The following is a 121,896-nucleotide window of genomic DNA, read 5'->3' as shown; positions in this document are numbered from 1 at the left end:
ATTCGTGAACACAGAGAACATCTTTGAGAGTTTCCGGGCGAATAACATATTCATTGAGGATACGGCATTGACGCTAGATATTTAGCACTTGGTGGAGCGATTTTACTGCAGCATAAATTTCAGGCGTTATCAAATCAGCTGGAGACTAATGCTTGGTTTCAAGTTCAATTCATTACTTCCTTGAAGACGTGTCGTTATTTCAAACAATGGGTCAGATCTCAAACAGAGCTCTACTCCGCATGGAAAGTACAGAAATGTAATTATTTCCTCGCGTTACTGATGTACTACTGTCCGTTTCAAAGTTAATTATTTTGTCGTAAGGTTGAAAACTGAATAACTGTTCGCTGATATAATACACAGGATAGGGTAATATTAGTATAAGCTGCATAAAACGTCATTCAATGGCCTGAAATTGGTAAGTAACAGAATTAAATATTCATTACTGTTTTTCTGCTAGGTGCAAAAGTACGTTTGTACAATACCATTCACTTAAAAATGATAAGACATTTCGTTTTTTGAAATTCACTGACGTTTGGGTGCTTCACAGCTGAAGTTCAAACTACAAAAATTTACAAAATTATGGAATTCTAAATGGAAAATATATTAACTAGTGAGTTATAATCGCTGATTTCTGGTGCAAATTAGAACTGTAGTGTCCCTAATGAAGAGGTAACTTTTCTTGTTGTCTATGCATTTCACAAACAGTTGACGTATGTTTACATATAATGCTTTTTATTAATTTCAAAATATTTTGTCACACTAATTTACAACAGGAGAAATTAAGTAAAGTAAAATATTAATTTTCATTTGTCATATTTCATCGAGAAAACAACTCGTACATTTGCAAATAAGAAATATTATCACCTTCAATGTCTTCTCGTTACACCTAAAAGTTTGTCCACTTAATCTTTCTCTCTAAAACAGCGCTTTATATTACATATTTCAACCATTAATTATTTTATTGATCCCTCTCAGGCAGCCTAAAATTATACACATGTGCAGTTCACCAACACTCAGTGATGGATACTGTAAATTGTAAAGGCACATGAATGCATTTTCTGCCCTATTAGCAGTTGATACAGCCTTCCAAGACCGTTTAAGTTATTTACTGTACAATTACATCTCAAGACATCTACTTCTATTAATTTTAGGCCCGACAATCCAGAATTACGAAAAAAGACTTTGGCACATGTAAATTTGGAATTCTATGGCTGAGTTCCATTGTTACTTAAATGCAAACAATAAGGAAGAGCGAACTTACTTCATGAATTACATACTTAATTGAGAAATGACTTATAATTAATGTTACACATGTACATCGAACACAAAACATTATTTGTGGCACTGCGCGTTAGAAAATTCGTTGTCTAGAAGATGAAGAATTCGATATTTCAGTTCCTCGAAGCACTAAAACTCAGCGGTTGGTGCTGTATAACTAAAACTAAGCTAATACTCTTTCAATTTTTATTTCGTCCATTCATAAAAAGGAGCAAACGTTACACATTCTTCATGGAGAATAGTTTCTGTAGTGACACAAGAGATTCAAACATAACTTCACATCAGCGCTGGACGTTAACACAGTAGCAAAGTCTTGCCTGCGTTTTTGTGTTCAATGAGAACATCACTGAGCAAAGCTGTTAAACTGGACTGTTTGCCATATATTTCGGGAAGGCTTTTCTTTTTTAAGGATTTTTGTAGCGTTAGTAGACTTTCCTAGAATTTTTGCTGTAAAAAGGATATAAAAATAGGTTATTTACTTTTGTTTTCATATAAATGTGTTAACAAGGCATCATTAATGGTACTGGAGTCGTCATTAGTTTTTAAATTGGTACAAACAGGTATCAAGAAATTATAGTTTCTGTCTGTTCGCATTATGCTAACGAGGCATGCGTTTACAGCGATTGGGAACTGATAAGCCATATGGCCCCTGCAGGTGACTTATGCAAAGTAACACAGTGACAATCTGCAGTGTTAACATTGTCGTTTACATTTGAAATGTGATCTTTTCGACTCGACTGGTAGTAAGAAAAGTTAAAATCCTGCAAACAGGTTGGAGTCTCTCGAAGCGTTGGATAGGTCCTATAGCCTGTATTTAGAAAATCCCGAATACAGCTGACTATTGTGAAGGCTGGAAGTAATTCTCCATTTGAAGAACAGGTATGGAGCCTGCAGCTAAACTGAAAATCTCAAGGTTAGGTTAGGTTAGTGTTTAACGTCTCGTCGACAACGAGGTCATCAGAGACGGAGCGCAAGCTCGGGTTAGGGAAGGATTGGGAAGGAAATCGGCCGTGCCCTTTCAAAGGAACCATCCCGGCATTTGCCTGATACGATTTTAGGGAAATCACGGAAAACCTAAATCAGGATGGCTGCAGACGGGATTGAACCATCGTCCACCCGAATGCGAGTCCAGTGTGCTACCACTGCGCCACATCGCTGGGTGAAAATCTCAAGGGTGAGTAGGGGAATGGCCTCGTTGCAATAGCAACTTCACTTATTTGCTGCACCTTCAGACCTGTCCGCTTTTGTCTTTTCCAGCGTTATTATTTACTCGCCAGAATGAGTGGAGAAGAAGGTGCATATTACTGATGAACATAATACGGAAATATTGTTTAATTGGAATCAAGGTGACGTGCCATCTTTCCCACGAAGGCCGTTCGTAATAAATTTCCTGCTATCACAGAGATTCACCACAGTATCAGCAGTTAATGTTGTTAAAAGCACTGGAGAACCTAAAGAAATAATTTCATGTGGCTCAACGGCCTGATGCAAATTTTTCAATTGGACGCCATTTCAGCGACTTGTGTGTTCACAGTAACCCTTCCGGGGAAAGAGGACCTACGGTGTAACGTCGAATACGAGCCATGTGTCTTTTCTGGCGAATCCTCACATCATTGAGATGTAAAAGCTGGGCATACGCTGCACGACTAGATCACCAGGCCCGACGGGGAAAAGTATAGAGATGGTGTAAGGAATCAGAATTATTACTAAAATCTTAACTGGATAGAAATCTTCGTGAAAAGCGGTGAAGAGAATGGAGCGATCGCAACACAGACTCCAGAAGGTCAAGTGTGCTTACAGCTGCGATAAAGCCACACTGCTTGGCTACAGTAACCGTTATCAAACCATCATAGAACAATTTACACTAGGCGTAGAAAATTACTAATGCCTGGCAAAATATTAAGATCCTCAAGGCTGTATTTAAAATGCTTGGATGTTCGTCTTATCGTTGTGTTGTAGAAGTATGTATGGTAACGTAATTAGTCCTGCTTGCAATAGAATGTTCGTTTCCACTCAGACAACACGATATCAGGGCTCATCAAGTACTGTTTGTGATAGCGGCGTAAACTGATTGATTAAGTCGGCACCATAGGAAAAGAAGACGTAAATTATAAGAAGGAATGGAACCTGGATTTCATCGATCTGTCCAGCCTTCTGTTCGTCGGCCTTTGCAGACTGATCTGCTTACTGTAACACACCGTGAGCAAAAATTTTAACGCTTGTGAAGGGCTCGCCTTTTGTGTAACCAGCGATACTGCACTTACTTTATGAGTGATCAAGCAATAAAGTGTGATCATTTGCAGTTGCGGTATTGTCGGTTCGCTTGTTCCTAGTACCATTAATGTGCTTAAATTAGCCTTTGGCACTCGATACGACTACATAGCTCTCAAAGCAGAATGTACTGTACGCAACGTCGGGCAGGCTCGCAGTTAGCTGTCGTGTGTTTGCCGGCGCTTCCCAGGCCGGTCGCTACCGTTCCCTACACGAAGACGATGTCCTCTATGGAGTGGCCAGCACTGATGTTGGCCCGGAGTCATCCGAGGAAAGGCGGCAGCGTGACGTAGGTCTGCTCCGTCTTGACTGAGACGCCGTCCTTGCGGCCGGCGGGCCCCCCGTTGCCGCCGCCGTTGCCGTTGGCGGGGGCGGCGGTGAGGATGTAGCCCGCGTCGGCGGCGCGCTTCTCGTGGGCCAGCAGCTCTTCCTGGTACTTCTGCGGGCTCATGTCCTCCACGTCGATGTAGTCGATGCCCTTGGCGCCGTCGATGGTCATGTGGTGGTGCGGCGCGGCCACCATGGTCTGGTACTCGCGCATCGGGCTGCCGCCGTCAGCGTACTCGTGGTGCTGCGGCTGCTGGTGGCGCAGCCCGCCGGGCGAGCCGCCGCCGTACTCGTGGTGCGCGCGCAGCGGCGACGCGCCGCCCCCGCCGCCCACGTAGTCGCCGTGCTGCCGCAGCCCGCCGCCCGGGGAGCCCGCGCCTGCCAACACCAAGAGGTCAACTGCGGTCGACATAAAACTGAATAAGAATGCTCGTTCAACTTGTGTAAGTCCTTCGTTCTCGTAGATGTAGGACACTGGACGATGATATAAAGTAAAGAAAACGAAACACCAGAGTCGTATCATCAAAGAAATTAATTTCAAACGACTAGTTTCGGCGCAACACTTACGCCACTTTCAGGTCCACCATAAACGGAAAGAGTACTTTCATTCTTTGACCCATGTATCGTACAACCCATATAACGCTAGTTGTCGTGGACTGCTGTCGTACATCTGGAGTAAATCCAGAATGAGATTTTCACTCTGCGGCGGAGTGTGCGCTGATATGAAACTTCCTGGCAGATTAAAACTGTGTGCCCGACCGAGACTCGAACTCGGGACCTTTGCCTTTCGCGGGCAAGTGCTCTGGCAGAAGAGATACTGGTAGAAGTAAAGCTGTGAGGACCGGGCGTGAGTCGTGCTTCGGTAGCTCAGATGGTAGAGCACTTGCCCGCGAAAGGCAAAGGTCCCGAGTTCGAGTCTCGGTCGGGCACACAGTTTTAATCTGCCAGGAAGTTTCATCTGGAGTAAATGCTCAACAACGTTTTGTCAACCTGTGACCACATGGACATAATGTGCTTAATGGGTCAAATGGCTCTGAGCACTATGGGACTTTACTTCTAAGGTCATCAGTCCCCTACAACTTAGAACTACTAAACCTAACTAACCTAAGGATATCACACACATCCATGCCCGAGGCAAGATTCGAACCTGCGACCGTAGCGGTCGCGCGGTTCCAAACTGTAGCGCCTAGAACCGCTCGGCCACCTCGGCCGGCCTATAATGAGCTTATTAGAATTATATATTAATACCTTCAGCTGCTGACGGGCGTTGATATATATCAACGGGGACAGGTGAAAATGTGTGCTCCGACCGGGACTCGAACCCAGGATCTCCTGCTTACAATGCCAGACGCTCTATCCATCGGAGCCATCAAGGGCACAGAGGACAGTGCGACTGCAGGGACTATCCCGCGCACGCCTCCCTCGAGGCCCACATTCTCACCGTATACGTCCACACACTACATTTGTAGTGTCCCTACCCAACATACTCATTACTCGTGGAAGACATTCTTACCAATTCCTTTAATAATTCGGGTAATATGTGTGCATCCGCACAGAAGAGGAAGGTCATGGTATTGCCAGAACTATATACTTATATGGAATGGCGTCTGTTCTTTCCGAAAGACGGGAATTGGTAAGAATGTCATCCATGAGTAATGAGTATGTTGGGTGGGGACACTACGAATGTAGTGTGTGGACATATATGGTGAGAATGTGGGTCTCGCGGGAGGCGTGCGCGGGATAGTCCCTGTAGTCGAAAGAACAGACACCATATCCATACACGTATATAATGTGCTTATGGGCCAAGGAAGGAAAGTACTCTTTCGGTTTGTGGTGGTTCTGAAGATGGCGTACCGAGCTAGTACCGTGCTTGGACTCGGACAGTCTACGTCACAACTTGGGGAAATCTCGGACTCCGCTTGACCTTTAGATGTCTTGTGGTCTGACGACTTCCGTTGGTACTGTCCCCGTGACATGTCTTAGCATCGTCAGTGTAGTAACTGAAACACGGATTGCAATATCTTCTAGAGCAACTCATAAGGAAATAAACGATCGTTATTACGACTCAGTCAAATTCTCGAGCTCTCGATCATTTTACAATCTAATGATGCCTTTGGGACTATCTTCGTAACTTGCTGCTGTACTGTGTGAAGTAGCAATTGTTGTCTGCCATGTTACGGTGCTGTAGCTCTCTTTTTCGTACTATTTAATTTCCTTGCGGTAATTGTTACAGTTAAGATGTTTATAAAACTTGTCGATACACAAGATGATTTCAGTTTAGATTATCAACAAAATTTAAGCAGTCTTTATCTCCATGCGTGACTTCTGCTTTCTCTGAAGTATAAAGCTGAGTATGAGGTGCCTGCACTTCAGGAGACAGGCATGGCTTGTTCACGAACCCCACCCCCCTCCGCACGGCTCTCCCCAGCACACGGCTCGTCACTCGTGGCGGCCTGTGTGGGGGCAGGGTTCGCTTCCTCCGCTCCGCGTAATCCCCTCTAGCTAAAGGCCAACTTACAGTGAACACGTTGTAATTTAGTCTTGTGATGGCAATTACAGTCAGTTTAATATGATTTACACATTCATCAGTAATTTAATTTGTAAATAATTTCCTTCCTTGTTTCATCTGAACATTTTACATCTTGTTTTCAGTCTGGTAAGCTTTTTACTCATTATTCTCAGGGATCGATTCCAATCTACAACCATCCACTTCCTATATAGTCACAGTATCTAATAGCCAAATAAATTATTATTCTGGGTTCACAATCAAGCAATATTTTTTGAAGGACAACATTTTTCAAAAACACTGTTCAAAAACTCACCATAAATGTTTGTACTTCCATACGTACTGTATAAGAAGTATTGCAAATGTTTTCAGATAAAACACGAATTTTTACAGTGGTAATTTTTAATGCTATGTTCTAAGACAAAAGAAAGCACTCAACAAGAAGACATTATCCTAATGGGACAGAAATCCGTATATGTGATGTACATGCACAGACGATCAAATTATTACAATTTCAAAAAAATTGGATGATTTATTCTAGAGAAAGGGCTTCGTGTATTGAGCAAGTCAGTAACACGTTGGTCCACCTCTGGCCATTATGCAAGCAGTTATTTGGCTTGGCACTGATTGGTAGAGTTGTTGGATGTCAGCCTGAGGAATATCTTCCCAAATTGTGTCCAATTGGCGCGTCAGATCGTCAAAATCCCAAGATGCTTGGAGGGTCCTGCTCGTAGTGCTCTAAGCGTTCTCAACTGGGGAGAGGTCTGGCGTCCTTGCTGGCCAAGGTAAGGTTTGACAAGCACGAAGAGACACAGTAGAAACTCTCGACTTTGACAGCGGTGGGATATAAACTTGATTGTCGCCCATGATATGGCCCAAGAAACAAGAGTGATGGTCTAGGGTGCATTTCATTTCATAGCAAGACTCCCTTGGTTGTCTTGTCAGCCGCTGCACCATTACAGCACAGCGGTACGTCGACATTCTACTCCCCGGTTTGTTTCCCTTCAAGTCAAGCGATCCTGGGCTTACATTTCAACAAGATAATGTCCACACGCACATGGCGAGAGTTTCTGCTACTTCTCTTCGTGCTTGCCAAACGCTACCTTGGACCTTGGCCAGCAAGGTCGCCAGGTCTCTCCCCAATTGAGAACATTCGGAGCATTATGGACAGTGCCCTCCAACCATCTCGGGATTTTGACGATCTAACGTGCCAATTGGATAGACTTCGGGACGATATTCCTCAGGATGACATCCAACAACTCTGTCAATCAATGCCAAACTGAGAAACTGCTTGCATAAGGGCCAGAGTTACACCAACACATTATTGACTTGCTCAATTTGTGAAGCTCTTTCTCTTGAATAAATCATCCAATTTTCCTTGAATTGTAGTAATTCGTTTGTCTTCACATGCACCCCACATCTATCGATTTCCGTCCCATTCTGATCATTCTTTTCTATATATATGGTGTCTCTCCTAAGAGTCGTCAGGCGCATTTTATCTGGTGTTTCGGCAGATATTTGCAATGTGTAGTTGGAGTCAGCCAAAATAAAAACTGCTTGTCACGTCTTTGATGCGACGCACAGCGCCGACAGAGTGTATCGGTTTGTTTTCCATTACAAACAAAATTGTTTTTAAAGCCCATTCGATAGACTGGAAGCCAAACTAGCCTAGTACGGTATTTGTTTCATCGATATATATTAACAGTGACAACAAAACACGAAGAATAATCAGTGCTGCACCAGCGATAGCACCGCTCTGGCACGCTTCCGCGATGCAGCAGCGCTGCTCAGTCGCTGCTGGTGACCTGTTTATTCTTCGTGCACTGTCCCTGTTAATACATATAAATAAAACAAACTTGCCAATAGACTAACTTAGGATCACCCTATCGACTTGGCACTTAAGATTCTGCTTTAAAAATCACTTTTTTGTGACGGGGAATAAACGAACGCTTTCCGCCGGCACTAGGTGTCGAATGAAAGACGCCACATGCAGTATTTGTTTGTGCTGACTCCAGCTACTCATTGAAAAAACGAAATTTCAGATATCTGCCGAAACGTAAGAGAAAATGCGTCTGACGACTCTTAGGGTGAACACCCGGTATGTACGCACACAGAGTGTCCCAGGAGGAATCGTCAGTGTTCAGGGATCTGAAAGGAACGATTATTCGACGCAAAAACGTCTAGTAAACATGGGCCTTAAAATGCTTACCTTAAGAACTATGAGCATTTCTTCATCTTAGATACTGCGAAACAAATCTCTTCTACTGTATGCTCTTTGTTTTCCATTATTTTAGGAGGAAATAGTATGGACCAAAACAAGAAAAAATTATGTAGTAAGCGTGGATTCTGAAGTGCGTACCTTAAGAACTATGAGTACTTGTCCATATTTGCTACTGTGAAACATATCTCTTCTAGTGAACAATTGCACATAGCTCTTAAGCTATACACTTCACAGTCCAAGTTTACTAGGTAGTATTTCTTGTTTTGGTCCATACTAATGGAACACGGTTAAAAAGTGCCGAGAAATAGGCTGTTCTTAATGTTTTTTATCAATTTACGAAGATAATCGGCTTTGAAGTTTTCCCATTGTTGTATATACTGCAGTTGATAAACGATCTCAAACCGGAAGTAGTCGGTAGCGTAATGGAATGGGAACCAAATGCGGTTGATTGCTGTGGTTCAAAACTCCACCACGTAATTTTTTTTCTCGTTCAGTTTGAAATACCTACATCTCGTAATTATAAAACTTCATCATCATATGGTTCAAAACACCACCGTGTAATTTTTTTTTCTCGTTCAGTTTGAAACACCTACATCTCGTAATTATAAAACTCATCATCATTTTTTTATGAATAATGCACGACTTCTTGTTTCTAATTAAATATTCGACGCGAAATTCCTGTCTCCATTTCCAATAAAAATTCTTAATTATCGATGTTTTATGAAAGACTGTTCATAAAAGTTGTTGAAATTAAGAAAACATAACAGTTTAATTTTTAAAGCAAAAACGAAAAACCAAATCCCCTTTATGTGGACTATACCCACCGTATATACCACAGAGGTAGATAGGTATCGTAGAAACATGAGAAACAATCATTTTCACAGCATCGAACACATCGTACAAACGCTGCATTTTTACATCTGCTACTGTACCATTACAATATGAACCCAACAGAACTGATCTGGAGCCAGGCTGCGGGATTAGGACCGAGAAGTAACAAGACTGTTAAGCTGCCAGATGTACTGGAACTAACGCTCGCAGATTTTTCACACATCACTGCCGAACGCCGGAGGGTTACAGAAAGGCTCGTCGTAGAAGAAGAGAAAATGCTGCGTCTGGTTGGCTTCGTAGACTCTGTTGTTATAGGCTCGTTAACAACGTATCATGTGACACTTCCAGAACTGAAACGTATTTCTCTGTTTCGGGTAAGGAAGGAGCTAAGAGATTACCAGACGACTGACTAAAAGCGGCTGACTATAAGTGGCTTCAATATTTAACTACACAGTGAAATCCTTCAATACTCTCTTACGTTACACACAGCTTAAGCAGAAAAATTACCCTGTGGTTAAGTCAGGTATTTTAATCATTCTTGTTTTTTATTATAATAGTACGTTAGCTAAAAACGATAACGTGTCGCGGTTTTCGTCTAGTCGTCTAAGGAGCGAATTGTGGTAGATTTGCAGTGTATTATTCCATTCTGCTTAAGAATTAAATAACATTCGAAACTGTATTGCTCCTCCGCTCGTCTCTTTTTACATGTGAACTGCACCTGGCCACGTCAGTTCAGCTGTACCAGCTGTAAGGCCAGTGTTGTCCAAGTTAACTGCGCCGGTAAAGCTGTTCCGTATTATCGCTAAGTCGATGTGCGAGTAAAACAGAGCACAAAACGTACCCTTATTATCGTACTTGACAGTACTCGAGACAGTTTGGCTGCAGTTCCACGTGAAACGGAAATCCAATGAGGTTCCAGCAAACGCGAAAGAATACATAATGCAATGTTTACATCAGGTTTATTCTTATGTTGAACGGATTATAGTAAATGTTTTCCGGAAAACTACGGATAAACTATTAGTCTGGGTTCCGCTGTCCAAGAAGAAAATCATCATGCGCGAATACAAAACATCATCCATGGTTGTACAGGAAATAGACGTCAGTGAGAGAGGTTAGTAGTTCGCATCTGCCCTGCCACGTTTCAGATTTTCGTTAACAATCAGCGCCTTTTTGGGACGGCCCGTTGTTCCTGCGACGTACGATAGACTGTTGGTAGAAGAGAGAGACAAGCTATTCTGCTCTTTCGTTATAGAATCAGCCGGTTTCCCGTCGGGTGCGGCCGGTGGTTTTTGCTCGGATGAATGTGTTCAGCTGTTTTTCAGAGCGATAGAACTGTGACTCCATTCCAACTACACCCAGTCTTCTCGCAGGTTTCCTAGGTAGTTGTTACCCAATCAGAAACGTATACAGACGCATCCTCTCACAAAAAACAAGAAATTGTTTGAAATGAATTCAAGCTTTAGTTTTAAGCGCTTTTCCGCTGTGGAAAAAATTTGAGTTCATCATTATAATTGTGGTCTGTCTTTTAAATGGATATATCTCCTCGCTATGAAACATGGACCTTGCCCGCTGGGGCGGCTTGCTTGTCTCAACGATACCGATAGCTTTACTGTAGGTGCAGGTCATATCGGAAGGATATCGCCGGTTTAAGTAGTTCCAAGTCTAGGGGACTGATGACCACAGATGTTAAGTCCCATAGTGCTCAGAGCCATTTGAACCATTTTTTTTTTCGGAAGGATACCTGTAAAGAGGTCAGTTCAATATTTCGTTCCTGAAGAGGGACAGGAGCATTTTCAACAATTCTAGAGGCAACAGTCTGGAAAATAATTGACTAGTCTGGCCTTGCAACATCAGACAACATGGCCTTGCTATATTACTACTGCGAACGGCTGAAAGCAAGAGGAAACTACAACCATTACGTTTACCGAGCACATGGAGCTCTATTGTAAGGTATTAATGATGATGGCGTCCTATTAGATAAACTTTTCAGGAGTCACCAATTCGGATCTCCGGAAAAGGACTACACGGGAGGGTATTGTCATATGAAACTAACGTGGCATTCTACTCGTTTGCGTGTAAAATGTTAAATCCCCTAATCGCTTAGGCAGGATAGATAACTTCTCAAGTAAAATTGACGATTGAAAGTTAGATATAACGGAAATTAGCGAAGTGAGGTGGCAAGAACAACGTGAACAGCAGGCTAGTTCAAGTTTATCAACACAAAATAAAGAAGAGGTAATGCATGAATAAGAAAATAAGAATGCGGGAACGGTATTACGAATAGCATGATGAATGCATTACCTTATCCAAGACAGACATGAAGCCAGCACCCACCACAGTAGTACAATTTTATATGTGATCCCCCTCCGAAGACAATGAAAAGATTGAACGAACGTATGATGAGACAAAGAAATTACTCAGATTGCTAAGGGGGACGAAAATTTGATACTGAAAGGGACTGGAGCTCGACTGTAGGAAAAGGATGAGACGAAAACTAGGTGAATATAAACTGGTACAATAGAATGGAACGGGAAGCTCCCGGTAGTGCGTATTTTAATACTTGGTTTAGGAGTCATGAAAGAAGGCTGTATACGTGAAAGAGACCTGGAGATTTCAGAGGGTTAGACTAGGGTTACTCAAGGATTTAAAAAACAAATTTTGAACTATAAAGTATTCCCCGTGGTACATGTGGACTCTGCCTATAATTTATTGGTTATGAACTGCAGATTAAAACTGAAGAAATTACAGAAAGAATGGAAATTAAGGTGGGGGCTTGAATATACACAAAAAAAAACAGCTGGTGCAGTAGATGGAAATAGTTAGCTAGAAAACTATGCTTAAACAGTGAATGGATAACTTTGATAATGAAATAGTGAAGGCAGCAGAGGATCAAACTGGCCAAAAGACAAGGCCCAGTACAAATCCTTGGATAAGACACGCGATAGTGAATAAAATCGACAGGAGGAGAAAATCTAAAAATCCAGTAAATGGAGCATCCAAATATGAACATAGAGGTCTAAAAAAATGAGTGACAGAAGTGCAGAATGGCAAAGCAAGAATGGCTAGAGGAAAAATGCAAAGCTGTTGAAGCGTGGGAAAGATATACGTCACCTACCGGAAAATAAAAGAAACGTTTAAAGAAAGAGAAGCAGATGCTTGAATATCAAGAGTTCAGGTGGCAAATCCGTACTAATTAAAGAAGGTGAAGCTGGAATGTGTAAGAAATTTTCAGAATAGCTATGCAAACGAAAGAAACTTAATCAATATTATGGAAAGCGGACAGGAGGTATATGAAGATGAGATGAGAGATGTGATACAATGAGACGAATTTGACAGAGCAGTGGAAGACCTTAGTCGAAAGAAGGATCAGCAGTAGACGGCGTTCTCTTAAAATTATTGAGATCCATGGAAGCACCAACCATGACAAAACTATTCCACCTGGTAAGCAAGAAATATGAGACATGAAATACTCTCAGACTTCAAGAAAAATGTAATAATTTCAATTCCAAAGAAGACAGGCGTTGGCGGGTGTGACTATTACTGAACCATCAACTTAATAAGTCATGTTTGCAAAATATTGATACGAATTACTTAAGGAAGAATGGAAAACTGTAGGGAATGCAGAAACACGCGAGGTAATGCTGGCCTTATGACGTGTCTTAGAGCACACAATGAAGAAAGGTGAACCTCCATTCATAGCATTTGTATACTTAGAGAAATTTTTTGACAATGTTCAATGGACCACTCTCTTTGAAACTCGGTAGGTAGCTGGTATGAAATACAGGAAGCAACAGAAACAGAAACCAGACTGCCGTTGTAAGAGTCGATATACATGAAAGAGTCACTTTATTTGAGAAGAGGGTATGACAGGATTTTAGCCTATCCCTTATTTATTCAATCTGTACATAAACCAAGCATTAAAGAAAACCAAAGATTACTTTGGGCTGAGAAAGTTCTGGGAGAAGAAATAAAACTTCAAGGTTTGCCGACAACACTTTAATTTTGGCAGAGACAGAAAAAGACTTTGAAGAGCAGCTGAACGAAATGGGCAGTATCTTGGAAAGAGATTAAAAGATGAACATTAATAAAAGAGAAACAAAAGTGATGGAAAGCATATGAATTAAATCAGCTGATGCTGAAAGAATTAGATTAATAAATGAGACGCTGAAAGTAATAGGGGTATTCTGACATTTGGAGAGCAAATTATCTGTCGATGTCAGGAGGTCAGTAGGGAAGGTACATGCGTTGAGGGGTGGTAGTATTAGTGATTCTGTATAAAAAAAAGTCATATGAACATATGTCTTGTAATTAACAGTCTCCGAGGAAGCTAATGAAAATAAATAGGAACGGAATAAATGCAGGTGATAGTTAATGAAACATTGTAATTTAATGTTTAGTTTAATTGTGTACATTTCCTCACAGAAAATGTTCAAACTATCTACCATCAACTGCAATGCATTTTTGCAACTCTTGTAGGCGGCTGCTTTGTTGCTGATCTGAGCTCATTCATGCGGTCCTTTACTTGAGCACAAGCATATAAACCACGAACGAGAAGTTGCTCCTCTGTGTCCATACAGCCCTTCTAGACTTCGCTCTTACGCCAACTCCACAACAGTAATCTAATGGAGTAAGATCGGGTGTAACATAAGCATTCTTGGAGAATTTCGTCAGTGACCTCTCATATGCGAAAACACTGATTGTGAGACGAAACTGGCGACTCAGTTACATTACTCTATAGGCGTATATTCTTAGCAATCACATAGGTCGTTGTACACAGCTGCTACTTTCTTAGCCTACTAAAACTGTGATTTCTTCGTAGTCGTATTACTTCTGATGTATGAGACAAGTGAGACACACAACTAACTGATTTCGAAAGTCCACTGAAGACTACCTCTCGATGTTTTACTGGTAACGTCTTCGCAGGAAAACTATCGTTTGTTACTTCATCTGGTAGGAGGCTGATAACAAAGTAGCCTATTACATACGCAAGGATCTGAGCTGAAACTGACATACTTCCAGTTCTAGGCTTTCTTCTGGACGGTAGCGACGACGTACGTTAAGCGCTTAAAAACTTACTCTCTCGAGTCAGAGCGCGTCTCTAGTTTTTGCACATTACCCTTGAGAAGGCAGCAACCATAAATGGCTCGCCGCTGTGCAAGTAACTATCTTCTAGGAGCTGAATTCACATCTTCACGTAATCTCTCAATGCTATTGCCGAGTAAATCGTTTCAGTATATCCACATTTTGCGTTGTCCTCAGCAATTTAGCCTAGCACAGGTATTGCCAGTGAAAATCAGGGCAGCATGTAATCTATTCATCTTGATATGCTCAATCAAATGGACTTCATAGTACGCAACTATCCCCACTTCAGTGCTAAGTAAAGTGATCATGGACACGTAGGAAAGATGTATTGCTTTACCTATAAGTTTAATGTGGTTCTGCAAATCAGGGAATAGTATGGCATTTTTCACTGCCGTAACTGATACATTACTTTGTACTCGTACATTGACTGCTCGGTCTAGGAGCAGAAACCTTCCATACTGTGTAGTACATAAGGTGCACATCCTTGGTTGTGAAGTTGTCAGGGAGTGCTATAGTGGTTATCCTTGATGTGAGAATCGAGGAGCGAAGTTCATCGAAACCGACAAACGGGGAGTACCTAAAAACTTATTTGTTTGCTCTATTCATGACAATCTCAAGTCGGTGTAAATTCCTCATTTTGTCAGAGAAACAGTTACTGTAATTATTATGTAAACACATTATTTGATCCTCGTTATATTTCATTTATTCTCATTATATTTTCAGGGATATTAAATAATTTTATGTGTAGGATGACTGACAAAATTACATCGTATTTTTGGCGCTTTGCTATTTCTCTATGGGTGTTCTGTAAGTAAGCATTTTGAAACGCAGTAAGTCGATTATAGTAAATTGGGACCAATTTTTCCTTGTAGTAACGTATTAGCTTTACTACAAATAGAGCAAAAATGGTTCAAATGGCTCTGAGCACTATGGGACTCAACTGCTGAGGTCATTAGTCCCCTAGAACTTAGAACTAGTTAAACCTAACTAACCTAAGGACATCACAAACATCCATGCCCGAGGCAGGATTCGAACCTGCGACCGCAGCGGTCTTGCGGTTCCAGACTGCAGCGCCTTTAACCGCACGGCCACTTCGGCCGGCTACAAATAGAGCTGTAGTAGTCCTTGTAGTAATGTGAATGTCACATAAAATCACTTCTCTCCTTTCATAGACACTTATTTTCAAGGTGAGCTTTGAGGTGAGAAATTGGCAGAAACGCGACATAACCAGATCCGGCGAAAGCAGGGGCACAACGCATTCTTGCACAGGGGTCACGGCCACAGCTGGTAAGATGTGCGGGAGCCTTGCTGCTAGGCTACAGCATGTCTCTCTTTAGCACTCACCCCTTTTTTCTTCAACAAATTCCCTTAGGCTACGGTTACCTGTAACAACATCAACTGCCTTCAGGAATTCAATCGATTTACATTCCAAAGGACTGACCTAAAAGCTTCCTGGAAATGAATGAAATGTTTTTTTTTTTATTTTTTTTTTTATAGCATGGTAAGTAGGCATTTTCTGTGGTCTTCAGTCCTAATGCTGATTTGATGTAGCTTTTCACGCTGGTACATACTGCATAAGTATCTTCATATCTGTAAAGCTATAATAACCTAATCCACTTGAACGGTCTTAGTGTAGTGAAGCCATGTTCTAACTCTAGCAATTTCATCTGCCACTCACCTTCCCCTACTCTCCGGCCATCCCCTCCGACACTTCTCTCCGCAACCAATTTAACACTTCCTTGACGTCTCAGGATGTGTTTTATCAACGTATCTCTTCTTTTAGTCCAGTTGTACCATAAGTTTCTTTTCTGTGCAGTACTTCATTATATGACTGATCAATCCATCTCATTTTTAGCATTCTTCTAAAATTCAAACTAACACTTTCGAAAAATTTTACATTCTCTTCTTTTCTGTACTGTTTAACGTGTACGTTTCACTTTCGCACAAGGTTCTACTCCATTCAAATACTTTCATAGAAGACTTCCTATAACTTAAATTTATATGCGATGTTAAAATATCTCTCATTTTCATAAACAGTTGTAGCTAACTGCTCTAAATTCTCTGAGTCAACGTTGCTGATTTCCTACAAATACTTCGGGCCTATTAATATTCTAAAATGCGTATTACTTGAAATACCTGTGTCAGCGGATGACACCTGCTATCAAAAATGAAAAGTCTGTGCGAAATTGTAAAAACCGCGACTCATACAAATTAATGCCAAACCGAACTTGAATACTCATTCTGCATCTGTAAGAACTACTGACGTCGGAAAGACCCGAGAATACCTAAAGCAACAGCTGTTTTAGTTGTAGCTATCTCATCCAGTAAACAACAACACTGGTAGGTGACATATGAACAGTTACGAAGGATAACAAAAATAGCCACATGTGACTTCAACAACTCAGAGAACGAGCAATCCCTTACTGTATTTCAGATAAGCACTAGTTCATTCAATAAAAATGGTTCAAATGGCTCTAAGGACTATGGGACTTACCTGAGGTCATCAGTCCCCTAGACTTAGAACTACTTAAACCTGACTAACCTAAGGATATCACACACATCCATGCCCGAGGCAGGATTCGAATCTGCGACTGTAGCAGGAGCGCGGTCCCGGACTGAAGCGCCTAGAACCGCTCGGCCATAGTGGCCGGCAGTTCATTCAATACATCGTGCTTACCAGCAATTGAGGTTACGTATTAAAATCGTCAGTGATATAAAGCAAAATAAAGGCAGAAACGTCAAACGCTGATTCTTCATAAGAATACTCGATGAAATTGACCATGTGAATAAAGTAGCACGACGAGAAGCCGTAAATTCAGTAGAAACAGAGATCTATCAAATTTATAATTAAACTAGTTTCATAAAACACTATTGTCACAGGTTGATATACGGTGGAGGAGGAGAATGTGAAGAAGATAGGGTAAAACAATGAGAGTTATGTCTTCGAATGATATAAAACGATTATCCAGCTTATAGCCTAGTGCATGACATTCTATCTGACGCAACTTAGGTTGTTTATGTGACTATCTTACTAGTTGTTTACACAAACTGTTTCTCATTTGGCTGCACGAAGCTCAATGGACGCAGTTTCAGGCCTTACACAACATCTCTATTCACTGTAGAATAGTTTACAGGGCATCCGAAAAAGAACATGATGTAATAATTCAGAGAAGGTAATACCAGAAGAGTTTCTTCAGCAGTGTCGCACGTTTAAGAACGTAATATGTTTGAAGACATTTAAGTCATGCAATAAAGACCAGAGGAGGAACTGTCATATCCGAAATGTCAGCCTAATATCCGTGACCCACAATGATAAAGAAGTGAGTTACTGACAACTATTTACCGATGTTTACGTACATATAATGCAGAAGGTACGATTAAGCTATGACAGTATTTGAAAATATCAAATGGCAAATATTTCAGTTTCTTAAGTGGGAAATCTAGGGAAGTGGAATATAGACAGTGAACATCCAAAAGTTCAAACATTGGGTTGCCGCACTAGCAATGGAAAGATGCATGTTTGGTATAACAATAAGGGAGAGAAAAACAAGCAAATGGTTGAGCGGAAAGACTGGATTTGAGGACGTGATAGTGGCTGTCACAAAACTGAAATGGAGATGGGATTTGCATATGGCAAGACAAAATAATTGGGATGGGTAGAAGAGATCCTGATTTGGATCTCCAAAATAAGAAGGAAACCAGGAGGACTACCAAAAGGAAGGTACATTCCCCAGTGGCACGAACAGGCTGATCGAGGCGGTCCCACAGATTCTCGACTGTGTTTAAATCCGGGTAGTCTGGTAGCCAGGGCAGTATGGTAAACTCATCTCAATGCTCCTCGAACCACGCACGTACATGCGAGCTGTGTGATATGTTGCATTGTCCTGCTGGTAGATGCCATTGTGCGGCGTAAAACAAACTCCACGTAGGGACTGACATGGTCTCCAAGGATAGATGCACAATGCATCAACACAGATGCATTGTGCCTTCCAGAATGGCGAGATCATCCAGGGAATGCCCTCTGGCCTGGGTGCCTATTCTGTATCTTTCCGCCATTGTGCCGTTCGTTTCGGTACTCAAGAGCACCGAACGGTCTAGTACTCGAATTAGAGCCCCAATATTTTTCAGTATGCATTTCGGAAGCGACACCGTTCGGGTCTAGAGAACTGAAGCGCTGTTGTCGGTTTGTGTCGTGCAAGCCAATCAAAAGCAAGCGGCCGCAGATCCGCATATGCGCAGCGCGTACAGCGCCACGAACACAAAGCGGCTAGCAGATGACACAGGCGCGCTATTCTTCCAAGTACCGAAAATTGCGTTTACGTTGCCATAACGCATGACGCCGCATTCCATCGAGCTGACGTGCCCGCTATCATCGCTCTTGCCTCCTCCTTAACAGTATCAGGCGCAGTATATCCATTTCCATGATTCTCAGCTGAAATGCATAAAAATTTTTACAGTTTCTCTGACTGCATGTTTCCATGCATGGATAATAACGATAGCGTATTTGACCGTATTCAGCAGATTGTCGTAAATGCTGCATCATGTCATCTTATTCTCATTCACACTGACATCGTGTTTTGGATTTTACGTTTCGGAAAATGAGTTAGGAATAATGTGTAGTACCACATTGTACTAATACATCTATGAAAACACCCGAAAAATTGATTCTGAGAGTTTCAAAGAATAAGAAGCAGAATGTGGTTATTACTCGCTCCTAGAGATCCAAATGATTAAGTAGCCCACTTTGCTATATAATACGTCAACGATTTGGATCTTAAAAACAAAATTGAAAGAAAAAACGCATTTTCGAGAGCTCCTGCAGTTCGTCGAAGTTTGTAACATGCATCTCATGAATGAAAATGTTTCGTATATGGTGCTACATTCTACATATGGTGGCTGAGGATTCGATCGCAGATAAATACTTGTGACGAGCAGACAACCCAGGCAAACAGCCCTCTATTATTGCCCCAGACATGAATAAGCCGGCAATTTCGCAATGAAAATGGCAAAATGATCTGCAGTTCCTGTCACCGCTTATGTGACAATCACTCGGGGTGTTTATCGAAATAACAAAATACTGTCATTAGCTAGTAAATTTAGTAGGATAATTCTGCACTACCCCAGAAAATAAATGGCAACCTAGCTGCCAAACGTATTCTACAATGTTTCGAATTCTCCATTAGACTCGCCACAGCCAGATAACGTTCATTAGCCGAAGTGTTTCTTAAGCTAGCTAGCAATGGGGTTAGGTTAGGTTAGTGTTGTTTAACGTCCCGTCGACAACGAGGTCATTAGAGACGGAGCGCAAGCTCGGATTAGGGAAGGAAATCGGCCGTGCTCTTGCAAAGGAACCATCCCGGCATTTGCCTGAAACGATTTAGGGAAATCACGGAAAACCTAAATCAGGATGGCTGTAGACGGGATTGAACCGTCGTCCTTCCGAATGCGAGTCCAGTGTGCTAACCACTGCGCCACCTCGCTCGGTAAGCTAGCAATGGGAATACTCGCACTTATAAGACGCGGTGGCATTAATACTGGGATCTGAATTACCACATGTATAGACAATTTTATTTGCATTCCTGTAAACGTGATTTGGATAGAAAGCGTAGCTACCATTAATATGCTGATGTATCGACTGCAACTAGAACATTTCGAGTAATGAGTAGGGGGAATCTTCAGTAACTGTCGCAGCTATTTTTGTTGTTAGGATTTCGTCATTCAAATCGGTAAAAATGGAACCCTACTAGTCTCACTTTCTTGACCGCCTATCTGTCTACCCAACCCTTGAAACCCGTTTACCTCGAGTACGGGTAGACATAATACGCGAAAATGTATCGCACTTCCTACAGTATGCGATCCCTTGGTGATGTAAAAAAGTGAGCTTCTATGTCAACGCAATCTAAACATACGACCGTTTATGTAAATAAAATTTACGCGGAAGGTCAAAAATGGCTCTAAGAACTATGCGACCAAACTCCTTAGGTCATCAGTCCCCTAGACCTAGAACTACTTAAACCTACCAAACCTAAGGACAACCCACACATCCATGCCCGAGGTAGGATTCCAACTATGCGACTGAAGGAGCCGCATGTTGGTGACTGAAGCGCCTAGAACCCCTCGGTTACCGCACCCGGCGAAACCCTTTTCCCCTCACGTATAATGATAATACATACTGTCTAGTGAGGATAAACTGTATTCGCAAGCAACTCAGATCGTTTGATCACGGAACTTTTACTAAGATACATTCAAATTTTGTTCGAAGTCGTCTGCAATATCTACTTATAAACACTCTAGGAGCGTCGTATGCGATATCCACTTCTGAAGACGCTGGCAGATACTGCAGTACCATAACAAGTAGTTAAGAATTTATTGTTATTGGTCCATGCATGATTCTATATTTCAGTATCAATTTAACGCACCTAGGTGTTTGTCTATGGCTGAAAATAATGTACAAAACATAAATAAATAGCAAACAACTTCGATGTTCAAGTCAAATGTAACTCAGATGTCGCAATTACAACATAATTTCGTTGTTACATCAACATGACTAGATCTACAGGATTTCTTTGCAATTCAGACTTACGTGCCTGGCAGTTTGTCAATTTCATGTCTGTGCATAGTATGTTGGTAGCTCTTCGCCGCCTTGCCTGTTATGCTGTGTAGCAGACTTTAAAGCTGTGCAGATCAGCATAACGAAAAGGCGAGGGGTCTCGCTCGTTTTGTCCACGACTGTGCTTGGTAACGATATCGCCCCTATCTTCAGCCTGAAAATTCACTGATTTAAAGTGGAAAAATGTGGTTGCAAATTTGTTTGTTTTTTTGAAACAACTTTACGTGTGGAGCGAAATATTACTTCCTTTCACATGTCTTTCGTTGCAACAAAACGCTGCACAATATTCCAACACTAATAAAAAAATCTTTACTGAAAATACTACAGTTAAGATAAACTGAACGATATTTCAAGAGCCACCTTGAAGTGAATGCCGCCACCAGTCAGCTGATCGAGGTGTTGGTTTCAGTGTAATAAAGACATGCGTGGTCTGTGTCATCTACGGTCTAAGGTATGAGGATGTCTGCCGGAGGTCTACGCCCAGCAATGGCAGCTGAGAACGGGATTTCGACTGTCGAGTCAAGTCGTGCAGGTACTCACTAGTGGCTGTGACGTAGTCGTGATGCTGGCGCACGGAGGCAGGAGAGCCGGCCCCTGGGGGCGGCGGAGGCGGCGCGCCGTAGTCGTGGTGCTGGCGCAGCACGCTGCCGTTGCCGTTGCCAGCGCCGGGCGAGCCGCAGCCGTCGTAGTCGCCGTGCCGCGGGCTGCCGCCCCCCCCGCCGCCGCCCACGTAGTCCTGGTGGCGCAGCGCCACCCCCGGGCTGTCGTCGTAGTCCTGGTGCTGGCCCAGCACCGCACCCGACTCGTCCAGCTGCGGGCACACCACCCTCCCTTACAGTCCGTACGTCCGCTAAAACGACATTTTTACTACGGACAATGGCCTCTGATGATGACAGCAACACGAATGAATCACGTTTCGCTGCAATCCATACATGATAACTTCTCCATTATCATCGCGAGATAGCATGAAAGGAGCTACTATCAAGGACTTAAGTACACCTATAGTTCAGGAAATGCAGTAAGTGAAGCAGGCAAAAAGGAATACAAACGTCTCAAAAATGAGATCGACAGGAAGTGCAAAATGGCTAAGCAGGGATGGCTAGAGGACAAATGTAAGGATGCAGAGGCTTATCTCACGAGGGGTAAGATATATACTGCCTACAGGAAAATTAAAGAGACTTTTGGAGAAAAGAGAACCACTTGTATGAATATCAAGAGCTCAGATGGAAATCCAGATCTAAGCAAAGAAGGGAAAGCAGAAATCTGGGAAGAATATATAGAGGGTCTATACAAGGGCGATGTACTTGAGGACAATATTATGGAAACGGAAGAGGATGTAGATAAAGATGAAATGGGAGATATGGTACTGCGTGAAGAGTTTGACAGAGCACTGAAAGAACTAAGTCGAAACAAGGCCCCAGGAGTCAACAACATTCCGTTAGAACTACTGACAGCCTTGGGAGAGCCAGTCCTGACAAAATTCTACCATCTGGTGAGCAGGCGAAATACCCTCAGACTTCAAGAAGAATATAATAATTCCAATCCCAAAGAAAGCAAGTGTTGACAGATGTGAAAATTACCAAACTATCAGTTTAATAAGTCACAGCTGCAAAATACTAACGCGAATTCTGTACAGACGAATGGAAAAACTGGTAGAAGCCGACCTGGGGGAAGATCAGTTTGGATTCCGTAGAAATGTTGGAACATGTGAGGCAATACTGACCCTACGACATATCTTAGAAGAAAGATTAAGAAAAGGCAGACCTACGTTTCTAGCATTTGTAGACTTAGAGAAAGTTTTCGACAATGTTGACTGGAATACTCTCTTTCAAATTCTGAAGGTGGCAGGGGTAAAATACAGGGAGCGAAAGGCTATTTACAATTTGTACAGAAAGCAGATGGCAGTTATAAGAGTCGAGGGACATGAAAGGGAAGCAGTGATTGAGGAGGGAGTGAGACAGGGTTGTAGCCTTTCCCCGATGCTATTCAATGTGTATATTGAGCAAGCAGTAAAGGAAACAAAAGAAAGGGTCGGAGTAGGTATTAAAATCCATGGAGAAGAAATAAAAGCTTTGAGGTTCGCCGATGACATTGTAATTCTGTCAGAGACAGCAAAGGACTTGGGAGAGCAGTTGAACGGAATGGACAGTGTGTTGAAAGGAGGGTATAAGATGAACATCAACCAAAGCAATACGAGGATAATGGAATGTAGTCGAAATAAGTCGGGTGATGCTGAGGGAATTAGAATAGGAAATGAGACACTTAAAGTAATAAAGGAGTTTTGCTATTTGGGGAGCAAAATAACTGATGATGGTCGAAGTAGAGAGGATATCAAATGTAGGCTGGCAATAGCAAGGAAAGCGTTTCTGAAGAAGAGAAATTTGTTAACATCGAGTATAGATTTAAGTGTCAGGAAGTCGTTTCTGAAAGTATTTGTATGGAGTGTAGCCATGTATGGAAGTGAAGCATGGACGATAAATAGTTTAGACAAGAAGAGAATAGAAGCTTTCGAAATGTGATGCTACAGAAGAATGCTGAATATTAGATGGGTAGATCACATAACTAATGAGGAGATATTGAATAGAATTGGGGAGAAGAGGAGTTTGTGGCACAACTTGACCAGAAGAAGGGATCGGTTGGTAGGACATGTTTTGAGGCATCAAGGAATCACAAATTTAGCATTGGAGGGCAGCGTGGAGGGTAAAAATCGTAGAGGGAGACCAAGAGATGAATACACTAAGCAGATTCAGAAGGATGTAGGCTGCAGTAGATACTGGGAGATGAAGAAGCTTGCACAGGATAGAGGAGCATGGAGAGCTGCATCAAACCAGTCTCAGGACTGAAGACCACAACAACAACAACAATAGTTCAGGAAAGTAAGTTAATTCTGCAAAACTAACTAATTCTTTTTCACTTTCGTATTTTGTTACGAGTCAAGTTTATTATCTTTATATATACTAAGCTGTCGAAAAGCAACACTTAGTTGAAAATGAAACGTTTTAAAATTGTTTTGGTACGGGTCATGGTAAAGTTAGAGTTCAGGCAAAATTATGTCACCCTTGTCTTCGTTTTAAGCTTACTGGACAAAAAATTAGTCTTCCCAGTGCGCACGAACAGATGAATTGTTAAACCTTTATAGATGGCGCAGCGATCGAGTCGCTCGCCCAACCGCACCACAGTATAATCTCCACAGAATATTCTCTATTCAGTGACCGCACACGCACTGCCTGTACGTGAGCATAATGAAATAGCGATCAGTGAGATATTTGTGTTTCAAGTCGACACTGCATGGGTAAATGTAAGGACGTGACAGAATGGACAAAAGGGGCAATCGTGTTTGGCCGTGCCCGTGGCCATGCGCTGTGTGAATTTGCTGGATTGGTTGATGTTCCGCGGCGTACTGTTCATCGTGTCTACGATCAGTGGTATAACACCACGTGGTCAAAAAACACGACGACTTGTGAACCAGAACCGCTTACACACCAGACAGGAATTGCTGCTGGCAGTAAATGAAGGTCCGTCCTAACCTGTCAACGAGAGAACGTTGTGACGAGGACTGCATGCAATGAACACACAGACACATTAAGCTGCGCGTCTTCAATGGCCTGTAAATCATCGAAAGTGAACAACAGGTGACCTGGCGGAACATAATGGGGTCTTACGAATAATATTTTCGAAACGGCCGCGCGCAGAATCGCGGTTGGAGAGGGGGAGGGGGGGGGATGGATCACGGTGTTCGGTTCTTACTTGAGCAGGGAACACGGGGTAAAAACTTTTTAGTTTAGCCCGGACCAGCGGGTATTTGTATAGCCATGTAACAGTATATTAAGAAAGGTTTGAACGACGCACCGGAGCTGGCGCACAGGAAAGTTGTGCGAATGCATTAATTCCTTTTTGCAAAATATTTTAATTGGGCTGAAAGTAATGCTTAGCTAATGGTACCCAGTGCATGTACACCGTTCGGATTCTACGTGTAAAACAGTCGCCCTCGATCGCATTTTAAGTGCGTAAACAGTCACCCTTAAATAACTCCGGAGTGGAGCGAGACTGATGGTTCAAATTTGATACACTGGGCTATTGGATCTTGTTCGAAGATTGAGTTATGACCGTTTGAAAATATCTTGCTTCGTTTGGATTTTTCGTGTTAAAAGCACGTTTTCCTGGGACATATTAGCAACGTGCCACTTTTGTGCTTTAAACTTGTGCGAATCGTTTGAAACTTTGCACGAGGGTAGATAAAGGGCTAAAGTGAAATTAAGTTCTCCAAAAATCTGTATCCGTTGTTGAGATACGATGGTTTAAAGTAGAGCTAAATGTAGCATGAAAAAATCGTACTTACGTAAACCGAATGTGCACAAACGCTATGAAGTGAATCAAATAAATAAAACACGTATTCTTAAGATAAAATTGAAAAGTTTATTTCACAAATCTAGCATCATTCGGATTTTACATGTAAAAAACATGTCTTTTTTTTGTCACTCTTTACGTACGGCACTTCTATGTTTCAGACCTGTGCGAGTCGGCTCAAATTAATGGTCGTCCTGTTGTTTTGTGAAAGTTTTATCCGTTGCCACGATATAGTGGTCTAAATTTGCACAAAAAACACACGTAAAACCCTGTTTTACGCGAATTGCAAGTGCGGTGTAAGATGGTACAGATGATAATAAAAACATCTATATTCTTACAATAGTTTTAAGAAGTGTTTACAAAAATATTTCATCATTCGGGTTTCACGTGCGAAAAATCACGCGTTTTGCACACGAAACTGGGTCTCGTAGAAATGCGTTGCATTTAAGGCGCTGCACTTGGATATAACGTAAAAAACTGGTTATTACAGATGATTGCCATTTCGTTGTTTATACGTTAAAGATATAATTCACCACTGGCTTAAAATCATCAAAACATCTTTCGATGTGCAAAACAACGCATGTACGAAATCAGAATTATGTCCACCCCTGCACGAAATGATCGAGTATTTAAAGCTTTATCGATGACCTCGCAGAAAATTAAACTAACCTGAAGTTGCCATAAAAATAATTGTCAGAATAAGATTATCTTATTTCGAACCAACGGAAAATGTTTTACTACGTCGTCTTCAAAAACTATGGTGGTGTAATGTAGAAAATTTATCTTCGGAAAAAACAAGCTTAAGTTCATCAGTTTAAGTTCAGGTTTGAAAAGTTGATAGCATTTCTTTTGTGCACACATTGTTTCGCAGTTCTTCTACTTATTTCAGCCAATCATAGTTAATTCGGATTGGTTGATGCATCATTTCGCGCCAAAATTTTTCACTTACGTTTTCCTAGCCGGCGGTTACATAATTTTCAATTTTTGTTATTACATTTTTTAAAAATAATGACAAGAATTTTAAGATAAGAGATAATAACAAGAAATCTTCAATAGTTCATTATTTGTTGCGCCTGTCTTTTAATAATATGATCGTATTGTAAGTCTGCCTACGTAATATAAGCTATTTATTTACATTAATGTCATAAGCTTTGCACGACTTGTAATATTGCGTTCGGAATCGTATTTATGTTTGCTTTCATTTGGTGCACTGTTTTCAGTATTTGTGGTTTTTTTCATATGTTTGCGTGAGTATATGATAAATATGAAAAAATGTCTGAAAAAAGTTCAAAAAACAATAAAAAATTAAACAAAATTTTAAAAATATGAAACAAAATAATAAAAATAAGAATTACGAAAAGATGAAAAATAAAACAAAAATCCTCACACGGGAATGTGACTTCAACATGGAGGGCACAGTAGGCTGTGCTAGACAGCTTCTGCCATATCAGTCACGTAACTGTAGTGGAGCCAGACTAACGACACTCAACTCAAGAAAAATGGTTCGAAACACCATAAAAAAACCTTTGCCGGATCAGTCGTCGTCCGAGTCAATAATCGGCTGCCAAGTTATCGCGGTTCAATGTCGAAGTTATGGTAGAGTAATAAAACTTGAGAACCAGAACGAAAAATGTTCCTATCATGTCACATAAGGCAAATACGTCCTAGGGATCTGAAAGAAGGGAACTAGCTTTTCGACTTATCCGGCAGCTTCAAAGACATTTGAACCTAGACATGTGGACACATTCGCCCTTTTTTTACAAGTTAACCCTACTTCCTCAGCATAGTTAACTCTCTTAGCCGCAAGGTGCATCTTGCAATTTATAGGCTAGTCCCTGATCGTGTGCACAGAATCCCGAAGATTCGCCAGCCATAGTAAACAATAAACACTGATCAGCCAAATTACTATGAGCACTGGCCACCGCGGCGTTGGCTGCAGCCTGGTGGCGTTGCGGGTTCGTGACGTGCTAACAAAAGTGTGTAAGCGGAGCAGACACGGACGCGGGATCACCCTCGCGAAGGTAAGGCCTGAAAATGGAGAAATCCATTGAGATAAGCAACTTTGACAAAGGGTACGCAGAGCCCGTGCACCTGGAAAACGGCGAAACCGGTCGAATGTTCACGTGATCCTGCCGTGAGCATCTACGGAGAGAGGTAGAAGGACAGTGAAACTACGAGGGTCACTCCGAAAGAAATGCACACTATTTTTGTAAAAATACAGTTTTCATCCTGCACATGTGAAAGTTTCACAGTGAGTAGATACATCCTTCCCACTTGTTTTCAAACTTTGTTCAACCTGTTCCCGTGAGTGGCGCCGTCACAGCATGTCTTCAAGATGGCTACTACACTTGACGTTCGTCAGAAGCAACGTGCTGTCACAGAATTCCTGTGCTGTGAAAAAGAGACAGTGGCAAACATCCACAAGAGTTTGGAAAAGGTGTGTGGAGATGCTGCTGTCGATTGCAGTACAGTTAGTCGGTGGGCAAGCAGGTTACGTGATGAAAGCGGGCTCGGCAATATTGAGGATTGTCCTCGCAGCGGCAGGCCTCGTACTGCACACACTCCAGACAATGTGCAAAGAGTTAACGAATTGGTGACTGCTGACAGACGCATCACAGTGAACGAATTGTCTCGCTACGTTGGGATAGGGGGAGGAAGTGTTTGCATAATACTGAAAGTGTTGGCGTTAAAAATGGTTTGTGCCAGGTGGGTTCCCAGGAGTTGACAGTGGCTCACAAAGAAACAAGAAAAACGGTATGCAACGAACTTTTGGAACAGTACGTGAATGGTGGAGATGAATGTCTTGGAAGAATTGTGACAGGTGATGAAACATGGCTCCATCATTCTTCACCAGAGACGAAGACGCAATCAATGGAGTGGCATCATGCAAATTCACCCAAGGAAAAAAAAAATTCAAAACCACTCCTTCTGCTGAAAAAGTTATGGCTACGGTGTTTTTCGATTCCGAAAGGACTCTTGCTTATGGACAGCATGCCAAGTGGAACCACCATAAATTCTGATGCATATGTGACGACACTGAAGAAACTTCAAGCTCGACTGAGCCGTGTTCGACCACATCAGCAAAAGCAGGATGTTTTGTTGTTGCACGACAATGCACGGCCACATGTCAGTCAAAAAAACCATGGAAGCGATCACAAAACTCGGATGGACAACACTGAAACATCCCCATTACAGTCCTGACCTGGCTCCATGTGAGTATCATCCCTTTGGGAAACTGAAAGACTCTCTTCGTGGAACAAGGTTTGAAGATGATGACTCCCTTGTGCACGCTGCCAAACAGTGGCTCCAACAGGTTGGTTCAGAATTTTACCGTGCGGGTATACAGGCGCTGGTTCCAAGATGGAGTAAGGCAGTTGAGAGGGATGGAAATTATAAGGAGAAATGAAAATATTGGTCCTAAAGGAGGTACCTACACGCTGTAAAACTTTCAAACATGTAGAATAAAAGATGGATTTTTTAAAAAAATAGTGTGCATTTATTTTGGAGTGACCCTGGTACAACTAGACGCTAATTATTGGACGTTCACGACTCTTTTCAGAACGTGGGGTTTGGAGGCTTGTCTACTCTGTAATGTAGGATAGATGGGGATCTGTGGCATCTGTGCCGAAAGAGTACAACGCTGGTGCTCACACAAGTGTTTCAGGGCACACCGTTAATCGTACATTGTTGAACATGGAGCTCAGCAGAAGTCCATCCCTACGTGTTCACGTGTTGACCGAACGACATCGCAATTACGATAGCAGTGGGTGCTTGATCATCGGAATTCGACCGTCAATCAAAGAAAATGTGTCGGCTATTGGGGTGAATCACATTTTTGCTACTCTAGATCGATGGTCGGATCCAGAAACACCGTCATCGAGGTGAACGCCGGCTCGAAACGTGCAGCACGCCACGGACGCAAGCTGGAGGGAGCAGTGTTATGCTATGGGAAACATTCTCCTGCGCTTGCATGGGACCTGTGGTAGTAATCGAAGACACGCTGACAGCTGTGAACCACCTGCATCCCTTCACGCTTGATGTCTTCCACAAAAGCGGTATCATTTTTCAGCAGTATAATTGTCCGTGTCTCGGAGCCAGAACCGCGCTAAAATGGTTGATGTCTCGGCGACCAAATTCGCTTGATGTAAATCCTATGGAGCCCATCACCGCGTACGCAAATCGGCGGCTCGTTATTTACGCAAATTACATGACCTGTGCGTAGACACCTAATGCCACATACCTCTACAAGCCTACCAACAAACTGTCGGTTCCTTGATACGGAGAATCGGTGATGTATTTTGTTCCAAAGACGGACAAATAAGCTATTACGCAGTTGGTCATAATGTTTTGGATCATCAATGTATAATATAATATGGATGATGAATAGCTAAAAATGTTTTTCTGAGGGATTAAAATTTCTGTTGGTGGGTTTGTCCCGGAGGTATGCTAACACAATTTATTAATTTCTGGGTGGAGAGGAGGGTATAATTCCTGCTCAAAACCCACTCCCTGTTACAAATATAGTGAGGATTGTAAGAAAAGATAGACACAAATTTATGTGTTTCTGCAGAGTGGATTGCATCTACAATAGGAAGTATCCGAGAGTGGGGGTGCGTCTGTAATAGATAGTACCCCTGAGTGGGGATGCATGCTTCCTAAATTTTTATGACATGTTATGTCGTACTGGGTAACACAACAAGTGCTACGTTGGGCGACATGATGGCGTGTGTCATTTTATACGACATGACATTATGTATCATGTTACTTTATTTGATGCGATGCATTATATTACATGACATGGGTACTAATACTAAAAAGTAAAACAGAGCGAATATGTCAAAATGTTTTGATTTAAATGTGTTTGAAGCTGCCACGTAAGTCGAAAAGCTAGTTGCCTTCTTTCACATCTGTAGCCCTGCCCAGGACGTATTTGCCTTTTTAGTGCTATTGTATGACTATTTTTCATTCTGGTTCAAATTATGCACATTGTCGAATGCACTGAAGGCCAATTGCAGCATTTCATCCAGAGTGTGTGCAAGGTCAGGTCCAAGCCGGAGGTGGGTCTGTCATGGTTTTTGATAACACGAAGCACTATGTTTATTTAAACATTCTGAATGATCGAGTGTTGCCTTTCAATCAACATATGCATGAGTATGCTTTGATACCACTGTTTTCCAAGAAGACAACAGCGAAGTTCATCGGGCTGGAAGAAGACGTGACTGGTTTTCTGAACACTTCCCCACCCTATTACATCTCGATCAGCCTGCAAAATCACCTGACTTGAATCCCCCAGAAAATCTGTTGGACATGTTGGAGTGGCGGGTAAAACTCCGAAATCAATATCCCCGGAATTTGGTGGAATTGCGCAATCAAATCTTTAGCGAGTGGTGTAACGCGGATGCGAAGTACCTCCACAACATTGCGGACTCACTTCTTAATTGAATCCAGGTGGTCGTCAGATCCAGGGGCCGGATTACACGGTATTAAATGACGCAGTAATGATTTTTTTTCAATGAGCTTAAACTAAGTATTTCACGTCATAACATCGCACATTCAGCTCCATTCTGATCTCACACTTTGTTCAAGTTCGATTGTTGTAGCTCTTTCCGGTCGTATTATGTTACACCTTTTCATGAACAGTAGAAAATAGGTTCTTTTCCTTGGGGACAATCTACTGTTATCATTGCAGCTATTCAGCATGCTTGTAGAGTGCAGTCTGACACATATGAGACGTAACTACTACTATGAGACTATTTCACGTAAGTGTTAGCTGATGAATACGTACCGCTTCAGTGCCCTATCTGTGTGCAATTCATTTCTCTACTGGCAAGCCGTAGTCACTGTCCAGTTTTCCAGATCCGTCCCAACTTTCCATTACATGTAAGTTTAACATAGTAGTATTGATTCATTCAGATTTCTGCAATAAGCACGATTGCAATAGACATGTGTGCAGTAAGCAACAGTACAGATTAGTTGACGTGCCATGACTGACTATTAAGAAAAACTTAGTATCGAGACTGAAAAGCCCAACAGCAAACAACTTTTGTGAAAATAAAATGATTCAACTGCATTGCGTAGGTGGCAATCAAGCTTCCTTTTGTAACGATATTCCAAATGAGATGGTGTCTTTATGTACGCATTTTTTGCCCTAAGCTAATTTATCTATCGTTGTTTGTCTACTAAACTGAGTCTCATCAATAAGATCCATTACATTTTATTCTCAGCGTATTTCTAGATTTTAACCCCTGCCGCTTCATTCGTTCCCAGTATTAGCATATCTGCCCTACTTGGTACATGTTCTCACCTTTGCTCCTACGTCTGCGTAACAGTACCTAAGCAGATAGAAAGTAATTGGATGAAGACGAACCGTCGTATGTATATCGTCAAGCACACGAGAAAGATAAATGATGAATTAGCAACTTCCTCTGAAATACGTTACAGTGCGTTGCTACTCGAAATAATATGCCTAGTGATTTTGAACGTAGCGTCCGTCCGATTGCCATCATTGTCCATATCCCCATATCAGTCCGCAGGAAATCTGTGGCACGAAGCACATGCATGAGTGTACTTCGTTCTTCTCTTGACATGCCTCTCTTCAGATCGGCTTGTTTGTGTGCGCTTCTCGTGATCCCACCAACTGAAATCATAGGTGCCGAGGACGGGTAATTAAGATGGCTAACCAACCAAGAATTAGATCGTCACCAAATATGGTACGGAGAAGAGATCTACATTTGAATCGAACCTTGCGTGAAACTTGTCGCGTTGAACAAATCTCTCTCTTTCTCTCTGTCTGGTCGGACAGAGAGCAAATATTAACAAATAAGCTACAATAAGGTCAGAATCTCATATTACTCATATTTGGAGCTTGAGAACCAATCTCTAATAGAAATATAGACGAATATTGAAAATAGAAAAGAGGCTACACATCACAATGAACGGCCACTAAACAGGAAAATTTAACGCACGTTGGTTAGAGACGAAGATTCCCAAATCCATAGTTTGTGTTTTCAGCGCATTCATGAAAGATAATTTTCTGCTTTGTATTGTGTGAACTACGTTCTGGCGTGAATTTAGTATAAATCCTATTTCAAAACATTCTAAAGTGTCTACCACACAGGGGACCAAGAATTGGTCAGCTGCCGTGAAGCATTTCGCGCACTGATTAGCAGTTGGCAAGTGGAGAGCGTTGTCCATTCATCAACAGCAGTTTCTTTTGCCACGTATGGCGTAATCGGTTGCCAGGCTCTCCGTGAGGCTGAAACCAGCACAATAGAAGTCGTGGAGAGATGATATATTGACAATCCTTTCATCTGCCGCAGTATTGCCGTTATTGTGATGGGACTGCTTCACAAATAACGTCAAGATTTTCTTGTTCAGTCCGATGTTGAATTTCCCTGCGCTGCTCTATTATTGATCTATAAGTGTATCTATACTTGTGTGCAATAACAATCCCAGGTGATCTGTCGGGAAAAACCATAAAAATCTTGTGTCGCATAAGATGGATCTTTTTCCTACCACGTTTGATACCCATGCTGTAATTAACTCCCCGTCTACTTCAGATTAAATACGGGAAAATTTAGTGTTTTCTCGTTGTGACAAGAATCGGGTTGATTACAGCTTGTTAGGGCATCTTTTGACCCAAATCGCTTACAGACTCAAAGCTAGATCCTTATTAATGAAGTTTTAGGTGGAGTTAGATGGCGAGTTTCTTCTACTTTGGTTTTCAAACGAGACCAATTGGAACTTCTTTGTATCTGACCACCAGTGTGGTCGAACTGCTCTCCATTCATAGGTATGAGGGACGATCTCCTGCACGCTGTTCAAATTTTAGTATAGCGTCTCAAGTGTGTCATGAACGCGCATTTAGAAGTTATTTGTAGGTGGTGAATCCTTAGGTGAGAAAACAGGAATACTCCGTAGTACTACACTGCTTCACAGTCAGAAGGGAAGAATAAAGTTGTAAATCGTTACCTGTGCTGTATTAATGCATCTCTACGAAGTTATTGGTGGAGGTCAGTGACAAGCAGCCTGTCTGTGCAGTACGCGACTTGACGCAGTCGTAGCTCACGTAGCAGATAACATATTTTCCATTCCGTGTGTAAGTTACATCCTAGGGTTACCGTCGAAGGCAGAATCAATTGGGTGCAACCTATATTTACGCCTACTACGAAGTTAAATTTTTCTGTGGTTCAGTGGTCCGTGCTAATAGCGTCGGTCCAAAAAATATGTGTGAAATCTTATGGGACTTAACTGCTAAAGTCATGAGTCCCTAAGCTTACACACTACTTAAGCGAAATTACCCTAAGGACAAACACACACACCCATGCCCGAGGGAGGACTCGAACCTCCACAGGGACCAGCCGCACAGTCCATGACTACAGCGCCCCTGACCGCTCGGCTAATCCCGCGCGGCGTCTGTCCATACGGATAGGTACTGGGGTACTGACTAGTGAACACGTGGAGCGAATGGAGTCGCATGTATACCGTCTACCAAAAGCATCCGGGCACTATTAACGGTCATTAATATGGGGTGTGCCCACCCTTCGCCATTATGGCGGCTTGAACTCTGCTTGTAACATCTTGAGTGAGGTGTCTGAATGTCTTTGGAGGAGTGGTAGCCCACTCTTCCTCAGGATCCGAAACAACAGAAGGCACTGATGTTGAACGCTGGGGTGTGCAGCGAATCAGACGTTGTAACTCATCCAAGAGGCGTTCCGTTAGGTTGAGGTCAGAACTCTGGGGAGGCAAGTCCATTTCAGGAATGTTACTGTCCACAAACCTCTGCCTCACAGATGCTGCTTTGTGATAGGGTTCTTTGTCATGCTGATACAATCAACGTCTCTGAATTGTTTCTCTACTGTACACAGTACAAAGTGCTGTAAGATGTGCTCATATCCTTCCGCGTTTAGCATTTACTTAAGCGTAACGAGGGAACCACACCATAACTACGAAAAACACCCCCATATCATAACACTACTTCCTTCGTATTTCACTGTTGTCACTACATGTCATTCAGATAACGTTCGCCTGGCAATCGCCAAATCCAAACCCTTCTGTCGGATCGCCGCATGGTATAGCGTGATTTGTCACCCCAAACCCCTCTTTACCAGAAATCCACTGCCCTGCGCCGAGCAGTCTAAGGCGCTGCAGCCATGGACTGTGCGGCTGGTCCCGGCGGAGGTTCGACTCCTCCCACGGGCATGGGTGTGTGTGTTTGTCCTTAGGATAATTTGGGTTAAGTAGTGTGTAAGCTTAGGGACTGATGACCTTAGCAGTTAAGTCCCATAAGATTTCACACACATTTGAACATTTGACCACTGCCCTGCGGCGACGCTCTTTACACCACCTCAAGTGTCACTGAGCAATGACTACAGAAATGTTTGGATTATGAGGAGCTGGTCGACCACTGTATGTACCCCATTCTCTTTAACTCCGTAGGAAGACTCATTGTGCTAGCTGCACTGCTGGAAGCACTTTGGTAACTGACGACTGATTCCTTGCGATTTTTTACAGCCGTCAGCCCTAATACTCGAAGATTCCTGTCTGTCAGTACGTGAGGTCTGTCTACCTGGTTTTGGTTTAGCTGCGGTTGTTCGTTCGCCTTTCCACTTCACAGTCATATCACAAGTAGTTGATTTGGGCAACTGTAGAAGGGCTGAAATGTGCTTGATGGCTTTGTTACTCAAGTGGCATCGAATGATTGGCCCACGTCCGAAGACAGTGAGCTGCCCTGACCGATCCATTTCGTTGTTACTACTTCTCTACCGACAACACAGTACTCCCCGCTTCATCTTATACTGTAAGTTCAATTCTTTTATCTTGGCGGCTCGCGCATGCCCGCCCAGATGCGGGAGAGTGCTGCGTTGCCAGTTGCACGCGCCAAGAGAAGCAGCGCCATAGTATAGTATAGTTCGCACACTTAGGTTTAGAGGGAAGCGCGCAGTTTATGAAATAAAGCCATCACGGCCGCATTAACCCTTTCGCTGCTTCAGAGACGTGCTCACCGCATTCCGCGCTGTGCTGCTTTGACACACTTATCATTGGATTTCAGAAAAACTATTTGGCCCAAAAATTTGATTTTTACACATCTTCTTGACTGATACCGTCCCCCCATAAATGACTTAATTTTGTTTCGATGTTCAACGCAGTTATTGTGCAGCATTAAATGTAGTAAACCATTGCACGAAATATTGAAGAGTTTGCAGTCCACTGCGTATACTTTCCGTATAGTCGATTTTAGTTGCCACTAGAAATTTCAAAAAATTACATTCAAACGAATAAAATTCATGAAGTAAGACACATCGAAATTGTTTTTAAATAAAGAAAATGTTATGCACTGAACAAGATTTGAACTCAGAACCTCTTGAGTAGCAGCCAAACACCTTAACCATTACACTAATGTAGCGCATCGTTTAAGGCGTTTCCCAGAGTACTTTAAACCATCACGCAAAATACCTACAAACACTGTTGGTATGACTATGAATTACTCACGTTTCGTCGAAGTACAATAGGAGATAAACAATTACCGCTGTTCTTTATTGCGAAAAAGCGGTTAGTGAGAATGAATTTCCTTTCTATCGCCTGAATTAAGAGGCTTATTGCTTGTTTGGTTTAATTAATTAATAGAATATTAAGCAGTTGATAAAAAGAATGCTTTTTCCAAACTTTCTTTTATAGAAAGTCTGCTATCAAGACATTGCTTTTGTTCAATTACTGTATTTGTAACTGAACGTTTCTAAAACTGAAGACACTCGTCCGTGCTCTGCACTGCAGTCGAGCTCTGGCAATGTCGTTCTCTGTTCATTAGCTGACTGTTTTTTGTGATGTCAGATGCGCAGAACGAACCTAAACTCGGCCGCCGTCTTAAATGACGCGCACTTTAGCAGGTTCATTGCTCGTGGCATCCACTGGTCCATCCCGTATTCCATAGAGGTGTTCGGATACCTTTGATAAGATAGTGTACGTCTGAAACAACTGAATTCTGTAGTGCAAGCATGGGATGCTGTCGGAATCATGTGGTGCGGAGAGTATCAATATTGCAGACTTCTACCCACCTGGTGCTGCGACCGGAAGAGCGAGGCGTCGTGCTGCGGCTGCAGCATGGAGGCGTACGAGTAGGGCCCTGCGGAGGGCGCGCCGAAGGGCGAGCTGGAGTAGGGCGCGTTGAGCAGGTTGAGGTGCGGCGACAGCTCGTACGCCGCCGGCGAGTAGGCGGCCCACGAGTCGCCCGGCGCCGACACGCCCACGCCGACGCCCACGCCGCCTCCACCCACCGGCACGCCGCCTCCGCCCACTGACACGCCGCCCCCGCCGCCTCCGGCGCCGCCCCCGGAGAACGGGCCAAGCGAGCTGTTCAGCGAGCCGAACGACGACAGTGACGCGCTCGCCGAGCCTACGAACAATCATCGGCGGCGTCTCAACAGTGTTCCCTGCACGGCTGTAATAATAACAACTGCGAGTAATACCGCACGAGACAACTGACGATCCACGTTAATGTGTAAGAAAACAGAATCGTCACAGAAACGACTGATTGTGTTCGACGCTCACTCTGATAATCCGAGAAGGTGCACTAACTAGTAAGCCTGCCAGCGATAGTGAGTCGTCAGTCTGTCCCTCTCCTCAGGCTATGAGCATCGGACAAGTGAACAAGCTGGTTGTGATGGATTGCTTGTTTCAGGTAGCCGTCACTGGCCGTTTGTCATATGACCCAGATAAAACAGTGACAGGCCGGCGTTTGAGAAGTGCCCGAGTGAAGTGCGGCAGAACAGCTCTTATTCTTTATATACATAAATGATCTGATGGACAGAGTGAGCAGCAGTGTACGCCTGAATCCCGATGACGCTCCGGCTCACAGGAAGGTGTGGTCTTTGAATGATTGCATGAGTACATACGATGGTTCAAATGGCTCTGAGCACTATGGGACTCAACTTCTGAGGTCATTAGTCCCCTAGAACTTAGAACTAGTTAAACCTAACTAACCTAAGGACATCACACACATCCATGCCCGAGGCAGGATTCGAACCTGCGACCGTAGCGGTCACGCGGTTCCAGACTGAAGCGCCTAGAACCGCACGGCCACACCGGCCGGCTCATACGATGGCTTAGACAGAATTTCTAGTTGGTGTCATGAATGATAGCTTCCTCTAAACGTAGGAAAAATGTAAGTTAATGCGCATGAGTATGAATAACAATCCTATAACGTTCGAATATAGCACTAGTAGGGTGCTGCTTGGGACAATCACATCGATTAAATATCTAGGCGTAATGTTGCGAAGATATATGAAATGGAATGAGCACGTCTGGTTGGTAGTAGGGAAGGCGAATGCTCGACTTCGTTTCATTGGAAGAATTTTGCGAAAATATAGTTCATCTATAAAGCAGACGGCGTATAGAACGCTAGTGCGCCTCATTCTTGACTACTGTTGAAGTGTTTGGGATCCCCACCAGGTCGGATTGATGCAAAATGTCGAAGCAATTCAGAGGTGTGGTGCTGCATGCGTTACCGGTAATTTCGATCATCACGCAACTATTACGGAGATGCTTCGTGAACCCAAATGGGAATCGCTGGGGGCAAGACGACGCTATTTTCGCGAGCAATACTGCGGAAATTTAGAGAACCGGCATTTGAGGACGACTGCAGAACGATTCTACTGCCGCCCACGTACATTTCGCGTAAGAACCACGAAGATAAGATGCGAGAAATTAGAGCTCGATCGGAGGTTTTAGACAGTCTTTTTTCCTGGATCAGTTTGCGAGTGGGACAGGAAAGAACTGGTAGTGATACAAGAAGCCCTCTGCTCGCGGAGTATGTATGTACATGCAGATGGAGTCTTCTGCGAGGCCACAGAATTGAAAAGTTTTTGGTGGGACTGCTGATGATAAACTGTCTGTCATCCGTAGTGACGCAGACGTTGACTCTTTGTTACTCGTGGGACTGCGCGCCACGAGCAAGAGAAGCTGTCTTGGGACTGAGGAGCGGTTCATATCAAACCGTACAACAAATTCCTCGGTGTAATAAAATAGGTAACTAAAAGCAACATATTTGGAAATCAATTAAAGCATACCTTTTGAATAGTACGTAATATGCAGTGGAAGATTACTTAACATAAGTAAGGGCTAGCAGAAAATATTAGGGTTTGTAAAAAATAAAAATCTGAAACTTTCAAAGAGTAATGTCCCAAGATGTTTGATGGAAAATTGTAGCGTCGTTTCATCTTCCTAAGCTCAACGACTTCTTCTTTATGGAAGGATGCTGACTCAGTTTTTCAGACCGATGCATGGCAGTCCACAATAAACGTAAGGAAATGCAGCGGTGTTAGCATAGTTTTGACCTCAGTCGACAGGATGTCTTTGCAGTGAGTGTAGCGAGTGCAATGTATGCACTGATATGATGAGATCTGAATGAATAGTGGAACATTACGATAGGAGAGATCAATTAATTATTCACTTGCATGTTTGTCAATTTTTAATTGTTTTTTGTTGTTGTAATAAGCTGATAAGTTATAATAACAATAATGTCGTGTGACTAGGGCCTCCCGTCGGGCAGACCTTTCGCCGGGTGCAAGTCTTTCGATTTGACGCCACTTCGGTGACTTGCTCGTCGATGGGGATGAAACGATGATGATTAGGATATCACAACACCCAGTCCCTGAGCGGAGAAAATCTCCGACCCAGCCGGGAATCGAACCCGGGCCGTTAGGACTGACATTCTGTCGCGCTGACCACTCAGCTACCGGGGGCGGACAGCTGAAAAGTTGAATATATGCATAAATAACTAACTAACTTATTTTTTTATGTCTAAATCGCAAACTTTTAGATCTATGACCAATTTAAACGTTCAAGTCATGATCAGGTAGCCGCTCCTACCGTGGTTATTAATCAGTTTGAGAACGCCGTCTTCGCAAGTCTTCCAAAGCTAAGTTGTAGCTGCATACTCAACCGAGGACTTTATTCCAAGAATAATTAAAATTAAATTAACTTAGGTAATATTAATATTTTATTCTTATTTAATTTAGTGTACATTTGTATACTACTGTGTTTTCATCTCTATTTTTTACTTTTTTGTTTTATGGTTTCAACTCTAATTATTAGTTGATGAGCGCTAGTGAACGAGCAATCGGGTGACGTAAACAATCAGAGTACACAATCGACGTCCTAAGTCCCGGGCATCTACTGATCTGTAGCTTAGCCCAAGCTCTAGATCAGGGTGGAAGATGGAAGTCTGACTGGAGATGGTGAAGGCAACGAATGTGAAAGCAAAAAACTAGGTTGTGGTGTCAGACTGATTTGTAGCTTAGTCAGAATTCTAGGGTGGGTTATAAGGAGATAGTTTGATTGTGAGATGCCAAAGCCAATGAGTGTGACAGACAGATCTGTAGCTTAGCCTGAGATCTACACTACTGTCCATTAAAATTGCTAAACCAACAAGAAATGCAGATGATAAACGGGTATTCATTGGACAAGTATATTATACTAGAACTGACATGTGATTACATTTTCACGCAATTTGGGTGCATAGATCCTGAGAAATCAGTACCCAGAACAACCAGCTCTGGCCGTAATAACGACCTCGATACGCCTGGGCATTGAGTCAAACAGAACTTGGATGGCGTGCACAGGTACAGCTGTCCATGCAGCTTCAACACGATACCACAATTCATCAAGAGTAGTGACTGGCGTATTGTGACGAGCCAGTTGCTCGGCCACCATGTTTTCAATTGGTGAGAGATCTGGAGAATGCGCGGGCCAGGGCAGCAGTCGAACATTTTCTGTATCCAGAAAGGCCCGTACAGGACCTGCAACGTGCGGTCGTGCATTATACTGCTGAAATGTAGGGTTTCACAGGGATCGAATGAAGGGTAGAGCCACGGGTCGTAACACTTCTGAAATGTAGAGTCCACTATTCAAAGTGCCGTCAATGCGAACAAGAGGTGACCGAGACGTGTAACCAATGGCACGCCATACCATCACGCCGGGTGATAACGCCAGTATGGCGATGACGAATACACGCTTCCAATGTGCGTTCACCGCGATGTCGCCAAACACGGATGCGACCATCATGATGCTGTGAACAGAACCTGGATTCATCCGAAAAAATGACGTTTTGCCATTCGTGCTCCCAGGTTCGTCGTTGAGTACACCATCACAGGCGCTCCTGTCTGTGATACAGCGTCAAGGGTAACCGCAGCCATGGTCTTCGAGCTGATAGTCCATGCTGCTGCAAACGTCGTCGAACTGTTCGTGCAGATGGTTGTTGTCTTGCAAACGCCCCCATCTGTTTGACTCAGGGATCGAGACGTGATGCACGATCCGTTACAGCCATGCGGATGAGATGCCTGTCATCTCGACTGCTAGTGATACGAGGCCGTTGGGATCCAACACGGCGTTCCGTATTACCCTCCTGAACCCACCGATTCCATATTGTGTTAACAGTCATTGGATCTCGACCAAAGCGAGCAGCAATGTCGCGATACGATATACAGCAATCGCGATAGACTGCAAACCGACCTTTATCAAAGTCGGAAACTTGATGGTACACATTTCTCCTCCTTACACGAGGCATCACAACAACGTTTGACCAGGCAACGCCTGTCAACTGCTGTTTGTGTATGAGAAATCGGTTGGAAACTTTCCTGATGTCAGCACGTTGTAGGTGTCGCCAGCAGCGCCAGCCTTGTGTGAATGCTCTGAAAAGCTAATCATTTGCATATCACAGCATCTTCTTCCTGTCGGTTAAATTTCATGTCTGTAGCACGTCATCTTCGTGGTGTAGCAATTTTAATGTCCAGTAGTGTAGGTTGGTAGTTGGCAGGTTGGTCGTGAGATGGCCAAGGCAAAGAATAAAAGCAAAAAAGCACCTGAAATGTATCGGGCTCTGCAGAAAAATTAAAACATTCTGCACTAGATGTCCTATTACGCTTTCTTGGAGTATACCCGATATTGCTCTCTTTTCTATGGAACATTCTCTGTCAAGTACAACTTACTGGATTCCGTGAAGGAAACATTATTCGAACCAACCACTTATTCGCGAGGATATTCCATATAAAACTTATCTAGATGAGAACTGGGGTGGGACCTAAGGCCAACAAACAGTCTGAAACAGGTCACAGCAGACACTCTAACTGATGTAAGTTCACCGTACAGTGAGGAGCCAGCTATAAGTGAGATGTTTGGAGCGTGCTAGAGAGGCGGCGACTGACCTCCGGTGGCGAGGTAGCCCGTCTTGCGCGGCGGCTCCCGCTTGCGCCACTTGGCGCGCCGGTTCTGGAACCACACCTGGACGCGCGACTCGCTGAGACTCAGCTTGAGCGCCAGCTCCTCGCGCGCGAACACGTCGGGGTACGGCGCTCGCTCGAACGCGCGCTCCAGCTCCTCCAGCTGGTACGCCGTGAACGTCGTCCTGGAAGCAGTGCGAGGCACCATCTCAGTACCGAATAATCTGCGCATACTTACCAGAGCAGTACTCACACAGCGCGTCCACTGTTATCTATCAGTACACATTACCAACTTCGTCTCAATCCAGATAAAACACAACTGTATGCATTTCATCTTAAGCACAATCAGGCACGTCGCAAGCTTGTCATTACATGGCAAGGGATAGAGTCAGTGAATACGACCCATACAAAAATATCTGGGAATCATTATGCATCGTTTTCTGACCTACAAATCGCATTGCGAGAATAAGAGAATGAAGGTAAAAGATCAGTGGTAGCACGTGCGGCTCTCGACCGCAAACCCTGAGAACGACGGCACTTGCAACATGTTACAGTGCTACTGAGTATGCTTGCCCAATCTGGTACAAATACAAATGGTTCTAATGGCTCTGAGCACTACGGGACTTAACATCTGAGGTCATCAGTCCCCTAGAACTTAGAACTACTTAAAACTAACTAACCTAAGGACATCACACACATCCATGCCCGAGGCAGGATTCGAACCTGCGACCGTAGCGGTCGCGCGGTTCCATACTGAAGCGCCTAGAACCGCTCGGTCACACCGGCCGGCTACAAATACACTCACGCAAACAGCCGACAAGGCGCTGAAAGAAAAGAGTAGGCTTATTAAAGGTTGTATTAAAGCTATGTCACTTCTAAAACTCTACCAACTCTCTGGCACAGCGCCACCAGATATTCATCGTGAAGTAGCTGCCAATGAGGAGAGAAGAAATCAGGCCCATCCGGAAAACTATTCACTACGTGGGCACATTTCAGTAGCCCCAACTTTCCTCAAGACCACTTCAGTCTTGGAAACAGCAGCAGCTACAGCAAGAAAACAATTGTGGATATGTAGACTTGAGAATCACCCTGTCTGGCCCTTTACTTTGGAAACCTTACCACCGGTGCATGAACGGAAATGGATCGTGTTGAGGTCACTCAGCCGTCTTCGTTCTGGAGTCGGAAGATCCAGAAATGGCACTTCTCTGGGAATACCACTAAATGTGATTGCAGAGAACCATACGCCATGGAGCACATACTTGATTGTCAGCTATGCCCTGCCTCTTGCACAGAAGAAGATCTTCTGCTTGCGGCACTGGATGCAGTTGATGTTGCAAGATTCTGGTCAAAAGTAATGTAGCTTTGTAATTCTATCTGTCATTTGTTTGTAATGGTAATTACCATGTATTGTATTTTTTTATGACTTGATTATATAATAAATTGTAAAACAGTCTGAATCGTTCCACAGACGTTCTCGCTTAGACCGTTCGGCGTATGACCCATTCACACATAGAACGATTAATATGAAATGGATTTCAGCCTGATGTGGACTGGTGTACACTGAACTAACTCTCTGACAACAGGAGTAGCTAACATTGTTAAGGACAAGTCAAAAATGACTCCTGCTGGCAAGTATCGTGCCTCTGTTGTGAACTCAGAATTTTTTTTGATGTGACTCGTTGATGGTTTCCTTTCGGATGTTGAGTTGAGATGCTGTTCCACATTTCTGCACGGTATTTCGACGACCGATCTAGTCATCTTCTTCAGGTGCTGCATACTTTTTTATTTTACTCGCTGCCAGGACTGCACTCATGCTATGAAGTACTGTCGGTGTCGCGTGCCTATTTATTGCTGAGCTCGAGTCCCGGCGCCTGCTGCATCCTTTGCTGCTTAATTGTTTTTCAGAGTCCACACTGCGAAACGCACATTCTCTGAGCGTTTCGCAGCTCTGGTGGAGGAAGTGGCCGCTTGACCGTAAGCCTCGTTTAAATTGAAACCTCCGTTTTGGTTTGTTTCCTACTTATTTCAGTAGACTCCTTAATTATTATGCTGTCTCAGAACGTTGGCGTTTGCACTAAGAATATGATCTTGTCGTATTATACTCGAGTCAGTCATCGGCAACAGCTGATTTGCTTGGCTGGTTTAGTTGAATGTGTCAACAAAAATAAAAAAAAACTTCTTTGTAGTGTTACAGGTGATCTAAGTAACCGAAAGCCGGATGTATAGCTTTTTTTATGCGTTTGTGGCGTGCCTTATGTAGGAACAGCAAAATCAAGAAAATGGGGGTGGGGGTGGGGGGAGGTGTCTGCATGGAATATCAGCGACAATCCGACTAAACTAACCAAGCAAATCAGCTGGCTCCAAGCACTGCCACGAATATAATCATGAAATGAAGTACTACTAGACAAGTACGGTGGCGCAAACGTCTGCTTTCTGGAACAGCGTAATTAAGGACGGTATGGAGGTTCGAATTTGAGCAAAACTTGGAATACGTCATTCTATTTATTACATATCGGCGGCCACGTCACGCACAAGGGCTGGAAAATATCGAGCGAATGTATGTTTTACGAAATAACAATACAGACTCCGAAAGAGAAATGGAAAACTAAGCTACTTGAGCCTAACGAAGTCACAAAGGAATGGTTGGCGAACCTTTTAAACGTGGTGGTATTGGTGTTATCCGCAGTTGTGTGAATATCTTCAGAATCTCGCAGATAAGCTCGATGAAGGAGACTGGTGTTGTTCCAGCCAACATAGTGTATCGGCTTGGCGAGTCCTGGGGTTGCCGCATGACGGCAAATAGCCTGTCATACACGCTTACCATTGCGTTTATATTTTTTCGCCACTGCTTACGTGCCACGCTCGCGATGACTTAAACAACACAGTGGCAAGGCGTGACCCAAGGATGGTGTTTTCAAAGTAAAGAGGAGAATTTTTACATTACTGGTAGAAAGTGGGTATTACAAATTCCGCGGCATTCAATTGGGTGGTTTTTCGGTAAAGGATGGGAAACAGGCGAATGTACAAGGAAGGGGAAGAAGAAATGGGACATGAAACATGGCACTTGGCACTTGTGCTCATGGATAGGAATAGCTGAGCAGCGGCTGAAAACGAGTAGAGTCTCGGGCTGCAAGCAGCCATCTGGCCGACACAAAGGTGAGAGACTGAACAACTAACCCTGCTCCGCAGCCAAGGTAAAGCTTCCTGGTTAGAGACCTGGACATTAAAATAAATAAATAAATAAATAAAACTAAAAAAATAAAAAAGTGCTAAATCTCTAACAACGTAAGAGGGCCATTTTAATTTCAACTTCCGATCGGTCGCGAATTTAAAACCACAGTGCAAATCGCTTGAAGCTTTGCGCAGGTGTGTTACGCAGTGTTTCTAGTATTCCCTTATATCGCGTCACGCCGCACTTATCAGTCCTGAGCACAAAGTGAGGACGTAAAGATGCCGACAGCAATAGTGTCTCCCGCCAAGTGTGAAGTGCCTGTTGAGGTATTTTGCCCGAGTTTGTGCAGTCCATGCAACGTAACTTCGTGCATTTCATGGTTCATGAAAATTCTCGGCCGCACACTGTAGATGCAATGAATTTGCTCATGGAACGTTTTGTATGGGAGGTGTTAAATCACCCACCATGCAGCCCGGAAATGGATGCCTCTAATTTTCATCTCTTTAGCAAAATAAACCGCTGGCTATGAGGACAGTATTTTGGCACTGACAACGATCTGCAGACCAGCGTTGGGAATTTGCGGAAATCACAAGCGGCTGCCTTCTATGACGAACGAATAGGAAAACTGGTACAACGCTAAAACAAATATCTAAATCGTGGTGCTGACTATGTATAGAAGTAGCTGGAATGTGTTCTTAACATTAAAAGAAATTGCTGTGGTTTCCATTTCGCGACCAAACGGATGTTTAATAAAAAGACTGTCCTCGTAAAGAGAATATTGCTAACGCATGTCTTTGTGGTCGCGCTCGAGTCGGGGGTACGTTGGTTCGAATCCTGGTGGTGGATAAAATTTTGACTGCCAGTATTGGCCAGCAAGAGCATGGAAGTTAGTGGTGTATGGTTCGTGATCACCAGTCTTAGCGCCAATGTCCTGGATTAAATTCCAAACCCCTCTGCAGGGTCTTTCGAAGTGAGGACATGTGACGCTCTTGATGATGGATCCGTCCGTTGTATGGGGAAGTTCGGCGGCCCTCTTGGTGCTATTCGAGACGAATGGGCTACCTGCAGACACCAAGCTTCACCCTCCCCCTTCTCTTATCATCATACAACACATTATGCCTGCATCCATTACACTTACCTACACTCCACAAATACTCATACAACTCTCACATATTCACGTGAAAGCGGGGACAATGTGCGGAGAGAAAGAACACCCTTTCCGTTATGCGGCTGAGCCCACTCCTGTGATGTCCCAGCCAACAATGCCACACGACATTTACATTTTTACTAAACATTTCAATCAGTATTAGGTGAGTGAGGTTGAGCGGAAATTACTGAAGAATTATGGTGTGGGAATGGAGGTAGAAACAGATAATTGAACAGCAAAGTTTTCGGTAACAGACAGAAGATGTGCACGCTACAACTTACATAAGTTACCAGTGCTGGAGTAACGTTGGTAAGCTTTACTTACTTTACGCGATCAGGCCCAGTGGACCGCGCGCTGCTTTGAGAGATTCCCTCCACTTCAGCCTGTCTTCTGCTCCTTTCTGCCATTCTTCCAGCAGCCCCACGCTCTGAAGGTCTTTGGATAAGCAGTCATTCCATCGAGTTCTAGGTCTTCCTACGGGGTTTTTGCAGGTTGGTTTGGTGTTGAGCACTGTTCTCGGCCATCGGTTATCCTGCTTTCGAACAATATGCCCTACCCACTGGAGTCGTCGTGTCTTCATTATAGCCACGATGTTCGGCTCTTTGTAAATATCATACAACTCTGTATTATAATGAGTCCTCCATTTTTCACTCTCATTATCGTAAACTGGTTCAAAAATCTGCCGACGGAATTTACTTTCAAATATCAGCAGTCTGTTCAGATATTGCTTGGTTGTACTCCAGCTGTCGCATCCGTATGGTACTACTGGCTGTACGAGTGTTTTGTAGATGTTTGTTTTGAAATGTCTTGACAAACTTCCAGTTTTGAGGAGAGCATTAAGGCCACGGTAACAGCGATTACCTGCCTGTAGTCTTGCCTGTATTTCCAAGTTGGTAAGCGTGGGCAAAAATTTATTGCTTTCTGCTTATTGGACACGGAATCCAGTCAATTTAAAGCGAATAAAGGTTTCTTTTGTAGTTCTGTTTCTACCTATTCACAATTATTTTGGTTTCCTTAAATGTTTTTATATGTTTTAATGTGACCGAACTTATCCAGCTGATAATCTTCCTACATCTCACCAATACAATGAACGAGCTGCAGATCTTAGGAATCATAAGAATGTATAGTGGGTTGATAGCCCTTGTCTCTCGGGGTCTTGAATGTAATGAGAGGATGGCGACCGTAATATACGATCTATGACGTATGAATATAGCTGTCGGATAATTTGCATATTTATTAAGGCCTGTGGTTGGTGTCTCAAATGAAGGTGGTATCCGAGAAAAAATTCAAAGCGGAAGAGAAGAGGGACATTACACTGCCTACATATTAGCAACAACATTTCTTCTCTGCAAGCCAGATCCGCAAAAGTAAAATATGTTCATTTAACCTATACGCATATATAACCTAGACATTTAAAGTGACAAGAAAACAAACCTAACAGTAACCTAAATCATTGAAATAGATGTATATATCGCACTTAGATAGTGACTGGTGATTGAATCGCAATACGTCGCTTTAAATCTCTACTAAGACATATAGAATTGTAACGACTGCAGTAGTAAACATATTACAGAACAGTACAACTCATACAGGCGTAATTTAAAATTCAACTTTGGCAACTTTGGGATTAAAACAATTAAGCATTTTGTAGGCGTCTGGACATGAATAGTTCGATGAACATACCGAAACTTTTACTATCGGACGCCTAAGGTAGTGGGACAAACCTCTCCTCTCTACTCTAACCTATCATCTTTTATTGTCTCCCCACCCATGAACCATGGACCTTGCCGTTGGTGGGTAGGCTTGCGTGTCTCAGCGATACAGATAGCCGTACCGTAGGTACAACCACAACGGAGGGGTATCTGTTGAGAGGCCAGACAAACGTGTGGTTCCTGAAGAGGGGCAGCAGCCTTTTCAGTAGTTGCAAGGGCAACAGTCTGGATGATTGACTGATCTGGCCTTGTAACAATAACCAAAACGGCCTCGCTGTGCTGGTACTGCGAACGGCTGAAAGCAAGGGGAACCTACGGCCGTAATTTTTCCCGAGGGCATGCAGCTTTACTGTATGATTAAATGATGATGGCGTCCTCTTGGGTAAAATATTCCGGAGGTAAAATAGTCCCCCATTCGGATCTCCGGCCGAGGACTACTCAAGAGGATGTCGTTATCAGGAGAAAGAAAACTGGCGTTCTACGGATCGGAGCGTTGAATGTCAGATTCCTTAATCGGGCAGGTAGGTTAGAAAATTTAAAAAGGGAAATGGATAGGTTAAAGTTAGATATAGTGGGAATTAGTGAAGTTCGGTGGCAGGAGGAACAAGACTTCTGGTCAGGTGACTACAGGGTTATAAACAGAAAGTCAAGTAGGGGTAATGCAGGAGTAGGTTTAATAATGAATAGGAAAATAGGAATGCGGGTAAGCTACTACAAACAGCATAGTGAACGCATTATTGTGGCCAAGATAGATACAGTAGTACAAGTTTATATGCCAACTAGCTCTGCAGATGATGAAGAAATTGATGAAATGTATGATGAGATAAAAGAAATTATTCAAGTAGTGAAGGGAGACGAAAATTTAATAGTCATGGGTGACTGGAATTCGAGTGTAGGAAAAGGGAGAGAAGGAAACGTAGTAGGTGAATATGGATTGGGGCTAAGAAATGAAAGAGGAAGCCGCCTGGTAGAATTTTGCACAGAGCACAACTTAATCATAGCTAACACTTGGTTTAAGAATCATGATAGAAGGTTGTATACATGGAAGAACCCTGGAGATACTAAAAGGTATCAGATAGATTATATAATGGTAAGACAGAGATTTAGGAACCAGTTTTTAAATTGTAAGACATTTCCAGGGGCAGACGTGGACTCTGACCACAATCTATTGGTTATGACCAGTAGATTAAAACTGAAGAAACTGCAAAAAGGTGGGAATATAAGGAGGAGATGGGACCTGGATAAACTGAAAGAACCAGAGGTTGTACAGAGTTTCAGGGAGAGCATAAGGGAACAATTGACAGGAATGGGGGAAAGAAATACAGTAGAAGAAGAATGGGTAGCTTTGAGGGATGAAGTAGTGAAGGCAGCAGAGGATCAAGTAGGTAAAAAGACAAGGGCTAGTAGAAATCCTTGGGTAACAGAAGAAATATTGAATTTAATTGATGAAAGGAGAAAATATAAAAATGCAGTAAATGAAGCAGGAAAAAAGGAATACAAACGTCTCAAAAATGAGATCGACAGGAAGTGCAAAATGGCTAAGCAGACATGGCTAGAGGACAAATGTAAGGATGTAGAGGCTTATCTCACTAGGGGTAAGATAGATACTGCCTACAGGAAAATTAAAGAGACCTTTGGAGATAAGAGAACCATTTGTATGAACATCAAGAGCTCAGATGGAAACCCAGTTCTAAGCAAAGAAGGGAAAGCAGAAAGGTGGAAGGAGTATATAGAGGGTCTATACAAGGGCGATGTACTTGAGGACAATATTATGGAAATGGAAGAGGATGTAGATGAAGATGAAATGGGAGATACGATACTGCGTGACGAGTTTGACAGAGCACTGAAAGACCTGAGTCGAAACAAGGCCCCCGGAGTAGACAACATTCCATTAGAACTACTGACGACCTTGGGAGAGCCAGTCCTGACAAAACTCTACCATCTGGTGAGCAAGATGTATGAAACAGGCGAAATACCCTCACACTTCAAGAAGAATATAATAATTCCAATCCCAAAGAAAGCAGGTGTTGACAGATGTGAAAATTACCGAACAATCAGTTTAATAAGTCACAGCTACAAAATACTAACACGAATTCTTTACAGACGAATGGAAAAACTAGTAGAAGCCGACCTCGGGGAAGATCAGTTTGGATTCCGTAGAAATACTGGAAGACGTGAGGCAATGCTGACCTTACGACTTATCTTAGAAGAAAGATTACGGAAAGGCAAACCTACGTTTCTAGCATTTGTAGACTTAGAGAAAGCTTTTGACAATGTTGACTGGAATACTCTCTTTCAAATTTTAAAGATGGCAGGGGTAAAATACAGGGAGCGAAAGGCTATTTACAATTTGTACAGAAACCAGATGGCAGTTATAAGAGTCGATGGACATGAAAGGGAAGCAGTGGTTGGGAAGGGAGTGAGACAGGGTTGTAGCCTCTCCCCGATGTTATTCAATCTGTATATTGAGCAAGCAGTAAAGGAAACAAAAGAAAAATTCGGAATAGGTATTAAAATCCATGGAGAAGAAATAAAAACTTTGAGGTTCGCCGATGACATTGTAATTCTGTCAGAGACAGCAAAGGACTTGGAAGAGCAGTTGAACGGAATGGACAGTGTCTTGAAGGGAGGATATAAGATGAACATCAACAAAAGCAAAACTAGGATAATGGAATGTAGTCGATTAGATTAGGAAATGAGACACTTAAAGTAGTAAAGGAGTTTTGTTATTTGGGGAGCAAAATAACTGATGATGGTCGAAGTAGAGAGGATATAAAATGTAGACTGGCAATGGCAAGGAATGCGTTTCTGAAGAAGAGAAATTTGTTAACATCGAGTATAGATTTAAGTGTCAGGAAGTCATTTCTGAAAGTATTTGTATGGAGTGTAGCCGTGTATGGAGTGAAACATGGACGGTAAATAGTTTGGAGAAGAAGAGAATAGAAGCTTTCGAAATGTGGTGCTACAATTTGTACAGAAACCAGATGGCAGTTATAAGAGTCGAGGGGCATGAAAAGGAAGCAGTGGTTGGGAAGGGAGTGGGACAGGGTTGTAGCCTATCCCCGATGTTATTCAATCTGTATATTGAGCAAGCAGTGAGATGGGTAGATCATGTAACTAATGAGGAAGTATTGAATAGGACTGGGGAGAAGAGAAGTTTGTGGCACAACTTGACCAGAAGAAGGGATCGGTTGGTAGGACATGTTCTGAGGCATCAAGGGATCACCAATTTAGTATTGGAGGGCAGCGTGGAGGGTAAAAATCGTAGGGGGAGACCAAGAGATGAATACACTAAGCAGATTCAGAAGGATGTAGGTTGCAGTAGGTACTGGGAGATGAAGAAGCTTGCACAGGATAGAATAGCATGGAGAGCTGCATCAAACCAGTCTCAGGACTGAAGACCACAACAACAACAACATATAAATATTACAATTTCTTTTTCCAAATCTATTTATATTTTATGTTCAAAAAATATGTGAACTGCGGTACACAAGCAAAATATAAGAGAAAGTAGAGAAAGAGGGGAGAGAAGAACTGGCACGTCTCCATGTGACAGGGACGGGCAACGGTGCGTGTGGTGGTTTGTTAATGGTAAGATTATCTATGTCGGCGGCGCTATGCACAACCCGATATTTGTAGCGCGTGGCCCCCAAATATGTAATTTCTGAAGATGCTCGCATTGGGCGACTGAAACAAGTCAAAAAGAAGTAAAAGTTACATACGACTTGTGGTTGATTTGCAACTTTAATTATGTAAAATCTAAAGCGGTAGCTTCTGAAACTTAATCTCCTGGAATTTTTAAAAGTAAACTTTCCTTTGATGCACAATGTCTTCCCTCTAGTACCTTCTGCTTTAGATGTTTGGTTATTTCTATCGCACTCTCCCGCTTGCTAACTAAACCTATTACAATTGGTGCAATTATTCACTCGATCTTCGCCACCTTTTCCTTTAATCCAACTTGATAAACGTTCGATGCCGACAAACTTGAATTAAGAATCTATCGGGTGAGGCTACTGTAAGCGATTTTATTCGTGTATGAATTGCAATGCTTTAGCATTTTTAGGGTTCCGTGCGTCAATCGGTAAAAACGGAGCACTTCTACTAGGGTGTTGTCCGTCATTTTATATGTCCGTCTTTTTTCTGCAGGAACGGTTAAAGGTATCAAGTTGAAATTTATGTCAAATACTGAAGTCTGCGATCGCTTGAGGTGTAAAAAATCAATGTAGTCAAAATATACGGCCTTTTATGACAAATTCTTTGATACTCTCAAACTTCCTCATTAAAACGTAGAATCATGAAAGTTGGCAAGAAGGTTTCACAGTAGAATACAAATCAAAATGCCAAAATGATTAATTTGTAATTATGTCACATAAAAAATATTTTTTTAGCCGTTTTTTGTCCACATATCTATCTGTCAGTCTGTTAAAATTCCTTTTTCTCAGGAACGGGTGGATGCATCAAGTTGAAATTTATATCAAACACTGAGATCTACGGTCCCTTGACGGTTAAAATGCTTAAGCTTCTAAGTCAATGCAGTCAAAAGATATAGCTAATTCTATCACGTGTTTTGATACTCGCAAACTTGCTTATGGAAACCTATAAACGAACTGTCTATAACACACAATTAAGTTTGTATGGAACCCTCAGAGCGCGAATCCTACTCATACTTGTACGCTTTTTTAAATGAATCTCAGTCTTGCACTAGTTTTCCCCAGAAATAGATTTGTAGTCATTCTATCCCAAGTCGTTTCGATGGTGCGCCCTGACGTTGAAAGCAGCCAGTTGAACGTCGAACGGAGACTGTAAGAGCTGTGTGTCCAGTCCAGTGGCGGGAGCATGGCGTTGGATTACTAGAGAGTACTGATCAAAATGGTTCAAATGGCTCTGAGCACTATGGGACTTAACATCTATGGTCATCAGTCCCCCAGAACTTAGAACTACTGAAACCTAACTAACCTAAGGACATCACACAGCCCGCATCTCGTGGTCGTGCGGTAGCGTTCTCGCTTCCCACGCCCGGGTTCCCGGGTTCGATTCCCGGCGGGGTCAGGGATTTTCTCTGCCTCGTGATGGCTGGGTGTTGTGTGCTGTTAGTTAGGTTTAGGTAGTTCTAAGTTCTAGGGGACTGATGACCTTAGATGTTAAGTCCCATAGTGCTCAGAGCCATTTGAACCATTTTTGACATCACACAACACCCAGTCATCACGAGGCAGAGAAAATCCCTGACCCCGCCGGGAATCGAACCCGGGAACCCCGGCGCGGGAAGCGAGAACGCTACCGCGCGACCACGAGCTGCGGACAGAGTACTGATCAGTAGCGTAGGAGTTGTGACTTTACAGTCTTGCTGCACGAGTCAAAGCGTAGCTGGTGATAGTTATAAAAAGTTTTAGTAACACAGCAGTGCAAAACTAAAGCAAGGGTAATGTCATTTAGTGGAATTAAGTCAGGTGATGCTGAGAGATTTAGACTAGGGAAGAAGGATGGAGATGGAAGCTGGATGCCTCCTTTTCAAAGGAACTGTCTCGGAATGAACGTTAATCCTCTTAGGGATACGGATAAGCTAAATCTGGATGGCCGCTGGGGTTTGTGCCCCCTCCTCTCCTTCTTTTTGTGTGTACAAACATCTGTCACTAATTTGGTTACATGTTTTCACGTACGAGGATTGCCCAGAAAGTGATGCAGCGCAGGTTTTTTTTTATTTTCCTCAGCCGAAAACAGTGCGACAAATGCGAAACATTACGAATGTATTATAAGAAGTCCCCTGAATGAGAGCGCTGAGTTTCCGTCACTTCCGACAGATAGCGTAGCTGCAGGGCAGTTCAAAATGGCGTCTGTAGGTGAAGTACGTTACAAGCAACGTGCCGTCATTAAATTTCTCACTGCAGAGAAAGAAACTGTGGGGAATATTCACAAACGCCTGTGCAAAATCGATGGACCATCATCTGTCGACAGCAGTCGCTGGAAACGGAGGGTGAGGTCATCAGAAGGCCTTTCGCCGGAGCTCCATGATTTTCAATGATCGGGGAGACCATCCAGCGCTGTCACACCTGGAATGTTGCAGCGAGCTGATGTCGTTCGCGAGGACAAACTTATTACGACTCGGCAGTTGGCGCTGCATCTGTCAATGAGCAATCTTTGATATTCAAAAGTGTGTGGAAGGTGTCTCCTACGGTGTCTAGTGGTGGATCACAAATTGCACAGAAAAAACATTTGTCTTGATTTGTTGCAACGTTTTGAAGCTGAAGGGGAGGTCTTCTTGTCCTGGATTGTGACAGGTGATGAATCTTAAGTTAACCATTTTGAGTCCAAAACAAAACGATAGTCGATGAAATGGCGCCATTCCCACTCCCCACAGAAGAAAAATTCAAAAGGCCTTTAGAGGATGCCATTTGTGGAAGACATTTCGAGGACGATAAGGAGACGATTCACACAGTGAGGCAGTGGCACCGCCACCAGAACAAGGATGGCCACCGACAGGGCATAAACGCCCTTGATTCGCGCTGGAGGAAGGCCGCAGGACGGGATGGAGATTACGAGGAAGAATGGGGTGTGTGGATAAAACGTCACTTTTTCGTGTGTGTAATTTCCATTACGTTCAATAAAGAATTGTTGAAGAAAAAAATGCGGTGCATTACTTTCTGGGGAACCCTCGTATTTAAAAAAGTACAACGATGGAGAGAAATAAATAAATTAAATGAATAAAGATGTAGCGCGTGTACTACATTAAAATGACTAAAGAAATAGATAGATGAATATGTGTAGTAAATGTACAAATGAAAACGATCAAGTGTCGTTCCGCGATATCTCCTGAGGTGCCCTGACGAAGGGCTGTGTCCAAGCATTATCATTGAACTGTTAGAGAGGTTCTACTCTGTTGCGATTCACAACAACATACTTACTTTGAAAGAATTTCCCAGCAATGGCAAGTTTTGAGATACAAACGTTTAGGTGCCTATTCAAGTATCTTTAGAGTAATGGAAGCCTATATCCATTTGGTAAAGTGCCACACTATTAATGGAAAGGGATTCGTTTCTGGTGTGTATTACGAACTGTTCCTCCATTTATCGCTTCTTTAACCTCTGTCAGTGTCTGTTTACGCGAAAATTGTTGAGTTAAGCTTGGTTCGGAGACCACTTAAGCTGTAGATCCCAGTCTAACTGATGAGTAAGTCAGTTCAGAGGTCGGAGAGGGGTAAGGGCATATCACCACCAATAGGACCATGGTTGTGGCGTTCAAACCAACTTTTGGGGTGATGACTGATTTACTTTTTTTAAAATTAAGGCAGATTGCAGTTGTCTCCGAAGCGAACGCCAACCGTCGTGGGCGACGATCACACTTTCGTAATGTTTTCTACAGTTCCATGGCAGCTCCTCATAAGAACTTCGAACGCGCTGATGTGATACAAGCTGGGTAATGAAATTCAGATTTATTATTTTTTTTTTAAATTTGCTATACTGATTTCCTGCTGTACTGACGTCTTCCCCAGCCCGTGTATAATGGGAGCTAGTTTGAGGCCGCTGCACACGCAGCCAGGCAAACTGCGCCTCCCGAGGCGAGGGCCCAGCGGCTGGCGGTGTGCGCAGGGTAGCGGCCACCAGGCGGCCGGCGCCCCGCCACCAGATGGACTCCACCCCGTCAGCAGCACAGCAGGCGCTCTCACTTCGCTAGGTTTTTGCTTGGATTATGTGGGGATGAAAGGGGCATGAAAGTGAAGCAGTGGTCGCGAAGGGAGTGAGACAGGGTTGTCGCCTATCCCCGATGTTATTCAATCTGTATATTGAGCAAGCAGTAAAGGAAACAAAAGAAAAATTCGGAGTAGGAATGATAATCCATGGAGAAGAAATAAAAACTTCGAGGTTCGCCGATGACATTGTAATTCTGTCAGAGACAGCAAAGGACCTGGAAGATCAGCTGAACGGAATGGACAGTGTCTTCAAAGGAGGATGTAAGATAAACACCAACAAAAGCAAAACGAGGATAATGGAATGTAGTAAAATTAAATCGGGCGATGCTGAGGGTATTAGATTAGGAAATGAGACGCTTAAAGTAGTAAAAGAGTTTTGCTATTTGGGGAGCAAAATAACTGATGATGGTCGAAGTAGAGAGGATATCAAATGTAGGCTGGCAATAGCAAGGAAAGCATTTCTGAAGAAGAGAAATTTGTTAACATCGAGTATAGACTTAAGTGTCAGGAAATCGTTTCTGAAAGTATTTGTATGGAGTGTAGCCATGTATGGAAGTGAAACATGGACGATAAATAGTTTAGACAAGAAGAGAATAGAAGCTTTCGAAATGTGGTGCTACAGAAGAATGCTGAAGATTAGATGGGTAGATCACATACTAACGAGGAGGTATTGAATAGAATTGGGGAGAAGAGAAATTTGTGCACAACTTGACTAGAAGAAGGGATCAGTTGGTAGGACATATTCTGAGGCATAAAGGGATCACCAATTTAGTATTGGAGGGCAGCGTGGAGGGTAAAAATCGTAGAGGGAGACCAAGAGATGAATACACTAAACAGATTCAGAAGGATGTAGGTTGCAGTAGGTACTGGGAGATCAAGAAGCTTGCACAGGATAGAGTAGCATGGAGAGCTGCATCAAACCAGTCTCTGGACTGAAGACCACAACAACAACATGTAGGGATTGATATAGTTTGTAATTCTGTGAGAGACGCCAAAAGATTTGGAAGAGCACTTGAACGGACTGTGACTGGATTCGTGGTTTCTTGTCATAAAGGTCACAGTTCCTAATAACTGACGGAGAGTCATCGAGCAACACAGAAGTATAATATCTGGCGTTCCCCCAAAAGGTGTTATAGGCCCTCTGTTGTTCCTAAGCTACATAAACGATTTAGGAGGCAATCTGAGAATTCCTCTTAGACTGCTTGCAATGGTGCTGTCATTTGCCGTCATGTAATATCATCAGAGGAACAAAACGAATTGCAAAATGAAGTAGGCAAGATATTTTATGGTGTAAAAAACGGCAATTGACTCTACGTCACGAAAAGTGTAAAGTCATCCATATGAGCACTAAAAGAAATCCGCTAAATTTCAGTTACACAATAAATCATGCAAATCTAAAGGCTGTAAACTCAACGAAATACTTAAAGATTACAATTACGAATAACCTAAATTGGAGAGATCACACAAGTAATGTTGTGGGGAAAGGCAAACAAAGATTGCGAATTATTGGCAGAACAGTTGGAAAACGTAACAGGTTGCTAAACAGACTGCTTACACTATTCTTGTCCATTCTCCTCTGGAATAGGGCGCGTGGGAACCGCACCAGATAGGATTGATGGACGGCATCGAAAAAGTTCGAAGAAGGACAACTCGTTTTGTACTATCCTGAAGGAGGGGATGTGATACACACATTGGCGTAGCAGTCATTAAAACAAAGGCGTTTTTCGCCGCGGCAGGTCCTTCTCATGAAATTTCAATCACCAACTCAGAGTGTGAAAATATTTTGGCCATCAACACCATTGGACTATTGATGACTGGGAACATGTTGCCTGGTCCGACGAGTCTCGTTTCAAATTGTATCGAGCGGATGGACGTGTACAGGTACGGAGACAACCTCATGAATCCACGGATTCTGCATGTCAGCAGGGGACTGTTCAGACTGGTGGGGGCTCTGTAATGGTGTGTGTGTGGCGGGGGGAGGGGGGGGTGATATGGGACCCCTGATACGTCTAGATACGACTCTGACAGGTGACACGTACGTAAGCATCCTGTCTGATCACCTGCATCCATTCATGTCCATTGTGCATTCCGACAGACTTATGCAATTCCAGCAGGACAATGCGACCCCCTACACGTCCAGAATTGCTACAGAGTGGCTCCAGGAACAGTCTTCTGAAATTAAACACTTCCGCTGGCCACCAAACTCCCAGACATGAACATTATTAAGCATATCCGGGATGCCTTGCAAAGTGCTGTTCAGAAGTGATCTCCATCCCCTCGTGCTCTCACGGATGTATGGACAGCCTTGCAGGATTCATGGTGTCAGTTCCCTCCAGCACTACTTCAGACATTAGTCGAGTCCGTGCCACGTCGTGTTGCAGCACCTCTGCGTGCTCGCGGAGGCCCAACAAGATATTAGGCAGGTGTACCAGTTTCTTTGGCTCTTTAGTGTTAAGCGTTCAATTGTGACCGATTGATGTACGGAACCCTAAATAACAGTGTCAGTCGTGTTCATTTAACGTTAATGTTGTTTGCACTTTGGGTAGAAAACCATCATCATATAACTTTTAAAGCGACGGCGACATACGGTCCAAATACCGAATGGTATCAATTATATGTTGAACGGAAGTCTACTCAGCCTCTGCTCTGCATGTAACAGAAGCCATTCGGTTTTACACTGGAAGCATATTCTAGAGGTTGTTAATTGGAGGGTAATCTCGTACGGAAGTGAAAAGTGAACGATAAGTAGTTCAGACAAGAAAAGAGTAGCAGTTTTTCAAATGTGGGGCTACAGCAGAATACTGAATGTTTCACGGATAGATAGAATAACTAATGAGCGTTTAATGAATCGTACTGGGGAAAAAGGAAATTTATGCCACAACTTGACCAAAAGAAGGAATCGCTTGATGTAACACATCCCGAGGTAATAAAAGAATCGTAAGCTTGGTAGTGAAAGGAAGTGTGGGGGTAAAAATTCTAGAGGAAGGCGCGAATGCATCAACCAGGTTCAAACGGACGTAGGCTGCAGTAGTTATTCTTAGATGAAGAGGCTTGCAAGGAATAGTGTAATGTGGGGAACTGCTTGAAACCAGTCTTCAGACTGAAGATCACAATAACACTATCCTTGTTTTTATTTCTTGATCACATTTCATAATACTAACAACAAAATATATCAGATGTTTAATACAGAAATGATAAATTGTTTAGTAACAATATAATATAGAACTGTTTTAATACGGTAACAATAATACTTTCTATACATCAATCCTCAGTATATCGCTTCAGAATAACTTCCAAGAAATAACAGTGCAGAGAAACACAGCATTTAAAAAGTATTCGTCAGAAAATTAGAGAAGTGCCTGTGTCATGTAACTTCTCTGGGAAGAATAATGATAACAAACTCTCACCTATTGACTAGGTCGTTATTTACAAAGTGTGCACTTGCTTTTATCAGTACATCATTTGACACAATCATTGTGAAAACAGGTCTTCGGTCTATGGCTATGAGGATGAGCGATATACATTTGCTATTAGTCATTTTGGCCTACATACGAGGAGTCAGTCTTTCTGTTATTTTTTCTTGGTGGAGGGTCTTTCCCGTTCTGTCTTGCCTACTTCAACTTCCTGCTGTCCGCTTGTTTAATCTGTGGTCTCACGAAGTGTGACGAACTCTGCTTTGGCAGCAAGTGTGGTCAGCCTGCGAATGTACGCTTCTTCCTCGCCGGAAGGCCACGAGCACATTTAAGTCGACAGGTCTTGAAGCAAGCAATTGAAAAATATCCCGTGTCAAAAATAACTCGTAATTTCTAAAACTCCTTGGCATTTTCGAGATTATTGGTTTTCGTGCTACTTTATGCTCTGAAGAAAAAATTTGAAATTCATCATCACCTGGTTTCTCTTCCTTTAGACTTCATAACCCTCCATGCTACTCTGTCCTCTGCTTTCCTCTTCGATCTTTGGTACTCTCCTCGCGATCTGCTGATGTCATCCAGCATCTGGTAATTTATTTTGCCCTTACCACTCTTCTCCGGAATAAAATCTTCAATTACCTCCACCCAAAGACAACCTCGCCTCAGATTATGTCCTGTCCAAATTAGTTTCCTGTTCTTCACTGTCAGTAATGTCCTCTGATCTTACCCAATTCATCTCAGTAGCTCCTTATTCCTGACTATCAGTCCGACTGATCTCCATTCTGCGCCATATCCGCATTTCACAAGCTTCAATTCTCCTCTCGTCCCGGTATCTAATGTCCATGTTTATGCTCCATCCAAGATCACGCCCCATACCAGCATTTCACTGCTGATTTCTTAATTCTATGTTCATACCATTGGCTGAGAGCCTTTTCTGCTTTTGAAATGCCTGTTTCGCCAGTGCCATTCTTATTTTGATATTCTGTTCACTATGCAAGAATGGGTAGCTTTGAGGGATGAAGTGGTGAAGGCAGCAGAGGATCAAGTAGGTAAAAAGACGAGGGCTAGTAGAAATCCTTGGGTAACAGAAGAAATATTGAATTTAATTGATGAAAGGAGAAAATATAAAAATGCAGTAAGTGAAGCAGGCAAAAAGGAATACAAACGTCTCAAAAATGAGATCGACAGGAAGTGCAAAATGGCTAAGCAGGGATGGCTAGAGGACAAATGTAAGGATGTAGAGGCTTATCTCACTAGGGGTAAGATAGATACTGCCTACAGGAAAATTAAAGAGACCTTTGGAGATAAGAGAACCGCTTGTATGAACATCAAGAGCTCAGATGGAAACCCAGTTCTAAGCAAAGAAGGGAAAGCAGAAAGGTGGAAGGAGTATATAGAGGGTCTATACAAGGGCGATGAACTTGAGAACAATATTATGGAAATGGAAGAGGATGTAGATGAAGACGAAATGGGAGATACGATACTGCGTGAAGAGTTTGACAGAGCACTGAAAGACCTGAGTCGAAACAAGGCCCCCGGAGTAGACAACATTCCATTGGAACTACTGACGGCCTTGGGAGAGCCAGTCCTGACAAAACTCTACCATCTGGTGAGCAAGATGTACGAAACAGGCGAAATACCCTCAGACTTCAAGAAGAATATAATAATTCCAATCCCAAAGAAAGCAGGTGTTGACAGATGTGAAAATTACCAAACTATCAGTTTAATAAGCCACAGCTGCAAAATACTAACACGAATTCTTTACAGACGAATGGAAAAACTGGTAGAAGCCGACCTCGGGGAAGATCAGTTTGGATTCCGTAGAAATGTTGGAACACGTGAGGCAATGCTGACCTTACGACTTATCTTAGAAGAAAGATTAAGGAAAGGCAAACCTACGTTTCTAGCATTTGTAGACTTAGAGAAAGCTTTTGACAATGTTGACTGGAATACTCTCTTTCAAATTCTAAAGGTGGCAGGGGTAAAATACAGGGAGCGAAAGGCTATTTACAATTTATACAGAAACCAGATGGCAGTTATAAGAGTCGATGGACATGAAAGGGAAGCAGTGGTTGGGAAGGGAGTGAGACAGGGTTGTAGCCTCTCCCCGATGTTATTCAATCTGTATATTGAGCAAGCAGTAAAGGAAACAAAAGAAAAATTCGGAGTAGGTATTAAAATCCATGGAGAAGAAATAAAAACCTTGAGGTTTGCCGATGACATTGTAATTCTGTCAGAGACAGCAAAGGACTTGGAAGAGCAGTTGAATGGAATGGATGGTGTCTTGAAGGGAGGATATAAGATGAACATCAACAAAAGCAAAACGAGGATAATGGAATGTAGTCGAATTAAGTCGGGTGATGTTGAGGGTATTAGATTAGGAAATGAGACACTTAAAGTAGTAAAGGAGTTTTGCTATTTGGGGAGCAAAATAACTGATGATGGTCGAAGTAGAGAGGATATAAAATGTAGACTGGCAATGGCAAGGAAAGCGTTTCTGAAGAAGAGAAATTTGTTAACATCGAGTATAGATTTAAGTGTCAGGAAGTCATTTCTGAAAGTATTTGTATGGAGTGTAGCCATGTATGGAAGTGAAACATGGACGGTAAATAGTTTGGACAAGAAGAGAATAGAAGCTTTCGAAATGTGGTGCTACAGAAGAATGCTGAAGATTAGATGGGTAGATCACATAACTAATGAGGAAGTATTGAATAGGATTGGGGAGAAGAGAAGTTTGTGGCACAACTTGACCAGAAGAAGGGATCGGTTGGTAGGACATGTTCTGAGGCATCAAGGGATCACCAATTTAGTATTGGAGGGCAGCGTGCAGGGTAAAAATCGTAGGGGGAGACCAAGAGATGAATACACTAAGCAGATTCAGAAGGATGTAGGTTGCAGTAGGTACTGGGAGATAAAGAAGCTTGCACAGGATAGAGTAGCATGGAGAGCTGCATCAAACCAGTCTCAGGACTGAAGACCATAACAACAACAACACATGCATATCTTCCCTAATTCAACTTCCCAAACACTTGAATGCTCTCACCTGTTCTACTGTTTCACTCCTTAAGTTACATTGCGGTGACAAAAGTCACGGGATACCTTATAATATCGTGTCGGAACACCTTTTGACCGGCGTAGTGCAGCAACTCGGCTCTGAGCACTATGGGACTTAACATCTATGGTCATCAGTCCCCTAGAACTTAGAACTACTTAAACCTAACTAACCTAAGGACAGCACACAACACCCAGCCATCACGAGGCAGAGAAAATCCCTGACCCCGCCGGGAATCGAACCCGGGAACCCGGGCGTGGGAAGGGAGAACGCTACCGCACGACCACGAGATGCGGCGCAGCAACTCGACGTGGCATTGACTCAACAAGTCGTTGGAAGTCTCCAGCAGAAACATCGGGCCATGCTGCCTCTAAAGTCGTCCACAATGGCGAAAGTATTGGCGGTGCAGGATTTTATGCAAGAACTGAATGTCCCAGAAATGTTCGATGGGAATCATCTCGGGCGATCTGGGAGGCCAATTCATTCGCTCGAATTGTCTAGAAGTTGCGAACAACTGTGACCCAGCGACATGACATCATTGTTTGGGAATTGAAGTCCATGAACGGCTGCAAATGGTCTCAATGATCGGTTAAGTTGCACCAGAGGACCCAGTACATTACATGTAAGTACAGCCTACACCATTACTGAGCCACCACGAGCTCGCACAGCGCCTTGTTGACAGCTTGGGCCCATGACTTAGTGGGGTCTGCGCCACCCTCGTACTCTACCATCAGTTCTTACCAACTGAAATAGGGACTTGTCTGACCAGGCTACGGTTTTCCAATCATCTAGAGACTATATGGTCACGAATCCAGAAGAGGCACTGCGGGCGATGTCGTGCTGTTAGCAGAGGCACTGGCGTTGGTTTTCTGATTCCATAGCTCATTAACGCCAAATTACGCCGCACTGTCCTAACGGATGCGTTCATCGTACGTCCCGCATTGATTTTTGCGGTTATTTTAAGCAGTTTTGTTGTATGTTAACACTCACAACCCTCCGCAAACGGCGCTGCTCTCGGTCGTTAAGTGAAGGCTGTCGGCCACTGCGTTCTCCGGGGTAGAGATAGTGCCTGAAATTTGGTGTTCTTGACACACTCTTGACACTGTGAATTTCGAAATACTGAATTCCCTAACGATTTCCGAAATGGTAAGTCGCATGTGTCTATCTCCAAATACCATTCCGTGTTCAGAGTCTGTTACCTCCTGTCGTGCGGCCATAATCACTTCGGAAACCTTTTCACATGAACAGCCTGTGTACAAATGACAGCTCCACCAATTCAATGCCCTTCCATACCTTGTGTACGTGATGCTACCGCCATCGCTATCCCATGACTTGTCAACTCACTGTATACGTCATTCTTCTTTTCCTTAAGTCTACAACCATGAATTTCGTTTTCTTTTTAATTATTTTCATACAGTATGCTACGAAAGTTTCGTTCAGGTTATTTAACATGACAATCCTGTCGCCTTTTTTTCCCATCCAAACAACTTTTCAATATTTCCTCCAAATAAATGTTATATAGAATTGGCGAGAGGCAGCAGCTCTGTCTGACCCCTCTCCTGATCTTCCTGCCTTCCGAGGTCTCATGCCTCGCCTTTTGTTTCAAGCACAGATGTGCAATATGTCTTCGTTCCTTCTACTTTATTCCCTTTCTCCTTAAGATATCCATCAGCTTATACCACTGTACTGTGTCAAAGGCCTGTTCGATGTCTCTGAAGGCCCCAGATGCTTTGCACATTTTTGTACCTCTTTAACCAATAGTTTCTAGAAGTCCAGTGGCATCTCGTGTCCCTTTCCCCCTTCTGAAACCATGCTGCTCCTCTCCAAGAGCTTCTTCCAGTGTTCCATGTAGCCTTCAGTTGAGAACTCTAAGAAGAACTTTTGTTGCGTTCTGTGTTAAGCAGACAGTCCCGTGTTCTTCACACTTTTACAATTCATCCTCTTTGGGTCTGAGACTAATATGAATACAAAAAAATCATCCGGCCAATCCTCTTTGTCGTAAATGGATTGGAAATTGACACTTGTGGAAATAGAATCGCTTGTACTGAAAAGGTTTTTGGGGGTCGCGGTCCTAACACCAACTCGCCGCCCTGGATCCGCGCCTGACTCTGGCGTCATCTGTTGGCTCCCTTCACGCACCGCGGACCCTAGCGAGCGTCATCTGCGCGTAGCACCTGGCAGCGCGAGCGCGCTGTGGTCCCGGCACGCGCTGCGGGTTGCCGCCTACAGGCGCTGTCACGGCTCGCACCTCGCCTCGCCTGGCCGCCGACAATTTTCACGCCCCGCGGTCGGAACCAATTTCGCGTCGGCAATTGAGCGTCGCGTGCGCGCCGTCACTTATTGTTAGGTGTGGTGCGGCGGGGCTCGCACATGGCTGCCTCTGTAAGCTGCAACCTGTTAACAGCGCTTAAGCCATCTGACGCCACGTCATTCTGGAGGGTGCCCGAACTGCACTGTACTGTTGCATGAGAGGGGGAGCCCTCATGGTTGTTGATGGGAGATAAGAGTTTATTGCCGCGTTCAGATCGGGATCGTTATAAATGGAGTACTAGTCCTTCTGTGGCACGGAAAAGAGGTTTGGAACTAACTCCATCCGAAGAGAAATCAAGTATCTAACCACCACAACACCTCGCTGCTGATTAAGGTAGAGCTGTCTTCTCCCCCAAGATTCATTTGAACATCACTGTGCCTTACTAGGTGTGGTCCCGATGCAACTAAAATGGCCTTGACTTCCTCTGACTTTCTGACATACCCGTCCAGTTATAGGGGGACCTACGGCGAGGTGGGCGAAAATATGGAAACACTGCAAAAAATGATTGCTTGAACATAAAACCAGACGCTAGCCAAGACTGCAGGTTGCAATGTTGCATTTGGCCGCCAACGGCACCTCTGCAATGTCTCAGTCTCAGTCGCAGTCAGAACAGATTTCTGGGAACTTGTGACTGCGTTATGTCGGAGCTTAGTGCATTCGAACATGGCCAAATTGTTTGTGCTCGAATGGTGGGTAGCAGCGTAAGTCTAAACGCGGTATCCTTAAATGCACGTAGGAATCTTCAATGAGAAAACCTGCATTGTCGCTACAAATAGTCAGGTTCGGTTAGACAAATTTACTGTTGTTGTCGTCGAAGTTACAGTAAACACGTTTAAAACAAATTTTTAGTAATAATATGGAGTTTTACAGAATTCAGTCTGCACTGTTGGCCATTAAAATTACAGCAGCAGGATGCATAGCCAATAGCAGAGTTTTACGTATTATAGTAGGAAGAATACATGATTAGATTTGTACGTGAATTTGGAGTTACAGGGTGTGAAACTTAATTCGCAGAGCCACCGCCTCTGGCAGAAACAATGACTATAGCCTGGCTTCACATCGATCTTGGATCACAAATACGGATACCTGATTCCATGATGATTCAACACTATGCCAGAGTCATCAATCGTAACGGCTGACGAGTGCTGGCGGTCGTCTCTCGGCAACCCATGACCAAATATTTTCAATGGATGTGCGATCTAGGCAGGGCAACAGTCGAAACCCCTGCGTCTCGATTTAGGCCAGGACAGCACGGGCAACACGCACACACTGTCTCCCTATACCACCACGCCAGGTACTGGACCCGTATGACAATAACTTACGCGATCTGGCAACTTTAGTTCTCGTCGGAGCCTGCAGACACCGATACGCAAACCGTGGTGCTGTACGCAGAAGCGGGACACGTCTGAAAAGACGGTATGTTACCAGGTTGCCACACCCGTGGCCGGTGTTGTTGCAAGACGCACCACTGCCGGGGAGTGTCCCTCTGCTGCCGTGTCGAGGTAAGCCGCAACAGCCGGCCGGAGTGGCCGAGCGGTTAAAAGGCGCTACAGTCTGGAACCGCACGACCACTACGGTCGCAGGTTCGAATCCTGCCTCGGGCATGGATGTGTGTGATGTCCTTAGGTTAGTTAGGTTTAAGTAGTTCTAAGTTCTAGGGGACTTATGACCACAGCAGTTGAGTCCCATAGTGCTCAGAGCCATTTTAAGCCGCAACAACAGTCGCCGTACTGACAGACAGTGGTGCTTCAAACGTTGTCGGACTGCCCGTACGGATCATTTTCATACTGCTAGTAAGTTCTTTTCCTGATTCGAGGTACGTGACGTAGCTGTACGCTCATGCACTCTCGAACGAACAATACGCCTGTCCAAGTGACGAATAACCGCGTGGAGAAGTTGAGATCCTGAATGTTATTGAGTGCGCTCCTCCAGAACCCATCGGCTCCATATTGCAGCACAGGCGTGGGGTACATATCAATGCGAAAAGTTCGAACCCAGTCTGTGTGCTTGGAATGAAATGCTAATCATTACCGTAGTATACTTCGTGTCAACTAGACGATTATACACTCCTGGAAATGGAAAAAAGAACACATTGACACCGGTGTGTCAGACCCACCATACTTGCTCCGGACACTGCGAGAGGGCTGTACAAGCAATGATCACACGCACGGCACAGCGGACACACCAGGAACCGCGGTGTTGGCCGTCGAATGGCGCTAGCTGCGCAGCATTTGTGCACCGCCGCCGTCAGTGTCAGCCAGTTTGCCGTGGCATACGGAGCTCCATCGCAGTCTTTAACACTGGTAGCTTGCCGCGACAGCGTGGACGTGAACCGTATGTGCAGTTGACGGACTTTGAGCGAGGGCGTATAGTGGGCATACGGGAGGCCGGGTGGACGTACCGCCGAATTGCTCAACACGTGGGGCGTGAGGTCTCCACAGTACATCGATGTTGTCGCCAGTGGTCGGCGGAAGGTGCACGTGCCCGTCGACCTGGGACCGGACCGCAGCGACGCACGGATGCACGCCAAGACCGTAGGATCCTACGCAGTGCCGTAGGGGACCGCACCGCCACTTCCCAGCAAATTAGGGACACTGTTGCTCCTGGGGTATCGGCGAGGACCATTCGCAACCGTCTCCATGAAGCTGGGCTACGGTCCCGCACACCGTTAGGCCGTCTTCCGCTCACGCCCCAACATCGTGCAGCCCGCCTCCAGTGGTGTCGCGACAGGCGTGAATGGAGGGACGAATGGAGACGTGTCGTCTTCAGCGATGAGAGTCGCTTCTGCCTTGGTGCCAATGATGGTCGTATGCGTGTTTGGCGCCGTGCAGGTAAGCGCCACAATCAGGACTGCATACGACTGAGGCACACAGGGCCAACACCCGGCATCATGGTGTGGGGAGCGATCTCCTACACTGGCCGTAAACCACTGGTGATCGTCGAGGGGACACTGAATAGTGCACGGTACATCCAAACCGTCATCGAACCCATCGTTCTACCATTCCTAGACCGGCAAGGGAACTTGCTGTTCCAACAGGACAATGCACGTCCGCATGTATCCCGTGCCACCCAACGTGCTCTAGAAGGTGTAAGTCAACTACCCTGGCCAGCAAGATCTCCGGATCTGTCCCCCATTGAGCATGTTTGGGACTGGATGAAGCGTCGTCTCACGCGGTCTGCACGTCCAGCACGAACGCTGGTCCAACTGAGGCGCCAGGTGGAAATGGCATGGCAAGCCGTTCCACAGGACTACATCCAGCATCTCTACGATCGTCTCCATGGGAGAATAGCAGCCTGCATTGCTGCGAAAGGTGGATATACACTGTACTAGTGCCGACATTGTGCATGCTCTGTTGCCTGTGTCTATGTGCCTGTGGTTCTGTCAGTGTGATCATGTGATGTATCTGACCCCAGGAATGTGTCAATAAAGTTTCCCCTTCCTGGGACAATGAATTCACGGTGTTCTTATTTCAATTTCCTGGAGTGTATTTATGACGTAGCAATTTTGATGGCTGGCACAATATTTATTGCAACATAATCTGTGACAACGAGGCGCGATGACTCAGCAAGTACGAGGTTAATCCCAAAAGTAAGGTCTCCTATTTTCTTATAAGTAAAAAAAAAAAAAAAAAAATGGTTCAAATGGCTCTGAGCACGATGGGACTTAACTTCTGAGGTCATCAGTCCCCTAGAACTTAGAACTACGTAAACCTAACTAACCTAAGGACATCACACACATCCAAGCCCTAGGCAGGATTCGAACCTGCGACCGTAGCGGTCGCGCGGTTCCAGACTGTAGCGCTAGAACCGCTCGGCCACCGCGGCCGGCTTTTTTAAGTACATAGGCTTGTTTCTTTCTACAATGGTTTACGTCAGTTTACAGCTTGAATATTTAGCTATTTTTCGACATAATTATTATTTCTGTCTATGCATTTTTGTACACGCTGTGGCAGTTTTTGTATGCCCAAGTCATACCATGTCGCCGGCATGCTGTTCAGAAAGTTATGAACCTCTTTTTTAACCTCGTCGTCGGAGCTGAATCGCTGGGACCACAATTAACGCTCACAGGTACTGTGAGACTCTGAAAAAACTCAAACGGGCAATTCAGAACCTGAGAAGAGGAATGTTGAGCAAGGGCGTGCACATTCTCCATGACAACACAAGCCCACACATCACTCGGGCAAACCGTTGCTCTCCTGCAACACTTTCAGTGGAACATATTCACCCACCCAACCTATAGTCCTGACTAGGCGCCCCGTGACTATCACCTGTTTCCTAAGTTAAAAAAACATTTGGCCGGAAAGCGATTCAGCTCCTACGGCGAGGTGAAAGAAGAGGTTCATAACTTTCTGAAGAACATGGCGGTCAGCTGGTATGACATGGGCATACAAAAACTGCCACAGCGTGTACAAAAAATGCATCGACAGAAATGGTGATTATGTCGAAAAATAGCTAAATGTTCAAGCTGTAAACTGATGTAAACCATTGTAGAAATAAACAGGTCAATGCACTTATAAAAGATAGGAGACCTTACTTTTGGAATTACCCTCGTATATGTTACACAACGAAGTACGCGTCGTATTGCTTACATAGCGTTGTTAGAATTTGGGACGTCATTTGCTGAATACATTATTATCCAGCTTTCCGGGGTTCGGTCCCTATTTTTAGAATTTCTTCCGCTACTTATCCCTCACTTACCTCTGACAATGCTTTGTGTATGTGAAAAATACGATATTGCAGAGCCTGAGCAAGCATTGCTATATCGTATTTACACGCAGACACCGGGCAAGCGTCTTTCAATTAAAATATCTCCCCTGTACGATTCCAATGGCTCTGAGCACTATGGGACTTAACATCTGAGGTCATCAGTCACCTAGACTTAGAACTACTTAAACCTAACTAACCTAAGGACATCACACACATCCATGTCCGAGGTAGGATTCGAACCTGCGACCGTAGCAGCAGCGCGGTTCCGGACTGGAGCGCCTAGAACCGCTCGGCCACAACGGCCGGCTCATCTGTACGGAAACATTTCTAATGAAAACACAACGACACATATTGCCAATGTATGGAAGTTTAGATCTAGCGCTGAAGCGTGCTGAGATAGCCTAATGGTAAGGCGGCCGCTCGCCATAAGCAAGAAAACCGTGTTCGAGTCCCAGTCCAACACAAATTTTCATTGTCACGATTCAGTTACTCGTACAGCTGATTGTTATCCATATTTGCAACTGCAAATAAGTTTCATGTCGGTGAAAGATGCCGGGTTGTACTGCAGTTCGTAGATTATGTTCCAGTCATCTTATACAGATAAATACAGGTCTTGTGTGCTTTTCAAGGGAATCATATACCATTCTTCCTCAAAAATAGTGGCACGTTCAGGCAACGATGATGCAGGTGTAAGCGATCACGCACCCTCCTCTCCAAAGTAGATAATACTGAGATCTGGTGACTGTCGTGGCCAGGGGCAACGTGATAATTCATCCACGAGCCCACAGAACCATTCCTGGACGACGGGAGCTTGGTGAACATGGGCCCTGTTGTCTTGGAACACAGCATAACCACTGGGGAACAAACATTGTATCATGGAAAGGACATGATCAGCCAGAATGGTCAGACAATCCTTGGCAGTTATGCAGTTTTTCAGAGTAACCATGGGATCCATGGAGTAGCACCATATGGCGGCACAGATCATCACCGAACCCCAACCGTATTTCACTCTTGGGAAGTAGACTCGGCCAGATGTTGGGAACAGTGTGCAGCAAGACTCATCCGACCAAATGACTTTCTTCCATTCCTCCACAGTCCAGGTTCTATGGCTTCGGTACCACGTTCTTCTGTTATGGGAATTTACATCACTGATGTGTGGTTTTCGAATTCCAGCTTGCCCTGAAATTCCTTGGCTTTGAAGCGAGTGTGACAGTTAATTCTGCAGTCAATTTTGCCCCTGTCGTCCTTTTATTTTTCGTGACAATCCCCATCAATGACCGCCCGTGACGATCACTCAACACACACTTTCGTCCGCGTTGTGACTTAGCGGATGATGTTTTCCCGCTTTCCCTGTATGCGTTTTAAATTTTTGATACGGTGCATCTTGGTACATGAAACTCTTTTGTTCAGCAGCATGGAATCAGGTATCTGTGTTTGTGATCCAAGCTCGATGTGAAGTCTGCGTGTTAGTGTATAATTACCTCGTTTTCTTCTTCTTCACTCCGTTATTGTCACTCTTTTTGCTCTTCGACTCTGACTTCTTGGACGTCGTCGTCGGCGTCTGGGTAGGAGTCTCCATGGCTGCTGAAACAGTGTAGCATGTCACACATAAATTCATCACAAAATTATAAAGGTTGTATTGTCTGTCTACTATCGCTGTTACAAATCTTAAAGAAATAAAAAAGTAGGTTCTTTGTATAGGGATAAATCCTAAAACATTTGAATAATTTTATCAACTCGTTTTTACACTCTCGGAAATTTCTGCGAAGTACCTGTTACACTACACGCACACACATCTTCGAGACTTCTTGACAAATGACTGAATCGAGACACGGACGTAGAGCTATGAACGCAACTAAGTGACGCATTGATACAACCACAAGACTTGCCTTCTCGAAGAGCAATGTCGAAATACCCGTCCGGAATCCAAATTTAGATAATCGGCGTTGTTCCTGGGTAACTTAACGCGAATGCTAGGCCGGTTCATTAAAAAAGGTAACTGTCGGTTTCATGTCCCATGCTGTTTAAATGTGAGGTTATTCTATACTGAAGCAAGCAAACATGTATCGTGCGATACCGGTATATCCAATAAATAATATTTGTGAGAGCACTGAATGATGTAAACTTTGTAGACAAAATTAGTGAAATTACGGGTGGTGTCTGCCAATAACGTGCCAGATATTAAGATATTTTGTTTGGGGTGTAGCCTTACTTAGAAGAGAAACGTGAACGATTAATGGCGCAGACGAGAAGAGAAGAGCAGGGTTTGAAATATGACGCTACAGAGGAATGCTGAAGTTTATAGGGTAGGTCGAATATTTAATGATGGGGTACTGAACATTAAAACTAACCTAAGGACATCGCAGACATCCATGCCCGAGGCAGGATTCGAACCTGCGACCGGAGCAGCAGCGCAGTTCCGGACTGAAGCGCCTAGAACCGCTCAGCCACAGCGGCCGGCAGTTCATTCAATACATCGTGCTTATCAGCAATTGAGGACTGGTCCTGGGACATCGAAGAGAAGTTTGTTTGGTGACAGAGGGGTAGAAATTATAGTGGGATATAAAGGTTGACTACAGTAAGGATCCTGAAATGGATTGATGTTGCAGTACTTGTGCAGCATAGAGTGGGGTTGAGAGCTGCGTGAGACCAGTCTTCAAGAATAATAATCCAGGACAGATGGATTTCGTAGTTACATCACAACACGGGCTGCATGTGAGTGCACGGCGTACACACCGGAGACGATGAAGGTCTGCTGCTGCTGCTGCTGTTGCTGCTGCTGCTGTGAGTCGGCGTGCTGCAACAGCGGGTCGTCCTTGCGCTTGGCGGCAGGCTGCGTGACGAGCGGTGGCGTGGGCCCGGGGCCCGCGTCACCAGCCGCGCCGAACAGCCCGCCCCCGCCGCCCCCGCCGCCTCCGCTGCCTCCTGCGCCGCCGTCCTGGCCCTGCCCGCCCCCACCGGAGGCGGCGCCGGCGCCGGCGTCCATCTTGCCCAGCAGGATGTCCGAGTGCTGGAGACCCAGCATCACCTGCACAGACCGGTCACCGCTGTAGGCTGCTCAAACTGAAATCCACAAACCTGACACATCTCCATGATGGCGAGCAGCGTCTACTTTCACTTTTAACTTCCTTCTCAAAAGTTTTGGAAAATATACTGCTTTTAAGAATAGTTCAACACGTCTGCACGGTGTGCGGACATTTGCCACGCCGGACATTTGCCACGCCGGACATTTGCCCCCCGAAGGGTTGGGTCCCTTGTCTCCCCCTCCTCCTCCTCCTCCTCATCCTCATCGCTTACTGAGCCTTTCTGCTGGTTTACTTAACACAGAACCAGAATCTCTTAGGATTTTCCGCCGCATTTCTAGACAGAGTTTCGTTGTGGATACTATTAAATGCATCTCGCATTGAAATCCGCACCAAATTTCGAGCCTCAGTAAAACTTCGCCAGTCTTGGAGATTTTGCGTTCGTCTAAATTATACTTGCCTTTTTCGGTGCTCCTGCATCAGCTTTCTGTCGTGTTTTGTGTACCATGGGGGATCAGTTCCGTCTCTTATTAATTTATTTGGTATGAATCTCTCGAGTGCTGTTGATACTATTTCTTTCAACTTAAGCCACATATGGTCTTCACTTACATAGTTTGGAGGGATTGGAGACTGTCTCTTACAAAGGCGTCAACCGATTTTTTAGTTGCTTTTATAAATAGATATATTTCGCGTTTAGTTTTGGTGAATTTCTTTGTTACGGAACTGAGCCTCGCTACGACTGTGTTCACTAATCCCTGTATCCGTCGTGATGCTCAGGATTATTTGTAGCTAAGAGGTCAAGTGTGTTTTCGTAACCATCTACAATTTGAATGGGCTCGTGAACTAATTATTCAAAATAATTTCTAAAAAAGGATTTAGAACAATTACGGAAGTTGTTTTCTATCTACAATAGGGTCTGAAATGTATTTTTGTCAACATACGGAAGATAAATTGAAGTCAGTGCCAACTCTAATTGTATGAGCAGAGTACCTATTTGTGATCAGACTCAAGTTTTCTTGGAACTGCCCAGCCACTGTTTCATCTGAGACCGGGGGTCGGTGAAAGGAGCCACTTATTAATTTATTCCGGTTGTCGAATTTAACCTCCACCCAAACTAAGTCACAGGAACTATCTGCTTCAATGTCGCTTGTGAGCTGGAACACACATTACATTATGTTTCTTTAAGTTCTGCTTCTTGTTTCTGTTGTAGTGCAGATCATTAAAATTATGGCTTTTCCCTCCAAAACCTAGGACGCTTTCTGTGTGACCCTGTAAATACCACAGCTAAACAACGTAGGACAACAACGTACGTTACAAGCATAGCATTCTGCATTACTTCATTTCCTTATTTCTAACATTTTAAAATTGTACGTAGGCTTTAGATGACATGTCAATCATAGATGATCTTATCTCTATTTAGTGAACGTATTTTCAGTCATGTTTTGAACATTGTCCTGCTACACTTTATTAACTAATGTTTCGCCGGAAGGGATATCGCATTTCAGAGGGTAAATTAATATGGAGGATGTCGTTCTTTTTTTCAAACATTCACATACCCATTTCTTTTTTCCTTATTGTCTTTTGGGCATGCAGTTGTACTAATTAAAGTAGGCTCAAATGCAGTGATCAAAAAGAAATGATTAGCGTACATTCGCATTCTCTTTACATCGTTCCTTTCTTGTTGCTCTCATGGCGATGGACTGTTTCTATCGCAATCAGTAAGCGTGAAAGGAAGCTACCGTACAGACAGAGGGATCTATATTTATACTTGGCAGAACTAATTACAAACTGACATAATCGTCGGTGTTGCTTTCGTTTCCCAAAAGTTATAAATATATCTATTTCGGAAAAGAAGCTCTGTATTTGGCCAAGATGTCGAAGAAGAAGGTCCCTTACGTATACTGGTTGTATCGAGTAAGATGTAGAGACGGCGGTTTGAAAGCGGACAGAAGTAGGAAGGGCGTACCTTACCTGAGGGATCGCTACCTGGCGTAGAGGCAAGTGTGGCAAATGTCCGGCGTGGCAAATGTCCGGCATTCGTCTGCACAACTTGGCTTGCAGAAGAGCTACTCCACTGAACACACCACTTACCATGAGGCTAAACCCTGGACAGTTGGACCACTTTTTCTTCTTCAGCATAAAATATATTTTTTTAACTTTTTTGATTTCTGCCAGTGCATTCGAATAGCGTGTCATATAAACTTAACTGAAATATATTATTGAGGCAATGCTACTTAAAATACGAAAGATATGACAAAATGAAAAAATACCTGAATGGTCCATCTCATCCACAGGTGTGTGGGTGAGATGGACCAGTGTACTGGATGAGACGGATCGCATCAAAACCGCTATATATGAGGAAAAGATTCAATTAAAATTCCATATTTTTGTTTGTAAAATACTGCAACGAGGACAGAATTATACTATTAAATACAGGGTATATCAAAACAATCATCCGATTTTAAAAAATCATAACTATTACGTCATTTGAGATACGTTCATGAACAACATACTGTTGGAAAGAGCAAACTCTCGAGAGTTCCCGCAGCAGTGTGCGCCCACTTCAGTTCTGGTAAAAAAGGTGTCGGGACAACAGAAATCGTTTTGTGTTCTACGTTTTTCGCAGTGCGGGTCAGTAATAGCTGTTGAGCGTGACTTTCGTACTAGGTATGGCATACGAATCCTCCTACAGCACAGAGCATTACACGATGACATTAACAGTTCCGAGAAAAGGTTATTCGTGTAAAGGCAAATCGCCGGGCCGTCCCCGACTGGTAAATGGTCTATTACTTAACTATTTAACAGTTAATTCAGCGCTGTACAAGGCAAGATGTTTTCAGTAACAGTACAGCACGGGGAAAAGAAAATATGTAAAACTGATTTTCAGAACCCGTGGGTTTGCATACTGATAGACAACCTGAACTGAAAACGCATGTTATAAAGCCTCTCGGACGCTTGAGTTCACAAATACTTGCACTGAGTGTAATTTTGTTGATGAAAACATAACCAAATTAGCTTACTTTGGACACTTACATTCTTTTATTTCTTTTGGAATAATTTTTGGGACGATACCACACATAAGCACAAAATATTCCTTGCATAGAAGCAAGGATAATATTTGGTGACTAAAAATTAGCGTACTAACAACAACCTCAAAATACATTTACTCTCTTACGAGTTTTGTGGTGAAGAATCGTGCACTACCTGAAAACGATAGTGGTTGTCATAAATATGACACCAGAAACAAATATACCTCCTCTAGCCACAACTTAGCCTTACTCTGCACAGGGAGCAACATACGCAGCCGTAAAAATGTTTCACCACATCCTTTGTGAGTTATAGGTGCAACCTGATAATGGAAGTTACAAAAACAAACTGGAATAATTTCAACTTGACAACTCCTTCTACTTCATAGACAAACTTCTGTGCAAATAGTATATACATAGTTGAATTACAATTATCTACTTTTGTTGAAGATTAAAATTTTTAAAAATCCATTTATGTAAATAGTGAGCACTTAGCCACGTATCTTATTGGCCATTCTACTAACACGTACCACATCGTCGCGATTTATCAAGGATGTAATCCACGAAACATGCAAAAAACAAAAAAATACAACAATATGTAAAACCCACAACACTCTACGATCGTAAATATTTGTTGTACTCAATGACCGTTTGGGTCGCTGTTTTCTTTAAAGTAACCAAGTCACTCTTCATACAAAAAGAAAAAAAAACAATAACTGGAAATTGAAAGTAAAAACCCCGGTGACAGCAGCTACTCACTGCGGCGTGGATTCGCCGGGTCAACAGAACAGTTTCAGCATCTTGCTGTTACATGATGCCCCGTACGCAACTCATGGAATTTGACGAGTATAAAGTAAGTAGGTATACATCCTTCTCAAGTGCATCCCAGATTGGAACAATGGGTAGAGGCCTTACGATCACAGAAACCAGGTAAGTACCCAATTATTTTATTCTTGATAATAATACGATTACAGTTGGTAGTGACATTATTTTACCCTCGATATGTTCGCGAAAATACATGTTTAATTCCGGAGATACGCGTAAAACATCATCCGAAATTGTGCTAAACGCATTCTCTGCAAATTATTTCGAGTAGTAAGTTCATGAGCCCACGCGAATAGTAAACGGTTGTGAAAACACATTTGACCTCTTAGCAACAAATAATAATGAGTTAATAACGAGCATCAAAACGGATACAGGGATTAGTGAACGCAGAGTTACCATAACGAGATTGAATATTTTAACCCCAAAATCATCCAAAAATAAACGAAAAATGTATCTACTCAAGAAAGCAGATAAAAATTCAATTGACGCCTTCCTGAGAGACAATCTCCACATGCCAAATTTAGACAGACACAAAATCTCCAACATCGGCTATCTTTTACAGAAGCTCGAAGTTCAGCGCGAACTTCAATGCGAGATGCCCACAACAGTTTCCACAACGAAACTTTGTCTCGGTCTCGAAACTTGGCAGAAAATCCAAAGAGATTCTGGTCGTATGTGAAGTATGTTAGCGGCAAGAAACAATCAGTGCCTTCTCTGTGCGATAGCAATGGAGATACTATCGAAGACAGTATGCCAAAGCAGACTTATTGAACACAGACTTCCGCAATGCCTTCTCAAAAGAAGACGAAGTAAATATTCCAGAATTCAAACAAGAACAGCTGCCAACATGAGTAACGTAGAAGTAAATATTCTCGGAGTACTGAATCAATTTAAATCACTTAATAAAAGCAAGTCTTCTGGTCCAGACTGTATACCAATTAGGTTCCTTTCAGAGTAACCTGATGCATTAGCTCCATACTTAACAATCATTTAAAACCGTTCGCTCGACGAAAGATCCGTGCCCAAAGACTGGAAAGTGCACAGGTCACAGCAATATTCAAGAAAGGTAGTAGGAGCAATCCACTAAATTACAGGCCCATATAATTAACGTCAAAATTGAGCAGGATTTTGGAACATATATTGTGTTCGAACATTATGAATTACCTCGAAGAAAGTGGTTTATTGATACACAGTCAACATGAGTTCAGAAAACATCGTTCTTGTGAAACACAACTAGCTCTTTATTCGCATGACGTGTTGAGTGCTGTTGACAAGAGATTTCAGATCGATTCCGTATTTCTGAATTTCCGGAAGGCTTTTGACACTGTACCACACAAGCGGTTTGCGTGCTTATGGAATATCGTCACAGTTATGTGACTGGATTTGTGATTTCCTGTCAGAGAAGTCACAGTTCGTAGTAATTGACGGAAAGTCATCGTGTAAAACAGAAGAGATTTCTGGTGTTCCCCAAGGTAGTGTTATAGGCCCTTTGCTGTTCCTTATCTATATAAACGATTTGGGAGACAATCTGAGCAACTGTCTTAGGTTGTTTGCAGAAGACGCTGTCGTTTATTGACTAATAAGGTCATCAGAAGACCAAAACAAATTGCAAAATGATTTAGAAAAGATATCTGAATGGAGCGAAAATTGGTAGTTGGCCCTAAATAACGAAAAGTGTGAGATCATCCACACCAGTGCTACAAGGAATTCGTTAAACTTCGGTTACACGATAAATCAGTCAACTCTAAAGGCCGTAGATTCAAGCAAATACCTAGGAATTACAATTACGAACAACTTACATTGGAAGGAACGCATAGAAAATGTTGTGGGGAAGGCTAAGCAAAGACTGCTTTTTATTGGCAGGGCACTTAGAAAATGTAACAGATCTACTAAGGAAACTGCCTGCACTATGTTTGTCCGTCCTCTTTTAGAATACTGCTGCGTGGTGTGGGATCCTTACCAGATAGGAGTGACGGAGAAAACCGAAAAAGTTCAAACAACGGCAGCACGTTTTGTATTATCTTCGAAATATGGGGGAGAGTGTCACTGAAACGATACAGAATTTGGGCTGGACATCATTAAAAGAAAGGCGTTTTTCGTTGCGACGGAATCTTCTCACGAAATTCCAATCACCAACTTTCTCCTCCGAATGCGAAAATATTTTGTTGACACCGACCTATATAGGGAGAAACGATCACCACGATAAAATAAGGGAAATCAGAGCTCGTACGGAAAGATATACGCGTTCGTTCTTTCCGCGCGCTATACGAGACTGGAATAATAGAGAATTGTGAAGGTGGTTCGATCAACCCTCTTCCAGGCACTTAAATATGATTCGCAGAGTATCCTTGTAGATTTAGATGTAGATAATGTACTTCGTTCTTGGTAATATCTCTTTCTTGCGTCTTCATTCGTTAGGCTCGATAAAAAACGTAGACGTGAGAGAAACATGTTGGGAAGGAATGAACAAGGCAAAACGGTTTTCAATAAAAACTCAACTTCCTAAATTCTAACGATATAAACCTCAATACCGGAAAAAGTTAATGAAGAGCTATATTTGGACCACTGCTTAGTAGTGTTGCAAAACATTTTCATTAAAGTGATAGAGGAGGCTATTGAAATCAGATAGATTGATCGAACTAGTAATAAAAAAGTCAACAAGAAAAAATGTCTAGTAATGAACATAAGAATGAGAGCGATAGAATGGGTAGGCACATATTACAACATGAGTAGTTGAACTGTAGTTTATAGGGTAATTTACAAAAAGACTTGTGGGGCAGATCAAGACATTAATAGTATATATGACAAATAGTCGATGATATGGGATGCAGAGGCCATAGTGAACTGATAAGGACATTTGGCAACTGAAAAGCATGCATCAGAAAGATGAAAGGCCGCGATATCATTTGGCTAAGCGAAATACACCCGCGCAGACTGGCCTCGCGGTTAGAGGCGCCATGTCACGGATTGCGCGGGTCCTCCCGTCGGAGGTTCGAGCCCTCCCTCGGGAATGTGTGTGTGTGTGTGTGTGTGTGTGTGTGTGCGTGGTTCTTAGCATAAATTGATTAAGTAATGCGTAAGTCTAGAGACCAATGACGTCAGCAGTTTGGTCCCTTAGGAATTCACAGATTTTAACCTAAATCAGTCGTAAGTTAACTGGAGTATCAGTCCGTAGCGATTTAGGGTGGAACTGATAAATAAATCTAGTGTTTGGAAAGGCACATTCCAGACACAGTGATTGGTAGCATCCTAAGGAATTGCAGTTACTGACGAAAGAAGTCGACGAATTCTTGAGTGCTGTTTATCGGTCTGGAACTCTTACCAACATGAATTAACGCGGTAGGCGCAGAAGATTCAGAGAAGAGCTGCACGATTCATTTTTCAGTTTAGTTAAGTCAGAGTGAGAGATTCGCAGAGATGCTCCACAAACAGCAAAGGCGGACGCTGCGAGAATAACATTTTTCGTACTGAAGAATCTCGCTTACAAAATTCCGAGCTTCCGCGTCCGAAAACCAGTCGAGAAACACAATGCTTGCAGCAAAATACGTCTCTCGTCACGACCTCGACTCTAAAATTAGAGAAATCGTAGCTGGATAGAAGGTACAGGCATTCTGTCTCCGCGAGCACCGTCTCTGAATGGGCCAGGAAGCGGAAAATTAGTCTGAGGCACCCCGCACATCATCTCTTACAGCAGACGTTGAGGTGGATTCGTAAGGTACGAGGTGGTGCGTAGTCTTACTCGGGCTGCACGTCTCTAGTTGATCCCCAAATAAACACTTGCCCGTAACCAACAAGCTCTTCCAGGTATTGTGCGCCGTAAAAACGGTGGCAGATCCCCTTTTCACTCCGCACAAATATTAAAGTAGATCACCATAGGCTTCAAATGTGTCTGCTTTTCGACGGACTCGTTTCTTGTTGGCGCCCTACGCCAACATTCATGGTATCTCGTCCCTCCAAGTGACCAAATAGGTGCTTCTACCAGTCAAACACAGAATTCCTGTACCCGCGCTAATCTCATCCTCTGTGACGCTGTTAACATGGGTACCGGTACTCTTGTAGGAGTCTGGTTCCTATACTGCTTATGATGGAGTAAGTTCTGGGTCGTGTAGCTGATTACTTTTTATTCTTACCCTACAGTCAACTGGCGAATAACCTGCTTCGCTGTTATGACGTTAGCTACCCTCAACGATCCCTGTCATCCACACGTTGTTCACCAAAGTAGATCACCTTGGCAAAGACACCTTTCTCTGATCAATGTACTCAGTACAGAATTTTGTCACGGAGGATCTTGACAAGCCCAGCGTCTGCACGAGTTTTTAAATGGAGAATCCTACGCGTCGAGCCAACATGATTTGACCTTAATCGCCGGCCGCGGTGGCCGTGCGGTTCTAGGCGCTGCAGTCCGGAACCGCGGGTCTGCTACGGTCGCAGGTTCGAATCCTGCCTCGGGCATGGATGTGTGTGATGTCCTTAGGTTAGTTAGGTTTAAGTAGTTCTAAGTTCTAGGGGACTGATGACTTAAGATGTTAAGTCCCATAGTGCTCAGAGCCATTTGAACCATTTTTTTGACCTTAATCAAACGTGTAGAGACCTCGTGTGCTGCTCGTCCTGTGCATGACTGTCCAGTGCAAGGTCTGATGGTACCGCGATCGTGTGACACGTTTAACTATGGCATTTCAAAGTAGTTATAGGTATGGTTTTTCTCTAACATGTCAGCTATCCCTAACTCAGATGCTCATCCCTGTATTACTAGTCTTAGCAGCCCTTTAGGTACACCAAAAAGAATTTATCAGAGACACAATGACATAAATCCAAACATAGAAAGCTAATAATAATAATCAGTTGTGAATACAGATGTTTTGATTTGACATCACATCATTTACTTGTGCGCTAATGAGTGGCTCGTCTTCGCTGGTGGATCAAACAAGCATCGACGCGGGGCGTATCACGACTGAAGAATAAGCAAAATTTATTTTCTCACGAGTGCGCTAAAGATACTTCAGACTATTTTCCCTCAGGCAGAAATATCCAATTGGTAGGTATCGACACACCGACAGACACGTCTCCATCGACAACCATCTGCCCTCGTCATACATCCACCTCGTCCGTTGTAACCATCAACGGTTCTGATATTTGCCTGACAACCGAGAGAAAACTTGGTCAGCACCTGGCAGTCGGAGCTAAACATGCATATAGATATAGAACAGCCACATATAAACTTACAACGTGTATTGTTGAGACATGATCCTTCACGGTGAATGTTGGATGATCGAAACAGCTTCGTCATACAAACAAGTAGGTTGGCGAAGGTAGGGACGTTCCTGGAAGACATGCAGGGCCAATAAGGAGGGGGAACAGGTCTAAAAACCTAAGCACTGATGTTGATAATGATGAATGAATGATCCTTCGGGAAATGTCCGGCCATTATTGGCAAGCAGAGCATGTGTGCCTATTGATTGTCTCAGAATGAGTATTTGAGAATGTAAAACATTATCAGCTGTAGACTGTAAAATTAATCGATTATTTTCTGCTGTTGGCCAGTTTCAAATGTGAAGTCATTATCAAGTAGTATCACAGCACACCATGTGGCACAAGATATGATATGCAAATCAATTTATCAGTCCACGTGTGGAATCTTTGTGAATAAGGTGAAGTTTTAAATTGCGAGAGTCAGTTTTTTAATCTGTCATTTTTAACGGAGGAACAGGAAATTTTATTAACATATATGACTATCCATACATATTGTTCTTCAAACCTTGAAATAGGGACAACTCATCAACTCTCAGTTATTTGTTGTCAGTTGCGTGCAGTGACAGACGTTCCATAAACTAAGTTAAAAATACTTCCTAAGTCCAAGTTCTAACCAAAGTTACCGGAAGACTGACCTTGGTCGTAAGGTAACTGCGGGAACTGGAAACCCCTCCCAAAATATTCGAATTGGGACTCAGTCTGCCACACCACCAAATCACTTTGTATTTGGCTAGAAAGGTCCCGACTGTGAGATGGGTCAGAACTCGAACATCACGCTCTATGCTTAGGAAAAGAGAATGAACACGAAAAAATTTAAAAATCGTAGAAACGGATGAAGGGTGTGCAAGAAAATTTGTAAATGAAGTAGTCATACGAAGTAAACTGATTGAAGTTCATGTGGACGCTACAGAAGTAATCAAGATTGTTCATTAATGGGTCAATAAATTTAATCCTGGTCGAGGGAACACTGGATAACTGAGTATCTTCTAGAAAATTGGTCACAGTCATCGTATCGTGACAGAAGATTTGTAGGATCGTTTGGAAAATAGGCATCTTGCATGAAGGGATAGGTGGTGGGGTTGTCGCTTCTGCTGACTCGAATGAAAACGCCTGTGGAAGAAAATTCCAAATATGTGCTGCGAAAACTTGAGTCGTAGGCTGGACTTACGTGACTACACACGAAGCGTGGACCTATCATTATATTTCGGAGACAAGACTGCAGATAAAGTAATGGTTGCGGAGAACAGCAAAATAGATTTGTCATATTGATTGTGTTTTAGGACTCATCATTCGTAGCGTGAGTTGAAGCAGAAGCGATTAAGATTATTTACTCGTACATCTACGTCTGTACTTTCCAGTACCTTGCAGTGCGTGGCGAAGTATGTTTCGGGTAACCATCCCCCCCCCCCCCTCCCCCTTTCCCCTGGCCTCTGTCCAGTTCCATGCTCGAACAATGCGTAGGGAGAACGACCGCCGGCAAGCCTCCAATGAGGTCGAGTTTCTGTTTTCCCCATGGCCATTTCGCGAGATGGTAATGAGAAAAAGTATTAAGGATGGTTGACATTTCTGCTCTCGGAATTTCAATAGCAAACCTCTTTGTAATTCACGACGCATCTCTCGTAGTGTCTCCCACTGGAGTTGAAAAAAAAAAAAAATCTCCCTGACACTCTCGCGCTTACTAAACGATCTCGTTACGAAATGAGTCCCTTTTCTTTGGATATTCTCTATCTCCTCTGTCAAATCCAACTGTTAAGTGGCCCATACTGACACGCAATACCCAAAGAAATCAGTCGAGCGCGATTGTTGTAACCTACCTCTTTCGTTGGTGAATCGCGTTTCCAGGGGATTTTTCTAATGAATCTCGGACTACCATCGCTCCGGACGCATTTTCCTCGATATTTTACGGTTGTGACTTGTTTCCACTGATTGAAAGCCAGTCATTAAATCGAGTAATAACTCTTGTTTTTGTCTATTTATTCACAGTAGGCTTTATTTGTTAAGAATTATTTACAGAAGAACGGGAAAAAGTAGTAGAAGCCGCTCTTGGGCAAATGCAGTTTAGATTCTGCAGAAATACAGGAACACGCGAGGCAATACTGATCCTGCGACCTGTCATGGAAGATAGGTTGTATAAAGGCAAACGTACATTTGTAACATTTGTAGACTCAGAAAAAAAATTGGGAGTTTAAACAGGAATAAACTCTTTGGAATTCTAAATGTAGCAGGGACAACACATAGGGAGCGAGAGGTTTTCTACACCTTGTACCGAAACCAGAGTGCAGTTATAGGAGTCGAAGGACATGGAAATAAAGCAGTAGTTGAAAAGGGGGTGATGCAGGATTATAGCCTATCTCTGATGTTATACATTGTGTACATTAATGAATCTGTGAAGAAAAAGAAGCAGAAATTTGAAAAAGGAATAAAAGTTCAATGAGAACAAATAAAAACTTCGAAGCTTGCCGATGATACTGTAATTCTGTCAGAGACGGCAATGGACTCGGAAGAGCAGTTGAATAAAATAAACAGGGTTTTGAAAATGGTTGAAAGATAAATACCAACAAATGGAATGTAGTCGAATTAAATCGGATGACTTTAAGGAAATTAGATTAGGAAATGAAAACATAAAGTAGTAGATAAATTATGTTATTGCGGCAGCAAAATAAATGGAGGCAGTCGAAGCAGAGAGTGTACAAAATGCAGACCGACAATTGAAAATAGAAAGAAAAGATATCTGAGCAAGAGAAGTGCACGGAAGTGAAACGTAGAGGGTAAAGAGTTCAGAGATGAAAAGAACAGAAGCTTCTGAGATATGAAACTACAAGAGAATGCTGAGTAATAGACGAGTATATCGAATAATTAATGATGAGGTACTGAACAGAAATGGGGATAAATAAATTTATTGTATAACTTCAGCAAAAGAAGGGATCGTTTGGTAGGACAGATCCTGAGACATGAAAGGTAGTGTGGGAGGAAAATTGCAGAATTAGACCGATGCTTGAATACAGTAAGCAGGTTCATATGGATATAGGTCGCTTTAGTTACCCAGAGGTGAAGAGACTTGCACAGGACAGAATAGCGTGGAGCGCTGCATCTAAGCAATCCTCGGAGTGAAGACCACAACAGCATCTACACACGAATTCCACGAGCCACATTATAGAATAGTGGAGTATACTTCAGGTACCACTGTCGTTTCCCTCTTGCTTGTTTCTTTTGCGTACTGAGCAAGGAAATAACGGCTGTCGATAAGCCCTCGTGTGAGCCCGGATTTGTCTGATTTTTTCGCCATGCTCATTATTCATTATACACTACAGGCCATTAAAATTGCTACACCACGAACATGAAGTGCTACAGACGCGAAACTTAACCGACAGGAAGAAGATGCTGTGATATGCAAATGATTAGGTTTTGAGAGCATTCACACAAGTTTGGCGCCGGTGGCGACACCTACAACGTGCTGACATGAGGAAAGTTTCCAACCGATTTCTCATACACAAACAGCAGTTGACCGGCGTTGCCTGGTGAAACGTTGTTGTGATGCCTCATGTAAGGAGGAGAAATGCATACCATCACGTTTCCGACTTTGGTAAAGGTCGGATTGTACCTATCGCGATTGCGGTTTATCGTATCGCGACATTGCTGCTCGCGTTGGTCGAGATCCAATGAATGTTAGCAAAATATGGAATCGGTGGGTTCAGGAGGGTAATACGGAACGCCGTGCTGGATCCCAACGGCCTCGTATCACTAGCAGTCGAGGTGACAGGCATCTTATCCGCATGGCTGTAACGGATTGTGCAGCCACGTCTCGATCCCTGAGTCAACAGATGGGGACATTTGCAAGACAACAACCATCTGCACGAACAGTTCGACGACGTTTGCGGCAGCATGGACTATCAGCTAGGAGACCATGGCTGCGGTTACCCTTGACGCTGCATCACAGACAGGAGCGCCTGCGATGGTGTGCTCAACGACGAACCTGGGTGCACGGATGGCAAAACGTCATTTTTTCGGATGAATCCAGGTTTTGTTTACAGCATCATGATGGTCGCATCCGTGTTTGGTGACATCGCGGTGAACGCACGTTGGAAGCGTGTATTCGCCATCGCCATACTGGCGTATCACCCGGCGTGATGGTATGGGGTGCCATTGATTACACGTCTCGGTCACCTCTTGTTCGCATTGAAGGCACTTTGAACAGTGGACGTAACATTTCAGATGTGTTACGACCCGTGGCTCGACCCTTCATTCGATCCCTGCGAAACCCTACATTTCAGCAGGATAATGCACGACCGCATGTTGCAGGTCGTGTACGGGCCTTTCTGGATACAGAAAATTTTCTTCTGCTGCCCTGGCCAGCAGATTCTCCAGATCTCTCACCAACTGAAAACGCATGGTCAGTGATGGGCGAGCAACTGGCTCGTCACAATACGCCAGCCACTACTTTTGATTGTGTTGAAGCTGCATGGGCAGCTGTACCTGTACACGCCATCCAAGATCTGTTAGACTCAATGCCCAGGTGTATCAAGGCCGTTATTACGGCCAGAGGTGGTTGTTCTGGGTACTGATTTCTCAGGATCTATGCACCCAAATTGTTTGAAAATGTAATCACATATCAGTTCTAGAATAATATATTTATCCAATGAATACAAATTTATCATCTGCATTTCTTCTTGGCGTACAATTTTAATGGACAGTAGTGTATATGTGTGTGAGGAAGTGAGATGCCTGATTCTTCTTGGAAGACGAGGAATAATGACGGCTCCGTGACACATTCTTGGAATACTCTGGAAGCTACTTTGCGTCTGAATTATGGACATCACGTTGAATTTTATCTGAAGGGAAGCCTTGAATCCACTTACAAATTTGCTCCGGCTAAGTCCACTAGGCGATAGCGATCAAGGAATGCAGCAACAGTATGGATGTCGTTATCTAATGTCCTCTGGATATCATGGATTAGCAGACTGGGCTGAATTTCACGAGATCTCTGTTTGCTGAATCCATGTTGATTCATATAGAGGAGATTTATTAAAAAAAGCGTTATGGCCCACAAGCATAAAACTTGTTCCATAATCTTACAACAGATTGACAAGCGGTGTAGATGTGTTGTAATGACAATCTGTTCAACGACCTTCGTTGAAAACTGGAAATCTGGTGCAATTTTCGCCTTTTTTCCATTTGCTTGGTTCCTTTCAGTTCTCCAATGATTTACTTTAAACAGCTGCTGGGAAGAGAGCAAATTCTTTCACGTTAAATATACGGTGTTTTTAAAAATATATGTCACATATTCCTGAAGGAAGAAGTATTGGTCAGAACTAGAAGGAAAGCTCCCCTAATGATATGACCGAAAACCAGTACCTGTTACGGTGTGAGCCAACCTGTCCTCTCATTTACATCCGTCTGTGACGCAGAAGCAGACACTATAGGCAGTGCTGCGTGTGATTACTACGCCTCCTGACACTTCCTTCAGCCCTTCTTTGCAGTGAATGATGCATGCTTTCAAACACACCTGGCTCCTTTCGGACTGCGTCACATACAATGGTCACACGCTCCTGTAACGTCTGCACATTGTCGATGGTTTGGGTATACACTGATGCCTTTAAATGTCCCAGTGGTCAGAAATTTTACCGACTCACATCCGATGAACGGGGAGGACATATTTCCGGGCCTGGAATTGCTGTAAGCCCAATCTATCGACGATGTGGAGACGTTACATGAACATATGACTAATGCATGGTTTCAATCGTAATGGAACCGGGCGTTTTCCAAGAGAGCGTAATTCACTGCGAAGAAGGGCTGAAAGTGTGTCAGCACGCGTGGTAATCACGTGCAGCACTGCCTACAGTTTCTACTTCTGCGTCACAGGAAGTTGGGAATGGGCTGACAGGCTGGCCCATATCTCAAAAGATGCTGGTTTGCGGACATAAAATTGTAGCAACTTTTCTTCCAGTTTTTGATCAATACGATCTCCTAAGGGCGTATGTGACACTTTTTTTAAACATCTTTAACAGATTTTTACAGGTGTCCCACAAGACCCTCACCTTTGTTGGAGCTGTTCCAATAGGTTATCTATTCCATGGTCTCTTATCTCAATATCTACCGTTTCGGCATTCATTCGATGCTTGACAGCAGGAAACAATTTCAGGAGACCTATTTCAGTATACTAGGCACCACAGTGACATTCTCCACGCCACTATGATCACCGAGCGACTGTATACATGATTATGAGCCGTTTACTGATTTTATGTTAGACCTAAGCCTCTTAGGATTTTTCGTCATATCTGACGGTAAAATTTTACTTTCGATCTCACTGAATGCTTCTCGAATTGCTCTCCCTACGCTCATTTTCATTTAATTCAGCTTTCGTTTCTGAAGATGGCTTTGTGTTCCTTTAAATGTGAGCTGAAGGTTTATTTGCTGTGACAGCATCTTTCGAACACGACTGTTATAACACAAAGGAGGTGCGCTTGCCGCAGAGCAGTGCAGCTGCCGACACCTCGACTACTGCGGTGGCAGAACTGCACGGTCTACAATTGAAATTGATTCCCCTCCTATACCATAACTCTAACCTCAAGATACGGAATCAAATGGAGAAAAAAATGACCGAAAGCTGCATATGCAAATCGTGAAATAAATTTCTATTCTTGGAGAATAAAAAATTACATTCGCGTCTCACAGGACCAGTAGATATTACGTAGCAAGGCAGATTTTTATTTTTTAAATTATTTATTTGTTACAGTGATTCAGAAATGATGAAAATATAGGGTATATGAAGACCATTCGTATCATAAGGACGTCATCTTTGTAAACCACCCGAAAACATACCTTTTTTGGTCACTCGTGATGGGACAACATGTGTGTTGCGCTCTGGCTACTGATCAACAACATAATTTGCAACCGCCTATGTCTCAGTCATCATATGAAAGTGGAACGTGCTATTTCATCATCCAACAGTGAACGATGTTTCACAACGTACGTAACCAATGCTAAAAACATCTTTCGTTGGAAAGCTGCGTTATAAGGTTTCCGAACTTGAGATGTGCATTTCATCCAGCTCAGGGACCAACTTGTGACCAGGACTGGTGGGAGGCACAATACTCATGTTTTGTTGCTCTCCGTGGAATACTGATGTGTAAATAGTCTGGGACAGGATTGGACACTCCTTTGGCGCCGCATGGAGAGCTCTAGAATCTAATAGCGCTTACTGACGGCAGTTCAGTAAAATGTGAGCAATCATTAGGTATTTCCGAAGTCTATCAATCTTCCTGGAATTTCTTATAGTTTCTTGGTGTATCTGAAACCCATATCTAAAATTACTGTTTTATTGCACGCTCGTAAGTGACGATGCTAATCAATAAAGTATTTTCTAACTTTCCTTCTCTCTACTACTTTAAGGCATTCAAACCTGCCTGTTATTCCTTGGCGTACCCTAAAAAGAGCTACGTCGCATGTCCTGCGATAAATCTCCTCTCGTTGAAGATTTATTACGTACGAGAGTGGTCAATAAGTAAGTTCCAAACGCCAGAATACCGGATATCGTTTTAAGTTTCGCACCAGTACGTATCCAGAAGGTGGCCGCATATATATCTTCGAAGGTAGCTGATACACAGTATTCCGCGGCCAATGCTGAATGTCATACAGTCAGACCGAGATGACAGGTGTGCTACACTGAAGAGCCAAAGAAACTGGTACACCTGCCTAATATCGTGTAGGGCCCACGCGAGCACGCAGAAGTGCAGCAACACGTCGCGGCATGGACACGATTAATGTCTGAAGGGAATTAATGTCTGGAGGGAATTGACGCCGTGTATCCTGCAGGGCTGTCCATAAAGGCACGAGAGTACGAGGGGGTGGAGATCTCTTCTGAACAGCATGTTGCAAGGCATCCCAAATATGCTCAAGAACGTTCATGTCTGGGGAGTTTGGTGGCCAGCGGAAGTGTTTAAACTCAGAAGAGTGTTCCTGGAGCAACTCTGTAGCAATTCTGGACGTGTGGAATGTCGCATTGTCCTGCTGGAATTGCCCACGTCCGTCGGAATGCACAATGGACATGAATGGATGCAAGTGGTCAGCCAGGATGCTTACTTACGTGTCACGTGTCAGAGTTGTGTCTAGACGTATGAGGGGTCCCATATCACTCCAACTGCAAACGCCCCACACGATTACAGAGCGTCCACCAGCTGGAACAGTCCCCTGCTAACATGCGGGGTCCATGGATTCATGAGGTTGTCTCCATACCAGTACACGTCCATCTGCTCGATACAATTTGAAACGAGACTCGTCCGACCAGGCAACATGTTTCCAGCCATCAACAGTCCAATGTCGGTGTTGACGGGCCCAGGCGAGGCCTAAAGCGTCGTGTTGTGCAGTCATCAAGGGTACACGAGTGGGATTTCGGCTCCGAAAACCCATTCGGTGATGTTTCGTTGAATGGTTCGCACACTGACACTTGTTGATGGACCAGCATTGAAATCTGCAGCAATTTGCCGAAGAGTTGCACTTCTGTCTCGTTAAACGATTCTCTTCAGTCGTCGTTGGTCCCGTTCTTGCAAGATCTCTTTCCGGCCACAGCGATGTCGGAGATTTGATGATTTACCAGATTCCTGATATTTACGGTACACTTGTGAAATGGTCGTACTGGAAAATCCTCACTTCATCGCTACTCCGGGCATGCTGTGTCCCATCGCTTGTGCTTCGACTATAACACCACGTTGAAAATCATCTTGGTAACCTGCCATTGCATCAGCAGTAAGTAACCTATTTAACAACTGCGACAGGCACTTTTAGTCTTTTATAGGCGCTGCCAACCGCGGCGCCGTATTGTGCCTGTTTACATATCTCTGATTTGAATACGCATGCCTATACCAGTTTCTTTGGCGCATCAATGTATAAGTGTATACCGACTAGGTCAATGCGATTTTTGTGAGCCAGGGGACTGTCCACAAGCGAAATTTGTCTTCTATATACTTAGAATCAAATTTAATGAAAATTTGTGTTCAATTGGATACGGTAATTCTTCAAGTGACAAGAAAAGGTCGCAAACAAGGAGCGTCCTAGCCGCCCTGGTTATCCTGTCATGGCACATTGCTTCCCCGTCTACGGGTATTTATATGCCTCTAGGACACATCGATCTTGTGGATTGCAGCAATTTAAGGAACCAAGTAAATTTACTATCTCCCGTGAGTTCACTTGTTAGATGCGTACTCTGCCACAAGAATATTATGCTGCAACTTTTAACGTCTTGTCGAACGACGGGAAAATTGTTTAAGTTTCTCAGGGGGACTATTTTGAGAAGAAAAATAAATTTCAGGCTTGTCCACGCGTCTCTGATATCTCTATCCAAGTTTGCGAACTATTTGTTGATTCTCCCTCGTGATTACGAGCTAGTTAAAGGCGGGTAATATTTTGTACAGACCTACATTCACGGACCACCATCTCTCTAAGCTGAACCATAGAAAAACTGTCGAGAACAGGATATTTAAAAATATGCTACAGTTTTCCTGTTCTTCTCCAGCGAATTGAGTTGTACTGTTACTTTCATAATAGTATCTCTACTGGGTGGTGGCGTCTTCCTCTTTCTTCTGTTACCCGAAAATTCTCCGAAGCGTCACACCTGATTAGATCTGGGCTATATAGGGCTATTACAAATGATTGAAGCGATTTCATAAATTCACCGTAGCTCCATTCATTGACATATGGTCACGACACACTACAGATACGTAGAAAAACTCATAAAGTTTTGTTCGGCTGAAGCCGCACTTCAGGTTTCTGCCGTCAGAGCGCTCGAGAGCGCAGTGAGACAAAATGGCGACAGGAGCCGAGAAAGCGTATGTCGTGCTTGAAATGCACTCACATCAGTCAGTCATAACAGTGCAACGACACTTCAGGACGAAGTTCAACAAAGATCCACCAACTGCTAACTCCATTCGGCGATGGTATGCGCAGTTTAAAGCTTCTGGATGCCTCTGTAAGGGGAAATCAACGGGTCGGCCTGCAGTGAGCGAAGAAACGGTTGAGCGCGTGCGGGCAAGTTTCACGCGTAGCCCGCGGAAAATTAGCTCATGCCACAACTGGAGACCGACAGCGCCGACTTCATCTTTCAACAGGATGGTGCTCCACCGCACTTCCATCATGATGTTCGGCATTTCTTAAACAGGAGATTGGAAAACCGATGGATCGGTCGTGGTGGAGATAATGATCAGCAATTCATGTCGTGGCCTCCACGCTCTCCCGACTTATCCCCATGCGATTTCTTTCTGTGGGGTTATGTGAAAGATTCAGTGTTTAAACCTCCTCTACCAAGAAACGTGCCAGAACTGCGAGCTTTCGAACTCATTGATGGGGACATGCTGCGCCGAGTGTGGGAGGAACTTGATTATCGGCTTGATGTCTGCCGAATCACTAAAGGGGCACATATCGAACATTTGTGAATGCCTAAAAAAACTTTTTGAGTTTTTGTATGTGTGTGCAAAGCATTTTGAAAATATCTCAAATAATAAAGTTATTGTAGAGCTGTGAAATCGCTTCAATCATTTGTAATAACGCTGTATAACAATTTTGCAGTTATCCCCTATGTGGCTGGACGTCTTTTCTGTCGCCGCAACACACCTCATTTTTAAACTGGAGAAGCTATGCAGTCCCTTTCTGTGTGAACATTATTTCCATACTGCAGTCGATGCCGTGTTGAGCATCCGAGACGGCAGTTTCCCTAAACGCTAGGGTATAATGATGAATAATATTTACCTGAGTGAAATATGCACTGTTCTGTAATGTCTCCATCGCATTCAAAGTCGGTATACTCAGGATGTAAAGTAGGGTCTGACAAAACTCGTAGTTACCGACATCAGGTTTTAATAATTTCTAACTTCCCGTTAAATTTTAGTATACATAGATGAATAATATGCATATATCTGGTTTTACACCGAGAGAAGTGGCGCAGTGGCTAGCACACTGGACTCGCATTCGGGAGGACGACGGTTCAAACCCGCGGTCCGGCCATCCTGATTTAGGTGTTCCGTGATTTTCCTAAATCCCTTCAGGCAAATGCTGGGATGGTTCCTTTGAAAGGGCACGACCGACTTCCTTCCCCATCCTTCCCTTATCCAATGGGACCGATGACCTCGATGTTTGGTCCCCTCACCTAAACCAACCACCAACCAATCATCTGGCTTTATAGCCCAGTCCTTGCAGCACCCAAAGGGAAGAGCCCCTCAGTTCGCTGTAGCTTTCTTGATGCAAAGAGAGTAGAGAACTATGTTGAAATGAAGCACTCAACCGTCCTGCCTAGTGTGGACAGAAAGTGTGGCTTAGTCACCCAGTCGACACCGGTCGGTCACTACTGCTTTTTGTTGGTACTTTAGGGATGGTTCGTGGCATTACAGACGATTGAAACAACGATTCCACGTACAACGGGAACATCCAGCCTCATGGGTCTCAGTTTCGCGTCATTAATGTGCAAACAAGCTTCTACATTTTTATGTACCGTCTTTACTAATTTCGCTTAGGTTGTCTTTACAGCTTTGAGGTGCTTTTATAGTTTGTAGTGTTGCTATTTCTTCACACAAGCAAATATCAGTTTTCTGCCCAACAAATTAGATATCGTTTTTCTTGTAGTGACAGCCCACTTGCAAAAAAATGTGTCCTAAAGACACTAATTTGCATGCGGAGTCTTAATGATTGTGCGTATGATACGTTACAGTTGAGTTTCACTCTTGTCATGGCCAGAAGGATGGAAACTATTACAAAAATGATTTAAAAAATAAAGTATGTCATAACATCACAAACTATGAGTTGTGCGAGTATCCTTCAGTGATGCACGTACTATTAAGGGCTGGAACTATTCGTCTGTAACTGCAAAGACTAGATGCATGTAACATTCTCAACCAGACATCGATAAATGTAACAGGAAGAATGGCAAAATGGTATCGATAGCCACCTCAACAACGTCCAGAAATTCTCCACCCAAAGCGTATTTCCTGACCGGTAAGCGTCGCAACGATAAGCAGTAAAGGTAAGCGAGAGCGCGTGCGAAGGATTACGGTCAGTCTACTTCTCCAATTCTTAAACTGCAAGGGTGGTTAATACTGTACAACCATGGCTCGTTCGAAATATAACAGTGATTTGCCAAATAAATTTGTTGGTAAAAAGGTTTGAGACAGTACCGATAGATGCACTGAGCATCGGAAAGTATTTTCTACTCAGAAGCGGAAGCATTTTCGTAATATTATGCCAGTCCCTCTGAGCGCAGCAATATTTAAGACGCTAGTAGTAACATGCAGTTTATCTTTAGGGTGCAAGTAAAATGCCTGTATAAGAGAAACGAAGTGTAATTTCCGGGATAGGTAAGTTACAATCCACCGTCTTAAGATAAAATTACTGGTCTGAAAGTTCTTAAACATAAATTAGTTGTTCATTCGGCGAATTCGTAACTGGTTTCACTTTTTCTTCTCTCGTCATCATAAAGGCAAAAAATATTCTTAATAAAGAGTAACCTCACGTTTTTTCAACAACTTGGAAGCTGTCCCGTGCTTTCTAATATTAAAAGTGCAACATATTACATGAAATGTGTGTTATTATGATTTCTGAGCATTCTATTCGGGTGTTTTTCCTTTCGTGTCAGGTCCGACTTTTTAGATACATGTAACGCTGTTATCGTTATGCATGTGAAATTATCTTCATTTATTTTCAAAATGTTGTTCTGTGATCCTTAAAAGGCTTCAAAAATAGCCTTACAGACAAAATAAACAAGTTAGGAACAGGCACGATACGTCACTGATGCGACAAAAGGTCACGGGAATTTGTTAGTAGACTTAGCAATTTAAAAACCGGGAACTATGTGCGCCTAATACACAATTAGGGGCTGACGTCAAAATCCAGACAGACAATTATGTTTTCATGTTTGTATAATGAATATATTGCTCCTCAATTATGTATTACGCGTCACTGAGAACGGTTCGGAAATAAATGGAATGAAACACGTACCCACACATTTCTTGAAGAAATACAGCAATATGACATTTTTTATATAACTGTATCTGCGCGTAGACGCGTTGGTGTATTTATCGGCCGCATGGCGAATATTACGATACATCAGTGCATGGGTGAAGCTAAAAGTGTGTAGATTATATATATATATATATATATATATATATATATATATATATATATATATATATATATATAAAATTGAAAAGAAGTAACACACAAGTTATAGAATCAAAAGCACCTGCAGCGTCCAAAAGAAACTCTACAAACTAGCAGTGTTGATGAAGAGATAAATTTATAACTCAAATTGAAGACTGTGGAAAAACCAGAACACACTTTGGCATAAATAAAGCTCTATAAAAAGTGGCTGGATGCCGTACTTCTTCAAGTAATTTAATTCGCAGTCAAAGAACGCAGCCACCATTATACGAACAAATTAATCACGTACGGTCAAGATTATATTTAAGTCGAAAAAACGAACCTGACATACAAGGAAACTGACGTTTTGTTTTTAACGATTAAGAACTTGACAACACCCCAACAACCTGATGAATCTCTTGATGAATGAAGGCCATACAACTGATTACAAATTTTAATAGTCTTTATCGCAATACAGTCCAGTACTAACTAGATATCCAGCTTCTGTCGACCATTCATCTTGTACTTTCATCGTGATTTGTAGCTGAGAGAGACAAAATGAAATACCTCAAGTGGTTTCTATGAATAAATTGTTAAAATATGCAGAATCTGACCAGAAAATGTCCTCTGCACGTATAACCAGATGGAAACCTGTACCTCAGCCGCGGGTTCCTGACATCTCAACCACTGATTACATTTCCCAGCTGGCGAATATTCATAGACGAAAAGGAGAGATTTTCCGCCATATGCAAGACACAGTTATCGTAATTTATTTTCCTTTTTTCACACATATTTCAGCGCTTAATGTGCGATCTTGAGTGGCTCTACACACCGACAGACAGGCACTGGTCAGTCTTTGGATATTTTCACAATTTTGTGCGTGTTAACATTGTGAAAGTACAATCTGAAGATGATTGTTTGTCAAACGAAACTGGTTCTCTAGTTACTACTTGATTATATAGCAATCAGAATTATTAAAATTTGTTATAAATAATATTGTGTATTCTTCACTTGACGATGTCAGTTTTTGCTATACATGTGACGAAATATCAACAGGTACAGAACTTTTCCTCAGTATTCTATTAGTGGCTGACAACATGTTTCGTGTCACTGATGGCTGAACTTACAGACATGAGCAAACATCAATGGCACTGTAGATATTACCTCTCAGCAACACTTTAATCATTCGCTATACGTATTCACTAATAAACTCAGTTTACCGCACAGGAAATAAGGGTTTCCAGTTTTTTTTCTAAACAATGTCAGAATTTTTTACGAATCTGGCACTTTAAAACTAAATTTTTTTTCTAAATCTCTGAAACTAGGATTAACACATCCACATCCAAAATTCAAATGTAACTTACATAGTCTACAATTAGTGGTTTGTTATTTTAAATACTTTAAGTTTTACAGCGTCACGGATAACACAATATAATCGTGTTTGAACTGATGCAAAGCAATGTATTTTACCTTACTGGTATTTCTACTCGCTTTCCAACACATAGGTAGAACCCTTCTCTTCTTTCCTGATGACAGTAGTACAACATTAGGTACGTAAATGATCACTTCGTTTTCATCATTAATTCAGCTTCTAACGTGGCCACTGACAAACGATAATCTCAGCTCGCCAAAAGCTCCACGTGAGGTAAAAATTATACGGCTTGGTGTAGTTGGGATTTTTTTAAATTCCCGACAAGGAGTTTCAACAATAAATTCAGTACAATCCCTCATGAGTCGGGATACCTGGCAATCCAGCAGAAGGTGTGACTTACCGTAGATACAGGGTATTATCTCGCAGGATTGGTTAACCCGTTCGCTAGTGAAGTGAGTGCGACTTACCTGTATGGAGTGGACATTGCCGCGGGACTCGGCGTGCGCCCTCGCGCTGAGCAGCGTGCTGGAGCCCGACACGCAGCCGCCGAAGTCGGAGAAGAGGTTGTCGTCGAAGGGCCCGCCCTCCATGGCGCAGGTGCCGCAGGTGTCGTCCAATTAGCGCCTACCTGGCTGCCTGCCTACCTGGCTACCTGCCCGCCGCCTACCGCCAAAATACTCCGTTCCGCCCGCCACTTAAGCCCGTTCCGGCAGGCGAGCGCGCGCCGCTATTACGGCGGCAACTATTCGTGAATTGATCCTTATTAGACGCAGTTAAGCCTTGATTTTTACTGATGAAACGCGATTGTTCACAATGAGCCCTAATATTCCGTACTCGGCCCGACAAATAATCTTTTTTCCGTTTCACGAGCAGCCTCGGCGCCGGTTTAAAGAAGCGGTTCGCGCAGCCCGCAACCCCGAACGCAATTGTCGGCGCCAGGCCACGAAAACGGCGGCGGCGGCTTCGCGCGGTTTTTAACAGAATTTAAACAAAAGCAGATTACATATATAACGTTGACTCGCTTAATAAAGTGATTCTAGTGAAGTTAGTCTCCCAAGTTCATACTCAATTTATATTAAGTAATAATCCCAGCCTCGGGGCCTTCCCCCCACCGCGCGACCGGCTCGGCCAATGGCAGGCGGGTGGCGGGGCGTGGCGAGGCGAGCGCGTCGACCAATGGCGGCGGGCGGCGTAAAAAAAGAACAAATGAAGGGCGCGCGAGATGCGCGGCGCGCGTGTGTCGTGGGGTGTCTGCTCCGCCGGCCCCGCCAGTGACTCAGCCACCCCCAGCCCCACAGCCGGCATCTCTGCCGCGCTGCGGGCACTCAATTAACCGGACGCTCTCCTCCTTTTCTTTTTTTTTTTGTGACCTGCAACTTTACGCTCTCACAAAATTTCACGAGCTCACTACCGTGTCGTGGACACGCGACAGCCTAAAGAATGTGTCATGCGCAACTTCCTGACATCTCGACCCGCGACAGTTTACACTTTCCAGTTGGCGAATAATCACGAACAAACTGGAGAGAATTTCCGCCCTACGCATGATACCAGTAATTTATTTTTCTTTTATGCATACGTGTTTCAGCACTTGCTTATTATTTCGCCTCACGTAACGCTATCGGTTAGTCTTTGCTGGCAGCGTCGAGTATAATACATTTAATAGGGGGAACGTCGGCTAATATGCCTCACTTTAGCCAAAATTTGTATAAAACTCTCGTTGTTGCTTTGAAACAAGGTGTAACTGCAATAAAACTTTACTTCAACATTTGTTATTGCGTCAATGGGGAAAAAAAGATTTTAAACCGAAACGACATGCAGACAAAAAATATTTTCGAAGACATGCATTCGAAATGTTAAGAAAAGTGTTGGCTACTATTGGCCATGCAACAAAATATAGGTTTTTAAATAAAAAAGGTGTATTTGTAGTTCACAAACAAATCAGTCTGTTTATGTATCAAAAGTACAAGATAACAACAAAACAGTTGGTTAAAAAACGATTGAACTTGTATGTACTGAACCTGACACAACGCATTAAACTTCTGTTCTGAGGTTTTGTGCAGATGAGGTCTTAGTGCTTCTTTGTAAAGTTCTGGTATAAATATTTAACTAGAAATTTATTGTCTCCGTCAAATTTGTTTTCGGCAAATCATAAGCCAAACTTTTGAAACTCAATCTTACGTAGCGGCATTAACATGGACTCTACATCTCTGATGTGTGCTACAAATATTTGTTTGTAATTTTCTTCAAAAATGGTTCAAATGGCTCTGAGCACTATGGGACTTAATTTCTGAGGTCATCAGTCCCCTAGCATTTAGAAGTACTTAAACATAACTAACCTAAGGACATCACACACATTAATGCCCGAGGCAGGATTCGAACCTGCGACCATAGTGGTCGCGCGGTTCCAGACTGTAGCGCTTAGAACCGCTCGGTCACTCCGACCGGCTTTCTGCAAAAGTTGATTTGAAACACCATGGAGGTGTCATAGATGTCTCTTGATTCCCTACGATAATTTTAATCTCCTTCGCAGTGCATTTCTAGGAACATTAAAACGATCGGCAACAGTGCTTTCGGCCACTTCGTCTTGCAAAACACTTGAAACCGCTTGCTTCCTTGGAGTCTCGGACCACTCCCCTCGACCCTCACCGGCATTCTTCTTCTTCAACCATGCCATAGTGTCCTAAAAACAAGAAACTAAATACTTGTATGGTCTATACCATCTTCCATATACTCAACTGGTATTACACATTAAAACACGACGGAAGTAGAAACCGGCTTGAGTGATCGGAATTTCACTGTCATAATGCAATCTACATTAGATTATGTAAATATCAGTACCAGTACGATACTACTACTTCTTACCTTTAAAAGTATAAATCGATACTTAAAATTGCACCGTTCACCAGCTCCGATCCTCAAAAACAAGTAAAATTTGCTTGTAACATAAACTTAATAGTTACATCACTCAGGTTCTAGCGAATTACGAAATTATTTCTCTGCTTTATTCCAAGCACTGCGTGTGTCCGCTTTTTTGCAGCAAACCAGCGAAACAGCAAGTGGACCAAACACCCCACACTAACCGCCGTTGCCTTGCAGCTTGTGGCAGTTTCTAGTGTTGTCTTCTTTATAGTTGTCTTAAACGTTTTAAGACACTTATTTTGTTCATTGTCGCTACTGAAGCTATTACATGAAAATTTTGTTTTAATGCGCACGAAAAGACGCCGTTTATGCCTTCAGACAGCACGGTTACAATGCGTCGGTCATGGTGATTATGACTCCCGTCCAAAGAGCGGTTTACTAATTCATGTTGCGATTCTCAAACTTTTTCGATAACTTATGGAGAATAACACAGGATAAAAACTAAGGGTTTTGGTAATGGTAAAGAATTGTACTTTCTAGCTGCTGACCTACGGGGATGGGTTTGCGGGACCGATTGCAGTAAACATTCCAGTCAGTTGAAAAGAGCACGTAGACAGGTTGATCGTACCTGCTGTCAACAACATATCCGATATGTTCGTGAGCACAAAGGAGCTGAGCAAGGCAACATAGGCTGAAATAACGAAAACAAACAGCATTTTGCCCGTTTACAACCTTTAACAGCCACTGTCTACAGACCCGTATTCAGAATCGTTGTGCTAAGGGAAATGTCGATAACGGTGAGTGTACATTCCGATTTTATGTCGCTCAAATTATGAAGTAGCCAAAGTTGTGTAAGCATGCTGCAAATTTTGTACGAACACTTTTCAAATGATGTTATAGCGATGCAAAAAATCACTAACGGAACTAAACTGTTATATTAAAACAATTTACATACCTTATTTTTATTCTTATCACAATTAAAATCCTAGGAGTCTGTGCCACGTTAAGACTTGGGCTAATGGCAAGTTATATTTATAGAGCCAGAAGGGGGAGACAGAAATTGTGCAAGTGGATAATCTACAATGAAACTACCCTACGTACTTAGTAGCAGCAAAATACACTGGAGGTAGTTTAGGCGTCACTTTCATCCCACCTGACGCCAACAGACGCTTCAAAGATGAAACAAAGTTTGAATATTATTCTGATTCTCCAGCAACCTGCGAATTCCACCAGAAGCAAGCTCGTTCATGTGCTTTTGTACCCACATAGTTATTTAATATGTATATTTTTTGATAACTCTTATTTTTCCACGGACTGTGCTATATACTTCAGAATAAAATTCAGTCGTCAGTTGCACAATTAGAAAATTTATTTCGCTTTACCTGTTTCAACAGTTTAATCTGTCCTGTTCAGATGCTTAGTATTGGCTTAGCAGATGTCAATATTTTTTTATAATTACAAACACAGATTGATAATTTACAGTGAATGGAACACATTTATGTACATATTTAAGTTTTTTGTGTTAGCAGCTGCTAGCCTTTCCTCAACTTTGCTTGTGGTAATTCACGATTCAGTTTACACAGCTGCCAAAACAGAAACTATTTCCACCGCTTTTAAACATCTTTAGTCATCGTAAGTTTTAGCCTCCTCTGGTAAGGTTCAAAATGGTTCAAATGGCTCTGAGCACTATGGGACTTAACATATGTGGTCATCAGTCCCCTAGAACTTAGAACTACTTAAACCTAACTAACCTAAGGACATCACACACATCCATGCCCGAGGCAGGAATCGAACCTGCGACCGCCTCTGGTAAGGTTTCAGGTGAGGGAAATTACCATATTTAACTGTGGATTCCACTACCCCAGTACACCGGCGTTACTTTACCACGTTTCGAAGAGGAAGGAACAAACGTAAATCTTGGCAGCCGTGCCAGAATTTGAACCGAATACGAATCCAGGGTTTTAGTAGTGGTCCGTACGGCCAGATTATCTAATGATACTCAGAGAAGAAGTGTTAACACTTTCAGGTCGCTCCAATTAGTAAGCTGTAGATCTCGACGAAGAGAATCTTCCGAACTTGTCCTTTTGTTGACGCAGCCAGCGATGAAGGTATCGTTGGCAGTGAAATAAGTAAATGAAAAATTTGCTTTCGCTCCTACCTGCCAATACCGAAGAGAGGGTGATGGAATGAGCTTATTAGTGCATTGTACGTAAGTGACAAGATGCCTGTTGCGGAAATTCCAGCTCGTAGGTACGAAACACGCCAGAGACAGTAGGTACTTTTTATTGCACCATTTGTTATATTTCCTTCTCGCGACATTTCGTCGCTGAAGAAACAATACTACGTAACTGACGCTGTCGATTTGCCGTGTAAATCATAAGCGTGCACAGACACAGCACACTGTTATTATTTGTCGCGTATCTCTCCGTGTTGCGAAGCAGTTGTTATGACAAGGCTTCCTTTGAGGCAGATGGACGGCATTTAACAAGGTATTGTTTTCACATAGAAGGAAATGGTCCAAATGACTCTGAACGCTATTCGACTTAACTACTGAGGTCATCTGTCGCCTAGAACTTAGAACTACTTAAACCTAACCAACCTAAGGGCATCACACACATCCATGCCCGAGACAGGATTCGAACCTGCGACCGTAGCGGTCGCGCGGTTCCAGACTGTAGCGCCTAGAACCGCTCGGCCACTCCGGCCAGCCCTAGAAAGAAATCATCGATCACTTAAAAACAGCGTATGAAAGTGAGGATTGTTTTGTCAATGATGACAGCTGGCAACTACCGCACCAATCGTCGATACTGTGTAGGGGTTCCCCCATTTCGCTAGATTCCTCTTACTTTGCAATCTCCCTGTAGACAACTGCATCTTCCGAGAACAGCCTTACGGAGCTTTCGACGCTCTGATTACTGGATGTTTCACTCGTTTTCAGTTACACAGAGTATTCACCTTTTCTTACCTCGGCTGACTTGCGCAATTTTCTGTCAGTTTCATTTTCGTCGTAAGAAATTCGAAATTCATCATCCCCGAAGTAACCAGCTGGTGGGCTGCGTCAGGTATGCTAACTGACCGACGTGCAGAAAATGGGAAACGTCGGTTAAGCGTTACTGTTTATTTGACGACAGTTGCTGTCTGTTTAATTCGGGGTACCGCAGTTTCTAGAGTTATAATCGAAAATATGCGAAAGTATTACAAAGAATAATGTCATTACAAATTATTAGAGAATAATTTAGTTGCTTCATTTTAATTACTTATCAAATGACTCCACGGGAAATAGTAAATTGTAGCATTGAATAAAAGAATCAGTGCTTAAGTTTAAATTCTACAGAAAATTGCCGAGAGAGATGACTTGTACTGCAAGCACAAATCATTCTGAACGAGGCAGCAGCGCTCTATGAGAACAGCCGCCCTCTGCAGGGTACTTGCGAACTGCGCCGCCGTCCGCGTAAGTAGCCAAGGTCGCCAAAGCAGAGCAGTGCGCCTACACTCGTGCCGGTGATAGCGGTTCGCTTCTGTTGAGGAAAGCTCCATATGTCCTTGGTTAAACCCGGTTTGTCTCGTGGAGCGACGGTATGTGAAACTGTTGATGGCAACCTATTCTTTGGAGAAATGTTAAACCTGACGTTCTCTTTGGCGCTATCCGAGAGGACGTGCCTGCGTCCATGTTTCATGCCCCTCACGGTCGCCTAAATTATCTGCGCGAAAACACAACGCTGAGGGCTTGATAAGAAAATATGTCAATTTTCTCGATGCAACTAAACGTTTCCAATTAGGTGGCACAAGATACCACTTGAAATATCTCTATGAACTTTATCAACAGTACTTCTCACTGCAGCTGAAAAGTGAGAGTCGCCGCGACTTCAGAAAGTTGTAAGCTACTTATGTAAACCGCCAGTTCGCTGGCCTACAGTGGGAGCTATTTCTATTTGTAGGTGTAAGCTACACGTCGTAACCTTATCGAGGGTAATGGACTGAATCGAACCATATTAATTACGTAATTGCATCCGCACTTGGCCAATATCTGCGGTTAAGCTACCATCAAAAGACAATTTTTTTTACAATAAAATTTACAGGGTCGCCACCAGCCCATGGCCTTCCTAACATACAAGAATGACTGAACTGGAATTAATTCAAATTTGGAATTCAATGGAAACAAATGAAGTAGCAGGACACAGAGTATTATCCTTTACGGCATATTTATTCGTTAATAAAGATTTTTGAAATAGCGTGAACATCCTATGCGTACACTTAGCTGGTGCCTGAACATCTATTTTCGATAAGTGAAATTATATTGTACAATTTAACTGTTGTGATTAATGGAAAAGGTGAGGAAGGGGAAACTGAAAACATCCTCTCAATCATTTAATCTAGATTCATACGACAGAGAAAGATCACAGGAATAACCGAGCACCTTTACAAACATGCACTAATTTGCAAAGAGGTTTATTTCCGTTGCAAGATTTGGTCAGCGTAAGTACACGAGATGAGGAGCCGCGCGCCCACGTGCAAAGTATGCAGTTCACCACGTGGAGAATTGGGTCACACATTTATGGTTTCAAGGCAGAATTTAAGTGGCAAGCACAAATACAAGAAGCATTCCTTTTCTTAGGGAACGACTATAAAATGAATTTGTCACTACAACAGAAAACTAAATCACCATGGCAGAAATCTTCCGATGATTCAAGGTACACGTGGTCCGTTAAGAATTAAACCATTACAAAAGTTCGCCTTAATTCACGAACATCTTATGTTTCAACGAATTTATCCCGCACAAAACAGATTAAATTAGCACTGGAAAAACCTATCGGTATGCAGTAGGAAACGGAAACGTACATGGTTTACCAAACCCGTAGTACAATACGAACACAAGCATATACTATCACCAAGATAGCACAAAAAATAGAAAAAAATAAAACCACTCACGCAGAACACACAATTAGTCTCACATTGGCACGAGATACAAGTTCACCAGCTGTTCCTAACCAGGTTCAATAGTGGATGCTCCACACGACGATGTCCCAAAAGGAAGAAAGCCAATTTCCTCCACAACTATCTTTAAACACGATCATGACCTATTATTAACCAATTGTACTACAGTCCGAGTAGAAATTCGTAAGGTTTCAGTTAGGGTGAAGGACTTAAATATTCCAACGAATTTAACATAGGAAAATCGCGATTAACACTACCTCCCACTTTGTCATTAGTACTAGAAGCCTTACCTAGGAGCTGCGAACCGTACTCAAAGTAACTTGCACACCATTATGGCAGGCCTAGTAACTTTTAATGAATACTGCCCTACAGTTATAAGCGCCACAGACGCATGACACTTTTTTCAACATCCTCTTTGTAAACAACGTTCGGACCGTTCGACCAGTCGTTCAGTTCCTCGACGATAGAAATCCCCTCCTTGGTCAAAGAGGCATTCGAGAACCGCTATGTGAACGTCCTGATCGTCGCAAAATCTGCGACTGCTGCGAATTAATTCCTCGATTGTCTGGATATTGTCTGTGTACGATGTCAATGGCCTTTCTTTCCAATCAGGATCAGCCATGTCTGTGCTGCATCGCTTAAATTGTTGGTACCATTTTACTACGACGGGACGAGACATTCCGTTGGGTCGATATACCACTAGAATTCCACGTTCAATGAGTGTGAAATTTAGACGTTTTTCTCACCGGAAGCGTACTGTCTCGCATCCGTGTTTGGCGACATTGAGGTGAACGCACATTGGAAGCGTGTATTCGTCATCGACATACTGGCGTATCACTGGCGTGATGGTATGGTGTGCCACTGGTTACACGTCTCGGTCTCCTCTTGTTCGCATTGACGGCACTTTGAACAGTGGACGTTAAATTTCAGATGTGTTACGATCCCTGCGAAACCCTAAATTTCAGCAAGATAATGCACGGCCGCATGTTGCAGGTCCTGTACGGGCCTTTCTGGATACAGAAAATGTTCGACTGCTGCCCTGGCCAGCACATTCTCCAAATCTCTCACCAATTGAAAACGTCTGGTCAATGGTGGCCGAGCAATTGGCTCGTCACAATACGCCAGTCACTACTCTTGATGAACTATGGTATCGTGTTGAAACTGCATGGGCAGCTGTACCTGTACACGCTATCCAAGCTCTGTTTGACTCAATACCCATGCGTATCAAGGCCGTTACTACGGCCAGAGGTGGTTGTTCTGGGTACTGATTTCTCAGGATCTATGCACCCAAATTGCGTGCAAATGTAATTACATGTCAATTCTAGTATAATATATTTGTCCAATGAATACCCGTTTATCATCTGCATTTCTTCATGGTGTAGCAATTGCAATGGCCAGTACTGTAGAACGATGAATATAAAAGTCTGAGGGCAGTATCTAAGCCTCAGCAACGTCACAGACAGGAAGACATGAGTCATGTTATTGAAAACATAGATGTCTAAGAAAGGCAGGGAGATTAGAGTTTAATGACCACGTCTATGGCGTGGCTGTTAGAGACGGACGACGAGCTTGGGATGAGAAAGCAGTAGGAAAAGAAATCGGCCGCCTCCTTTTTAAAACAAGCATTAAGCGATTTAGGAAGACCATCAGAAGTCTGTGTGTGGAACAAGGATCTGGACCACCTTTCACCCAAGTATGGGTCCACTGTGCTGACTACTGCTCCACCTCGCTTGGTCAGACAGAGCATAGAAATGAGCTGGTGTGAGGGTACTAAGCGAACAAATGAAACTCAGCATCAGCCCACGACCTTAGGTTTTTAAAGTCGCCTTACAGCATCCTCGATTTACAATCGATTCTTCTGCTAGCACATTCGTCAGTCACTCTCATGTCAGGCGTTACAGACTCAGAAATTCCCCACAGAAGGATAGGATCTTCTTTTTTTAGTTAGTGAGAAGTCATCACTAAAGGAATTCCAAAACCAACACATCCCTACAAACTAACCAAAAAATCATGGTGCAGCTTCTCTGAGACCCATTTAGATACACCTCCGAGCGAGGCTGTAATTGTATCTATGGACCGTGATTGTGTAGTAGTTAAATAGTGGATTCACGTTCCGGAAGAGCAATGTCTCTTCATAATCTACATCTACATCTGTAATCCAGATGTCACCTTATTATCTGTGGTGGAGGATAATACGTGTATCACTGGAATTCCTCCTCTCCTTGTTCCATTTGCGAATGCGGTTAGTTGCTAGAATAGTTGTCGTTTAGTCTCCGCTAGATATCGAATTTCTGTGGTTTTTCTGTCAAGAGAAATTTGCGAGATAAATTTGTGATGAAGTAGTATGTTGCCCAACTGTTATTGGACTACACAGTCTCGGGATTTTAGCAGTAAACCTGTCCGTGATGCATGGCGTTCCTGTTTCAGCTTCCTGCCTCTGGAACTCTGTGACTATTTCCGTAAGGTTATCGCGATAATGAAATGAACTCGTGACGAATCACACTGATCCTTTTTTGGTGGAAGGCGAAAGAAAAAATAGAATTGAACGTGACATCGAAGATCAGGTTTTCAGAGTCGGAACAAATGTTTGAACTGGATGGAGACGGGAAGGAAATCTGCTCTGCCTTCGTTGTAGGAGCCATCCCGCAGTTCATGCTAATAAAAGGATGGTACGAACATCCCCTCACCCATTTGATTAATATTCACAGGGTGTGCAGTACTTCAACATATTGAAGCTCACATCGCACCTGCACTCCCCACATCAAAACATGCTTCCTCGATTATTGCTACGTGCATGCGAATCTCCCCTGTACGGGCACGTGGTATGTACGGTTAGCTGATGACGAATGTGTTGGTTGAAAGACGCGTGGCCTGCGGTGCGGCGATCGATGGACCAAAGATACTTTATCACGGAGACCCACACTACCTGGTACATCGTTGTCAACGATAAGTTTCCGACAACACAAAGACTGTCCAACATTGCTCTAGCTGACTCCCGAGTGTGCAGGCGGTGTCGTGCGATAGACACGGATAAATAGCTCCTGGAATGTGGACTTCCTGCGGATGTGTGACTTCTAATTCAAAATATATCTCCGAGGCCCGTCGCAGACGATCGAGCCCGGAATGCTTCTTCTCCCGGGTAAGACCTCCTTTCCCCAAATCAAAGATACGTGCGATAAACTGGCCCAAAAGTCTTTCTGTGCACTATCTTTTTCTGGTCAATCTTGGACAATTGAAGGAGATGTATTCTGAGAAGACATACCCGAGTCCCCACTGTGGAGATTTGGACGAAACAGCGTTTATTTTTTGATATTTTAGAGTGGTCGTGATTCTTATATTGTACTACTGGAAGTGTGGCCTCAGTTTGCTAATAAAATACAGTATTGTCACAAAAAAATGCTTAGCGCCGTAGTTTGGTAATGGAAAAGTGTCTGTTTCGTATCCTTTTAAGAGCAATTTTTTCTTTTTTACTTTCATTTAAACTAAATACTTTTTTCAAATGGAAATTATAACAGACAAATTTCGAATAATTATTTCCAATAAAAATGATGTTATTGTGAAAAAAAAGATAAGAGGACAGCTCATGATTTAAAAAAAAAAAACGAGTAAGCGCTTAGGTTCACAAGCGCGAAATCTCTGGATCGCATCTCACTGTAGATACATCTTTTTGTAATCCCCCCGTAATTCTAACGACAGATTTTTATGACTGCATAAACTATCAATATTTAATGATTCATTTACTATTTTCATACTCTTTATCTTGAAAATAGGACAATTTATTTTTGGAGGGAAATTGGACAAAAAGATCGGATCAGAAGAACTTTCCGTCAAATTGGTATAGCAATTTTTTTATATTATTGTATGTACATTTGTGGAAAAAATAATGTGTAACATATGGAGCACTGCAAGTATCAGGATGATAATGCTCATAGAAACATGCAAAACAATAATTATTGTGACATACAGCACATTTAATAAAAGCCGAATTTTTGCATGTGCATGTTTTTTTTCAACGTGTTTATTGCAAAGCAAACTTGATTTCCATTCATAAACGGTTCTCAGTCATCACACAATTTCGTCACGTCACGTATATCTGTTGTTAGAATAAAAAAATACCGAAGAGATTCCACACAGAGACCTAGCGATTGCGAAATCAAGCTTTTACTCGCTCGTCTACGAACGCCTTGAGTAATAGTAAACATCAAACTAAATGTACAAGCACGCTTAAAATGTTCAAACTCGATTTTCTCGGAAACGGTCGTGAGTTGGGTCTCCCTATTTTGCCGGCCGGGGTGGCCGAGTTGTTCTAGGCGCTACAGTCCGGAACCGTGCGACCGCTACGGTCGCAGGTTTGAATCCTGCCTCGGACATGGATGTGTGTGATGACCTTAGGTTAGTTAGGTTTAATTAGTTCTAAGTTTTAGGGGACTGATGACCGCAGAAGTTAAGTCCCATAGTGCTCAGAGCCATTTGAACCATTTTTTCCCCCTATTTACATATTATGATGTCCTATTTAGTGCCGCGCAGACCCTGTAAATATGATACAGATTAGTGAGGTGAAGTTCGTATGATCCCCTTGTAAGTGAAACAGGGAAACCGCACAAAAACCTAAATCTGTAGTTCGTACGCCTCTGCTCCCGGATGCTCGTTCAGCGGCTTAACCCCTGCGCCCATTCGTTTCAGTTTAGAGAGGGCAGTGGCTGCGTTAAATGGTTTACGAGTGTTCGGTTCGAATGTCAGCGTTTGTCCACACCGGTCACACACTGCCATCTGCAGGGTGACGGTGACCTAGCCCACCTGCTGCCTACACAGACTGCTTCCCGTGGCCAGGTGGGCCACTTCTCTCCTGTTCACTAGCAGTGCCCGTAAAATCCCTATTCGGCCTTCCTGGTATAGACTTTCCGGCGCTTCTCTAATTATTTTTGTTTGTTTTGCAATGGAATATTGCTGCTAGGTTTTACGTCCAGGTCATTTACACTGTAGAGCCACGGGCATTGAATAACCTCGGTGCTGATCGCTCGGTGTCTGTCATAATTATTATATTAGGAGGTTCTTGTTAAATATTTCTAGGTGTATCATTCTCTTATCTCAGCTAAGCTGCACTGACTTCATAATGATTCTGAGGGAAAATATGAGTAGTAATTATAGAAACCAATTAAGATTAAATGTTAATTTTAGTAGTTATATTGGTAATGTATGCTTCAATATTCACAACCTACGGTCGTTGGCGTTCAATTAAGAAGTAATATTTGTTTCTTTATCGCCATTTAATCAATGCAAAAATGAATGCATTATCTGTTATTGGATACCTCAAACCCAATATGGATGAACAGCGTTACAGGACATATCCTGTCGTATTAAAAAAAATAGAATGATGATTTTCTTAAACAGATTGATCTTTTTTTTCTAATAATGAAATCAAGTTTATATTCAAACATCTTGGTTCAACAATTACGCCTGTGCGTTCAAGATTTGTTCAAATGTGTGTGAAATCTTATGGGACTTAACAGCTGAGGTCATCAGTTCCTAAGCTTACACACTACTAACCAAAATTATCCTAAGGACAAACACACACACCCATGCCCGAGGGAGGACTCGAACCTCCGCCGGGCTAACCGCACTGTCTAGCGTTCAAGATTTGCCTGTCTGTTTATTGTAAATACCTTGTGTAATTGGAGCTCATTATTTAATTTTCTTAATATGCTACTACACTAGTGTAGAATGGAAAATAAAATTGAGGATGTGTTAGGTGACGATCAGTTTGGCTTTAGGAAAGGTAAAGGCACCAGAGATGAAATTCTGACGTTGCGGTTGATAATGGAAGCAAGACTAAAGAAAAATCAAGACACGTTCATAGGATTTGCCGGCCTAGAAGAAGCGTTCAACAATGTAAAATGGTGCAAGATGTTCGAAATTCTGAGAAAAATAGCGGTAAGCTATGGGAGAGACGGGTAATATACAATATGTACAAGAACCAAGAGGGAATAATACGAGTGAACGACCAAGACCGAAATGCTCGGATTAAAGAGGGTGTAAGACAGGGATGTAGTCTTTCACCCTTACTGTTCAATCTGTACATCGAAGAAGCAGTGATGAAAATAAAAGAAAGGTTCAGGAGTGGAATTAAAATTCAAAGTGAAAAGGTATTAATGATACGATTCGCTGATGACATTGCTATCCTGAGTGAAAGTGAAGGAGAATTACATGGCACGCTGAATGGAATGAACAATCTAATGAGTACATAATATGGACTGAGAATAAATCGAAGAAAGACGAAATGAATGAGAAGTAGCGGAAACGAGAACAGTCAGAAACTTAGGATCGAGGTTCACGAAGTAGATAACGTTAAGGAATTTTGCTACCTAAGCAGTAAAATAATCAATGACGGACGGAAAAAGAAGGACATCAAAAGCAGACTAGCACTGGCAAAAAGGGTATTCCTGGCCAAGAGGAGACTTAATTTGAGGAAGAAGTTTATGAGAATGTACGTCTGGAACATAGCATTGTATGGTAGTGAAACATGTACTGTGGGAAAATCAGAGAAGAGGAGAATCGAAGCATTTGGGATGCGGAGCTACAGGCGAATGTCGGTAATTAGGTGGACCGATAAGGTAACGAATGAGGGGATTCTGCACATAATCGGAGAGGAAAAGAATATGTGGAAAAACTGCCAAGGAGAAGGGACAGGATGATAGGACATCTGTTAAGACATCAAGGAATGACTTCCATGGTACTAGAGGGTGCTGTAGAGGGCAAAAACTGTAGAGGAAGACATAGATTGGAATACATCCAGCAGATAGTTGAGGATGTAGTTTGGAAGTGCTACTTTGAGATGAAGAGGTTGGCACAGGAGAGAAATTCGTGGCGGAGCGCATCAAACCGCTCAGAAGACCGAAGGCCTTTTAAAAAAAAAGTCTTTTTTTTTTGCCCGTTGTAGGCTCTGCTGATTACGTCTAAGCAGTGTACTACGCAGTCCGCAATGTTCCCAGGAGTAAAACGACTACATGATAATTACTTCAAGCCACAATTGTGGCAAACTGGGACATGTAAGTGCACTTACGTGAGTTGGTTCTTTTACATCTTTTCAGCGAAATTGAATCGTCATTTTAATAATGTGTCTTCTCACACCAATGGAACTGTATTCATAACGATCTATTTAAAAAATCTGCTGTGGAAAGACTCATGAAATGACCTACAAGAAATTGTTTTTATTTTAAGTTAAATAGCCAGAGAATATAGACTGAATATCTCCATTGCGAAGACAAAATCAATGACATTTTTAAGATACCAGCCTACATGAGTTAAGATCGAAATTGACAAGCAGATCATAGAGAAAATGGCTATAATGAAATATTCGGGGTGCAATATTAGCTATGGGGCAGATGACGAAAAATAAAATAAGTTAGACCTATTTAAGTATTTCTGCGGAACAACACGCAGAAAGTTGGGAAAGAAAGTAGACAGAGATACTCTACTGAAGTTCTAAAAGGCTATGGCTATACCTTGGCTACTCTACGGATGTGAAAACTATACCCTCAAGTTCCTGAGATACATGGCTGTGTATGTTTTAATGGAGAAATAGGTTAATGATGGCATTCGTGATAAACTGAATATGCAAAACGTAATTGGCACAATAAAAAAGTATCGGACAAGATGGAAAGTTCGCATAAACTATATTCGAAATGCAAGAGTTATCAAAACAATAGAAGCCCAGATCTTCAGGAAAACCAATAAAGAGACGACTTGACCAATTTTGGATGAGACAGACAGACCAAAGGACCCAATCCATGATTTAGGTGACGATGAAGACCCATTTATAGCTATCTGAGTAAGAAAGGTTAATCGCAATAAACTGGAGATCATTCGGAATAATCAAACAATGAAACAACACAGTGATTGCTTGCGGTTTTTACTGCAGTTCACGCTAAATGAAAATCTTACGTAACTGTTTGCGAAACCATAGCGCCTCATTTAATCACTGTGAGGACCGGAAGGTATTTGATCAAGAAGAAAGTATTCAGCTGTTACGGTACGGTCGTGACGACAGTCCGTTCACGGCACCGCCTGGGCCGCTACGTTCCTTCATCTACTCTGGCGGCTGCCCACGTCGCCCTTCGGCTCGGTTGTTACCAAATGTACGCCGGTGCGCCTCCCCGCCCCCAGCCAGGTCACTGACCGTGCAGAGCCCGCTGGGCACATGCTCTGTACCCGCGATGCTGCTTCTTCAAAAACATATCGGAGTTGCTCGACAAGACTTCCTTCTGTCAGTAAGTCGCAAATATGGTCTCTCCTCACGACAATATCAACTGCGTAATCAGCCAAACACTTGTAATGATGTCCGCCTCCGTAGCGTAGCGGTAGCGTTACCGCCTACTACGTAAGGGGCCCGGGTTCGATTCCCGGCAGGGGACTGGGTGTTGTATGTCCTTCATCATCATTGACTCGCAAGTCGACGAAGTGGCGTCAACTAAAATGGACTTGCAATACGGCGGCCGAACTCGCCGAATGGGGCCTCCCGGCCAACAATGCCATACGATCATTCCAGTTTTATCTGTAATGATGATCTTTTTTTGCGACCACTTACGTGAAACACTGCCCAGCTTACGCACATGCAACACAAGTTATGACCATACTGAAGCGGAACTAAAAGTGGTTTAACACCTAAGGAACAACAGTCTCCCGCCAAGTGTGAAACGCGTGTTGCCTCTCTATTCCTTCAAGATGAGGGTTTCCCCTTGATTTCATGCAACCCACATAACGTAACTGTCATGCGTGACAATGAAGTGCGGCAATGGTGCAGGAACTTCGAAGCAGGACATACAGACGTTTATCATGCAGGCAGTCAGGGAAGGAAGCGCGTGTCAACAGATGATCTTGTTCAACAAGTGGATCAGGCGATTCCGGAAGATAGTCCACGAAGAGCAAATTCAGAACAAGTGACGAGGAAACAGTGTCCCTCTTCATGACAACGCTCGGCCGCGCACTGCAGTTGGGAGCATTTTGGCACAGACAACCAGCTGCAGACGAATGTAGAGAATTGGAGTAAATGACAGGTGGCTACCTTGTGTGATGACGGTATTGGAAAGTTAGTACAACGTTACAACAAATGTCCAGGTCGGAGTGGTGACTACGTAGAGAAGTAGCAGACGAGTTTCAAATCTCAAAAATGGGAATATGACTGAGGAGGGAGGCATGCTAGGATAGTCTGTGCAGTTGTGGAAAGCCACTGTGCTAGGCTGGAGTAATGGTTAGCGTATTTGCGTAGTGAGCAGGAGAACTGGGCTCGAATTCCGGTCTTGGTGCAAATTTTCATTCGTCGCTTCAGTCTGCATATGCACATCATACACGTTTGAGACTTGAAAAGGTTTTGGAACCACATATTTTTATTTGAGTAAAGCAATTTTTATTTTCACCGTGGTGGAAAAAAAATGAAAAAGTCCTCGTATGTAAGAAAAGATCACGCAGCGGATTTTTCAATCAGAAATCGCATTTGAGTGTCGGATTTTGTAATATGACGGTGTTACGGCTGGTGAATGAAGAAAGAAACAACTACCAGGATGTCTCTTAAGTCGGCAATGACATGGTCGTAGCTTATAGAGACTGTGGCTTATCGTTCAGCGATATTGCTGTTAGCTTTGTTCGGTATCCGATGATTGTCAAGCAAGTACGGAACTGATGCGTTCAGGAGGGCCATTCTCAACATCATGCTGGATCTCAATGTACCAACACGAATAGCGCTCGAAAGGACATACTGCTCGCTCCAGTACGCAGTATCGTTCAGCCACGTCACGTACCTTTAGTCAGGACTTTGAACCCTGATGCTCCTTCCTTTCCTTCTCAGTTGGTCGCCGTCTGTCGAGCCACTCAAAGCGTCCGCCACCTCCTGCTAAGACTCAGCTGGATCATTCGCTAGCGACTACAGGACGGTGCAAATTTCAACGAAACAGACACTAACTGTTTATTTGCAACACAACTCTCAGTTATCTCTCTAAATAATTATGCGAGTAATTAACTTATTAATCAATAATTAAGTCATCGTTGTTGTAAAATGAAACGCTTAGAACTAAATAAAATTCGTAGTTCTTTCACTGTACTAGTCAACCGTAATAAGGTATTGAGGTAAACATCTGATTTTTATTTCAAATTGGCTTAAAGAATTCCTCGCAACCTTCTGTCAGAGCGTTGTAAACGTCTGATACAAAGAGGCATATCGATGAGCAGTGCTCTTTAAACTTGCTTATGCATCACCAGTAGCCAAAAACTGAATAGTAAAAACTGAACAGTAAAACTGAATAGTAATCTCTTTGTAATTGGTACATAGTCTTTCACGTTGGTACTGATCTTACCATCTCTCGGACGTGCAACGACTTCCGAGGTGCCATAGACAATCAGGACGGTGACAATTGATGCTGTTTCATTTGACGTCGTAGCAGAGAGGGGCGTGCAGGTAGTAGAGCGTCCAGCTACAGCTCTGGACACGGGAATGCCACCGCATCGTCTACTCAGAAGAATTCTCTTTCTGGGTACCGCATCTCGATGGATGTACGAGGGTGAGTCAAATGAAAACCTTAAATTTGTAATAACAAATCGAAATATCGCGCCGTTATCCTGTAAGTTGGTAAGCATGCTACAAACAGCGTGCAGAATGGCCTGTAGGTGGCAGCATAGTACAAATGAACACATACCGTCGCAGTATCAGTATAAAGATGGTCGCCCCACCTGCGACTTGCACCAGGGAAGAACAGCGTTCTGTTATTCGATTTTTGCATAGTGAAGGTGTGAAACCTATTGAAATTCATCGACGAATGAAGGTTCAGTACGATGATGCATGTTTGTCACAGCAGCAAGTCTGCGAATGCAGTAGCAAGTTCGCAAATGGTGTGACTTCAGTGGAAGATGCTGCTCGTCCAGGTCAGGCACAACGAGTTGTGACTCCACAGAACATTGCAGCAGTTGAAGCCATAGTGAAGGAAAACCGCCGAGTGACACTGAATGGCATTGCAGCATGTTTACAGATTAGTCATGGGTCATCACACCACATTGTGCATGATGTGCTCCAGTTCACAAAGTGTCTGCAAGATGGGTGCCACGGCAGCTGACTCCTGAAATGAGAGGACGACGTGTTGATGCGTGTGAAGAACTTATTCGGCGCTTTGAACGAGAAGGTGATGGCTTCCTTGCAAGAATCGTTACTGGGGACGAAACCTGCGTTCACTTCCACCAACCGGAAACGAAGAGAGCGAGCAAGGAACGGCGCCTTTCCTCATCACCAAAACCAAATAAGTTTCGAACAGAACCATCAGCAGGGAAGGTTATGCTGACACTCTTTTGGGACGAAAAAGGCGTCATTTTGGAGCATTACATGCCTAGAGGGACCACTGTCACCAGTGCATCATGCACAGATCTCCTAAAAAACCATCTGCGGCCTGCAATCAAATCAAAGCTACGTGGATTGCTGTCAGCAGGTGTCATTTCCAACATGACAATGCAAGGCCCCACAATGCCCGTACAACAGTTGCAACAATCACAGACCTGCATTTTGAGTATCTTCCTCATCCACCATACTCACCAGACCTTGCAACCAAGTGATTTCCATACGTTTGGACCACTCAGAGACGCAACGGGAGGAAAGAAGTTTCGTTCTGATGGGGAGGTACGCCACGCGGTGCATGAGTTGTTGCGCGGACTACGAAAAGAATTTTTTTCTAAAGGAATTTATGCACTTTGTAAGCGCTGGAGGACTTGCATTGAGCGTGGGGGAGATTATGTCGAAAAGTGATACAGCTTTGTACCACTTCTGCACAATAAATAATATTTAAAAAAATATTTAAGGTTTTCATTTGACTCACCCTCGTATGTGCATGTGCCGAGGCTCTGAGGAGAACGAATATTGTAAGATTGATTTCGTAATCGTGATAGTGGCTCAAAACCCGGCGTCATGGTATACAGTGTTACTGGGTAGACAAAACGATACTGTATGGTTGGCTTAGCCGATAACTGAACAGTTATGTTACGGCGTAAAGTCAAGCGCCGGCACGCCAGTCGGCAACGTCAGGGAGGAGAAGGCTGTGAAAAGTCAGCCAATCGCACACTGACCGGACCTCCCTCTAGGACGACAACGTAACAGCAGCGGCCCCTGTGTGAAGAAGACGTAATCGCTGCGACCGACTGGTGATACCCAGTTCAGTAGCAGCTTCAAGATTAGCAACGTCAATAGCGGTGTCAACGCTAGACCACTTCGCTTGGACACTCTGTGTAGCACAGACTTGGGGTTGTCTGTACTGAAGAAGATTGATTATTTTGTACGTGGTCCTTTGCTTGCGACACATGTGTCTAATCGACAAAGTTAAGTATTGGATCTTCTCTTATTGTAATAAAACTCATTAATACGACTTGTTTGATTGTTTGCCTAGCGAACCGAGCATGCAGGCTTCCTAGGCACTACAAGCTGCCTTTACATTTCTGATGTGTAAAGGGCGGTGGCTGTGCCCTGTATTCAAGGCCTAACTCTGAAGTTACCTTTCAACGAGCACACGCAAGAACGCTTGTTATCCAAAACGTCCAGTCCTATCTGGATAAGGGAGTTTTCGGCTGTGGCCTTCACCAGAACGTTTCGAAAACTGTCACCCACAGAAAATATGCCGATCTGTTATTAAGAGATAGTGGAATCGCCAGCTATCTCCATTGATGAACGCTGGCACAGAGCTTTTATGCATTTCATTAAGAGGTAATGAAATCGCCAGCTATCTCGACTGATGAACGCTGGCACAGGGTTTAGGCGGCATGTGATGACGTACTCGTATCCCGACATCAAAGCTCAGTTCGACTCGATGCCAGCCAGGTTATAGCCATTGTTGCTGAGACAGGCGGCAACTCTGCCAACTGAGCTTCGTACTCTGTATACCCCAAATCACCTACAAATCTAGTCACTTATTCGTCCTACTATACGCACACAATAAGAAAAATTTCGTTATTTTCTTCCCTTTTTGGATGTTGGAATTTTAATGGTCAGCATTGTACACTGATACGCAAACCACTGTGCCCACTTGCTTAATAGTGTTATGGTCCACTTTTGGAACGCAATACACTAGCGATTCTGCTAGGCATGGATTCGAAAAGTCCTTGGCACGCTTGCAGGGATATGTGGCACCAGTATCTAAGCACAGGTCTTAAAATTCTCGTTAGATAAGGGCCGGTGGCCTGTGGTGGAAGAGCTGGCGCTCGATAACGTCGTCGGCCGGGGTGGCCGAGCGGTTCTAGGCGCTACACTCTGGAACATCGCGACCGCTGCGGTCGCAGGTTCGAATCCTGCCTCGGGCATGGATGTGTGTGATGTCCTTAGGTTAGTCAGGTTTAAGTAGTTCTAAGTTCTAGGGGACTGATGACCACAGAAGTTAATTCCGATAGTGCTCAGAGCCATTTGAACCATTTTTTTCCATAACGTCCCAGAGGTGTTCCTTTCGTTTCGTACTGTGTGGCAAAGATATCAATGTCAGTTCACTATCGTGCTCCACAAACCACTGTAACGTGGTTCAGGCCTTGTAACACACACATTTATCCTGTTGGAAGATGCCAGCGCCGTCGGGGAAATGACCAAGCATGATAGTGCTCACGTAGACCAGAGCTGTCATGGTGGCTTAGATTACTATCGCAGGTGCGACGGAGCCCACGTGAATGTTCCCCATAACGTAATACTGCTTCCACCGCCAGGCGTGCGTGGCGCGGTGCATTTTTCGAGCAGCCGGTCTCCTGAATGACGGCGTGTCTGGAAACGAATATCAACCCGCTGAAACAAGAGTAGCGAGTCATCCGACCAGGTCGCAGGTTTCCATCGATTCACGGCCCAGTTCCGATGCTTCTGCTTCCAGACCCACCGCAATCGTAAGTGATGTTATCGTTGAGTCAATATGGGTTCGCATGGGGGTCGTTTGCTGCAAAGCTCCATATTGAACCATGTGCGCTGAACGGTGACTGCATCAGCACTGTATTTCGTCGTCAGATCTACCACACTCGCCACTGTACAGAGTAGATAAACGTCCGACTTCCATGTTCCCAGTATGCAGCCCATATCATTAATTTTTTCCCTTTATTTTTATTTCAGTTCCGCACGAGGCGACGGACTAGAAGCGGATAAAACCACTTTTCAGGCATAGTCTACACAAATTGAAAACATGGTCTCATATACATAAAAACAGATGACAATAAGTGATGGCTGAAATGGTTCAAATGGCTCTGAGCACTATGGGACTTAACTTCTGAGGTCATCAGTCCCCTAGAACTTAGAAACTAACCTAAGGACATCACACACATACATGCCCGAGGCAGGATTCGAACCTGCGTCCGTAGCGGTCACGCGGTTCCAGACTGTAGCGCCTAGAACCGCTCGGCCACTCCGGCCGGCCAATAAGTGATGGTTTGATAAAAACACACACGTGGCCAGTATTTACGATTTTTGCAGAAAAACGGATGACAAAATGAAGATTTTTAAAACCGCATTGGTTGTCAATATTGATCATGTTTAAAACTTTATAGATGACTTTATATTACATTTAAAAAAAAATCACGGCTAACAATGTGAGTGATGTTATGGTGCGATGGTGATACTGGTCGTCCATGAAAATGCTCATGGTTATAACGAAGGCGGAATAACGAGTAAGACTAAGGAGCCCTGTGGAAATGCAGGTAGCGACTAAGAGTCAGCAACGAGGAGGCAGGTGGAGAGAGGAAAAGAAATGGATGGTGTGAGGTGTACCGTAGTGTCTAGGGTTGGAGAGAGAGGACTGTATCTCGAGAGCGGGACTAGGAGTCGGTTGAAAGTCTGGTGGGAGAGGATGCATAAGGCGCGAAGGCGCATGGAAACTGGAATAGGGATCTAACGGTGCGTCACGGTACCTGGGTGGATGACTAGTGGGTGGGAAATCGGGTGCCGAGACTGGGTTTTGCGATAAATGTATCGCATCAGAAGGTGCTAGAAGAAGAGAAGGAGGTCTGGAAACTGGATGAGTTGGTACAGTATGAGAGTTGAGGACGGTACGTGGATGATTCCACATTCTTCTCTGCTCCGCTTATACACATACCACGTGAAGTGCTCGATACGCGTTGTTCATTCGAGACTTCGTGCCGACGAAATTAATCATTTCCGACCATTACCTTCCTCATTTAAAAATACTCAGTTTAGCATCGTGTACCATCTGTATGATTTTGAGCATATAGGTTTGGGATATCCTGTAGAATAAGCACAATGATGAAAAAGCAATCAGGTAATCTCTAAATCTTGCCACAAATAAAATCGCATTTGCGCACTATTGTTTCCGAGAGTTACACATCAGACGTGCAGACATTACCCCTAGCGTCGCTACTGATAGGTACCGAGCGAGGTGACGCACTAGTCACACACTGGGCTCGCAAGTGAGGGAACAGCGGTTCACATATCAGCCCGGTCATCCCTAAATCGCTTAAGGCGAATGTAGCGATGGTTCCTTTGAAAAGAGTACGGCCAATTCTCTTCATCGTCCTTCATCAATTCCAGTGTGTACTGCGTCTCTAATGACCTCCTCGTCGACAGGACTTTAAACCGTAATATTTCTTCCTTTCCTTCACAATTGCTCGCTGTCTGTCGAGCCTATCAAAGCGTCCGCCATGATTTTCCTTTCTGTTACTCGTAAGCCTCGACTGGTCATTCAGTAACGACTACAGGACGATGCAGATTTCAAGGAAACAGACACTACTTGTTCGTATGCAACACAACTCTCACGATCCCTCGAATGAAGTACGCGAAAAATTAACCAGTTAGTCATTAAATCATAGTTTTATAAAATAAATCGCTTAAAAATTTTTAGAGCTTTTCTAAAAAAATTGTGTTATAAATTCCACCATAATAGCTACACTAATACACTGATCAGCCAGAACATTATGACCACCTACCTAATAGCCGGTATGTCCACCTTTCGTACGGATAACAGCGGCGACGCGTCATAGCATGGAAGGTGTGAGGCCATGGTAGGTCATTGGAGGGAGATGGCACCACATCTACACGCACAACTCACCAAATTCCCGCTAATTCCTGGGAGGGGGGTGATGAGCTCTGACGCCATGTTCAATCACATCCCAGATGTATTCGATTGGGTTCAGATCTGGCGAGTTGGGGGGTCAGCACATCAATTGGAACTCGCCACTGTGTTCCTCGAACCTCTCCATCAAGCTCCTGCCCTTGTGATATGGCGCATTGTCTTGCTGAAAAATGCCACTGCCGTCGGGAAACTCGATCGTCATGAAAGGGTGTACGTGGTCTACAAATAATGTACGATATTCCTTGGCCGTCATAGTACCTTGCACGAGCTCCACTGCACCCACGGATGATCACGTGAATGTTCTCCAGAGCATAATGGAGCGGCCGCCAACTTGTCTCCGTCCCGCAGTACAGCTGCCAAGAAACTGTAACCCTGGAAGACGATGGATTCGCGCCCTCCCATGTCTGGATGTGGTTTCGTCACGTACTGGAGACACTCACCAGAGAACTCCTCGAACACCGGACAAGTCGTGCAGTTTCCGAAATGCTCGTCCCGAGCCTCCTGCGCACCACGATCTGCCCTCGGTCAAACTCAGACAGATCGCGCGCCTCCCCATTCTGCACACGGACAGCACGCTCACTGATACCACACGTACCGTGCGTGTGTCTGACTAGCGGGCATTCCTCACCAGGTGACGCTTTTAGTGCCAGGACGGGTTTATATCGATAGCAGGTCGGTCGGTGGTCGTAACGTTTTGGCTGATCAGTGTCTGTGACCAGCGGAGAAACCCGACGTTCCCCAGGTATTTATTTATAGGTGTGCGTTCACTCCCGTACCATGCATCGTCTGGCCTTGAGATTTATCCTTGTGACGTTATATCTTCTGAAATATGTGTCATACAAAGATATAATATTACAGGTACATTCAGCGGCATCTGTAGACTTCGTCTGCGAAATTTATTGCGAATAGAGATTGTAGCAAAGAAGTAATAAATTTAAACGTCATGGAGAATCTGGTAGTTTTTCACGCATCTCATACTTTACGACATTATACACTCCTGGAAATTGAAATAAGAACACCGTGAATTCATTGTCCCAGGAAGGGGAAACTTTATTGACACATTCCTGGGGTCAGATACATCACATGATCACACTGGCAGAACCACAGGCACATAGACACAGGCAACAGAGCATGCACAATGTCTGCACTAGTACAGTGTATATCCACCTTTCGCAGCAATGTAGGCTGCTATTCGCCCATGGAGACGATCGTAGAGATGCTGGATGTAGTCCTGTGGAACGGCTTGCCATGCCATTTCCACCTGGCGCCTCAGTTGGACCAGCGTTCGTACTGGACGTGCAGACCGCGTGAGACGACGCTTCATCCAGTCCCAAACATGCTCAATGGGGGACAGATCCGGAGATCTTGCTGGCCAGGGTAGTTGACTTACACCTTCTAGAGCACGTTGGGTGGCACGGGATACATGCGGACGTGCATTGTCCTGTTGGAACAGCAAGTTCCCTTGCCGGTCTACGAATGGTAGAACGATGGGTTCGATGACGGTTTGGATGTACCGTGCACTATTCAGTGTCCCCTCGACGATCACCAGTGGTGTACGGCCAGTGTAGGAGATCGCTCCCCACACCATGATGCCGGGTGTTGGCCCTGTGTGCCTCGGTCGTATGCAGTCCTGATTGTGGCGCTCACCTGCACGGCGCCAAACACGCATACGACCATCATTGGCACCAAGGCAGAAGCGACTCTCATCGCTGAAGACGACACGTCTCCATTCGTCCCTCCATTCACGCCTGTCGCGACACCACTGGAGGCGGGCTGCACGATGTTGGGGCGTGAGCGGAAGACGGCCTAACGGTGTGCGGGACCGTAGCCCAGCTTCATGGAGACGGTTGCGAATGGTCCTCGCCGATACCCCAGGAGCAACAGTGTCCCTAATTTGCTGGGAAGTGGCGGTGCGGTCCTCTACGGCACTGCGTAGGATCCTACGGTCTTGGCGTGCATCCGTGCGTCGCTGCGGTCCGGTCCCAGGTCGACAGGCACGTGCACCTTCCGCCGACCACTGGCGACAACATCGATGTACTGTGGTGACCTCACGCCCCACGTGTTGAGCAATTCGGCGGTACGTCCACCCGGCCTCCCGCATGCCCAGTATACGCCCTCGCTCAAAGTCCGTCAACTGCACATACGGTTCACGTCCACGCTGTCGCGGCATGCTACCAGTGTTAAAGACTGCGATGGAGCTCCGTATGCCACGGCAAACTGGCTGACACTGACGGCGGCGGTGCACAAATGCTGCGCAGCTAGCGCCATTCGACGGCCAACACCGCGGTTCCTGGTGTGTCCGCTGTGCCGTGCGTGTGATCATTGCTTGTACAGCCCTCTCGCAGTGTCCGGAGCAAGTATGGTGGGTCTGACACACCGGTGTCAATGTGTTCTTTTTTCCATTTCCAGGAGTGTATCTCGTGAAGTACATGTCGTTATTTCGGCTATATGTGAATAAACACACACCTCGGACGACGATGTCCAGCTGTACATGCGGAACTGGTTAACTTCGCAGTTCCGGGAATTTTATGAGACAGC

The 121,896-nt window shown here is 43.5% G+C and overlaps 1 protein-coding gene across 1 annotated transcript; it reads right to left on the bottom strand.

Annotated features, from left to right (window-relative positions):
* Positions 1 to 710: 710 nt before the first annotated feature.
* Positions 711 to 96,533, bottom strand: LOC126157463 (retinal homeobox protein Rx). The gene is made up of 9 exons (XM_049916376.1): positions 95,962 to 96,533; positions 71,803 to 71,910; positions 71,619 to 71,772; positions 70,364 to 70,466; positions 41,673 to 41,872; positions 36,528 to 36,865; positions 21,667 to 21,937; positions 4,214 to 4,254; positions 711 to 4,165 (listed from the first exon to the last, which is right to left on the bottom strand). The coding sequence occupies exons 1-9, from the start codon at positions 96,082 to 96,084 to the stop codon at positions 3,812 to 3,814; spliced, it is 1,692 nt and encodes a 563-aa protein (XP_049772333.1). The 5' UTR covers positions 96,085 to 96,533; the 3' UTR covers positions 711 to 3,811.
* Between the last annotated feature and the right edge of the window lie 25,363 nt (positions 96,534 to 121,896).

Source organism: Schistocerca cancellata, chromosome 2 (genome assembly GCF_023864275.1).
Source record: "Schistocerca cancellata isolate TAMUIC-IGC-003103 chromosome 2, iqSchCanc2.1, whole genome shotgun sequence".
Lineage (NCBI taxonomy): Eukaryota > Metazoa > Arthropoda > Insecta > Orthoptera > Acrididae > Schistocerca > Schistocerca cancellata.
The sequence above is the reverse complement of the archived record's forward strand: the minus strand, read 5'-3'. Positions and strand labels throughout refer to the sequence as shown.

Bases quoted from the DNA above. Each gene is read 5' to 3' on its own strand.
- LOC126157463 (XM_049916376.1), bottom strand. From the start codon at position 96,084: ATGGAGGGCGGGCCCTTCGACGACAACCTCTTCTCCGACTTCGGCGGC. The intron at 71,911-95,961 runs GTAAGTCGCACT...CGGTCTGTGCAG, and splicing joins GCAATGTCCACTCCATACAG to GTGATGCTGGGTCTCCAGCA. The intron at 4,255-21,666 runs GTGAGTACCTGC...TGGTGTTGGCAG, and splicing joins CGACTACGTCACAGCCACTA to GCGCGGGCTCCCCGGGCGGC.